Source organism: Homo sapiens, chromosome 1 (genome assembly GCF_000001405.40).
Source record: "Homo sapiens chromosome 1, GRCh38.p14 Primary Assembly".
NCBI lineage: Eukaryota > Metazoa > Chordata > Mammalia > Primates > Hominidae > Homo > Homo sapiens.
The window spans coordinates 121,591,802-121,732,669 of record NC_000001.11 but is presented as its reverse complement, the minus strand read 5'-3'; the positions used below and the strand labels follow the sequence as shown (position 1 = coordinate 121,732,669).

Sequence of the window (140,868 nt, the reverse complement as noted above, 5' to 3'; positions counted from 1 at the left end):
ACCTCTTTGAGGCCTGTCGCAGTAAAGGAAAGAACTTCATCTAAAAACAAGACAGAAGCATTCTCAGAAAATTCTTTGCGATGATTGAGTTTAACTCACAGAGCTCAGCAAATCTTTTGATGGCGCATTTTCAAAACACTCCTTTTGTAGAATATGCAAGTGGATATTGGGACTTCTCTGAGAATTTCGTTAGAAACGGGATAAACCTCACATAACTGAAGAGGAACATTCTCAGAACTTCTTTGTGATGTTGACATTCAACTGACAGAGGTGAACCTTCCCTTGTGAGTTCAGGTTGAAACGCTCTTTTCGTAGCATCTGCAAGTGGAGATTTGGAACGCTTTGACGCCTACGGTAGTAAAGGAAACAGCTTCATGTAAAAACTGGACAGAAGCATTCTCAGGAAATACTTTGGGATGATTGAGTTCAACTCACAGAGCTGAACATTCCTTTGGGTGGAGCAGTTTTGAAAAACACTTTTTGTAGACTCTGCCGGTGGATATTTGGAACTCTCTGAGGATTTCGTTGGAAACGGGATAACGTTGCCTAACTAAACAGAAGCTTTCGCAGAAACATCTTTCTGACGTTGGCATTCAAAGTCCAGAGTTGAGCCTTCCTTTGGTAGTTCACGTTTGAAACACTCTTTTTGGAGGACCTGCAAGTGGATATTGGAGCACTTTGTGGCCTTCGTTCAAAACGGCTATATCTTCACATAAAATCTAGACAGAAGCCTTCTCAGAAACTTCTCTGTGATGATTGCACGCAACTCACAGAGTTGAACATTCCTTTTGATAGAGCAGTTTTGAAACTCTCTTTTGCTAGCATCTGCAAATGGATAGGTGGAACTCTGTGAAGACTTCTTTGGAAACGGGAATATCCTCATGTGAAAAGTAAACAGAAGCATTCTCAGAAACTCCTTTGTGAGGCTTGTGTTCAACTCCCAGAGTACAACATTGCTTTTCATGGAGCAGTTTTGAAACATTCTTTTCGTAGAGCCTCCAAGTGGACATTTGGAGCGCTTTCAGGCCTGTGGTGGATAAGGAAATATCTTCACATAAAAACTAGAGAGAAGCATTGTCAGAAACTTCTTGGTGATGATTGCATTCAACTCACGGAGCTGAGGATTCCTTTTGATGCAGCAGTTTGGAAACACTCTTTCGTTGGAATCTGCAAGCGGATATGAGGACCTCTTTGAACATTCCGATGGAAAAGGGATAATCTTCCCGTAAAAGCTAAACGGAAGCATGCTCAGGAACTTCTTTGTGATGTTTGCATTCAACTCGCAGAGTTGTACTTTCCTTTTGATAGAGCAGCTTTGAAACCCTCTCTTTCTAGCATCTGCAAGGGGACATTTGGAGGGCTTCGAGGCCTGGGGTGGAAAAGGAAATATCTTCTCATCAAAGCTACATGGAAGCATTCTCAGAAGCTGCTTTGTGATGATTGCTTTCAAGTCACCGAGCTGAACATTCCCTTTGATGGAGCCGTTTGGAAACACACTTTTGGTAGAATCTGAAAGGGGAGATTTGGACCGCTTTGAGGCCTATGGCAGTAGAGGATATAACTGCACATAAAAACGAGACAGTAGCATTCCCAGGAAACGCTTTGTGACGATTGAGTTCAACTCACGGAGCTGAACATTCCTTTGGATGGAGCAGTTTCCAAACACACTTTGTGTAGAATCTGCAAGTGGAGATTCGGACCGCTCTGAGGATTTCGTTGGATACGGGAGAGAACTCACCTATGTAAACGGAAGCAATCTCAGAACTTTCTTCGCGATGCTTGCATTCAACTCACAGTGTTGAACCTTTCTCTGACAGTTCAGGTTTGAAACACTCCTTCTGCAGAATCTGCAAGTGGAGATTTGGACCTCTTTGAGGCCTGTCGTAGTAAAGGAAAGAACTTCATCTAAAAACAAGACAGAAGCATTCTCAGAAAATTCTTTGCGATGATTGAGTTTAACTCACAGAGCTGAGCAGGTCTTTTGATGGAGCATTTTCAAAACACACGTTTTGTAGAATATGCAAGTGGATATTGGGACTTCTCCGAGAATTTCGTTGGAAACGGGATAAACCTCACATTACTGAAGAGGAACATTCTCAGAACTTCTTTGTGATGTTGACATTCAACTGACAGAGGTGAACCTTCCCTTGTGAGTTCAGGTTGAAACGCTCTTTTCGTAGCATCTGCAAGTGGAGATTTGGAACGCTTTGAGGCCTACGGTAGTAAAGGAAACAGCTTCACGTAAAAACTGGACAGAAGCATTCTCAGGAAATACTTTGGGATGATTGAGTTCAACTCACAGAGCTGAACATTCCTTTGGGTGGAGCAGTTTTGAAACACACTTTTTGTAGACTCTGCTGGTGGATATTTGGACCTCTCTGAGGATTTCGTTGGAAACGGGATAACGTCGCCTAACTAAACAGAAGCTTTCGCGGAAACATCTTTCTGACGTTGGCATTCAAAGTCCACAGTTGAGCCTTCCTTTGGTAGTTCACGTTTGAAACACTCTTTTTGGAGGACCTGCAAGTGGATATTGGAGCACTTTGTGGCCTTCGTTCGAAACGGCTATATCTTCACATAAAATCTAGACAGAAGCCTTCTCAGAAACTTCTCTGTGATGATTGCATGCAACTCACAAAGTTGAACATTCCTTTTGATAGAGCAGTTTTGAAACTCTCTTTTTCTAGCATCTGCAAATGGATAGGTGGAACTCTGTGAAGACTTCTTTGGAAACGGGAATATCCTCACGTAAAAAGTAAACAGAAGCATTCTCAGAAACTCCTTTGTGAGGCTTGTGTTCAACTCCCAGAGTATAACATTGCTTTTCATGGAGCAGTTTTGAAACATTCTTTTCGTAGAGCCTCCAAGTGGACATTTGGAGCGCTTTCAGGCCTGTGGTGGATAAGGAAATATCTTCACATAAAAACTAGAGAGAAGCATTCTCAGAATCTTCTTGGTGATGATTGCATTCAACTCACGGAGCTGAGGATTCCTTTTGATGCAGCAGTATGGAAACACTCTTTCGGTGGAAGCTGCAAGCGGATATGTGGACCTCTTTGAACATTCCGATGGAAAAGGGATAATCTTCCCGTAAAAGCTAAACGGAAGCATGCTCAGGAACTTCTTTGTGATGTTTGCATTCAACTCGCAGTGTTGTACTTTCCTTTTGATAGAGCAGCTTTGAAACCCTCCCTTTCTAGCATCTGCAAGGGGACATTTGGAGGGCTTCGAGGCCTGGGGTGGAAAAGGAAATATCTTCTCATCAAAGATACATGGAAGCATTCTCAGAAACTGCTGTGTGATGATTGCTTTCAAGTCACCGAGTTGAACATTCCCTTTGATGGAGCCGTTTGGAAACACACTTTTGGTAGAATCTGAAAGGGGAGATTTGGACCGCTTTCAGGCCTATGGCAGTAGAGGATATAACTGCACATAAAAACGAGACAGTAGCATTCCCAGGAAACACTTTGTGACGATTGAGTTCAACTCACGGAGCTGAACATTCCTTTGGATGGAGCAGTTTCCAAACACACTTTGTGTAGTATCTGCAAGTGGAGATTCGGACCGCTCTGAGGATTTCGTTGGATACGGGAGAGAACTCACCTACGTAAACGGAAGCATTCTCAGAACCTTCTTCGTGATGCTTGCCTTCAAATCACAGTATTGAACCTTTCTCTGACAGTTCAGGTTTGAAACACTCCTTCTGCAGAATCTGCAAGTGGAGATTTGGACCTCTTTGAGGCCTGTCGTAGTAAAGGAAAGAACTTCATCTAAAAACAAGACAGAAGCATTCTCAGAAAATTCTTTGCGATGATTGAGTTTAACTCACAGAGCTGAGCAGGTCTTTTGATGGAGCATTTTCAAAACACACGTTTTGTAGTATATGCAAGTGGATATTGGGACTTCTCCGAGAATTTCGTTGGAAACGGGATAAACCTCACATAACTGAAGAGGAACATTCTCAGAACTTCTTTGTGATGTTGACATTCAACTGACAGAGTTGAACCTTCCCTTGTGAGTTCAGGTTGAAACGCTCTTTTCGTAGCATCTGCAAGTGGAGATTTGGAACGCTTTGAGGCCTACGGTAGTAAAGGAAACAGCTTCACGTAAAAACTGGACAGAAGCATTCTCAGTAAATACTTTGGGATGATTGAGTTCAACTCACAGAGCTGAACATTCCTTTGGGTGGAGCAGTTTTGAAACACACTTTTTGTAGACTCTGCTGGTGGATATTTGGACCTCTCTGAGGATTTCGTTGGAAACGGGATAACGTCACCTAACTAAACAGAAGCTTTCGCAGAAACATCTTTCTGACGTTGGCATTCAAAGTCCACAGTTGAGCCTTCCTTTGGTAGTTCACGTTTGAAACACTCTTTTTGGAGGACCTGCAAGTGGATATTGGAGCACATTGTGATCTTCGTTCGAAACGGGTATATCTTCACATAAAATCTAGACAGAAGCCTTCTCAGAAACTTCTCTGTGATGATTGCATGCAACTCACAGAGTTGAACATTCCTTTTGATAGAGCAGTTTTGAAACTCTCTTTTGCTAGCATCTGCAAATGGATAGGTGGAACTCTGTGAAGACTTCTTTGGAAACGGGAATATCCTCACGTAAAAAGTAAACAGAAGCATTCTCAGAAACTCCTTTGTGAGGCTTGTGTTCAACTCCCAGAGTATAACATTGCTTTTCATGGAGCAGTTTTGAAACATTCTTTTCATAGAGCCTCCATGTGGACATTTGGAGCCCTTTCAGGCCTGTGGTGGTTAAGGAAATATCTTCACATAAAAACTAGAGAGAAGCATTCTCAGAATCCTCTTGGTGATGATTGCATTCAACTCACGGAGCTGAGGATTCCTTTTGATGCAGCAGTTTGGAAACACTCTTTCGGTGGAATCTGCAAGCGGATATGTGGACCTCTTTGAACATTCTGATGGAAAAGGGATAATCTTCCCGTAAAAGCTAAACAGAAGCATGCTCAGGAACTTCTTTGTGATGTTTGCATTCAACTCGCAGAGTTGTACTTTCCTTTTGATAGAGCAGCTTTGAAACCCTCTCTTTCTAGCATCTGCAAGGGTACATTTGGAGGGCTTCGAGGCCTGGGGTGGAAAAGGAAATATCTTCTCATCAAAGCTACATGGAAGCATTCTCAGAAGCTGCTTTGTGATGATTGCTTTCAAGTCACCGAGCTGAACATTCCCTTTGATGGAGCCGTTGGGAAACACACTTTTGGTAGAATCTGAAAGGGGATATTTGGACAGCTTTGAGGCCTATGGCAGTAGAGGATATAACTGCACATAAAAACGAGACAGTAGCATTCCCAGGAAACACTTTGTGACGATTGAGTTCAACTCACGGAGCTGAACATTCCTTTGGATGGAGCAGTTTCCAAACACACTTTGTGTAGAATCTGCAAGTGGAGATTCGGACCGCTCTGAGGATTTCGTTGGATACGGGAGAGAACTCACCTACGTAAACGGAAGCATTCTCAGAACCTTCTTCGTGATGCTTGCATTCAACTCACAGTGTTGAACCTTTCTCTGACAGTTCAGGTTTGAAACACTCCTTCTGCAGAATCTGCAAGTGGAGATTTGGACGTCTTTGAGGCCTGTCGTAGTAAAGGAAAGAACTTCATCTAAAAACAAGACAGAAGCATTCTCAGAAAATTCTTTGCGATGATTGAGTTTAACTCACAGAGCTGAGCAGGTCTTTTGATGGAGCATTTTCAAAACACACGTTTTGTAGAATATGCAAGTGGATATTGGGACTTCTCTGAGAATTTCGTTGGAAACGGGATAAACCTCACATAACTGAAGAGGAACATTCTCAGAACTTCTTTGTGATGTTGACATTCAACTGACAGAGGTGAACCTTCCCTTGTGAGTTCAGGTTGAAACGCTCTTTTCGTAGCATCTGCAAGTGGAGATTTGGAACGCTTTGAGGCCTACGGTAGTAAAGGAAACAGCTTCATGTAAAAACTGGACAGAAGCATTCTCAGAAAATACTTTGGGATGATTGAGTTCAACTCACAGAGCTGAACATTCCTTTGGGTGGAGCAGTTTTGAAACACACTTTTTGTAGACTCGGCTGGTGGATATTTGGACCTCTCTGAGGATTTCGTTGGAAACGGGATAACGTCGCCTAAGTAAACAGAAGCTTTCGGAGAAACATCTTTCTGACGTTGGCATTCAAAGTCCACAGTTGAGCCTTCCTTTGGTAGTTCACGTTTGAAACACTCTTTTTGGAGGACCTGCAAGTGGATATTTGGAGCACTTTGTGGCCTTCGTTCGAAACGGGTATATCTTCACATAAAATCTAGACAGAAGCCTTCTCAGAAACTTCTCTGTGATGATTGCATGCAACTCACAGAGTTGAACATTCCTTTTGATAGAGCAGTTTTGAAACTCTCTTTTGCTAGCATCTGCAAATGGATAGGTGGAACTCTGTGAAGACTTCTTTGGAAACGGGAATATCCTCACGTAAAAAGTAAACAGAAGCATTCTCAGAAACTCCTTTGTGAGGCTTGTGTTCAACTCCCAGAGTATAACATTGCTTTTCATAGAGCAGTTTTGAAACATTCTTTTCGTAGAGCCTCCATGTGGACATTTGGAGCCCTTTCAGGCCTGTGGTGGATAAGGAAATATCTTCACATAAAAACTAGAGAGAAGCATTGTCAGAAACTTCTTGGTGATGATTGCATTCAACTCACGGAGCTGAGGATTCCTTTTGATGCAGCAGTTTGGAAACACTCTTTCGGTGGAATCTGCAAGCGGATATGTGGACCTCTTTGAACATTGCGATGGAAAAGGGATAATCTTCCCATAAAAGCTAAACTGAAGCATGCTCAGGAACTTCTTTGTGATGTTTGCATTCAACTCGCAGAGTTGTACTTTCCTTTTGATAGAGCAGCTTTGAAACCCTCTCTTTCTAGCATCTGCAAGGGGACATTTGGAGGGCTTCGAGGCCTGGGGTGGAAAAGGAAATATCTTCTCATCAAAGCTACATGGAAGCATTCTCAGAAGCTGCTTTGTGATGATTGCTTTCAAGTCACCGAGCTGAACATTCCCTTTGATGGAGCCGTTTGGAAACACACTTTCGGTAGAATCTGAAAGGGGAGATTTGGACCGCTTTGAGGCCTATGGCAGTAGAGGATATAACTGCACATAAAAACGAGACAGTAGCATTCCCAGGAAACACTTTGTGACGATAGAGTTCAACTCACGGAGCTGAACATTCCTTTGGATGGAGCAGTTTCCAAACACACTTTGTGTAGAATCTGCAAGTGGAGATTCGGACCGCACTGAGGATTTCGTTGGATACGGGAGAGAACTCACCTATGTAAACGGAAGCATTCTCAGAACCTTCTTCGTGATGCTTGCATTCAACTCACAGTGTTGAACCTTTCTCTGACAGTTCAGGTTTGAAACACTCCTTCTGCAGAATCTGCAAGTGGAGATTTGGACCTCTTTGAGGCCTGTCGTAGTAAAGGAAAGAACTTCATCTAAAAACAAGACAGAAGCATTCTCAGAAAATTCTTTGCGATGATTGAGTTTTACTCTCAGAGCTGAGCAGGTCTTTTGATGGAGCATTTTCAAAACACACGTTTTGTAGTATATGCAAGTGGATATTGGGACTTCTCCGAGAATTTCGTTGGAAACGGGATAAACCTCACATAACTGAAGAGGAACATTCTCAGAACTTCTTTGTGATGTTGACATTCAACTGACAGAGGTGAACCTTCCCTTGTGAGTTCAGGTTGAAACGCTCTTTTCGTAGCTTCTGCAAGTGGAGATTTGGAACGCTTTGAGGCCTACGGTAGTAAAGGAAACAGCTTCATGTAAAAACTGGACAGAAGCATTCTCAGAAACTACTTTGGGATGATTGAGTTCAACTCACAGAGCTGAACATTCCTTTGGGTGGAGCAGTTTTGAAACACACTTTTTGTAGACTCTGCAGGTGGATATTTGGACCTCTCTGAGGATTTCGTTGGAAACGGGATAACGTCGCCTAACTAAACAGAAGCTTTCGCAGAAACATCTTTCCGACGTTGGCATTCAAACTCCAGAGTTGAGCCTTCCTTTGGTAGTTCACGTTTGAAACACTCTTTTTGGAGGACCTGCAAGTGGATATTTGGAGCACTTTGTGGCCTTCGTTCGAAAAGGCTATATCTTCACATAAAATCTAGACAGAAGCCTTCTCAGAAACTTCTCTGTGATGATTGCATGCAACTCACAGAGTTGAACATTCCTTTTGATAGAGCAGTTTTGAAACTCTCTTTTGCTAGCATCTGCAAATGGATAGGTGGAACTCTGTGAAGACTTCTTTGGAAACGGGAATATCCTCACGTAAAAAGTAAACAGAAGAATTCTCAGAAACTCCTTTGTGAGGCTTGTGTTCAACTCCCAGAGTATAACATTGCTTTTCATGGAGCAGTTTTGAAACATTCTTTTCGTAGAGCCTCCAAGTGGACATTTGGAGCCCTTTCAGGCCTGTGGTGGATAAGGAAATATCTTCACATAAAAACTAGAGAGAAGCATTCTCAGAATCTTCTTGGTGATGATTGCATTCAACTCACGGAGCTGAGGATTCCTTTTGATGCAGCAGTATGGAAACACTCTTTCGGTGGAAGCTGCAAGCGGATATGTGGACCTCTTTGAACATTCCGATGGAAAAGGGATAATCTTCCCGCAAAAGCTAAACGGAAGCATGCTCAGGAACTTCTTTGTGATGTTTGCATTCAACTCGCAGTGTTGTACTTTCCTTTTGATAGAGCAGCTTTGAAACCCTCCCTTTCTAGCATCTGCAAGGGGACATTTGGAGGGCTTCGAGGCCTGGGGTGGAAAAGGAAATATCTTCTCATCAAAGATACATGGAAGCATTCTCAGAAACTGCTGTGTGATGATTGCTTTCAAGTCACCGAGTTGAACATTCCCTTTGATGGAGCCGTTTGGAAACACACTTTTGGTAGAATCTGAAAGGGGAGATTTGGACCGCTTTGAGGCCTATGGCAGTAGAGGATATAACTGCACATAAAAACGAGACAGTAGCATTCCCAGGAAACACTTTGTGACGATTGAGTTCAACTCACGGAGCTGAACATTCCTTTGGATGGAGCAGTTTCCAAACACACTTTGTGTAGTATCTGCAAGTGGAGATTCGGACCGCTCTGAGGATTTCGTTGGATACGGGAGAGAACTCACCTACGTAAACGGAAGCATTCTCAGAACCTTCTTCGTGATGCTTGCCTTCAAATCACAGTATTGAACCTTTCTCTGACAGTTCAGGTTTGAAACACTCCTTCTGCAGAATCTGCAAGTGGAGATTTGGACGTCTTTGAGGCCTGTCGTAGTAAAGGAAAGAACTTCATCTAAAAACAAGACAGAAGCATTCTCAGAAAATTCTTTGCGATGATTGAGTTTAACTCACAGAGCTGAGCAGGTCTTTTGATGGAGCATTTTCAAAACACACGTTTTGTAGTATATGCAAGTGGATATTGGGACTTCTCCGAGAATTTCGTTGGAAACGGGATAAACCTCACATAACTGAAGAGGAACATTCTCAGAACTTCTTTGTGATGTTGACATTCAACTGACAGTGGTGAACCTTCCCTTGTGAGTTCAGGTTGAAACGCTCTTTTCGTAGCATCTGCAAGTGGAGATTTGGAACGCTTTGAGGCCTACGGTAGTAAAGGAAACAGCTTCACGTAAAAACTGGACAGAAGCATTCTCAGTAAATACTTTGGGATGATTGAGTTCAACTCACAGAGCTGAACATTCCTTTGGGTGGAGCAGTTTTGAAACACACTTTTTGTAGACTCTGCTGGTGGATATTTGGACCTCTCTGAGGATTTCGTTGGAAACGGGATAACGTCACCTAACTAAACAGAAGCTTTCGCAGAAACATCTTTCTGACGTTGGCATTCAAAGTCCACAGTTGAGCCTTCCTTTGGTAGTTCACGTTTGAAACACTCTTTTTGGAGGACCTGCAAGTGGATATTGGAGCACATTGTGGTCTTCGTTCGAAACGGCTATATCTTCACATAAAATCTAGACAGAAGCCTTCTCAGAAACTTCTCTGTGATGATTGCATGCAACTCACAGAGTTGAACATTCCTTTTGATAGAGCAGTTTTGAAACTCTCTTTTGCTAGCATCTGCAAATGGATAGGTGGAACTCTGTGAAGACTTCTTTGGAAACGGGAATATCCTCACGTAAAAAGTAAACAGAAGCATTCTCAGAAACTCCTTTGTGAGGCTTGTGTTCAACTCCCAGAGTATAACATTGCTTTTCATGGAGCAGTTTTGAAACATTCTTTTCATAGAGCCTCCAAGTGGACATTTGGAGCCCTTTCAGGCCTGTGGTGGTTAAGGAAATATCTTCACATAAAAACTAGAGAGAAGCATTCTCAGAATCCTCTTGGTGATGATTGCATTCAACTCACGGAGCTGAGGATTCCTTTTGATGCAGCAGTTTGGAAACACTCTTTCGGTGGAATCTGCAAGCGGATATGTGGACCTCTTTGAACATTCTGATGGAAAAGGGATAATCTTCCCGTAAAAGCTAAACAGAAGCATGCTCAGGAACTTCTTTGTGATGTTTGCATTCAACTCGCAGAGTTGTACTTTCCTTTTGATAGAGCAGCTTTGAAACCCTCTCTTTCTAGCATCTGCAAGGGTACATTTGGAGGGCTTCGAGGCCTGGGGTGGAAAAGGAAATATCTTCTCATCAAAGCTACATGGAAGCATTCTCAGAAGCTGCTTTGTGATGATTGCTTTCAAGTCACCGAGCTGAACATTCCCTTTGATGGAGCCGTTGGGAAACACACTTTTGGTAGAATCTGAAAGGGGATATTTGGACAGCTTTGAGGCCTATGGCAGTAGAGGATATAACTGCACATAAAAACGAGACAGTAGCATTCCCAGGAAACACTTTGTGACGATTGAGTTCAACTCACGGAGCTGAACATTCCTTTGGATGGAGCAGTTTCCAAACACACTTTGTGTAGAATCTGCAAGTGGAGATTCGGACCGCTCTGAGGATTTCGTTGGATACGGGAGAGAACTCACCTACGTAAACGGAAGCATTCTCAGAACCTTCTTCGTGATGCTTGCATTCAACTCACAGTGTTGAACCTTTCTCTGACAGTTCAGGTTTGAAACACTCCTTCTGCAGAATCTGCAAGTGGAGATTTGGACGTCTTTGAGGCCTGTCGTAGTAAAGGAAAGAACTTCATCTAAAAACAAGACAGAAGCATTCTCAGAAAATTCTTTGCGATGATTGAGTTTAACTCACAGAGCTGAGCAGGTCTTTTGATGGAGCATTTTCAAAACACACGTTTTGTAGAATATGCAAGTGGATATTGGGACTTCTCTGAGAATTTCGTTGGAAACGGGATAAACCTCACATAACTGAAGAGGAACATTCTCAGAACTTCTTTGTGATGTTGACATTCAACTGACAGAGGTGAACCTTCCCTTGTGAGTTCAGGTTGAAATGCTCTTTTCGTAGCATCTGCAAGTGGAGATTTGGAACGCTTTGAGGCCTACGGTAGTAAAGGAAACAGCTTCATGTAAAAACTGGACAGAAGCATTCTCAGAAAATACTTTGGGATGATTGAGTTCAACTCACAGAGCTGAACATTCCTTTGGGTGGAGCAGTTTTGAGACACACTTTTTGTAGACTCGGCTGGTGGATATTTGGACCTCTCTGAGGATTTCGTTGGAAACGGGATAACGTCGCCTAAGTAAACAGAAGCTTTCGGAGAAACATCTTTCTGACGTTGGCATTCAAAGTCCACAGTTGAGCCTTCCTTTGGTAGTTCACGTTTGAAACACTCTTTTTGGAGGACCTGCAAGTGGATATTTGGAGCACTTTGTGGCCTTCGTTCGAAACGGGTATATCTTCACATAAAATCTAGACAGAAGCCTTCTCAGAAACTTCTCTGTGATGATTGCATGCAACTCACAGAGTTGAACATTCCTTTTGATAGAGCAGTTTTGAAACTCTCTTTTGCTAGCATCTGCAAATGGATAGGTGGAACTCTGTGAAGACTTCTTTGGAAACGGGAATATCCTCACGTAAAAAGTAAACAGAAGCATTCTCAGAAACTCCTTTGTGAGGCTTGTGTTCAACTCCCAGAGTATAACATTGCTTTTCATGGAGCAGTTTTGAAACATTCTTTTCGTAGAGCCTCCATGTGGACATTTGGAGCCCTTTCAGGCCTGTGGTGGATAAGGAAATATCTTCACATAAAAACTAGAGAGAAGCATTGTCAGAAACTTCTTGGTGATGATTGCATTCAACTCACGGAGCTGAGGATTCCTTTTGATGCAGCAGTTTGGAAACACACTTTCGGTGGAATCTGCAAGCGGATATGTGGACCTCTTTGAACATTGCGATGGAAAAGGGATAATCTTCCCATAAAAGCTAAACTGAAGCATGCTCAGGAACTTCTTTGTGATGTTTGCATTCAACTCGCAGAGTTGTACTTTCCTTTTGATAGAGCAGCTTTGAAACCCTCTCTTTCTAGCATCTGCAAGGGGACATTTGGAGGGCTTCGAGGCCTGGGGTGGAAAAGGAAATATCTTCTCATCAAAGCTACATGGAAGCATTCTCAGAAGCTGCTTTGTGATGATTGCTTTCAAGTCACCGAGCTGAACATTCCCTTTGATAGAGCCGTTGGGAAACACACTTTTGGTAGAATCTGAAAGGGGAGATTTGGACCGCCTTGAGGCCTATGGCAGTAGAGGATATAACTGCACATAAAAACGAGACAGTAGCATTCCCAGGAAACACTTTGTGACGATTGAGTTCACCTCACGGAGCTGAACATTCCTTTGGATGGAGCAGTTTCCAAACACACTTTGTGTAGAATCTGCAAGTGGAGATTCGGACCGCTCTGAGGATTTCATTGGATACGGGAGAGAACTCACCTACGTAAACGGAAGCATTCTCAGAACCTTCTTCGTGATGCTTGCATTCAACTCACAGTGTTGAACCTTTCTCTGACAGTTCAGGTTTGAAACACTCCTTCTGCAGAATCTGCAAGTGGAGATTTGGACCTCTTTGAAGCCTGTCGTAGTAAAGGAAAGAACTTCATCTAAAAACAAGACAGAAGCATTCTCAGAAAATTCTTTGCGATGATTGAGTTTAACTCACAGAGCTGAGCAGGTCTTTTGATGGAGCATTTTCAAAACACACGTTTTGTAGAATATGCAAGTGGATATTGGGACTTCTCTGAGAATTTCGTTGGAAACGGGATAAACCTCACATAACTGAAGAGGAACATTCTCAGAACTTCTTTGTGATGTTGACATTCAACTGACAGAGGTGAAACTTCCCTTGTGAGTTCAGGTTGAAACGCTCTTTTCGTAGCATCTGCAAGTGGAGATTTGGAACGCTTTGAGGCCTACGGTAGTAAAGGAAACAGCCTCATGTAAAAACTGGACAGAAGCATTCTCAGAAAATACTTTGGGATGATTGAGTTCAACTCACAGAGCTGAACATTCCTTTGGGTGGAGCAGTTTTGAAACACACTTTTTGTAGACTCTGCTGGTGGATATTTGGACCTCTCTGAGGATTTCGTTGGAAACGGGATAACGTCACCTAACTAAACAGAAGCTTTCGCAGAAACATCTTTCTGACGTTGGCATTCAAAGTCCACAGTTGAGCCTTCCTTTGGTAGTTCACGTTTGAAACACTCTTTTTGGAGGACCTGCAAGTGGATATTGGAGCACATTGTGGTCTTCGTTCGAAACGGCTATATCTTCACATAAAATCTAGACAGAAGCCTTCTCAGAAACTTCTCTGTGATGATTGCATGCAACTCACAGAGTTGAACATTCCTTTTGATAGAGCAGTTTTGAAACTCTCTTTTGCTAGCATCTGCAAATGGATAGGTGGAACTCTGTGAAGACTTCTTTGGAAACGGGAATATCCTCACGTAAAAAGTAAACAGAAGCATTCTCAGAAACTCCTTTGTGAGGCTTGTGTTCAACTCCCAGAGTATAACATTGCTTTTCATGGAGCAGTTTTGAAACATTCTTTTCATAGAGCCTCCAAGTGGACATTTGGAGCCCTTTCAGGCCTGTGGTGGTTAAGGAAATATCTTCACATAAAAACTAGAGAGAAGCATTCTCAGAATCCTCTTGGTGATGATTGCATTCAACTCACGGAGCTGAGGATTCCTTTTGATGCAGCAGTTTGGAAACACTCTTTCGGTGGAATCTGCAAGCGGATATGTGGACCTCTTTGAACATTCTGATGGAAAAGGGATAATCTTCCCGTAAAAGCTAAACAGAAGCATGCTCAGGAACTTCTTTGTGATGTTTGCATTCAACTCGCAGAGTTGTACTTTCCTTTTGATAGAGCAGCTTTGAAACCCTCTCTTTCTAGCATCTGCAAGGGTACATTTGGAGGGCTTCGAGGCCTGGGGTGGAAAAGGAAATATCTTCTCATCAAAGCTACATGGAAGCATTCTCAGAAGCTGCTTTGTGATGATTGCTTTCAAGTCACCGAGCTGAAGATTCCCTTTGATGGAGCCGTTGGGAAACACACTTTTGGTAGAATCTGAAAGGGGATATTTGGACAGCTTTGAGGCCTATGGCAGTAGAGGATATAACTGCACATAAAAACGAGACAGTAGCATTCCCAGGAAACACTTTGTGACGATTGAGTTCAACTCACGGAGCTGAACATTCCTTTGGATGGAGCAGTTTCCAAACACACTTTGTGTAGAATCTGCAAGTGGAGATTCGGACCGCTCTGAGGATTTCGTTGGATACGGGAGAGAACTCACCTACGTAAACGGAAGCATTCTCAGAACCTTCTTCGTGATGCTTGCATTCAACTCACAGTGTTGAACCTTTCTCTGACAGTTCAGGTTTGAAACACTCCTTCTGCAGAATCTGCAAGTGGAGATTTGGACGTCTTTGAGGCCTGTCGTAGTAAAGGAAAGAAATTCATCTAAAAACAAGACAGAAGCATTCTCAGAAAATTCTTTGCGATGATTGAGTTTAACTCACAGAGCTGAGCAGGTCTTTTGATGGAGCATTTTCAAAACACACGTTTTGTAGAATATGCAAGTGGATATTGGGACTTCTCTGAGAATTTCGTTGGAAACGGGATAAACCTCACATAACTGAAGAGGAACATTCTCAGAACTTCTTTGTGATGTTGACATTCAACTGACAGAGGTGAACCTTCCCTTGTGAGTTCAGGTTGAAACGCTCTTTTCGTAGCATCTGCAAGTGGAGATTTGGAACGCTTTGAGGCCTACGGTAGTAAAGGAAACAGCTTCATGTAAAAACTGGACAGAAGCATTCTCAGAAAATACTTTGGGATGATTGAGTTCAACTCACAGAGCTGAACATTCCTTTGGGTGGAGCAGTTTTGAGACACACTTTTTGTAGACTCGGCTGGTGGATATTTGGACCTCTCTGAGGATTTCGTTGGAAACGGGATAACGTCGCCTAAGTAAACAGAAGCTTTCGGAGAAACATCTTTCTGACGTTGGCATTCAAAGTCCACAGTTGAGCCTTCCTTTGGTAGTTCACGTTTGAAACACTCTTTTTGGAGGACCTGCAAGTGGATATTTGGAGCACTTTGTGGCCTTCGTTCGAAACGGGTATATCTTCACATAAAATCTAGACAGAAGCCTTCTCAGAAACTTCTCTGTGATGATTGCATGCAACTCACAGAGTTGAACATTCCTTTTGATAGAGCAGTTTTGAAACTCTCTTTTGCTAGCATCTGCAAATGGATAGGTGGAACTCTGTGAAGACTTCTTTGGAAACGGGAATATCCTCACGTAAAAAGTAAACAGAAGCATTCTCAGAAACTCCTTTGTGAGGCTTGTGTTCAACTCCCAGAGTATAACATTGCTTTTCATGGAGCAGTTTTGAAACATTCTTTTCGTAGAGCCTCCATGTGGACATTTGGAGCCCTTTCAGGCCTGTGGTGGATAAGGAAATATCTTCACATAAAAACTAGAGAGAAGCATTGTCAGAAACTTCTTGGTGATGATTGCATTCAACTCACGGAGCTGAGGATTCCTTTTGATGCGGCAGTTTGGAAACACTCTTTCGGTGGAATCTGCAAGCGGATACGTGGACCTCTTTGAACATTCCGATGGAAAAGGGATAATCTTCCCATAAAAGCTAAACGGAAGCATGCTCAGGAACTTCTTTGTGATGTTTGCATTCAACTCGCAGAGTTGTACTTTCCTTTTGATAGAGCAGCTTTGAAACACTCTCTTTCTAGCATCTGCAAGGGGACATTTGGAGGGCTTCGAGGCCTGGGGTGGAAAAGGAAATGTCTTCTCATCAAAGATACATGGAAGCATTCTCAGAAGCTGCTTTGTGATGATTGCTTTCAAGTCACCGAGCTGAACATTGCCTTTGATGGAGCCGTTTGGAAACATACTTTTGGTAGAATCTGAAAGGGGAGACTTGGACTGCTTTGAGGCCTATGGCAGTAGAGGATATAACTGCACATAAAAACGAGACAGTAGCATTCCCAGGAAACACTTTGTGACGATTGAGTTCAACTCACGGAGCTGAACATTCCTTTGGATGGAGCAGTTTCCAAACACACTTTGTGTAGAATCTGCAAGTGGAGATTCGGACCGCTCTGAGGATTTCGTTGGATACGGGAGAGAACTCACCTACGTAAACAGAAGCATTCTCAGAACCTTCTTCGTGATGCTTGCATTCAACTCACAGTGTTGAACCTTTCTCTGACAGTTCAGGTTTGAAACACTCCTTCTGCAGAATCTGCAAGTGGAGATTTGGACCTCTTTGAGGCCTGTCGTAGTAAAGGAAAGAACTTCATCTAAAAACAAGACAGAAGCATTCTCAGAAAATTCTTTGCGATGATTGAGTTTAACTCACAGAGCTGAGCAGGTCTTTTGATGGAGCATTTTCAAAACACACGTTTTGTAGAATATGCAAGTGGATATTGGGATTTCTCTGAGAATTTCGTTGGAAACGGGATAAACCTCACATAACTGAAGAGGAACATTCTCAGAACTTCTTTGTGATGTTGACATTCAACTGACAGAGGTGAACCTTCCCTTGTGAGTTCAGGTTGAAACGCTCCTTTCGTAGCATCTGCAAGTGGAGATTTGGAACGCTTTGAGGCCTACGTTAGTAAAGGAAACAGCTTCATGTAAAAACTGGACAGAAGCATTCTCAGAAAATACTTTGGGATGATTGAGTTCAACTCACAGAGCTGAACATTCCTTTGGGTGGAGCAGTTTTGAAACACACTTTTTGTAGACTCTGCAGGTGGATATTTGGACCTCTCTGAGGATTTCGTTGGAAACGGGATAACGTCGCCTAACTAAACAGAAGCTTTCGCAGAAACATCCTTCTGACGTTGGCATTCAAAGTCCAGAGTTGAGCCTTCCTTTGGTAGTTCACGTTTGAAACACTCTTTTTGGAGGACCTGCAAGTGGATATTTGGAGCACTTTGTGGCCTTCGTTCGAAACGGCTATATCTTCACATAAAATCTAGACAGAAGCCTTCTCAGAAACTTCTCTGTGATGATTGCATGCAACTCACAGAGTTGAACATTCCTTTTGATAGAGCAGTTTTGAAACTCTCTTTTGCTAGCATCTGCAAATGGATAGGTGGAACTCTGTGAAGACTTCTTTGGAAACGGGAATATCCTCACGTAAAAAGTAAACAGAAGCATTCTCAGAAACTCCTTTGTGAGGCTTGTGTTCAACTCCCAGAGTATAACATTGCTTTTCATGGAGCAGTTTTGAAACATTCTTTTCGTAGAGCCTCCAAGTGGACATTTGGAGCCCTTTCAGGCCTGTGGTGGATAAGGAAATATCTTCACATAACAACTAGAGAGAAGCATTGTCAGAAACTTCTTGGTGATGATTGCATTCAACTCACGGAGCTGAGGATTCCTTTTGATGCAGCAGTTTGGAAACACTCTTTCGGTGGAATCTGCAAGCGGATACGTGGACCTCTTTGAACATTCCGATGGAAAAGGGATAATCTTCCCATAAAAGCTAAACGGAAGCATGCTCAGGAACTTCTTTGTGACGTTTGCATTCAACTCGCAGAGTTGTACTTTCCTTTTGATAGAGCAGCTTTGAAACACTCTCTTTCTAGCATCTGCAAGGGGACATTTGGAGGGCTTCGAGGCCTGGGGTGGAAAAGGAAATGTCTTCTCATCAAAGATACATGGAAGCATTCTCAGAAGCTGCTTTGTGATGATTGCTTTCAAGTCACCGAGCTGAACATTGCCTTTGATGGAGCCGTTTGGAAACACACTTTTGGTAGAATCTGAAAGGGGAGATTTGGACCGCTTTGAGGCCTATGGCAGTAGAGGATATAACTGCACATAAAAACGAGACAGTAGCATTCCCAGGAAACACTTTGTGACGATTGAGTTCAACTCACGGAGCTGAACATTCCTTTGGATGGAGCAGTTTCCAAACACACTTTGTGTAGAATCTGCAAGTGGAGATTCGGACCGCTCTGAGGATTTCGTTGGATACGGGAGAGAACTCACCTACGTAAACAGAAGCATTCTCAGAACCTTCTTCGTGATGCTTGCATTCAACTCACAGTGTTGAACCTTTCTCTGACGGTTCAGGTTTGAAACACTCCTTCTGCAGAATCTGCAAGTGGAGATTTGGACCTCTTTGAGGCCTGTCGTAGTAAAGGAAAGAACTTCATCTAAAAACAAGACAGAAGCATTCTCAGAAAATTCTTTGCGATGATTGAGTTTAACTCACAGAGCTGAGCAGGTCTTTTGATGGAGCATTTTCAAAACACACGTTTTGTAGAATATGCAAGTGGATATTGGGACTTCTCTGAGAATTTCGTTGGAAACGGGATAAACCTCACATAACTGAAGAGGAACATTCTCAGAACTTCTTTGTGATGTTGACATTCAACTGACAGAGGTGAACCTTCCCTTGTGAGTTCAGGTTGAAACGCTCCTTTCGTAGCATCCGCAAGTGGAGATTTGGAACGCTTTGAGGCCTACGGTAGTAAAGGAAACAGCTTCATGTAAAAACTGGACAGGAGCATTCTCAGAAAATACTTTGGGATGATTGAGTTCAACTCACAGAGCTGAACATTCCTTTGGGTGGAGCAGTTTTGAAACACACTTTTTGTAGACTCTGCAGGTGGATATTTGGACCTCTCTGAGGATTTCGTTGGAAACGGGATAACGTCGCCTAACTAAACAGAAGCTTTCGCAGAAACATCCTTCTGACGTTGGCATTCAAAGTCCAGAGTTGAGCCTTCCTTTGGTAGTTCACGTTTGAAACACTCTTTTTGGAGGAGCTGCAAGTGGATATTTGGAGCACTTTGTGGCCTTCGTTCGAAACGGCTATATCTTCACATAAAATCTAGACAGAAGCCTTCTCAGAAACTTCTCTGTGATGATTGCATGCAACTCACAGAGTTGAACATTCCTTTTGATAGAGCAGTTTTGAAACTCTCTTTTGCTAGCATCTGCAAATGGATAGGTGGAACTCTGTGAAGACTTCTTTGGAAACGGGAATATCCTCACGTAAAAAGTAAACAGAAGCATTCTCAGAAACTCCTTTGTGAGGCTTGTGTTCAACTCCCAGAGTATAACATTGCTTTTCATGGAGCAGTTTTGAAACATTCTTTTCGTAGAGCCTCCAAGTGGACATTTGGAGCCCTTTCAGGCCTGTGGTGGATAAGGAAATATCTTCACATAAAAACTAGAGAGAAGCATTGTCAGAAACTTCTTGGTGATGATTGCATTCAACTCACGGAGCTGAGGATTCCTTTTGATGCAGCAGTTTGGAAACACTCTTTCGGTGGAATCTGCAAGCGGATATGTGGACCTCTTTGAACATTTCGATGGAAAAGGGATAATCTTCCCGTAAAAGCTAAACGGAAGCATGCTCAGGAACTTCCTTGTGATGTTTGCATTCAACTCGCAGAGTTGTACTTTCCTTTTGATAGAGCAGCTTTGAAACCCTCTCTTTCTAGCATCTGCAAGGGGACATTTGGAGGGCTTCGAGGCCTGGGGTGGAAAAGGAAATGTCTTCTCATCAAAGATACATGGAAGCATTCTCAGAAGCTGCTTTGTGATGATTGCTTTCAAGTCACCGAGCTGAACATTCCCTTTGATGGAGCCTTTTGGAAACACACTTTTGGTAGAATCTGAAAGGGGAGATTTGGACCGCTTTGAGGCCTGTGGCAGTAGAGGATAAAACTGCACATAAAAACGAGACAGTAGCATTCCCAGGAAACACTTTGTGACGATTGAGTTCAACTCAGGGAGCTGAACATTCCTTTGGATGGAGCAGTTTCCAAACACACTTTGTGTAGAATCTGCAAGTGGAGATTCGGACCGCTTTGAGGATTTCGTTGGATACGGGAGAGAACTCACCTACGTAAACAGAAGCATTCTCAGAACCTTCTTCGTGATGCTTGCATTCAACTCACAGTGTTGAACCTTCCTCTGACGGTTCAGGTTTGAAACACTCCTTCTGCAGAATCTGCAAGTGGAGATTTGGACCTCTTTGAGGCCTGTCGTAGTAAAGGAAAGAACTTCATCTAAAAACAAGACAGAAGCATTCTCAGAAAATTCTTTGCGATGATTGAGTTTAACTCACAGAGCTGAGCAGGTCTTTTGATGGAGCATTTTCAAAACACACGTTTTGTAGAATATGCAAGTGGATATTGGGACTTCTCTGAGAATTTCGTTGGAAACGGGATAAACCTCACATAACTGAAGAGGAACATTCTCAGAACTTCTTTGTGATGTTGACATTCAACTGACAGAGGTGAACCTTCCCTTGTGAGTTCAGGTTGAAACGCTCCTTTCGTAGCATCTGCAAGTGGAGATTTGGAACGCTTTGAGACCTACGGTAGTAAAGGAAACAGCTTCATGTAAAAACTGGACAGAAGCATTCTCAGAAAATACTTTGGGATGATTGAGTTCAACTCACAGAGCTGAACATTCCTTTGGGTGGAGCAGTTTTGAAACACACTTTTTGTAGACTCTGCAGGTGGATATTTGGACCTCTCTGAGGATTTCGTTGGAAACGGGATAACGTCGCCTAACTAAACAGAAGCTTTCGCAGAAACATCCTTCTGACGTTGGCATTCAAAGTCCAGAGTTGAGCCTTCCTTTGGTAGTTCACGTTTGAAACACTCTTTTTGGAGGACCTGCAAGTGGATATTTGGAGCACTTTGTGGCCTTCGTTCAAAACGGCTATATCTTCACATAAAATCTAGACAGAAGCCTTCTCAGAAACTTCTCTGTGATGATTGCATGCAACTCACAGAGTTGAACATTCCTTTTGATAGAGCAGTTTTGAAACTCTCTTTTGCTAGCATCTGCAAATGGATAGGTGGAACTCTGTGAAGACTTCTTTGGAAACGGGAATATCCTCACGTAAAAAGTAAACAGAAGCATTCTCAGAAACTCCTTTGTGAGGCTTGTGTTCAACTCCCAGAGTATAACATTGCTTTTCATGGAGCAGTTTTGAAACATTCTTTTCGTAGAGCTTCCAAGTGGACATTTGGAGCCCTTTCAGGCCTGTGGTGGATAAGGAAATATCTTCACATAAAAACTAGAGAGAAGCATTGTCAGAAACTTCTTGGTGATGATTGCATTCAACTCACGGAGCTGAGGATTCCTTTTGATGCAGCAGTTTGGAAACACTCTTTCGGTGGAATCTGCAAGCGGATACGTGGACCTCTTTGAACATTCCGATGGAAAAGGGATAATCTTCCCATAAAAGCTAAACGGAAGCATGCTCAGGAACTTCTTTGTGATGTTTGCATTCAACTCGCAGAGTTGTACTTTCCTTTTGAGAGAGCAGCTTTGAAACCCTCTCTTTCTAGCATCTGCAAGGGGACATTTGGAGGGCTTCGAGGCCTGGGGTGGAAAAGGAAATGTCTTCTCATCAAAGATACATGGAAGCATTCTCAGAAGCTGCTTTGTGATGATTGCTTTCAAGTCACCGAGCTGAACATTGCCTTTGATGGAGCCGTTTGGAAACACACTTTTGGTAGAATCTGAAAGGGGAGATTTGGACCGCTTTGAGGCCTATGGCAGTAGAGAATATGACTGCACATAAAAACGAGACAGTAGCATTCCCAGGAAACACTTTGTGACGATTGAGTTCAACTCACGGAGCTGAACATTCCTTTGGATGGAGCAGTTTCCAAACACACTTTGTGTAGAATCTGCAAGTGGAGATTCGGACCGCTCTGAGGATTTCGTTGGATACGGGAGAGAACTCACCTACGTAAACAGAAGCATTCTCAGAACCTTCTTCGTGATGCTTGCATTCAACTCACAGTGTTGAACCTTTCTCTGACGGTTCAGGTTTGAAACACTCCTTCTGCAGAATCTGCAAGTGGAGATTTGGACCTCTTTGAGGCCTGTCGTAGTAAAGGAAAGAACTTCATCTAAAAACAAGACAGAAGCATTCTCAGAAAATTCTTTGTGATGATTGAGTTTAACTCACAGAGCTGAGCAGGTCTTTTGATGGAGCATTTTCAAATCACACGTTTTGTAGAATATGCAAGTGGATATTGGGACTTCTCTGAGAATTTCGTTGGAAACGGGATAAACCTCACATAACTGAAGAGGAACATTCTCAGAACTTCTTTGTGATGTTGACATTCAACTGACAGAGGTGAACCTTCCCTTGTGAGTTCAGGTTGAAACGCTCCTTTCGTAGCATCTGCAAGTGGAGATTTGGAACGCTTTGAGGCCTACGGTAGTAAAGGAAACAGCTTCATGTAAAAACTGGACAGAAGCATTCTCAGAAAATACTTTGGGATGATTGAGTTCAACTCACAGAGCTGAACATTCCTTTGGGTGGAGCAGTTTTGAAACACACTTTTTGTAGACTCTGCAGGTGGATATTTGGACCTCTCTGAGGATTTCGTTGGAAACGGGATAACGTCGCCTAACTAAACAGAAGCTTTCGCAGAAACATCCTTCTGACGTTGGCATTCAAAGTCCAGAGTTGAGCCTTCCTTTGGTAGTTCACGTTTGAAACACTCTTTTTGGAGGACCTGCAAGTGGATATTTGGAGCACTTTGTGGCCTTCGTTCGAAACGGCTATATCTTCACATAAAATCTAGACAGAAGCCTTCTCAGAAACTTCTCTGTGATGATTGCATGCAACTCACAGAGTTGAACATTCCTTTTGATAGAGCAGTTTTGAAACTCTCTTTTGCTAGCATCTGCAAATGGATAGGTGGAACTCTGTGAAGACTTCTTTGGAAACGGGAATATCCTCACGTAAAAAGTAAACAGAAGCATTCTCAGAAACTCCTTTGTGAGGCTTGTGTTCAACTCCCAGAGTATAACATTGCTTTTCATGGAGCAGTTTTGAAACATTCTTTTCGTAGAGCCTCCAAGTGGACATTTGGAGCCCTTTCAGGCCTGTGGTGGATAAGGAAATATCTTCACATAAAAACTAGAGAGAAGCATTGTCAGAAACTTCTTGGTGATGATTGCATTCAACTCACGGAGCTGAGGATTCCTTTTGATGCAGCAGTTTGGAAACACTCTTTCGGTGGAATCTGCAAGCGGATACGTGGACCTCTTTGAACATTCCGATGGAAAAGGGATAATCTTCCCATAAAAGCTAAACGGAAGCATGCTCAGGAACTTCTTTGTGATGTTTGCATTCAACTCGCAGAGTTGTACTTTCCTTTTGATAGAGCAGCTTTGAAACCCTCTCTTTCTAGCATCTGCAAGGGGACATTTGGAGGGCTTCGAGGCCTGGGGTGGAAAAGGAAATGTCTTCTCATCAAAGATACATGGAAGCATTCTCAGAAGCTGCTTTGTGATGATTGCTTTCAAGTCACCGAGCTGAACATTCCCTTTGATGGTGCCTTTTGGAAACACACTTTTGGTAGAATCTGAAAGGGGAGATTTGGACCGCTTTGAGGCCTATGGCACTAGAGTTTATAACTGCACATAAAAACGAGACAGTAGCATTCCCAGGAAACACTTTGTGACGATTGAGTTCAACTCACGGAGCTGAACATTCCTTTGGATGGAGCAGTTTCCAAACACACTTTGTGTAGAATCTGCAAGTGGAGATTCGGACCGCTCTGATGATTTCGTTGGATACGGGAGAGAACTCACCTACGTAAACAGAAGCATTCTCAGAACCTTCTTCGTGATGCTTGCATTCAACTCACAGTGTTGAACCTTTCTCTGACAGTTCAGGTTTGAAACACTCCTTCTGCAGAATCTGCAAGTGGAGATTTGGACCTCTTTGAGGCCTGTCGTAGTAAAGGAAAGAACTTCATCTAAAAACAAGACAGAAGCATTCTCAGAAAATTCTTTGCGATGATTGAGTTTAACTCACAGAGCAGAGCAGTTCTTTTGATGGAGCATTTTCAAAACACACGTTTTGTAGGATATGCAAGTGGATATTGGGACTTCTCTGAGAATTTCGTTGGAAACGGGAAAAACCTCACGTAACTGAAGAGGAACATTCTCAGAACTTCTTTGTGATGTTGACATTCAACTGACAGAGGTGAACCTTCCCTTGTGAGTTCAGGTTGAAACGCTCCTTTCGTAGCATCTGCAAGTGGAGATTTGGAACGCTATGAGGCCTACGGTAGTAAAGGAAACAGCTTCATGTAAAAACTGGACAGAAGCATTCTCAGAAAATACTTTGGGATGATTGAGTTCAACTCACAGAGCTGAACATTCCTTTGGGTGGAGCAGTTTTGAAACACACTTTTTGTAGACTCTGCAGGTGGATATTTGGACCTCTCTGAGGATTTCGTTGGAAACGGGATAACGTCGCCTAACTAAACAGAAGCTTTCGCAGAAATATCCTTCTGAGGTTGGCATTCAAAGTCCAGAGCTAAGCCTTCCTTTGGTAGTTCACGTTTGAAACACTCTTTTTGGAGGACCTGCAAGTGGATATTTGGAGCACTTTGTGGCCTTCGTTCGAAACGGCTATATCTTCACATAAAATCTAGACAGAAGCCTTCTCAGAAACTTCTCTGTGATGATTGCATGCAACTCACAGAGTTGAACATTCCTTTTGATAGAGCAGTTTTGAAACTCTCTTTTGCTAGCATCTGCAAATGGATAGGTGGAACTCTGTGAGGACTTCTTTAGAAACGGGAATATCCTCACGTAAAAAGTAAACAGAAGCATTCTCAGAAACTCCTTTGTGAGGCTTGTGTTCAACTCCCAGAGTATAACATTGCTTTTCATGGAGCAGTTTTGAAACATTCTTTTCGTAGAGCCTCCAAGTGGACATTTGGAGCCCTTTCAGGCCTGTGGTGGATAAGGAAATATATTCAAATAAAAACTAGAGAGAAGCATTGTCAGAAACTTCTTGGTGAGGATTGCATTCAACTCACGGAGCTGAGGATTCCTTTTGATACATCAGTTTGGAAACACTCTTTCGGTGGAATCTGCAAGCGGATACGTGGACCTCTTTGAACATTCTGATGGAAAAAGGATAATCTTACCATAAAAGCTAAACGGAAGCATGCTCAGGAACTTCTTTGTGATGTTTGCATTCAACTCGCAGAGTTGTACTTTCCTTTTGATAGAGCAGCTTTGAAACCCTCTCTTTCTAGCATCTGCAAGGGGACATTTGGAGGGCTTCGAGGCCTGGGGTGGAAAAGGAAATGTCTTCTCATCAAAGCTACATGGAAGCATTCTCAGAAGCTGCTTTGTGATGATTGCTTTCAAGTCACCGAGCTGAACATTCCCTTTGATGGAGCCTTTTGGAAACACACTTTTGGTAGAATCTGAAAGGGGAGATTTGGACCGCTTTGAGGCCTATGGCACGAGAGTTTATAACTGCACATAAAAACGAGACAGTAGCATTCCCAGGAAACACTTTGTGACGATTGAGTTCAACTCACGGAGCTGAACATTCCTTTGGATGGAGCAGTTTCCAAACACACTTTGTGTAGAATCTGCAAGTGGAGATTCGGACCGCTCTGAGGATTTCGTTGGATACGGGAGAGAACTCACCTACGTAAACAGAAGCATTCTCAGAACCTTCTTCGTGATGCTTGCATTCAACTCACAGTGTTGAACCTTCCTCTGACGGTTCAGGTTTGAAACACTCCTTCTGCAGAATCTGCAAGTGGAGATTTGGACCTCTTTGAGGCCTGTCGTAGTAAAGGAAAGAACTTCATCTAAAAACAAGACAGAAGCATTCTCAGAAAATTCTTTGCGATGATTGAGTTTAACTCACAGAGCTGAGCAGGTCTTTTGATGGAGCATTTTCAAAACACACGTTTTGTAGAATATGCAAGTGGATATTGGGACTTCTCTGAGAATTTCGTTGGAAACGGGATAAACCTCACATAACTGAAGAGGAACATTCTCAGAACTTCTTTGTGATGTTGACATTCAACTGACAGAGGTGAACCTTCCCTTGTGAGTTCAGGTTGAAACGCTCCTTTCGTAGCATCTGCAAGTGGAGATTTGGAACGCTTTGAGGCCTACGGTAGTAAAGGAAACAGCTTCATGTAAAAACTGGACAGAAGCATTCTCAGAAAATACTTTGGGATGATTGAGTTCAACTCACAGAGCTGAACATTCCTTTGGGTGGAGCAGTTTTGAAACACACTTTTTGTAGACTCTGCAGGTGGATATTTGGACCTCTCTGAGTATTTCGTTGGAAACGGGATAACGTCGCCTAACTAAACAGAAGCTTTCGCAGAAACATCCTTCTGACGTTGGCATTCAAAGTCCAGAGTTGAGCCTTCCTTTGGTAGTTCACGTTTGAAACACTCTTTTTGGAGGACCTGCAAGTGGATATTTGGAGCACTTTGTGGCCTTCGTTCGAAACGGCTATATCTTCACATAAAATCTAGACAGAAGCCTTCTCAGAAACTTCTCTGTGATGATTGCATGCAACTCACAGAGTTGAACATTCCTTTTGATAGAGCAGTTTTGAAACTCTCTTTTGCTAGCATCTGCAAATGGATAGGTGGAACTCTGTGAAGACTTCTTTGGAAATGGGAATATCCTCACGTAAAAAGTAAACAGAAGCATTCTCAGAAACTCCTTTGTGAGGCTTGTGTTCAACTCCCAGAGTATAACATGGCTTTTCATGGAGCAGTTTTGAAACATTCTTTTCGTAGAGCCTCCAAGTGGACATTTGGAGCCCTTTCAGGCCTGTGGTGAATAAGGAAATATCTTCACATAAAAACTAGAGAGAAGCATTGTCAGAAACTTCTTGGTGATGATTGCATTCAACTCACGGAGCTGAGGATTCCTTTGGATGCAGCAGTTTGGAAACACTCTTTCGGTGGAATCTGCAAGCGGATACGTGGACCTCTTTGAACATTCCGATGGTAAAGGGATAATCTTCCCATAAAAGCTAAACGGAAGCATGCTCAGGAACTTCTTTGTGATGTTTGCATTCAACTCGCAGAGTTTTACTTTCCTTTTGAGAGAGCAGCTTTGAAACCCTCTCTTTCTAGCATCTGCAAGGGGACATTTGGAGGGCTTCGAGGCCTGGGGTGGAAAAGGAAATGTCTTCTCATCAAAGCTACATGGAAGCATTCTCAGAAGCTGCTTTGTGATGATTGCTTTCAAGTCACCGAGCTGAACATTCCCTTTGATGGAGCCTTTTGGAAACACACTTTTGGTAGAATCTGAAAGGGGAGATTTGGACCGCTTTGAGGCCTGTGGCAGTAGAGGATAAAACTGCACATAAAAACGAGACAGTAGCATTCCCAGGAAACACTTTGTGACGATTGAGTTCAACTCACGGAGCTGAACATTCCTTTGGATGGAGCAGTTTCCAAACACACTTTGTGTAGAATCTGCAAGTGGAGATTCGGACCGCTCTGAGGATTTCGTTGGATACGGGAGAGAACTCACCTACGTAAACAGAAGCATTCTCAGAACCTTCTTCGTGATGCTTGCATTCAACTCACAGTGTTGAACCTTCCTCTGACGGTTCAGGTTTGAAACACTCCTTCTGCAGAATCTGCAAGTGGAGATTTGGACCTCTTTGAGGCCTGTCGTAGTAAAGGAAAGAACTTCATCTAAAAACAAGACAGAAGCATTCTCAGAAAATTCTTTGCGATGATTGAGTTTAACTCACAGAGCTGAGCAGGTCTTTTGATGGAGCATTTTCAAAACACACGTTTTGTAGAATATGCAAGTGGATATTGGGACTTCTCTGAGAATTTCGTTGGAAACGGGATAAACCTCACATAACTGAAGAGGAACATTCTCAGAACTTCTTTGTGATGTTGACATTCAACTGACAGAGGTGAACCTTCCCTTGTGAGTTCAGGTTGAAACGCTCCTTTCGTAGCATCTGCAAGTGGAGATTTGGAACGCTTTGAGGCCTACGGTAGTAAAGGAAACAGCTTCATGTAAAAACTGGACAGAAGCATTCTCAGAAAATACTTTGGGATGATTGAGTTCAACTCACAGAGCTGAACATTCCTTTGGGTGGAGCAGTTTTGAAACACACTTTTTGTAGACTCTGCAGGTGGATATTTGGACCTCTCTGAGGATTTCGTTGGAAACGGGATAACGTCGCCTAACTAAACAGAAGCTTTCGCAGAAACATCCTTCTGACGTTGGCATTCAAAGTCCAGAGTTGAGCCTTCCTTTGGTAGTTCACGTTTGAAACACTCTTTTTGGAGGACCTGCAAGTGGATATTTGGAGCACTTTGTGGCCTTCGTTCGAAACGGCTATATCTTCACATAAAATCTAGACAGAAGCCTTCTCAGAAACTTCTCTGTGATGATTGCATGCAACTCACAGAGTTGAACATTCCTTTTGATAGAGCAGTTTTGAAACTCTCTTTTGCTAGCATCTGCAAATGGATAGGTGGAACTCTGTGAAGACTTCTTTGGAAACGGGAATATCCTCACGTAAAAAGTAAACAGAAGCATTCTCAGAAACTCCTTTGTGAGGCTTGTGTTCAACTCCCAGAGTATAACATTGCTTTTCATGGAGCAGTTTTGAAACATTCTTTTCGTAGAGCCTCCAAGTGGACATTTGGAGCCCTTTCAGGCCTGTGGTGGATAAGGAAATATCTTCACATAAAAACTAGAGAGAAGCATTGTCAGAAACTTCTTGGTGATGATTGCATTCAACTCACGGAGCTGAGGATTCCTTTTGATGCAGCAGTTTGGAAACACTCTTTCGGTGGAATCTGCAAGCAGATACGTGGACCTCTTTGAACATTCCGATGGAAAAGGGATAATCTTCCCATAAAAGCTAAACGGAAGCATGCTCAGGAACTTCTTTGTGATGTTTGCATTCAACTCGCAGAGTTGTACTTTCCTTTTGATAGAGCAGATTTGAAACCCTCTCTTTCTAGCATCTGCAAGGGGACATTTGGAGGGCTTCGAGGCCTGGGGTGGAAAAGGAAATGTCTTCTCATCAAAGATACATGGAAGCATTCTCAGAAGCTGCTTTGTGATGATTGCTTTCAAGTCACCGAGCTGAACATTGCCTTTGATGGAGCCGTTTGGAAACACACTTTTGGTAGAATCTGAAAGGGGAGATTTGGACCGCTTTGAGGCCTATGGCAGTAGAGGATATAACTGCACATAAAAATGAGACAGTAGCATTCCCAGGAAACACTTTGTGACGATTGAGTTCAACTCACGGAGCTGAACATTCCTTTGGATGGAGCAGTTTCCAAACACACTTTGTGTAGAATCTGCAAGTGGAGATTCGGACCGCTCTGAGGATTTCGTTGGATACGGGAGAGAACTCACCTACGTAAACAGAAGCATTCTCAGAACCTTCTTCGTGATGCTTGCATTCAACTCACAGTGTTGAACCTTCCTCTGACGGTTCAGGTTTGAAACACTCCTTCTGCAGAATCTGCAAGTGGAGATTTGGACCTCTTTGAGGCCTGTCGTAGTAAAGGAAAGAACTTCATCTAAAAACAAGACAGAAGCATTCTCAGAAAATTCTTTGCGATGATTGAGTTTAACTCACAGAGCTGAGCAGGTCTTTTGATGGAGCATTTTCAAAACACACGTTTTGTAGAATATGCAAGTGGATATTGGGACTTCTCTGAGAATTTCGTTGGAAACGGGATAAACCTCACATAACTGAAGAGGAACATTCTCAGAACTTCTTTGTGATGTTGACATTCAACTGACAGAGGTGAACCTTCCCTTGTGAGTTCAGGTTGAAACGCTCCTTTCGTAGCATCTGCAAGTGGAGATTTGGAACGCTTTGAGGCCTACGGTAGTAAAGGAAACAGCTTCATGTAAAAACTGGACAGAAGCATTCTCAGAAAATACTTTGGGATGATTGAGTTCAACTCACAGAGCTGAACATTCCTTTGGGTGGAGCAGTTTTGAAACACACTTTTTGTAGACTCTGCAGGTGGATATTTGGACCTCTCTGAGGATTTCGTTGGAAACGGGATAACGTCGCCTAACTAAACAGAAGCTTTCGCAGAAACATCCTTCTGACGTTGGCATTCAAAGTCCAGAGTTGAGCCTTCCTTTGGTAGTTCACGTTTGAAACACTCTTTTTGGAGGACCTGCAAGTGGATATTTGGAGCACTTTGTGGCCTTCGTTCGAAACGGCTATATCTTCACATAAAATCTAGACAGAAGCCTTCTCAGAAACTTCTCTGTGATGATTGCATGCAACTCACAGAGTTGAACATTCCTTTTGATAGAGCAGTTTTGAAACTCTCTTTTGCTAGCATCTGCAAATGGATAGGTGGAACTCTGTGAAGACTTCTTTGGAAATGGGAATATCCTCACGTAAAAAGTAAACAGAAGCATTCTCAGAAACTCCTTTGTGAGGCTTGTGTTCAACTCCCAGAGTATAACATTGCTTTTCATGGAGCAGTTTTGAAACATTCTTTTCGTAGAGCCTCCAAGTGGACATTTGGAGCCCTTTCAGGCCTGTGGTGGATAAGGAAATATCTTCACATAACAACTAGAGAGAAGCATTGTCAGAAACTTCTTGGTGATGATTGCATTCAACTCACGGAGCTGAGGATTCCTTTGGATGCAGCAGTTTGGAAACACTCTTTCGGTGGAATCTGCAAGCGGATACGTGGACCTCTTTGAACATTCCGATGGAAAAGGGATAATCTTCCCATAAAAGCTAAACGGAAGCATGCTCAGGAACTTCTTTGTGATGTTTGCATTCAACTCGCAGAGTTGTACTATCCTTTTGATAGAGCAGCTTTGAAACCCTCTCTTTCTAGCATCTGCAAGGGGACATTTGGAGGGCTTCGAGGCCTGGGGTGGAAAAGGAAATGTCTTCTCATCAAAGATACATGGAAGCATTCTCAGAAGCTGCTTTGTGATGATAGCTTTCAAGTCACCGAGCTGAACATTCCCTTTGATGGAGCCTTTTGGAAACACACTTTTGGTAGAATCTGAAAGGGGATATTTGGACCCCTTTGAGGCCTGTGGCAGTAGAGGATAAAACTGCACATAAAAACGAGACAGTAGCATTCCTAGGAAACACTTTGTGACGATTGAGTTCAACTCACGGAGCTGAACATTCCTTTGGATGGAGCAGTTTCCAAACACACTTTGTGTAGAATCTGCAAGTGGAGATTCGGACCGCTCTGAGGATTTCGTTGGATACGGGAGAGAACTCACCTACGTAAACAGAAGCATTCTCAGAACCTTCTTCGTGATGCTTGCATTCAACTCACAGTGTTGAACCTTCCTCTGACGGTTCAGGTTTGAAACACTCCTTCTGCAGAATCTGCAAGTGGAGATTTGGACCTCTTTGAGGCCTGTCGTAGTAAAGGAAAGAACTTCATCTAAAAACAAGACAGAAGCATTCTCAGAAAATTCTTTGCGATGATTGAGTTTAACTCACAGAGCTGAGCAGGTCTTTTGATGGAGCATTTTCAAAACACACGTTTTGTAGAATATGCAAGTGGATATTGGGACTTCTCTGAGAATTTCGTTGGAAACGGGATAAACCTCACATAACTGAAGAGGAACATTCTCAGAAATTCTTTGTGATGTTGACATTCAACTGACAGAGGTGAACCTTCCCTTGTGAGTTCAGGTTGAAACACTCCTTTCGTAGCGTATGCAAGTGGAGATTTGGAACGCTTTGAGGCCTACGGTAGTAAAGGAAACAGCTTCATGTAAAAACTGGACAGAAGCATTCTCAGAAAATACTTTGGGATGATTGAGTTCAACTCACAGAGCTGAACATTCCTTTGGGTGGAGCAGTTTTGAAACACACTTTTTGTAGACTCTGCAGGTGGATATTTGGACCTCTCTGAGGATTTCGTTGGAAACGGGATAACGTCGCCTAACTAAACAGAAGCTTTCGCAGAAACATCCTTCTGACGTTGGCATTCAAAGTCCAGAGTTGAGCCTTCCTTTGGTAGTTCACGTTTGAAACACTCTTTTTGGAGGACCTGCAAGTGGATATTTGGAGCACTTTGTGGCCTTCGTTCGAAACGGCTATATCTTCACATAAAATCTAGACAGAAGCCTTCTCAGAAACTTCTCTGTGATGATTGCATGCAACTCACAGAGTTGAACATTCCTTTTGATAGAGCAGTTTTGAAACTCTCTTTTGCTAGCATCTGCAAATGGATAGGTGGAACTCTGTGAAGACTTCTTTGGAAATGGGAATATCCTCACGTAAAAAGTAAACAGAAGCATTCTCAGAAACTCCTTTGTGAGGCTTGTGTTCAACTCCCAGAGTATAACATTGCTTTTCATGGAGCAGTTTTGAAACATTCTTTTCGTAGAGCCTCCAAGTGGACATTTGGAGCCCTTTCAGGCCTGTGGTGGATAAGGAAATATCTTCACATAACAACTAGAGAGAAGCATTGTCAGAAACTTCTTGGTGATGATTGCATTCAACTCACGGAGCTGAGGATTCCTTTTGATGCAGCAGTTTGGAAACACTCTTTCGGTGGAATCTGCAAGCGGATACGTGGACCTCTTTGAACATTCCGATGGAAAAGGGATAATCTTCCCATAAAAGCTAAACGGAAGCATGCTCAGGAACTTCTTTGTGATGTTTGCATTCAACTCGCAGAGTTGTACTTTCCTTTTGATAGAGCAGCTTTGAAACCCTCTCTTTCTAGCATCTGCAAGGGGACATTTGGAGGGCTTCGAGGCCTGGGGTGGAAAAGGAAATGTCTTCTCATCAAAGATACATGGAAGCATTCTCAGAAGCTGCTTTGTGATGATAGCTTTCAAGTCACCGAGCTGAACATTCCCTTTGATGGAGCCTTTTGGAAACACACTTTTGGTAGAATCTGAAAGGGGAGATTTGGACCGCTTTGAGGCCTGTGGCAGTAGAGGATAAAACTGCACATAAAAACGAGACAGTAGCATTCCCAGGAAACACTTTGTGACGATTGAGTTCAACTCACGGAGCTGAACATTCCTTTGGATGGAGCAGTTTCCAAACACACTTTGTGTAGAATCTGCAAGTGGAGATTCGGACCGCTCTGAGGATTTCGTTGGATACGGGAGAGAACTCACCTACGTAAACAGAAGCATTCTCAGAACCTTCTTCGTGATGCTTGCATTCAACTCACAGTGTTGAACCTTCCTCTGACGGTTCAGGTTTGAAACACTCCTTCTGCAGAATCTGCAAGTGGAGATTTGGACCTCTTTGAGGCCTGTCGTAGTAAAGGAAAGAACTTCATCTAAAAACAAGACAGAAGCATTCTCAGAAAATTCTTTGCGATGATTGAGTTTAACTCACAGAGCTGAGCAGGTCTTTTGATGGAGCATTTTCAAAACACACGTTTTGTAGAATATGCAAGTGGATATTGGGACTTCTCTGAGAATTTCGTTGGAAACGGGATAAACCTCACATAACTGAAGAGGAACATTCTCAGAAATTCTTTGTGATGTTGACATTCAACTGACAGAGGTGAACCTTCCCTTGTGAGTTCAGGTTGAAACGCTCCTTTCGTAGCATCTGCAAGTGGAGATTTGGAACGCTTTGAGGCCTACGGTAGTAAAGGAAACAGCTTCATGTAAAAACTGGACAGAAGCATTCTCAGAAAATACTTTGGGATGATTGAGTTCAACTCACAGAGCTGAACATTCCTTTGGGTGGAGCAGTTTTGAAACACACTTTTTGTAGACTCTGCAGGTGGATATTTGGACCTCTCTGAGGATTTCGTTGGAAACGGGATAACGTCGCCTAACTAAACAGAAGCTTTCGCAGAAACATCCTTCTGACGTTGGCCTTCAAAGTCCAGAGTTGAGCCTTCCTTTGGTAGTTCACGTTTGAAACACTCTTTTTGGAGGACCTGCAAGTGGATATTTGGAGCACTTTGTGGCCTTCGTTCGAAACGGCTATATCTTCACATAAAATCTAGACAGAAGCCTTCTCAGAAACTTCTCTGAGATGATTGCATGCAACTCACAGAGTTGAACATTCCTTTTGATAGAGCAGTTTTGAAACTCTCTTTTGCTAGCATCTGCAAATGGATAGGTGGAACTCTGTGAAGACTTCTTTGGAAATAGGAATATCCTCACGTAAAAAGTAAACAGAAGCATTCTCAGAAACTCCTTTGTGAGGCTTGTGTTCAACTCCCACAGTATAACATTGCTTTTCATGGAGCAGTTTTGAAACATTCTTTTCGTAGAGCCTCCAAGTGGACATTTGGAGCCCTTTCAGGCCTGTGGTGGATAAGGAAATATCTTCACATAAAAACTAGAGAGAAGCATTGTCAGAAACTTCTTGGTGATGATTGCATTCAACTCACGGAGCTGAGGATTCCTTTTGATGCAGCAGTTTGGAAACACTCTTTCGGTGGAATCTGCAAGCGGATACGTGGACCTCTTTGAACATTCCGATGGAAAAGGGATAATCTTCCCATAAAAGCTAAACGGAAGCATGCTCAGGAACTTCTTTGTGATGTTTGCATTCAACTCGCAGAGTTGTACTTTCCTTTTGATAGAGCAGCTTTGAAACCCTCTCTTTCTAGCATCTGCAAGGGGACATTTGGAGGGCTTCGAGGCCTGGGGTGGAAAAGGAAATATCTTCTCATCAAAGCTACATGGAAGCATTCTCAGAAGCTGCTTTGTGATGATTGCATTCAAGTCACCGAGTTGAACATTCCCTTTGATGGAGCCGTTTGGAAACACACTTTTGGTAGAATCTGAAAGGGGATATTTGGACCGCTTTGAGGCCTATGGCAGTAGAGGACATAACTGCACATAAAAACGAGACAGTGGCATTCCCAGGAAACACTTTGTGACGATGGAGATCAACTCACAGAGCTGAACATTCCTTTGGATGGAGCAGTTTCCAAACACACTTTGTGTAGAATCTGCAAGTGGAGATTCGGACCGCTCTGAGGATTTCGTTGGATACGGGAGAGAACTCACCTGCGTAAACAGAAGCATTCTCAGAACCTTCTTCGTGATGCTTGCATTCAACTCACAGTGTTGAACCTTCCTCTGACGGTTCAGGTTTGAAACACTCCTTCTGCAGAATCTGCAAGTGGAGATTTGGACCTCTTTGAGGCCTGTCGTAGTAAAGGAAAGAACTTCATCTAAAAACAAGACAGAAGCATTCTCAGAAAATTCTTTGCGATGATTGAGTTTAACTCACAGAGCTGAGCAGGTCTTTTGATGGAGCATTTTCAAAACACACGTTTTGTAGAATATGCAAGTGGATATTGGGACTTCTCTGAGAATTTCGTTGGAAACGGGATAAACCTCACATAACTGAAGAGGAACATTCTCAGAAATTCTTTGTGATGTTGACATTCAACTGACAGAGGTGAACCTTCCCTTGTGAGTTCAGGTTGAAACGCTCCTTTCGTAGCATCTGCAAGTGGAGATTTGGAACGCTTTGAGGCCTACGGTAGTAAAGGAAAGAGCTTCATGTAAAAACTGGACAGAAGCATTCTCAGAAAATACTTTGGGATGATTGAGTTCAACTCACAGAGCTGAACATTCCTTTGGGTGGAGCAGTTTTGAAACACACTTTTTGTAGACTCTGCAGGTGGATATTTGGACCTCTCTGAGGATTTCGTTGGAAACGGGATAACGTCGCCTAACTAAACAGAAGCTTTCGCAGAAACATCCTTCTGACGTTGGCATTCAAAGTCCAGAGTTGAGCCTTCCTTTGGTAGTTCACGTTTGAAACACTCTTTTTGGAGGACCTGCAAGTGGATATTTGGAGCACTTTGTGGCCTTCGTTCGAAACGGCTATATCTTCACATAAAATCTAGACAGAAGCCTTCTCAGAAACTTCTCTGAGATGATTGCATGCAACTCACAGAGTTGAACATTCCTTTTGATAGAGCAGTTTTGAAACTCTCTTTTGCTAGCATCTGCAAATGGATAGGTGGAACTCTGTGAAGACTTCTTTGGAAATAGGAATATCCTCACGTAAAAAGTAAACAGAAGCATTCTCAGAAACTCCTTTGTGAGGCTTGTGTTCAACTCCCACAGTATAACATTGCTTTTCATGGAGCAGTTTTGAAACATTCTTTTCGTAGAGCCTCCAAGTGGACATTTGGAGCCCTTTCAGGCCTGTGGTGGATAAGGAAATATCTTCACATAAAAACTAGAGAGAAGCATTGTCAGAAACTTCTTGGTGATGATTGCATTCAACTCACGGAGCTGAGGATTCCTTTTGATGCAGCAGTTTGGAAACACTCTTTCGGTGGAATCTGCAAGCGGATACGTGGACCTCTTTGAACATTCCGATGGAAAAGGGATAATCTTCCCATAAAAGCTAAACGGAAGCATGCTCAGGAACTTCTTTGTGATGTTTGCATTCAACTCGCAGAGTTGTACTTTCCTTTTGATAGAGCAGCTTTGAAACCCTCTCTTTCTAGCATCTGCAAGGGGACATTTGGAGGGCTTCGAGGCCTGGGGTGGAAAAGGAAATATCTTCTCATCAAAGCTACATGGAAGCATTCTCAGAAGCTGCTTTGTGATGATTGCATTCAAGTCACCGAGTTGAACATTCCCTTTGATGGAGCCGTTTGGAAACACACTTTTGGTAGAATCTGAAAGGGGAGATTTGGACCGCTTTGAGGCCTATGGCAGTAGAGGACATAACTGCACATAAAAACGAGACAGTGGCATTCCCAGGAAACACTTTGTGACGATGGAGATCAACTCACAGAGCTGAACATTCCTTTGGATGGAGCAGTTTGCAAACACACTTTGTGTAGAATCTGCAAGTGGAGATTCGGACCGCTCTGAGGATTTCGTTGGATACGGGAGAGAACTCACCTACGTAAACAGAAGCATTCTCAGAACCTTCTTCGTGATGCTTGCATTCAACTCACAGTGTTGAACCTTTCTCTGACAGTTCAGGTTTGAAACACTCCTTCTGCAGAATCTGCAAGTGGAGATTTGGACCTCTTTGAGGCCTGTCGTAGTAAAGGAAAGAACTTCATCTAAAAAGAAGACAGAAGCATTCTCAGAAAATTCTTTGCGATGATTGAGTTTAACTCACAGAGCTGAGCATATCTTTTGATGGCGCATTTTCAAAGCACACCTTTTGTAGAATAGGCAAGTGGATTTTGGGACTTCTCTGAGAATTTCGTTGGAAACGGGATAAACCTCACTTAACTGAAGAGGAACATTCTCAGAACTTCTTTGTGATGTTGGCATTCAACTGACAGAGTTGAACCTTCCCTTGTGAGTTCAGGTTGAAACGCTCTTTTCGTACTATCTTCAAGTGGAGATTTGGAATGCTTTGAGGCCTATGGTAGTAAACGAAACAGCTTCATGTAAAAACTGGACAGAAGCATTCTCAGAAAATACTTTGGGATGATTGAGTTCAACTCACAGAGCTGAACATTCCTTTGGGTGGAGCAGTTTTGAAACACACTTTTGGAGACTCTGCAGGTGGATATTTGGACCTCTCTGAGGATTTCGTTGGAAGCGGGATAACGTCACCTAACTAAACAGAAGCTTTCGCAGAAACATCTTTCTGACGTTGGCATTCAAAGTCCAGAGTTGAGCCTTCCTTTGGTAGTTCACGTTTGAAACACTCTTTTTGGAGGACCTGCAAGTGGATATTTGGAGCACTTTGTGGCCTTCGTTCGAAACGGCTATATCTTCACATAAAATCTAGACAGAAGCCTTCTCAGAAACTTCTCTGTGATGATTGCATGCAACTCACAGAGTTGAACATTCCTTTTGATAGAGCAGTTTTGAAACTCTCTTTTGCTAGCATCTGCAAATGGGTAGGTGGAACTCTGTGAAGACTTCTTTGGAAACGGGAATATCCTCACGTAAAAAGTAAACAGAAGCATTCTCAGAAACTCCTTTGTGAGGCTTGTGTTCAACTCGCAGAGTATAATATTGCTTTTCATAGAGCAGTTTTGAAACATTCTTTTCGTAGAGCCTCCAAGTGGACATTTGGAGTGCTTTCAGGCCTGTGGTGGAAAAGGAAATATCTTCACATAAAAACTAGAGAGAAGCATTGTCAGAAACTTCTTGGTGATGATTGCATTCAACTCACGGAGGTGAGGATTCCTTTTGATGCAGCAGTTTGGAACCACTCTTTCTGTGGAATCTGCAAGCGGATATGTGGACCTCTTTGAACATTTCGTTGGAAAAGGGATAATCTTCCCGTAATAGCTAAACGGCAGCATGCTCAGGAACTTTTTGTGATGTTTGCATTCAACTCACAGAGTTGTATTTTCCTTTTCATTGAGCAGCTTTGAAACCCTCTCTTTCTAGCATCTGCACGGGGACATTTGGAGGGCTTCGAGGCCTGGGGAGGAAAAGGAAATATCTTCTCATCAAAGCTACATGGAACATTCTCAGAAGCTGCTTTGTGATGATTGCATTCAAGTCACCGAGTTGAACATTCCCCTTGATGAAGCCGTTTGGAAACACACTTTTGTTAGAATCTGAAAGGGGAGATTTGGACCGCTCTGAGGCACATGACAGTAGAGGATATAACTGCACATAAAAACGAGACAGGAGCATTCCCAGGAAACACTTTGTGACTATTGAGTGCAACTCACAGAGCTGAACATTCCTTTGGATGGAGCAGTTTCCAAACACACTTTGTGTAGAATCTGCAAGAGGAGATTTGGACCCCTCTGAGGATTTCGTTGGATACGGGAGAGTACTCACCTACGTAAACAGAAGCATTCTCAGAACCTTCTTCGTGATGCTTGCATTCAACTCACAGTGTTGAACCTTTCTCTGACAGTTCAGGTTTGAAACACTCCTTCTGCAGAATCTGCAAGTAGAGATTTGGACCTCTTTGAGGCCTATCGTAGTAAAGGAAAGAACTTCATCTAAAAACAAGACAGAAGCATTCTCAGAAAATTCTTTGCGATGATTGAGTTTAACTCACAGAGCTGAGCCTATCTTTTGATGGCGCATTTTCAAAATACGCCTTTTGTAGAATATGCAAGTGGATTTTGGGACTTCTCTGAGAATTTCGTTGGAAACGGGATAAACCTCACATAACTGAAGAGGAACATTCTCAGAACTTCTTGGTGATGTTGGCATTCAACTGACAGAGTTGAACCTTCCCTTGTGAGTTCAGGTTGAAAGGCTTTTTTCGTACTATCTGCAAGTGGAGATTTGGAACGCTTTGAGGCCTACGGTAGTAAAGGAAACAGCTTCATGTAAAAACTGGACAGAAGCATTCTCAGAAACTACTTTGGGATGATTGAGTTCAACTCACAGAGCTGAACATTCCTTTGGGTGGAGCAGTTTTGAAACATACTTTTTGTAGACTCTGCAGGTGGATATTTGGAACTCTCTAAGGATTTCGTTGGAAACGGGATAACGTCACCTAACTAAACAGAAGCTTTCGCAGAAACATCCTTCTGACGTTGGCATTCAAAGTCCAGAGTTGAGCCTTCCTTTGGTAGTTCACGTTTGAAACACTCTTTTTGGAGGACCTGCAAGTGGATATTTGGAGCACTTTGTGGCCTTCGTTCGAAACGGCTATATCTTCACATAAAATCTAGACAGAAGCCTTCTCAGAAACTTCTCTGTGATGATTGCATGCAACTCACAGAGTTGAACGTTCCTTTTGATAGAGCAGTTTTGAAACTCTCTTTTGCTAGCATCTGCAAATGGATAGGTGGAACTCTGTGAAGACTTCTTTGGAAACGGGAATATCCTCACGTAAGAAGTAAACAGAAGCATTCTCAGAAACTCCTTTGTGAGGCTTGTGTTCAACTCCCAGAGTATAACATTGCTTTTCATAGAGCAGTTTTGAAACATTCTTTTCGTAGAGCCTCCAAGTGGACATTTGGAGTGCTTTCAGGCCTGTGGTGGAAAAGGAAATATCTTCACATAAAAACTAGAGAGAAGCATTGTCAGAAACTTCTTGGTGATGATTGCATTCAACTCACGGAGCTGAGGATTCCTTTTGATGCAGCAGTTTGGAAACACTCTTTCGGTGGAATCTGCAAGCGGATATGCGGACCTCTTTGAACATTTCGATGGAAATGGAATAATCTTCCCGTAAAAGCTAAACGGAACCATGCTCAGGAACTTCCTTGTGACGTTTGTATTCAACTCACAGAGCTGTACTTTCCTTTTGATAGAGCTACTTTGAAACCCCCTCTTTCTAGCATCTGCAAGGGGACATTTGGAGGGCTTCGAGGCCTGGGGAGGAAAAGGAAATATCTTCTCATCAAACCTACATGGAAGCATTCTCAGAAGCTGCTTTGTGATGATTGCATTCAAGTCACCGAGTTGAACATTCCCTTTGATGGAGCCGTTTGGAAACACACTTTTGGTAGAATCTGAAAGGGGAGATTTGTACCGTTTTGAAGCCTATGGCAGTAGAGGATATAACTGCACATAAAAACGAGACAGGAGCATTCCCAGGAAACACATTGTGATGCTTGAGTTCAACTCACAGAGCTGAACATTCCTTTGGATGGAGCAGTTTCCAAACACACTTTGTGTAGAATCTGCAAGTGGAGATTTGGACCGCTCTGAGGATTTCGTTGGATACGGGAGAGAAGTCACCTACACAAACAGAAGCATTCTCAGAACCTTCTTCGTGATGCTTGCATTCAACTCACAGTGTTGAACCTTTCTCTGACATTTCAGGTTTGAAACACTCCTCCTGCAGAATCTGCAAGTGGAGATTTGGAACTCTTTGAGGCCTATCGTAGTAAAGGAAAGACCTTCATCTAAAAACAAGACAGAAGCATTCTCAGAAAATTCTTTACGATGATTGAGTTTAACTCACAGAGCTGAGCATATCTTTTGATGGCGCATTTTCAAAACACACTTTTTGTAGAATATGCAAGTGGATTTTGGGACTTCTCAGAGAATTTCGTTGGAAACGCGATAAACCTCACATAACTGAAGAGGAACACTCTCAGAACTTCTTTGTGATGTTGGCATTCAACTGACAGAGTTGAAACTTCCCTTGTGAGTTCAGGTTGAAACCCTCTTTTCGTACTATCTTCAAATGGAGATTTGGAATGCTTTGAGGCCTATGGTAGTAAACGAAACAGCTTCATGTAAAAACTGGACAGAAGCATTCTCAGAAAATACTTTGGGATGATTGAGTTCAACTCACAGAGCTGAACATTCCTTTGGGTGGAGCAGTTTTGAAACACACTTTTGGAGACTCTGCAGGTGAATATTTGGACCTCTCTGAGGATTTCGTTGGAAGCGGGATAACGTCACCTAACTAAACAGAAGCTTTCGCAGAAACATCTTTCTGACGTTGGCATTCAAAGTCCAGAGTTGAGCCTTCCTTTGGTAGTTCACGTTTGAAACACTCTTTTTGGAGGACCTGCAAGTGGATATTTGGAGCACTTTGTGGCCTTCGTTCGAAACGGCTATATCTTCACATAAAATCTAGACAGAAGCCTTCTCAGAAACTTCTCTGTGATGATTGCATGCAACTCACAGAGTTGAACATTCCTTTTGATAGAGCAGTTTTGAAACTCTCTTTTGCTAGCATCTGCAAATGGGTAGGTGGAACTCTGTGAAGACTTCTTTGGAAACGGGAATATCCTCACGTAAAAAGTAAACAGAAGCATTCTCAGAAACTCCTTTGTGAGGCTTGTGTTCAACTCCCAGAGTATAACATTGCTTTTCAGAGAGCAGTTTTGAAACATTCTTTTCGTAGAGCCTCCAAGTGGACATTTGGAGCGCTTTCAGGCCTGTGGTGGAAAAGGAAATATCTTCACATAAAAACTAGAGAGAAGCATTGTCAGAAACTTCTTGGTGATGATTGCATTCAACTCACGGAGCTGAGGATTCCTTTTGATGCAGCAGTTTGGAAACACTCTTTCGGTGGAATCTGCAAGCGGATATGCGGACCTCTTTGAACATTTCGATGGAAATGGAATAATCTTCCCGTAAAAGCTAAACGGAACGATGCTCAGGAACTTCCTTGTGACGTTTGTATTCAACTCACAGAGCTGTACTTTCCTTTTGATAGAGCTACTTTGAAACCCCCTCTTTCTAGCATCTGCAAGGGGACATTTGGAGGGCTTCGAGGCCTGGGGAGGAAAAGGAAATATCTTCTCATCAAAGCTACATGGAAGCATTCTCAGAAGCTGCTTTGTGATGATTGCATTCAAGTCACCGAGTTGAACATTCCCTTTGATGGAGCCGTTTGGAAACACACTTTTGGTAGAATCTGAAAGGGGAGATTTGTACCGTTTTGAGGCCTATGGCAGTAGAGGATATAACTGCACATAAAAACGAGACAGGAGCATTCCCAGGAAACACATTGTGATGCTTGAGTTCAACTCACAGAGCTGAACATTCCTTTGGATGGAGCAGTTTCCAAACACACTTTGTGTAGAATCTGCAAGTGGAGATTTGGACCGCTCTGAGGATTTCGTTGGATACGGGAGAGAAGTCACCTACACAAACAGAAGCATTCTCAGAACCTTCTTCGTGATGCTTGCATTCAACTCACAGTGTTGAACCTTTCTCTGACATTTCAGGTTTGAAACACTCCTCCTGCAGAATCTGCAAGTGGAGATTTGGAACTCTTTGAGGCCTATCGTAGTAAAGGAAAGACCTTCATCTAAAAACAAGACAGAAGCATTCTCAGAAAATTCTTTACGATGATTGAGTTTAACTCACAGAGCTGAGCATATCTTTTGATGGCGCATTTTCAAAACACACTTTTTGTAGAATATGCAAGTGGATTTTGGGACTTCTCAGAGAATTTCGTTGGAAACGCGATAAACCTCACATAACTGAAGAGGAACACTCTCAGAACTTCTTTGTGATGTTGGCATTCAACTGACAGAGTTGAAACTTCCCTTGTGAGTTCAGGTTGAAACCCTCTTTTCGTACTATCTTCAAGTGGAGATTTGGAATGCTTTGAGGCCTATGGTAGTAAACGAAACAGCTTCATGTAAAAACTGGACAGAAGCATTCTCAGAAAATACTTTGGGATGATTGAGTTCAACTCACAGAGCTGAACATTCCTTTGGGTGGAGCAGTTTTGAAACACACTTTTGGAGACTCTGCAGGTGAATATTTGGACCTCTCTGAGGATTTCGTTGGAAGCGGGATAACGTCACCTAACTAAACAGAAGCTTTCGCAGAAACATCTTTCTGACGTTGGCATTCAAAGTCCAGAGTTGAGCCTTCCTTTGGTAGTTCACGTTTGAAACACTCTTTTTGGAGGACCTGCAAGTGGATATTTGGAGCACTTTGTGGCCTTCGTTCGAAACGGCTATATCTTCACATAAAATCTAGACAGAAGCCTTCTCAGAAACTTCTCTGTGATGATTGCATGCAACTCACAGAGTTGAACATTCCTTTTGATAGAGCAGTTTTGAAACTCTCTTTTGCTAGCATCTGCAAATGGGTAGGTGGAACTCTGTGAAGACTTCTTTGGAAACGGGAATATCCTCACGTAAAAAGTAAACAGAAGCATTCTCAGAAACTCCTTTGTGAGGCTTGTGTTCAACTCCCAGAGTATAACATTGCTTTTCATAGAGCAGTTTTGAAACATTCCTTTCGTAGAGCCTCCAAGTGGACATTTGGAGCGCTTTCAGGCCTGTGGTGGAAAAGGAAATATCTTCACATAAAAACTAGAGAGAAGCATTGTCAGAAACTTCTTGGTGATGATTGCATTCAACTCACGGAGCTGAGGATTCCTTTTGATGCAGCAGTTTGGAAACACTCTTTCGGTGGAATCTGCAAGCGGATATGTGGACCTCTTTGAACATTTCGATGGAAAAGGGATAATCTTCCCGTAAAAGCTAAACGGAAGCATGCTCAGGAACTTCTTTGTGATGTTTGCATTCAACTCGCAGAGTTGTACTTTCCTTTTGATAGAGCAGCTTTGAAACCCTCTCTTTCTAGCATCTGCAAGGGGACATTTGGAGGGCTTCGAGGCCCGGGGTGGAAAAGGAAATATCTTCTCATCAAAGCTACATGGAAGCATTCTCAGAAGCTGCTTTGTGATGATTGCATTCAAGTCACCGAGTTGAACTTTCCCTTTGATGGAGCCGTTTGGAAACACACTTTTGGTAGAATCTGAAAGGGGAGATTTGGACCGCTTTGAGGACTATGGCAGTAGAGGACATAACTGCACATAAAAACGAGACAGTGGCATTCCCAGGAAACACTTTGTGACGATGGAGATCAACTCACAGAGCTGAACATTCCTTTGGATGGAGCAGTTTCCAAACACACTTTTTGTAGAATCTGCAAGTGGAGATTCGGACCGCTCTGAGGATTTCGTTGGATACGGGAGAGAACTCACCTACGTAAACAGAAGCATTCTCAGAACCATCTTCGTGATGCTTGCATTCAACTCACAGTGTTGAACCTTTCTCTGATAGTTCAGGTTTGAAACACTCCTTCTGCAGAATCTGCAAGTGGAGATTTGGACCTCTTTGAGGCCTGTCGTAGTAAAGGAAAGAACTTCATCTAAAAAGAAGACAGAAGCATTCTCAGAAAATTCTTTGCGATGATTGAGTTTAACTCACAGAGCTGAGCATATCTTTTGATGGCTCATTTTCAAAGCACACCTTTTGTAGAATAGGCAAGTGGATTTTGGGACTTCTCTGAGAATTTCGTTGGAAACGGGATAAACCTCACTTAACTGAAGAGGAACATTCTCAGAACTTCTTGGTGATGTTGGCATTCAACTGACAGAGTTGAACCTTCCCTTGTGAGATCAGGTTGAAACTCTCTTTTCGTAGTATCTGCAAGTGGAGGTTTGGAACGCTTTGAGGCCTACGGTAGTAAAGGAAACAGCTTCATGTAAAAACTGGACAGAAGCATTCTCAGAAAATACTTTGGGATGATTGAGTTCAACTCACAGAGCTGAACATTCCTTTGGGTGGAGCAGTTCTGAAACACACTTTTTGTAGACTCTGCAGGTGGATATTTGGACCTCTCTGAGGATTTCGTTGGAAGCGGATAACGTCACCTAACTAAACAGAAGCTTTTGCAGAAAAATCTCTCTGACATTGGCATTCAAAGTCCAGAGTTGAACCTTCCTTTGGTTGTTCACGTTTGAAACACTCTTTTGGAGGACCTGCAAGTGGCTATTTGGAGCACTTTGTGGCCTTCGTTCGAAACGGCTATATCTTCACATAAAATCTAGACAGAAGCCTTCTCAGAAACTTCTCTGTGATGATTGCACGCAACTCACAGAGTTGGACATTCCTTTTGATAGAGCAGTTTTGAAACTCTCTTTTGATAGCATCTGCAAATGGATAGGTGGAACTCTGTGAAGACTTCTTTGGAAACGGGAATATTCTCACGTAGAAAGTAAACCGAAGCATTCTCAGAAACTCCTTTGTGAGGCTTGTCTTCAACTCCCAGAGTATAACATTGCTTTTCATAGAGCAGTTTTGAAACATTCTTTTCGTAGAGCCTCCAAGTGGACATTTGGAGCGCTTTCAGGCCTGTGGTGGAAAAGGAAATATCTTCACATAAAAACTAGAGAGAAGCATTGTCAGAAACTTCTTGGTGATGATTGCATTCAACTCACGGAGCTGAGGATTCCTTTTGATGCAGCAGTTTGGAAACACTCTTTCGGTGGAATCTGCAAGCGGATATGCGGACCTCTTTGAACATTTCGATGGAAATGGAATAATCTTCCCTTAAAAGCTAAACGGAACCATGCTCAGGAACTTCCTTGTGACGTTTGTATTCAACTCACAGAGATGTACTTTCCTTTGGATAGAGCTACTTTGAAACCCCCTCTTTCTAGCATCTGCAAGGGGACTTTTGGAGGGCTTCGAGGCCTGGGGAGGAAAAGGAAATATCTTCTCATCAAAGCTACATGGAAGCATTCTCAGAAGCTGCTTTGTGATGATTGTATTCAAGTCACCGAGTTGAACATTCCCTTTGATGGAGCCGTTTGGAAACACACTTTTGGTAGAATCTGAAAGGGGAGATTTGTACCGTTTTGAGGCCTATGGCAGTAGAGGATATAACTGCACATAAAAGCGAGAAAGGAGCATTCCCAGGAAACACTTTGTGACGATTGAGTTCAACTCACAGAGCTGAACATTCCTTTGGATGGAGCAGTTTCCAAACACACTTTGTGTAGAATCTGCAAGTGGAGATTTGGACCGCTCTGAGGATTTCGTTGGATACGGGAGAGAAGTCACCTACGTAAACAGAAGCATTCTCAGAACCTTCTTCGTGATGCTTGCATTCAACTCACAGTGTTGAACCTTTCTCTGACACTTCACGTTTGAAACACTCCTTCTGCAGAATCTGCAAGTGGAGATTTGGACCTCTTTGAGGACTATCGTAGTAAAGGAAAGAACTTCATCTAAAAACAAGACAGAAGCATTCTCAGAAAATTCTTTGCGATGATTGAGTTTAACTCACAGAGCTGAGCATATCTTTTGATGGCGCATTTTCCAAACACACCTTTTGTAGAATATGCAAGTGGATTTTGGGACTTCTCTGAGAATTTCGTTTGAAACGGGATAAACCTCACGTAACTGAAGAGGAACATTCTCAGAAATTCTTGGTGATGTTGGCATTCAACTGACAGAGTTGAACCTTCCCTTGTGAGTTCACGTTGAAACGCTCTTTTCGTAGTATCTGCAAGTGGAGGTTTGGTACGCTTTGAGGCCTACGGTAGTAAAGGAAACAGCTTCATGTAAAAACTGGGCAGAAGCATTCTCAGAAAATACTTCGGGACGATTGAGTTCAACTCACAGAGCTGAACATTCCTTTGGGTGGAGCAGTTTTGAAACACACTTTTTGTAGACTCTGCAGGTGGATATTTGGACCTCTCTGAGGATTTCGTTGGAAACGGGATAACGTCACCTAACTAAACAGAAGCTTTCGCAGAAACATCCTTCTGACGTTGGCATTCAAAGTCCAGAGTTGAGCCTTCCTTTGGTAGTTCACGTTTGAAACACTCTTTTTGGAGGACCTGCAAGTGGATATTTGGAGCACTTTGTGGCCTTCGTTCGAAACGGCTATATCTTCACCTAAAATCTAGACAGAAGCCTTCTCAGAAACTTCTCTGTGATGATTGCATGCAACTCACAGAGTTGAACATTCCTTTTGATGGAGCAGTTTTGAAACTCTCTTTTGCTAGCATCTGCAAATGGATAGGTGGAACTCTGTGAAGACTTCTTTGGAAACGGGAATATCCTCACGTAAAAAGTAAACAGAAGCATTCTCAGAAACTCCTTTGTGAGGCTTGTGTTCAACTCCCAGAGTATAACATTGCTTTTCATAGAGCAGTTTTGAAACATTCTTTTCGTAGAGCCTCCAAGTGGACATTTGGAGCGCTTTCAGGCCTGTGGTGGAAAAGGAAATATCTTCACATAAAAACTAGAGAGAAGCATTGTCAGAAACTTCTTGGTGATGATTGCATTCAACTCACGGAGCTGAGGATTCCTTTTGATGCAGCAGTTTGGAAACACTCTTTCGGTGGAATCTGCAAGCGGATATGTGGACCTCTTTGAACATTTCGATGGAAAAGGGATAATCTTCCCGTAAAAGCTAAACGGAAGCATGCTCAGGAACTTCCTTGTGATGTTTGCATTCAACTCACAGAGTTGTACTTTCCTTTTGATAGAGCAGCTTTGAAACCCCCTCTTTCTAGCATCTGCAAGGCGACATTTGGAGGGCTTCGAGGCCTGGGGTGGAAAAGGAAATATCTTCTCATCAAAGCTACATGGAAGCATTCTCAGAAGCTGCTTTGTGATGATTGCATTCAAGTCACCGGGTTGAACATCCCCTTTGATGGGGCCGTTTGGAAACACACTTCTGGTAGAATCTGAAAGGGGAGATTTGGACCGCTTTGAGGCCTATGGCAGTAGAGGATATAACTGCACATAAAAGCGAGACAGGAGCATTCCCAGGAAACGCTTTGTGACGATTGAGTTCAACTCACAGAGCTGAACATTCCTTTGGGTGGAGCAGTTTCCAAACACACTTTGTGTAGAATCTGCAAGTGGAGATTTGGACCGCTCTGAGGATTTCGCTGGATACGGCAGAAAAGTCACCTACGTAAACAGAAGCATTCTCAGAACCTTCTTCGTGATGCTTACATTCAACTCACAGTGTTGAACCTTTCTCTGACAGTTCAGGTTTGAAACACTCCTTCTACAGAATCTGCCAGTGGAGATTTAGACCTCTTTGAGGCCTATCCTAGTAAAGGAAAGAACTTCATCTAAAAACAAGACGGAAGCATTCTCAGAAAATTCTTTGCGATGATTGAGTTTAACTCACAGAGCTGAGCATATCTTTTGATGGCGCATTTTCCAAACACACCTTTTGTGGAATATGCAAGTGGATTTTGGGACTTCTCTGAGAATTTCGTGGGAAACGGGATAAACCTCACATAACTGAAGAGGAACATCCTGAGAAGTTCTTGGTGATGTTGGCATTCAACTGACAGAGTTGAACCTTCCCTTGTGAGTTCAGGTTGAAACGCTCTTTTCGTAGTATCTGCAAGTGGAGGTTTGGAACGCTTTGAGGCCTACGGTAGTAAAGGAAAGAGCTTCACGTAAAAACTGGGCAGAAGCATTCTCAGAAAATACTTCGGGACGATTGAGTTCAACTCATAGAGCTGAACATTCCTTTGGGTGGAGCAGTTTTGAAACACACTTTTTGTAGACTCTGCAGGTGGATATTTGGACCTCTCTGAGGATTTCGTTGGAAACGGGATAACGTCACCTAACTAAACAGAAGCTTTCGCAGAAACATCCTTCTGACGTTGGCCTTCAAAGTCTAGAGTTGAGCCTTCCTTTGGTAGTTCACGTTTGAAACACTCTTTTTGGAGGACCTGCAAGTGGATATTTGGAGCACTTTGTGGCCTTCGTTCGAAACGGCTATATCTTCACGTAAAATCTAGACAGAAGCCTTCTCAGAAACTTCTCTGTGATGATTGCATGCAACTCACAGAGTTGAACATTCCTTTTGATGGAGCAGTTTTGAAACTCTCTTTTGCTAGCATCTGCAAATGGATAGGTGGAACTCTGTGAAGACTTCTTTGGAAACGGGAATATCCTCACGTAAAAAGTAAACAGAAGCATTCTCAGAAACTCCTTTGTGAGGCTTGTGTTCAACCCCCAGAGTATAACATTGCTTTTCATAGAGCAGTTTTGAAACATTCTTTTCGTAGAGCCTCCAAGTGGACATTTGGAGCGCTTTCAGGCCTGCGGTGGAAAAGGAAATATCTTCACATAAAAACTAGAGAGAAGCATTGTCAGAAACTTCTTGGTGATGATTGCATTCAACTCACGGAGCTGAGGATTCCTTTGGATGCAGCAGTTTGGAAACACTCTTTCGGTGGAATCTGCAAGCGGATATGTGGACCTCTTTGAACATTTCGATGGAAAAGGGATAATCTTCCCGTAAAAGCTAAACGGAAGCATGCTCAGGAACTTCCTTGTGATGTTTGCATTCAACTCACAGAGTTGTACTTTCCTTTTGATAGAGCAGCTTTGAAACCCCCTCTTTCTAGCATCTGCAAGGGGACATTTGGAGGGCTTCGAGGCCTGGGGTGGAAAAGGAAATATCTTCTCATCAAAGCTACATGGAAGCATTCTCAGAAGCTGCTTTGTGATGATTGCATTCAAGTCACCGAGTTGAACATCCCCTTTGATGGGGCCGTTTGGAAACACACTTCTGGTAGAATCTGAAAGGGGAGATTTGGACCGCTTTGAGGCCTATGGCAGTAGAGGATATAACTGCACATAAAAGCGAGACAGGAGCATTCCCAGGAAACGCTTTGTGACGATTGAGTTCAACTCACAGAGCTGAACATTCCTTTGGGTGGAGCAGTTTCCAAACACACTTTGTGTAGAATCTGCAAGTGGAGATTTGGACCGCTCTGAGGATTTCGCTGGATACGGCAGAAAAGTCACCTACGTAAACAGAAGCATTCTCAGAACCTTCTTCATGATGCTTACATTCAACTCACAGTGTTGAACCTTTCTCTGACAGTTCAGGTTTGAAACACTCCTTCTGCAGAATCTGCCAGTGGAGATTTGGACCTCTTTGAGGCCTATCGTAGTAAAGGAAAGAACTTCATCTAAAAACAAGACGGAAGCATTCTCAGAAAATTCTTTGCGATGATTGAGTTTAACTCACAGAGCTGAGCATATCTTTTGATGGCGCATTTTACAAACACACCTTTTGTGGAATATGCAAGTGGATTTTGGGACTTCTCTGAGAATTTCGTGGGAAACGGGATAAACCTCACATAACTGAAGAGGAACATTCTCAGATCTTCTTGGTGATGTTGGCATTCAACTGACAGAGTTGAACCTTCCCTTGTGAGTTCAGGTTGAAACGCTCTTTTCGTAGTATCTGCAAGTGGAGGTTTGGAACGCTTTCAGGCCTACGGTAGTAAAGGAAACAGCTTCACGTAAAAACTGGGCAGAAGCATTCTCAGAAAATACTTCGGGACGATTGAGTACAACTCACAGAGCTGAACATTCCTTTGGGTGGAGCAGTTTGGAAACACACTTTTTGTAGACTCCGCAGGTGGATATTTGGACCTCTCTGAGTATTTCGTTGGAAACGGGATAACGTCACCTAACTAAACAGAAGCTTTCGCAGAAACATCCTTCTGACGTTGGCCTTCAAAGTCTAGAGTTGAGCCTTCCTTTGGTAGTTCACGTTTGAAACACTCTTTTTGGAGGACCTGCAAGTGGATATTTGGAGCACTTTGTGGCCTTCGTTCGAAACGGCTATATCTTCACATACAATCTAGACAGAAGCCTTCTCAGAAACTTCTCTGTGATGATTGCATGCAAGTCACAGAGTTGAACATTCCTTTTGATGGAGCAGTTTTGAAACTCTCTTTTGCTAGCATCTGCAAATGGATAGGTGGAACTCTGTGAAGACTTCTTTGGAAACGGGAATATCCTCACGTAAAAAGTAAACACAAGCATTCTCAGAAACTCCTTTGTGAGTCTTGTGTTCAACTCCCAGAGTATAACATTGCTTTTCATAGAGCAGTTTTGAAACATTCTTTTCGTAGAGCCTCCAAGTGGACATTTGGAGCGCTTTCAGGCCTGCGGTGGAAAAGGAAATATCTTCACATAAAAACTAGAGAGAAGCATTGTCAGAAACTTCTTGGTGATGATTGCATTCAACTCACGGAGCTGAGGATTCCTTTGGATGCAGCAGTTTGGAAACACTCTTTGTGTGGAATCTGCAAGCGGATATGTGGACCTCTTTGAACATTTCGATGGAAAAGGGATAATCTTCCCGTAAAAGCTAAACGGAAGCATGCTCAGGAACTTCCTTGTGATGTTTGCATTCAACTCACAGAGTTGTACTTTCCTTTTGATAGAGCAGCTTTGAAACCCCCTCTTTCTAGCATCTGCAAGGGGACATTTGGAGGGCTTCGAGGCCTGGGGTGGAAAAGGAAATATCTTCTCATCAAAGCTACATGGAAGCATTCTCAGAAGCTGCTTTGTGATGATTGCATTCAAGTCACCGAGTTGAACATCCCCTTTGATGGGGCCGTTTGGAAACACATTTCTGGTAGAATCTGAAAGGGGAGATTTGGACCGCTTTGAGGCCTATGGCAGTAGAGGATATAACTGTACATAAAAGCGAGACAGGAGCATTCCCAGGAAACGCTTTCTGACCATTGAGTTCAACTCACAGAGCCGAACATTCCTTTGGGTGGAGCAGTTTCCAAACACACTTTGTGTAGAATCTGCAAGTGGAGATATGGACCGCTCTGAGGATTTCGCTGGATATGGGAGAAAAGTCACCTACGTAAACAGAAGCATTCTCAGAACCTTCTTCGTGATGCTTGCATTCAACTCACAGTGTTGAACCTTTCTCTGACAGTTCAGGTTTGAAACACTCCTTCTGCAGAATCTGCCAGTGGAGATTTGGACCTCTTTGAGGCCTATCGTAGTAAAGGAAAGAACTTCATCTAAAAACAAGACGGAAGCATTCTCAGAAAATTCTTTGCGATGATTGAGTTTAACTCACAGAGCTGAGCATATCTTTTGATGGCGCATTTTACAAACACACCTTTTGTAGAATATGCAAGTGGATTTTGGGACTTCTCTGAGAATTTCGTGGGAAACGGGATAAACCTCACATAACTGAAGAGGAACATTCTCAGATCTTCTTGGTGATGTTGGCATTCAACTGACAGAGTTGAGCCTTCCCTTGTGAGTTCAGGTTGAAACGCTCTTTTCGTAGTATCTGCAAGTGGAGGTTTGGAACGCTTTCAGGCCTACGGTAGTAAAGGAAACAGCTTCACGTAAAAACTGGGCAGAAGCATTCTCAGAAAATACTTCGGGACGATTGAGTACAACTCACAGAGCTGAACATTCCTTTGGGTGGAGCAGTTTGGAAACACACTTTTTGTAGACTCCGCAGATGGATATTTGGACCTCTCTGAGTATTTCGTTGGAAACGGGATAACGTCACCTAACTAAACAGAAGCTTTCGCAGAAACATCCTTCTGACGTTGGCCTTCAAAGTCTAGAGTTGAGCCTTCCTTTGGTAGTTCACGTTTGAAACACTCTTTTTGGAGGACCTGCAAGTGGATATTTGGAGCACTTTGTGGCCTTCGTTCGAAACGGCTATATCTTCACATACAATCTAGACAGAAGCCTTCTCAGAAACTTCTCTGTGATGATTGCATGCAAGTCACAGAGTTGAACATTCCTTTTGATGGAGCAGTTTTGAAACTCTCTTTTGCTAGCATCTGCAAATGGATAGGTGGAACTCTGTGAAGACTTCTTTGGAAACGGGAATATCCTCACGTAAAAAGTAAACACAAGCATTCTCAGAAACACCTTTGTGAGTCTTGTGTTCAACTCCCAGAGTATAACATTGCTTTTCATAGAGCAGTTTTGAAACATTCTTTTCGTAGAGCCTCCAAGTGGACATTTGGAGCGCTTTCAGGCCTGCGGTGGAAAAGGAAATATCTTCACATAAAAACTAGAGAGAAGCATTGTCAGAAACTTCTTGGTGATGATTGCATTCAACTCACGGAGCTGAGGATTCCTTTGGATGCAGCAGTTTGGAAACACTCTTTGTGTGGAATCTGCAAGCGGATATGTGGACCTCTTTGAACATTTCGATGGAAAAGGGATAATCTTCCCGTAAAAGCTAAACGGAAGCATGCTCAGGAACTTCCTTGTGATGTTTGCATTCAACTCACAGAGTTGTACTTTCCTTTTGATAGAGCAGCTTTGAAACCCCCTCTTTCTAGCATCTGCAAGGGGACATTTGGAGGGCTTCGAGGCCTGGGGTGGAAAAGGAAATATCTTCTCATCAAAGCTACATGGAAGCATTCTCAGAAGCTGCTTTGTGATGATTGCATTCAAGTCACCGAGTTGAACATCCCCTTTGATGGGGCCGTTTGGAAACACATTTCTGGTAGAATCTGAAAGGGGAGATTTGGACCGCTTTGAGGCCTATGGCAGTAGAGGATATAACTGTACATAAAAGCGAGACAGGAGCATTCCCAGGAAACGCTTTCTGACCATTGAGTTCAACTCACAGAGCCGAACATTCCTTTGGGTGGAGCAGTTTCCAAACACACTTTGTGTAGAATCTGCAAGTGGAGATATGGACCGCTCTGAGGATTTCGCTGGATATGGGAGAAAAGTCACCTACGTAAACAGAAGCATTCTCAGAACCTTCTTCGTGATGCTTGCATTCAACTCACAGTGTTGAACCTTTCTCTGACAGTTCAGGTTTGAAACACTCCTTCTGCAGAATCTGCCAGTGGAGATTTGGACCTCTTTGAGGCCTATCGTAGTAAAGGAAAGAACTTCATCTAAAAACAAGACGGAAGCATTCTCAGAAAATTCTTTGCGATGATTGAGTTTAACTCACAGAGCTGAGCATATCTTTTGATGGCGCATTTTACAAACACACCTTTTGTGGAATATGCAAGTGGATTTTGGGACTTCTCTGAGAATTTCGTGGGAAACGGGATAAACCTCACATAACTGAAGAGGAACATTCTCAGAACTTCTTGGTGATGTTGGCATTCAACTGACAGAGTTGAACCTTCCCTTGTGAGTTCAGGTTGAAACGCTCTTTTCGTAGGATCTGCAAGTGGAGGTTTGGAACGCTTTGAGGCCTACGGTAGTAAAGGAAACAGCTTCATGTAAAAACTGGGCAGAAGCATTCTCAGAAAATACTTCGGGACGATTGAGTACAACTCACAGAGCTGAACATTCCTTTGGGTGGAGCAGTTTGGAAACACACTTTTTGTAGACTCCGCAGGTGGATATTTGGACCTCTCTGAGGATTTCGTTGGAAACGGGATAACGTCACCTAACTAAACAGAAGCTTTCGCAGAAACATCCTTCTGACGTTGGCCTTCAAAGTCCAGAGTTGAGCCTTCCTTTGGTAGTTCACGTTTGAAACACTCTTTTTGGAGGACCTGCAAGTGGATATTTGGAGCACTTTGTGGCCTTCGTTCGAAACGGCTATATCTTCATGTAAAATCTAGACAGAAGCCTTCTCAGAAACTTCTCTGTGATGATTGCATGCAACTCACAGAGTTGAACATTCCTTTTGATGGAGCAGTTTTGAAACTCTCTTTTGCTAACATCTGCAAATGTATAGGTGGAACTCTGTGAAGACTTCTTTGGAAACGGGAATATCCTCACGTAAAAAGTAAACAGAAGCATTCTCAGAAACTCCTTTGTGAGGCTTGTGTTCAACTCCCAGAGTATAACATTGCGTTTCATAGAGCAGTTTTGAAACATTCTTTTCGTAGAGCCTCCAAGTGGACATTTGGAGCGCTTTCAGGCCTGCGGTGGAAAAGGAAATATCTTCACATAAAAACTAGAGAGAAGCATTGTCAGAAACTTCTTGGTGATGATTGCATTCAACTCACGGAGCTGAGGATTCCTTTGGATGCAGCAGTTTGGAAACACTCTTTCGGTGGAATCTGCAAAAGGATATGTGGACCTCTTTGAACATTTCGATGGAAAAGGGATAATCTTCCCGTAAAAGCTAAACGGAAGCATGCTCAGGAACTTCCTTGTGATGTTTGCATTCAACTCACAGAGTTGTACTTTCCTTTTGATAGAGCAGCTTTGAAACCCCCTCTTTCTAGCATCGGCAAGGGGACATTTGGAGGGCTTCGAGGCCTGGGGTGGAAAAGGAAATATCTTCTCATCAAAGCTACATGGAAGCATTCTCAGAAGCTGCTTTGTGATGATTGCATTCAACTCACCGAGTTGAACATCCCCTTTGATGGGGCCGTTTGGAAACACACTTCTGGTAGAATCTGAAAGGGGAGATTTGGACCGCTTTGAGGCCTATGGCAGTAGAGGATATAACTGCACATAAAAGCGAGACAGGAGCATTCCCAGGAAACGCTTTGTGACCATTGAGTTCAACTCACAGAGCTGAACATTCCTTTGGGTGGAGCAGTTTCCAAACACACTTTGTGTAGAATCTGCAAGTGGAGATTTGGACCGCTCTGAGGATTTCGCTGGATACGGGAGAAAAGTCACCTATGTAAACAGAAGCATTGTCAGAACCTTCTTCGTGATGCTTGCATTCAACTCACAGTGTTGAACCTTTCTCTGACAGTTCAGGTTTGAAACACTCCTTCTGCAGAATCTGCAAGTGGAGATTTGTACCTCTTTGAGGCCTATCGTAGTAAAGGAAAGAACTTCATCTAAAAACAAGACGGAAGCATTCTCAGAAAATTCTTTGCGATGCTTGAGTTTAACTCACAGAGCTGAGCATATCTTTTGATGGCGCATTTTCCAAACACACCTTTTGTGGAATATGCAAGAGGATTTTGGGACTTCTCTGAGAATTTCGTTGGAAACGGGATAAACCTCACATAACTGAAGAGGAACATTCTCAGAACTTCTTGGTGATGTTGGCATTCAACTGACAGAGTTGAACCTTCCCTTGTGAGTTCAGGTTGAAACGCTCTTTTCGTAGGATCTGCAAGTGGAGGTTTGGAACGCTTTGAGGCCTACGGTAGTAAAGGAAACAGCTTCATGTAAAAACTGGACAGAAGCATTCTCAGAAAATGCTTTCGGACGATTGAGTTCAACTCACAGAGCTGAACATTCCTTTGGGTGGAGCAGTTTGGAAACACACTTTCTGTAGACTCCCCAGGTGGATATTTGGACCTCTCTGAGGATTTCGTTGGAAACGGGATAACGTCACCTAACTAAACAGAAGCTTTCGCAGAAACATCCTTCTGACGTTGGCCTTCAAAGTCCAGAGTTGAGCCTTCCTTTGGTAGTTCACGTTTGAAACACTCTTTTTGGAGGACCTGCAAGTGGATATTTGGAGCACTTTGTGGCCTTCGTTCGAAACGGCTATATCTTCACGTAAAATCTAGACAGAAGCCTTCTCAGAAACTTCTCTGTGATGATTGCATGCAACTCACAGAGTTGAACGTTCCTTTTGATGGAGCAGTTTTGAAACTTTCTTTTGCTAGCATCTGCAAATGGATAGGTGGAACTCTGTGAAGACTTCTTCGGAAACGGGAATATCCTCACGTAAAAAGTAAACAGAAGCATTCTCAGAAACTCCTTTGTGAGGCTTGTGTTCAACTCCCAGAGTATAACATTGCTTTTCATAGAGCAGTTTTGAAACATTCTTTTCGTAGAGCCTCCAAGTGGACATTTGGAGCGCTTTCAGGCCTGCGGTGGAAAAGGAAATATCTTCACATAAAAACTAGAGAGAAGCATTGTCAGAAACTTCTTGGTGATGATTGCATTCAACTCACGGAGCTGAGGATTCCTTTGGATGCAGCAGTTTGGAAACACTCTTTGGGTGGAATCTGCAAGCAGATATGTGGACCTCTTTGAACATTTCGATGGAAAAGGGATAATCTTCCCGTAAAAGCTAAACGGAAGCATGCTCAGGAACTTCCTTGTGATGTTTGCATTCAACTCACAGAGTTGTACTTTCCTTCTGATAGAGCAGCTTTGAAACCCCCTCTTTCTAGCATCTGCAAGGGGACATTTGGAGGGCTTCGAGGCCTGGGGTGGAAAAGGAAATATCTTCTCATCAAAGCTACATGGAAGCATTCTCAGAAGCTGCTTTGTGATGATTGCATTCAAGTCACTGAGTTGAACATTCCCTTTGATGGGGCCGTTTGGAAACACATTTCTGGTAGAATCTGAAAGGGGAGATTTGGACCGCTTTGTGGCCTATGTCAGTAGAGGATATAACTGTACATAAAAGCGAGAAAGGAGCATTCCCAGGAAACGCTTTGTGACCATTGAGTTCAACTCACAGAGCCGAACATTCCTTTGGGTGGAGCAGTTTCCAAACACACTTTGTGTAGAATCTGCAAGTGGAGATTTGGACCGCTCTGAGGATTTCGCTGGATACGGGAGAAAAGTCACCTACGTAAACAGAAGCATTCTCAGAACCTTCTTCGTGATGCTTGCATTCAACTCACAGTGTTGAACCTTTCTCTGACAGTTCAGATTTGAAACACTCCTTCTGCAGAATCTGCCAGTGGAGATTTGGACCTCTTTGAGGCCTATCGTAGTAAAGGAAAGAACTTCATCTAAAAACAAGACGGAAGCATTCTCAGAAAATTCTTTGCAATGATTGAGTTTAACTCACAGAGCTGAGCATATCTTTTGATGGCGCATTTTACAAACACACCTTTTGTGGAATATGCAAGTGGATTTTGGGACTTCTCTGAGAATTTCGTGGGAAACGGGATAAACCTCACATAACTGAAGAGGAACATTCTCAGAACTTCTTGGTGATGTTGGCATTCAACTGACAGAGTTGAACCTTCCCTTGTGAGTTCAGGTTGAAACGCTCTTTTCGTAGTATCTGCAAGTGGAGGTTTGGAACGCTTTCAGGCCTACGGTAGTAAAGGAAACAGCTTCACGTAAAAACTGGGCAGAAGCATTCTCAGAAAATACTTCGGGACGATTGAGTACAACTCACAGAGCTGAACATTCCTTTGGGTGGAGCAGTTTGGAAACACACTTTTTGTAGACTCCGCAGGTGGATATTTGGACCTCTCTGAGTATTTCGTTGGAAACGGGATAACGTCACCTAACTAAACAGAAGCTTTCGCAGAAACATCCTTCTGACGTTGGCCTTCAAAGTCCAGATTTGGCCTTCCTTTGGTAGTTCACGTTTGAAACACTCTTTTTGGAGGACCTGCAAGTGGATATTTGGAGCACTTTGTGGCCTTCGTTCGAAACGGCTATATCTTCACGTAAAATCTAGACAGAAGCCTTCTCAGAAACTTCTCTGTGATGATTGCATGCAACTCACAGAGTTGAACATTCCTTTTGATGGAGCAGTTTTGAAACTCTCTTTTGCTAGCATCTGCAAATGGATAGGTGGAACTCTGTGAAGACTTCTTTGGAAACGGGAATATCCTCACGTAAAAAGTAAACAGAAGCATTCTCAGAAACTCCTTTGTGAGGCTTGTGTTCAACTCCCAGAGTATAACATTGCTTTTCATAGAGCAGTTTTGAAACATTCTTTTCGTAGAGCCTCCAAGTGGACATTTGGAACGCTTTCAGGCCTGCGGTGGAAAAGGAAATATCTTCACATAAAAGCTAGAGGGAAGCATTGTCAGAAACTTCTTGGTGATGATTGCCTTCAACTCACGGAGCTGAGGATTCCTTTGGATGCAGCAGTTTGGAAACACTCTTTCGGTGGAATCTGCAAGCGGATATGTGGACCTCTTTGAACATTTCGATGGAAAAGGGATAATCTTCCCGTAAAAGCTAAACGGAAGCATGCTCAGGAACTTCCTTGTGATGTTTGCATTCAACTCACAGAGTTGTACTTTCCTTTTGATAGAGCAGCTTTGAAACCCCCTCTTTCTAGCATCTGCAAGGGGACATTTGGAGGGCTTCGAGGCCTGGGGTGGAAAAGGAAATATCTTCTCATCAAAGCTACATGGAAGCATTCTCAGAAGCTGCTTTGTGATGATTGCATTCAAGTCACCGAGTTGAACATCCCCTTTGATGGGGCCGTTTGGAAACACACTTCTGGTAGAATCTGAAAGGGGAGATTTGGACCGCTTTGAGGCCTATGGCAGTAGAGGATATAACTGCACATAAAAGCGAGACAGGAGCATTCCCAGGAAACGCTTTGTGACGATTGAGTTCAACTCACAGAGCTGAACATTCCTTTGGGTGGAGCAGTTTCCAAACACACTTTGTGTAGAATCTGCAAGTGGAGATTTGGACCGCTCTGAGGATTTCGCTGGATACGGCAGAAAAGTCACCTACGTAAACAGAAGCATTCTCAGAACCTTCTTCATGATGCTTACATTCAACTCACAGTGTTGAACCTTTCTCTGACAGTTCAGGTTTGAAACACTCCTTCTGCAGAATCTGCCAGTGGAGATTTGGACCTCTTTGAGGCCTATCGTAGTAAAGGAAAGAACTTCATCTAAAAACAAGACGGAAGCATTCTCAGAAAATTCTTTGCGATGATTGAGTTTAACTCACAGAGCTGAGCATATCTTTTGATGGCGCATTTTACAAACACACCTTTTGTGGAATATGCAAGTGGATTTTGGGACTTCTCTGAGAATTTCGTGGGAAACGGGATAAACCTCACATAACTGAAGAGGAACATTCTCAGATCTTCTTGGTGATGTTGGCATTCAACTGACAGAGTTGAACCTTCCCTTGTGAGTTCAGGTTGAAACGCTCTTTTCGTAGTATCTGCAAGTGGAGGTTTGGAACGCTTTCAGGCCTACGGTAGTAAAGGAAACAGCTTCACGTAAAAACTGGGCAGAAGCATTCTCAGAAAATACTTCGGGACGATTGAGTACAACTCACAGAGCTGAACATTCCTTTGGGTGGAGCAGTTTGGAAACACACTTTTTGTAGACTCCGCAGGTGGATATTTGGACCTCTCTGAGTATTTCGTTGGAAACGGGATAACGTCACCTAACTAAACAGAAGCTTTCGCAGAAACATCCTTCTGACGTTGGCCTTCAAAGTCTAGAGTTGAGCCTTCCTTTGGTAGTTCACGTTTGAAACACTCTTTTTGGAGGACCTGCAAGTGGATATTTGGAGCACTTTGTGGCCTTCGTTCGAAACGGCTATATCTTCACATACAATCTAGACAGAAGCCTTCTCAGAAACTTCTCTGTGATGATTGCATGCAAGTCACAGAGTTGAACATTCCTTTTGATGGAGCAGTTTTGAAACTCTCTTTTGCTAGCATCTGCAAATGGATAGGTGGAACTCTGTGAAGACTTCTTTGGAAACGGGAATATCCTCACGTAAAAAGTAAACACAAGCATTCTCAGAAACTCCTTTGTGAGTCTTGTGTTCAACTCCCAGAGTATAACATTGCTTTTCATAGAGCAGTTTTGAAACATTCTTTTCGTAGAGCCTCCAAGTGGACATTTGGAGCGCTTTCAGGCCTGCGGTGGAAAAGGAAATATCTTCACATAAAAACTAGAGAGAAGCATTGTCAGAAACTTCTTGGTGATGATTGCATTCAACTCACGGAGCTGAGGATTCCTTTGGATGCAGCAGTTTGGAAACACTCTTTGTGTGGAATCTGCAAGCGGATATGTGGACCTCTTTGAACATTTCGATGGAAAAGGGATAATCTTCCCGTAAAAGCTAAACGGAAGCATGCTCAGGAACTTCCTTGTGATGTTTGCATTCAACTCACAGAGTTGTACTTTCCTTTTGATAGAGCAGCTTTGAAACCCCCTCTTTCTAGCATCTGCAAGGGGACATTTGGAGGGCTTCGAGGCCTGGGGTGGAAAAGGAAATATCTTCTCATCAAAGCTACATGGAAGCATTCTCAGAAGCTGCTTTGTGATGATTGCATTCAAGTCACCGAGTTGAACATCCCCTTTGATGGGGCCGTTTGGAAACACATTTCTGGTAGAATCTGAAAGGGGAGATTTGGACCGCTTTGAGGCCTATGGCAGTAGAGGATATAACTGTACATAAAAGCGAGACAGGAGCATTCCCAGGAAACGCTTTGTGACCATTGAGTTCAACTCACAGAGCCGAACATTCCTTTGGGTGGAGCAGTTTCCAAACACACTTTGTGTAGAATCTGCAAGTGGAGATATGGACCGCTCTGAGGATTTCGCTGGATATGGGAGAAAAGTCACCTACGTAAACAGAAGCATTCTCAGAACCTTCTTCGTGATGCTTGCATTCAACTCACAGTGTTGAACCTTTCTCTGACAGTTCAGGTTTGAAACACTCCTTCTGCAGAATCTGCCAGTGGAGATTTGGACCTCTTTGAGGCCTATCGTAGTAAAGGAAAGAACTTCATCTAAAAACAAGACGGAAGCATTCTCAGAAAATTCTTTGCGATGATTGAGTTTAACTCACAGAGCTGAGCATATCTTTTGATGGCGCATTTTACAAACACACCTTTTGTAGAATATGCAAGTGGATTTTGGGACTTCTCTGAGAATTTCGTGGGAAACGGGATAAACCTCACATAACTGAAGAGGAACATTCTCAGATCTTCTTGGTGATGTTGGCATTCAACTGACAGAGTTGAGCCTTCCCTTGTGAGTTCAGGTTGAAACGCTCTTTTCGTAGTATCTGCAAGTGGAGGTTTGGAACGCTTTCAGGCCTACGGTAGTAAAGGAAACAGCTTCACGTAAAAACTGGGCAGAAGCATTCTCAGAAAATACTTCGGGACGATTGAGTACAACTCACAGAGCTGAACATTCCTTTGGGTGGAGCAGTTTGGAAACACACTTTTTGTAGACTCCGCAGATGGATATTTGGACCTCTCTGAGTATTTCGTTGGAAACGGGATAACGTCACCTAACTAAACAGAAGCTTTCGCAGAAACATCCTTCTGACGTTGGCCTTCAAAGTCCAGAGTTGAGCCTTCCTTTGGTAGTTCACGTTTGAAACACTCTTTTTGGAGGACCTGCAAGTGGATATTTGGAGCACTTTGTGGCCTTCGTTCGAAACGGCTATATCTTCACATACAATCTAGACAGAAGCCTTCTCAGAAACTTCTCTGTGATGATTGCATGCAAGTCACAGAGTTGAACATTCCTTTTGATGGAGCAGTTTTGAAACTCTCTTTTGCTAGCATCTGCAAATGGATAGGTGGAACTCTGTGAAGACTTCTTTGGAAACGGGAATATCCTCACGTAAAAAGTAAACACAAGCATTCTCAGAAACACCTTTGTGAGTCTTGTGTTCAACTCCCAGAGTATAACATTGCTTTTCATAGAGCAGTTTTGAAACATTCTTTTCGTAGAGCCTCCAAGTGGACATTTGGAGCGCTTTCAGGCCTGCGGTGGAAAAGGAAATATCTTCACATAAAAACTAGAGAGAAGCATTGTCAGAAACTTCTTGGTGATGATTGCATTCAACTCACGGAGCTGAGGATTCCTTTGGATGCAGCAGTTTGGAAACACTCTTTGTGTGGAATCTGCAAGCGGATATGTGGACCTCTTTGAACATTTCGATGGAAAAGGGATAATCTTCCCGTAAAAGCTAAACGGAAGCATGCTCAGGAACTTCCTTGTGATGTTTGCATTCAACTCACAGAGTTGTACTTTCCTTTTGATAGAGCAGCTTTGAAACCCCCTCTTTCTAGCATCTGCAAGGGGACATTTGGAGGGCTTCGAGGCCTGGGGTGGAAAAGGAAATATCTTCTCATCAAAGCTACATGGAAGCATTCTCAGAAGCTGCTTTGTGATGATTGCATTCAAGTCACCGAGTTGAACATCCCCTTTGATGGGGCCGTTTGGAAACACATTTCTGGTAGAATCTGAAAGGGGAGATTTGGACCGCTTTGAGGCCTATGGCAGTAGAGGATATAACTGTACATAAAAGCGAGACAGGAGCATTCCCAGGAAACGCTTTCTGACCATTGAGTTCAACTCACAGAGCCGAACATTCCTTTGGGTGGAGCAGTTTCCAAACACACTTTGTGTAGAATCTGCAAGTGGAGATATGGACCGCTCTGAGGATTTCGCTGGATATGGGAGAAAAGTCACCTACGTAAACAGAAGCATTCTCAGAACCTTCTTCGTGATGCTTGCATTCAACTCACAGTGTTGAACCTTTCTCTGACAGTTCAGGTTTGAAACACTCCTTCTGCAGAATCTGCCAGTGGAGATTTGGACCTCTTTGAGGCCTATCGTAGTAAAGGAAAGAACTTCATCTAAAAACAAGACGGAAGCATTCTCAGAAAATTCTTTGCGATGATTGAGTTTAACTCACAGAGCTGAGCATATCTTTTGATGGCGCATTTTACAAACACACCTTTTGTGGAATATGCAAGTGGATTTTGGGACTTCTCTGAGAATTTCGTGGGAAACGGGATAAACCTCACATAACTGAAGAGGAACATTCTCAGAACTTCTTGGTGATGTTGGCATTCAACTGACAGAGTTGAACCTTCCCTTGTGAGTTCAGGTTGAAACGCTCTTTTCGTAGGATCTGCAAGTGGAGGTTTGGAACGCTTTGAGGCCTACGGTAGTAAAGGAAACAGCTTCATGTAAAAACTGGGCAGAAGCATTCTCAGAAAATACTTCGGGACGATTGAGTACAACTCACAGAGCTGAACATTCCTTTGGGTGGAGCAGTTTGGAAACACACTTTTTGTAGACTCCGCAGGTGGATATTTGGACCTCTCTGAGGATTTCGTTGGAAACGGGATAACGTCACCTAACTAAACAGAAGCTTTCGCAGAAACATCCTTCTGACGTTGGCCTTCAAAGTCCAGAGTTGAGCCTTCCTTTGGTAGTTCACGTTTGAAACACTCTTTTTGGAGGACCTGCAAGTGGATATTTGGAGCACTTTGTGGCCTTCGTTCGAAACGGCTATATCTTCATGTAAAATCTAGACAGAAGCCTTCTCAGAAACTTCTCTGTGATGATTGCATGCAACTCACAGAGTTGAACATTCCTTTTGATGGAGCAGTTTTGAAACTCTCTTTTGCTAACATCTGCAAATGTATAGGTGGAACTCTGTGAAGACTTCTTTGGAAACGGGAATATCCTCACGTAAAAAGTAAACAGAAGCATTCTCAGAAACTCCTTTGTGAGGCTTGTGTTCAACTCCCAGAGTATAACATTGCGTTTCATAGAGCAGTTTTGAAACATTCTTTTCGTAGAGCCTCCAAGTGGACATTTGGAGCGCTTTCAGGCCTGCGGTGGAAAAGGAAATATCTTCACATAAAAACTAGAGAGAAGCATTGTCAGAAACTTCTTGGTGATGATTGCATTCAACTCACGGAGCTGAGGATTCCTTTGGATGCAGCAGTTTGGAAACACTCTTTCGGTGGAATCTGCAAAAGGATATGTGGACCTCTTTGAACATTTCGATGGAAAAGGGATAATCTTCCCGTAAAAGCTAAACGGAAGCATGCTCAGGAACTTCCTTGTGATGTTTGCATTCAACTCACAGAGTTGTACTTTCCTTTTGATAGAGCAGCTTTGAAACCCCCTCTTTCTAGCATCGGCAAGGGGACATTTGGAGGGCTTCGAGGCCTGGGGTGGAAAAGGAAATATCTTCTCATCAAAGCTACATGGAAGCATTCTCAGAAGCTGCTTTGTGATGATTGCATTCAACTCACCGAGTTGAACATCCCCTTTGATGGGGCCGTTTGGAAACACACTTCTGGTAGAATCTGAAAGGGGAGATTTGGACCGCTTTGAGGCCTATGGCAGTAGAGGATATAACTGCACATAAAAGCGAGACAGGAGCATTCCCAGGAAACGCTTTGTGACCATTGAGTTCAACTCACAGAGCTGAACATTCCTTTGGGTGGAGCAGTTTCCAAACACACTTTGTGTAGAATCTGCAAGTGGAGATTTGGACCGCTCTGAGGATTTCGCTGGATACGGGAGAAAAGTCACCTATGTAAACAGAAGCATTGTCAGAACCTTCTTCGTGATGCTTGCATTCAACTCACAGTGTTGAACCTTTCTCTGACAGTTCAGGTTTGAAACACTCCTTCTGCAGAATCTGCAAGTGGAGATTTGTACCTCTTTGAGGCCTATCGTAGTAAAGGAAAGAACTTCATCTAAAAACAAGACGGAAGCATTCTCAGAAAATTCTTTGCGATGCTTGAGTTTAACTCACAGAGCTGAGCATATCTTTTGATGGCGCATTTTCCAAACACACCTTTTGTGGAATATGCAAGAGGATTTTGGGACTTCTCTGAGAATTTCGTTGGAAACGGGATAAACCTCACATAACTGAAGAGGAACATTCTCAGAACTTCTTGGTGATGTTGGCATTCAACTGACAGAGTTGAACCTTCCCTTGTGAGTTCAGGTTGAAACGCTCTTTTCGTAGGATCTGCAAGTGGAGGTTTGGAACGCTTTGAGGCCTACGGTAGTAAAGGAAACAGCTTCATGTAAAAACTGGACAGAAGCATTCTCAGAAAATGCTTTCGGACGATTGAGTTCAACTCACAGAGCTGAACATTCCTTTGGGTGGAGCAGTTTGGAAACACACTTTCTGTAGACTCACCAGGTGGATATTTGGACCTCTCTGAGGATTTCGTTGGAAACGGGATAACGTCACCTAACTAAACAGAAGCTTTCGCAGAAACATCCTTCTGACGTTGGCCTTCAAAGTCCAGAGTTGAGCCTTCCTTTGGTAGTTCACGTTTGAAACACTCTTTTTGGAGGACCTGCAAGTGGATATTTGGAGCACTTTGTGGCCTTCGTTCGAAACGGCTATATCTTCACGTAAAATCTAGACAGAAGCCTTCTCAGAAACTTCTCTGTGATGATTGCATGCAACTCACAGAGTTGAACGTTCCTTTTGATGGAGCAGTTTTGAAACTTTCTTTTGCTAGCATCTGCAAATGGATAGGTGGAACTCTGTGAAGACTTCTTCGGAAACGGGAATATCCTCACGTAAAAAGTAAACAGAAGCATTCTCAGAAACTCCTTTGTGAGGCTTGTGTTCAACTCCCAGAGTATAACATTGCTTTTCATAGAGCAGTTTTGAAACATTCTTTTCGTAGAGCCTCCAAGTGGACATTTGGAGCGCTTTCAGGCCTGCGGTGGAAAAGGAAATATCTTCACATAAAAACTAGAGAGAAGCATTGTCAGAAACTTCTTGGTGATGATTGCATTCAACTCACGGAGCTGAGGATTCCTTTGGATGCAGCAGTTTGGAAACACTCTTTGGGTGGAATCTGCAAGCAGATATGTGGACCTCTTTGAACATTTCGATGGAAAAGGGATAATCTTCCCGTAAAAGCTAAACGGAAGCATGCTCAGGAACTTCCTTGTGATGTTTGCATTCAACTCACAGAGTTGTACTTTCCTTCTGATAGAGCAGCTTTGAAACCCCCTCTTTCTAGCATCTGCAAGGGGACATTTGGAGGGCTTCGAGGCCTGGGGTGGAAAAGGAAATATCTTCTCATCAAAGCTACATGGAAGCATTCTCAGAAGCTGCTTTGTGATGATTGCATTCAAGTCACTGAGTTGAACATTCCCTTTGATGGGGCCGTTTGGAAACACATTTCTGGTAGAATCTGAAAGGGGAGATTTGGACCGCTTTGTGGCCTATGTCAGTAGAGGATATAACTGTACATAAAAGCGAGAAAGGAGCATTCCCAGGAAACGCTTTGTGACCATTGAGTTCAACTCACAGAGCCGAACATTCCTTTGGGTGGAGCAGTTTCCAAACACACTTTGTGTAGAATCTGCAAGTGGAGATTTGGACCGCTCTGAGGATTTCGCTGGATACGGGAGAAAAGTCACCTACGTAAACAGAAGCATTCTCAGAACCTTCTTCGTGATGCTTGCATTCAACTCACAGTGTTGAACCTTTCTCTGACAGTTCAGATTTGAAACACTCCTTCTGCAGAATCTGCCAGTGGAGATTTGGACCTCTTTGAGGCCTATCGTAGTAAAGGAAAGAACTTCATCTAAAAACAAGACGGAAGCATTCTCAGAAAATTCTTTGCAATGATTGAGTTTAACTCACAGAGCTGAGCATATCTTTTGATGGCGCATTTTACAAACACACCTTTTGTGGAATATGCAAGTGGATTTTGGGACTTCTCTGAGAATTTCGTGGGAAACGGGATAAACCTCACATAACTGAAGAGGAACATTCTCAGAACTTCTTGGTGATGTTGGCATTCAACTGACAGAGTTGAACCTTCCCTTGTGAGTTCAGGTTGAAACGCTCTTTTCGTAGTATCTGCAAGTGGAGGTTTGGAACGCTTTCAGGCCTACGGTAGTAAAGGAAACAGCTTCACGTAAAAACTGGGCAGAAGCATTCTCAGAAAATACTTCGGGACGATTGAGTACAACTCACAGAGCTGAACATTCCTTTGGGTGGAGCAGTTTGGAAACACACTTTTTGTAGACTCCGCAGGTGGATATTTGGACCTCTCTGAGTATTTCGTTGGAAACGGGATAACGTCACCTAACTAAACAGAAGCTTTCGCAGAAACATCCTTCTGACGTTGGCCTTCAAAGTCCAGATTTGGCCTTCCTTTGGTAGTTCACGTTTGAAACACTCTTTTTGGAGGACCTGCAAGTGAATATTGGGAGCACTTTGTGGCCTTCATTCGAAACGGCCATATCTTCACATAAAATCTAGACAGAAGCATTCTCAGAAACTTCTCTGTGATGATTGCATGCAACTCACAGAGTTAAACATTCCTTTTGATGAAGCAGTTTTGAAACTCTCTTTTGCTAGCATCTGCAAATGGATAGGTGGAACTCTGTGAAGACTTCTTTGGAAACGGGAATATCCTCACGTAAAAAGTAAACAGAAGCATTCTCAGAAACTCCTTTGTGAGGCTTGTGTTCAACTCCCAGAGTATAACATTGCTTTTCATAGAGCAGTTTTGAAACATTCTTTTCGTAGAGCCTCCAAGTGGACATTTGGAGCGCTTTCAGGCCTGCGGTGGAAAAGGAAATATCTTCACATAAAAACTAGAGAGAAGCATTGTCAGAAACTTCTTGGTGATGATTGCATTCAACTCACGGAGCTGAGGATTCCTTTGGATGCAGCAGTTTGGAAACACTCTTTCGGTGGAATCTGCAAGCGGATATGTGGACCTGTTTGAACATTTCGATGGAAAAGGGATAATCTTCCCATAAAAGCTAAACGGAAGCATGCTCAGGAACTTCCTTGTGATGTTTGCATTCAACACACAGAGTTGTACTTTCCTTTTGATAGAGCAGCTTTGAAACCCCCTCTTTCTAGCATCTGCAAGGGGACATTTGGAGGGCTTCGAGGCCTGGGGTGGAAAAGGAAATATCTTCTCATCAAAGCTACATGGAAGCATTCCCAGAAGCTGCTTTGTGATGATTGCATTCAAGTCACCGAATTGAACATCCCCCTTGATGGGTCCGTTTGGAAACACACTTTTGGTAGAATCTGAAAGGGGAGATTTGGACCGCTTTGAGGCCTATGGCAGTAGAGGATATAACTGCACATAAAAGCGAGACAGGAGCATTCCCAGGAAACGCTTTGTGACCATTGAGTTCAACTCACAGAGCTGAACATTCCTGTGGGTGGAGCAATTTCCAAACACACTTTGTGTAGAATCTGCAAGTGGAGATTTGGACCGCTCTGAGGATTTCGTTGGATAGGGAGAAAAGTCACCTACGTAAACAGAAGCATTCTCAGAACCTTCTTCGTGATGCTTGCATTCAACTCACAGTGTTGAACTTTTCTCTGACAGTTCAGGTTTGAAACACTCCTTCTGCAGAATCTGCAAGTGGAGATTTGGACCTCTTTGAGGCCTATCGTAGTAAAGGAAAGAACTTCATCTAAAAACAAGACGGAAGCATTCTCAGAAAATTCTTTGCGATGATTGAGTTTAACTCACAGAGCTGAGCATATCTTTTGATGGCGCATTTTCCAAACACACCTTTTGTGGAATATGCAAGTGGATTTTGGGACTTCTCTGAGAATTTCGTTGGAAACGGGATAAACCTCACGTAACTGAAGAGGAACATTCTCAGAAGTTCTTGGTGATGTTGGCATTCAACTGACAGAGTTGAACCTTCCCTTGTGAGTTCAGGTTGAAACGCTCTTTTCGTAGTATCTGCAAGTGGAGGTTTGGAACGCTTTGAGGCCTACAGTAGTAAAGGAAACAGCTTCATGTAAAAACTGGACAGAAGCATTCTCAGAAAATACTTTGGGATGATTGAGTTCAACTCACAGAGCTGAACATTCCTTTGGGTGGAGCAGTTTTGAAACACACTTTTTGTAGACTCTGCAGGTGGATATTTGGACCTCTCTGAGGATTTCGTTGCAGACGGGATAACGTCACCTAACTAAACAGAAGCTTTCGCAGAAACATCCTTCTGACGTTGGCCTTCAAAGTCCAGAGTTGAGCCTTCCTTTGGTAGTTCACGTTTGAAACACTCTTTTTGGAGGACCTGCAAGTGGATATTGGGAGCACTTTGTGGCCTTCGTTCGAAACGGCCATATCTTCACATAAAATCTAGACAGAAGCATTCTCAGAAACTTCTCTGTGATGATTGCATGCAACTCACAGAGTTAAACATTCCTTTTGATGGAGCAGTTTTGAAACTCTCTTTTGCTAGCATCTGCAAATGGATAGGTGGAACTCTGTGAAGACTTCTTTGGAAACGGGAATATCCTCACGTAAAAAGTAAACAGAAGCATTCTCAGAAACTCCTTTGTGAGGCTTGTGTTCAACTCCCAGAGTATAACATTGCTTTTCATAGAGCAGTTTTGAAACATTCTTTTCGTAGAGCCTCCAAGTGGACATTTGGAGCGCTTTCAGGCCTGCGGTGGAAAAGGAAATATCTTCACATAAAAACTAGAGAGAAGCATTGTCAGAAACTTCTTGGTGATGATTGCATTCAACTCACGGAGCTGAGGATTCCTTTGGATGCAGCAGTTTGGAAACACTCTTTCGGTGGAATCTGCAAGCGGATATGTGGACCTCTTTGAACATTTCGATGGAAAAGGGATAATCTTCCCGTAAAAGCTAAACGGAAGCATGCTCAGGAACTTCCTTGTGATGTTTGCATTCAACTCACAGAGTTGTACTTTCCTTTTGATAGAGCAGCTTTGAAACCCCCTCTTTCTAGCATCTGCAAGGGGACATTTGGAGGGCTTCGAGGCCTGGGGTGGAAAAGGAAATATCTTCTCATCAAAGCTACATGGAAGCATTCTCAGAAGCTGCTTTGTGATGATTGCATTCAAGTCACCGAGTTGAACATCCCCTTTGATGGGGCCGTTTGGAAACACACTTTTGGTAGAATCTGAAAGGGGAGATTTGGACCGCTTTGAGGCCTATGGCAGTAGAGGATATAACTGCACAGAAAAGCGAGACAGGAGCATTCCCAGGAAACGCTTTGTGACCATTGAGTTCAACTCACAGAGCTGAACATTCCTTTGGGTGGAGCAGTTTCCAAACACACTTTGTGTAGAATCTGCAAGTGGAGATTTGCACCGCTCTGAGGATTTCGTTGGAGAGGGAGAAAAGTCACCTACGTAAACAGAAGCATTCTCAGAACCTTCTTCGTGATGCTTGCATTCAACTCACAGTGTTGAACTTTTCTCTGACAGTTCAGGTTTGAAACACTCCTTCTGCAGAATCTGCAAGTGGAGATTTGGACCTCCTTGAGGCCTATCATAGTAAAGGAAAGAACTTCATCTAAAAACAAGACGGAAGCATTCTCAGAAAATTCTTTGCGATGATTGAGTTTAACTCACAGAGCTGAGCATATCTTTTGATGGCGCATTTTCAAAACACACCTTTTTTGGAATATGCAAGTGGATTTTGGGACTTCTCTGAGAATTTCGTTGGAAATGGGATAAACCTCACGTAACTGAAGAGGAACATTCTCAGAACTTCTTGGTGATGTTGGCATTCAACTGACAGAGTTGAACCTTCCCTTGTGAGTTCAGGTTGAAACGCTCTTTTCGTAGTATCTGCAAGTGGAGGTTTGGAACCCTTTGAGGCCTACGGTAGTAAAGGAAACAGCTTCATGTAAAAACTGGACAGAAGCATTCTCAGAAAATACTTTGGGATGATTGAGTTCAACTCACAGAGCTGAACATTCCTTTGGGTGGAGCAGTTTTGAAACACACTTTTTGTAGACTCTGCAGGTGGATATTTGGACCTCTCTGAGGATTTCGTTGGAGACGGGATAACGTCACCTAACTAAACAGAAGCTTTCGCAGAAACATCCTTCTGACGTTGGCATTCAAAGTCCAGAGTTGAGCCTTCCTTTGGTAGTTCACGTTTGAAACACTCTTTTTGGAGGACCTGCAAGTGAATATTGGGAGCACTTTGTGGCCTTCATTCGAAACGGCCATATCTTCACATAAAATCTAGACAGAAGCATTCTCAGAAACTTCTCTGTGATGATTGCATGCAACTCACAGAGTTAAACATTCCTTTTGATGAAGCAGTTTTGAAACTCTCTTTTGCTAGCATCTGCAAATGGATAGGTGGAACTCTGTGAAGACTTCTTAGGAAACGGGAATATCCTCACGTAAAAAGTAAACAGAAGCATTCTCAGAAACTCCTTTGTGAGGCTTGTGTTCAACTCCCAGAGTATAACATTGCTTTTCATAGAGCAGTTTTGAAACATTCTTTTCGTAGAGCCTCCAAGTGGACATTTGGAGCGCTTTCAGGCCTGCGGTGGAAAAGGAAATATCTTCACATAAAAACTAGAGAGAAGCATTGTCAGAAACTTCTTGGTGATGATTGCATTCAACTCACGGAGCTGAGGATTCCTTTGGATGCAGCAGTTTGGAAACACTCTTTCGGTGGAATCTGCAAGCGGATATGTGGACCTCTTTGAACATTTCGATGGAAAAGGGATAATCTTCCCGTAAAAGCTAAACGGAAGCATGCTCAGGAACTTCCTTGTGATGTTTGCATTCAACTCACAGAGTTGTACTTTCCTTTTGATAGAGCAGCTTTGAAACCCCCTCTTTCTAGCATCTGCAAGGGGACATTTGGGGGGCTTCGAGGCCTGGGGTGGAAAAGGAAATATCTTCTCATCAGAGCTACATGGAAGCATTCTCAGAAGCTGCTTTGTGATGATTGCATTCAAGTCACCGAGTTGAACATCCCCTTTGATGGGGCCGTTTGGAAACACACTTTTGGTAGAATCTGAAAGGGGAGATTTGGAACGCTTTGAGGCCTATGGCAGTAGAGGATATAACTGCACATAAAAGCGAGACAGGAGCATTCCCAGGAAACGCTTTGTGACCATTGAGTTCAACTCACAGAGCTGAACATTCCTTTGGGTGGAGCAGTTTCCAAACACACTTTGTGTAGAATCTGCAAGTGGAGATTTGGACCGCTCTGAGGATTTCGTTGGATACGGGAGAAAAGTCACCTACGTAAACAGAAGCATTCTCAGAACCTTCTTCGTGATGCTTGCATTCAACTCACAGTGTTGAACTTTTCTCTGACAGTTCAGGTTTGAAACACTCCTTCTGCAGAATCTGCAAGTGGAGATTTGGACCTCTTTGAGGCCTATCGTAGTAAAGGAAAGAGCTTCATCTAAAAACAAGACGGAAGCATTCTCAGAAAATTCTTTGCGATGATTGAGTTTAACTCACAGAGCTGAGCATATCTTTTGATGGCGCATTTTCCAAACACACCTTTTGTGGAATATGCAAGTGGATTTTTGGACTTCTCTGAGAATTTCGTTGGAAACGGGATAAACCTCACATAACTGAAGAGGAACATTCTCAGAAGTTCTTGGTGATGTTGGCATTCAACTGACAGAGTTGAACCTTCCCTTGTGAGTTCAGGTTGAAACGCTCTTTTCGTAGTATCTGCAAGTGGAGGTTTGGAACGCTTTGAGGCCTACAGTAGTAAAGGAAACAGCTTCATGTAAAAACTGGACAGAAGCATTCTCAGAAAATACTTTGGGATGATTGAGTTCAACTCACAGAGCTGAACATTCCTTTGGGTGGAGCAGTTTTGAAACACACTTTTTGTAGACTCTGCAGGTGGATATTTGGACCTCTCTGAGGATTTCGTTGGAAACGGGATAACGTCACCTAACTAAACAGAAGCTTTCGCAGAAACATCCTTCTGACGTTGGCCTTCAAAGTCCAGAGTTGAGCCTTCCTTTGGTAGTTCACGTTTGAAACACTCTTTTTGGAGGACCTGCAAGTGGATATTGGGAGCACTTTGTGGCCTTCGTTCGAAACGGCCATATCTTCACATAAAATCTAGACAGAAGCATTCTCAGAAACTTCTCTGTGATGATTGCATGCAACTCACAGAGTTGAACATTCCTTTTGATGGAGCAGTTTTGAAACTCTCTTTTGCTAGCATCTGCAAATGGATAGGTGGAACTCTGTGAAGACTGCTTTGAAAACGGGAATATCCTCACGTAAAAAGTAAACAGAAGCATTCTCAGAAACTCCTTTGTGAGGCTTGTGTTCAACTCCCAGAGTATAACATTGCTTTTCATAGAGCAGTTTTGAAACATTCTTTTCGTAGAGCCTCCAAGTGGACATTTGGAGCGCTTTCAGGCCTGCGGTGGAAAAGGAAATATCTTCACATAAAAACTAGAGAGAAGCATTGTCAGAAACTTCTTGGTGATGATTGCATTCAACTCACGGAGCTGAGGATTCCTTTGGATGCAGCAGTTTGGAAACACTCTTTCGGTGGAATCTGCAAGCGGATATGTGGACCTCTTTGAACATTTCGATGGAAAAGGGATAATCTTCCCGTAAAAGCTAAACGGAAGCATGCTCAGGAACTTCCTTGTGATGTTTGCATTCAACTCACAGAGTTGTACTTTCCTTTTGATAGAGCAGCTTTGAAACCCCCTCTTTCTAGCATCTGCAAGGGGACATTTGGAGGGCTTCGAGGCCTGGGGTGGAAAAGGAAATATCTTCTCATCAAACCTACATGGAAGCATTCTCAGAAGCTGCTTTGTGATGATTGCATTCAAGTCACCGAGTTGAACATCCCCTTTGATGGGGCCGTTTGGAAACACACTTTTGGTAGAATCTGAAAGGGGAGATTTGGACCGCTTTGAGGCCTATGGCAGTAGAGGATATAACTGCACATAAAATCGAGACAGGAGCATTCCCAGGAAACGCTTTGTGACGATTGAGTTCAACTCACAGAGCTGAACATTCCTTTGGGTGAAGCAGTTTCCAAACACACTTTGTGTAGAATCTGCAAGTGGAGATTTGGACCGCTCTGAGGATTTCGTTGGATACGGGAGAAAAGTCACCTACGTAAACAGAAGCATTCTCAGAACCTTCTTCGTGATGCTTGCATTCAACTCACAGTGTTGAACCTTTCTCTGACAGTTCAGGTTTGAAACACTCCTTCTGCAGAATCTGCAAGTGGACATTTGGACCTCCTTGAGGCCTATCGTAGTAAAGGAAAGAACTTCATCTAAAAACAAGACGGAAGCATTCTCAGAAAATACTTTGCGATGATTGAGTTTAACTCACAGAGCTGAGCATATCTTTTGATGGCGCATTTTCAAAACACACCTTTTGTGGAATATGCAAGTGGATTTTGGGACTTCTCTGAGAATTTCGTTGGAAAGGGGATAAACCTCACGTAACTGAAGAGGAACATTCTCAGAAGTTCTTGGTGATGTTGGCATTCAACTGGCAGAGTTGAACCTTCCCTTGTGAGTTCAGGTTGAAACGCTCTTTTCGTAGTATCTGCAAGTGGAGGTTTGGAACGCTTTGAGGCCTACGGTAGTAAAGGAAACAGCTTCATGTAAAAACTGGACAGAAGCATTCTCAGAAAATACTTTGGGATGATTGAGTTCAACTCACAGAGCTGAACATTCCTTTGGGTGGAGCAGTTTTGAAACACACTTTTTGTAGACTCTGCAGGTGGATATTTGGACCTCTCTGAGGATTTCGTTGGAAACGGGATAACGTCACCTAACTAAACAGAAGCTTTCGCAGAAACATCCTTCTGACGTTGGCATTCAAAGTCCAGAGTTGAGCCTTCCTTTGGTAGTTCACGTTTGAAACACTCTTTTTGGAGGACCTGCAAGTGGATATTGGGAGCGCTTTGTGGCCTTCGTTCGAAACGGCCATATCTTCACATAAAATCTAGACAGAAGCCTTCTCAGAAACTTCTCTGTGATGATTGCATGCAACTCACAGAGTTGAACATTCCTTTTGATGGAGCAGTTTTGAAACTCTCTTTTGCTAGCATCTGCAAATGGATAGGTGGAACTCTGTGAAGACTTCTTTGGAAACGGGAATATCCTCACGTAAAAAGTAAACAGAAGCATTCTCAGAAACTCCTTTGTGAGGCTTGTGTTCAACTCCCAGAGTATAACATTGCTTTTCATAGAGCAGTTTTGAAACATTCTTTTCGTAGAGCCTCCAAGTGGACATTTGGAGCGCTTTCAGGCCTGCGGTGGAAAAGGAAATATCTTCACATAAAAACTAGAGAGAAGCATTGTCAGAAACTTCTTGGTGATGATTGCATTCAACTCACGGAGCTGAGGATTCCTTTTGATGCAGCAGTTTGGAAACACTCTTTCGGTGGAATCTGCAAGCGGATATGTGGACCTCTTTGAACATTTCGATGGAAAAGGGATAATCTTCCCGTAAAAGCTAAACGGAAGCATGCTCAGGAACTTCCTTGTGATGTTTGCATTCAACGCACAGAGTTGTACTTTCCTTTTGATAGAGCAGCTTTGAAACCCCCTCTTTCTAGCATCTGCAAGGGGACATTTGGAGGGCTTCGAGGCCTGGGGTGGAAAAGGAAATATCTTCTCATCAAAGCTACATGGAAGCATTCTCAGAAGCTGCTTTGTGATGATTGCATTCAAGTCACCGAGTTGAACATCCCCTTTGATGGGGCCGTTTGGAAACACACTTTTGGTAGAATCTGGAAGGGGAGATTTGGACCGCTTTGAGGCCTATGGCAGTAGAGGATATAACTGCACATAAAAGCGAGACAGGAGCATTCCCAGGAAACGCTTTGTGACGATTGAGTTCAACTCACAGAGCTGAACATTCCTTTGGGTGGAGCAGTTTCCAAACACACTTTGTGTAGAATCTGCAAGTGGAGATTTGGACCGCTCTGAGGATTTCGTTGGATACGGGAGAAAAGTCACCTACGTAAACAGAAGCATTCTCAGAACCTTCTTCGTGATGCTTGCATTCAACTCACAGTGTTGAACCTTTCTCTGACAGTTCAGGTTTGAAACACTCCTTCTGCAGAATCTGCAAGTGGAGATTTGGACCTCCTTGAGGCCTATCATAGTAAAGGAAAGAACTTCATCTAAAAACAAGACGGAAGCATTCTCAGAAAATACTTTGCGATGATTGAGTTTAACTCACAGAGCTGAGCATATCTTTTGATGGCGCATTTTCAAAACACACCTTTTGTGGAATATGCAAGTGGATTTTGGGACTTCTCTGAGAATTTCGTTGGAAACGGGATAAACCTCACGTAACTGAAGAGGAACATTCTCAGAAGTTCTTGGTGATGTTGGCATTCAACTGGCAGAGTTGAACCTTCCCTTGTGAGTTCAGGTTGAAACGCTCTTTTCGTAGTATCTGCAAGTGGAGGTTTGGAACGCTTTGAGGCCTACGGTAGTAAAGGAAACAGCTTCATGTAAAAACTGGACAGAAGCATTCTCAGAAAATACTTTGGGATGATTGAGTTCAACTCACAGAGCTGAACATTCCTTTGGGTGGAGCAGTTTTGAAACACACTTTTTGTAGACTCTGCAGGTGGATATTTGGACCTCTCTGAGGATTTCGTTGGAAACGGGATAACGTCACCTAACTAAACACAAGCTTTCGCAGAAACATCCTTCTGACGTTGGCATTCAAAGTCCAGAGTTGAGCCTTCCTTTGGTAGTTCACGTTTGAAACACTCTTTTTGGAGGACCTGCAAGTGGATATTGGGAGCACTTTGTGGCCTTCGTTCGAAACGGTCATATCTTCACATAAAATCTAGACAGAAGCCTTCTCAGAAACTTCTCTGTGATGATTGCATGCAACTCACAGAGTTGAACATTCCTTTTGATGGAGCAGTTTTGAAACTCTCTTTTGCTAGCATCTGCAAATGGGTAGGTGGAACTCTTTGAAGACTTCTTTGGAAACGGGAATATCCTCACGTAAAAAGTAAACAGAAGCATTCTCAGAAACTCCTTTGTGAGGCTTGTGTTCAACTCCCAGAGTATAACATTGCTTTTCATAGAGCAGTTTTGAAACATTCTTTTCGTAGAGCCTCCAAGTGGACATTTGGAGCGCTTTCAGGCCTGCGGTGGAAAAGGAAATATCTTCACATAAAAACTAGAGAGAAGCATTGTCAGAAACTTCTTGGTGATGATTGCATTCAACTCACGGAGCTGAGGATTCCTTTGGATGCAGCAGTTTGGAAACACTCTTTCGGTGGAATCTGCAAGCGGATATGTGGACCTGTTTGAACATTTCGATGGAAAAGGGATAATCTTCCCATAAAAGCTAAACGGAAGCATGCTCAGGAACTTCCTTGTGATGTTTGCATTCAACACACAGAGTTGTACTTTCCTTTTGATAGAGCAGCTTTGAAACCCCCTCTTTCTAGCATCTGCAAGGGGACATTTGGAGGGCTTCGAGGCCTGGGGTGGAAAAGGAAATATCTTCTCATCAAAGCTACATGGAAGCATTCCCAGAAGCTGCTTTGTGATGATTGCATTCAAGTCACCGAGTTGAACATCCCCCTTGATGGGTCCGTTTGGAAACACACTTTTGGTAGAATCTGAAAGGGGAGATTTGGACCGCTTTGAGGCCTATGGCAGTAGAGGATATAACTGCACATAAAAGCGAGACAGGAGCATTCCCAGGAAACGCTTTGTGACCATTGAGTTCAACTCACAGAGCTGAACATTCCTGTGGGTGGAGCAGTTTCCAAACACACTTTGTGTAGAATCTGCAAGTGGAGATTTGGACCGCTCTGAGGATTTCGTTGGATAGGGAGAAAAGTCACCTACGTAAACAGAAGCATTCTCAGAACCTTCTTCGTGATGCTTGCATTCAACTCACAGTGTTGAACTTTTCTCTGACAGTTCAGGTTTGAAACACTCCTTCTGCAGAATCTGCAAGTGGAGATTTGGACCTCTTTGAGGCCTATCGTAGTAAAGAAAGAACTTCATCTAAAAACAAGACGGAAGCATTCTCAGAAAATTCTTTGCGATGATTGAGTTTAACTCACAGAGCTGAGCATATCTTTTGATGGCGCATTTTCCAAACACACCTTTTGTGGAATATGCAAGTGGATTTTTGGACTTCTCTGAGAATTTCGTTGGAAACGGGATAAACCTCACATAACTGAAGAGGAACATTCTCAGAAGTTCTTGGTGATGTTGGCATTCAACTGACAGAGTTGAACCTTCCCTTGTGAGTTCAGGTTGAAACGCTCTTTTCGTAGTATCTGCAAGTGGAGGTTTGGAACGCTTTGAGGCCTACAGTAGTAAAGGAAACAGCTTCATGTAAAAACTGGACAGAAGCATTCTCAGAAAATACTTTGGGATGATTGAGTTCAACTCACAGAGCTGAACATTCCTTTGGGTGGAGCAGTTTTGAAACACACTTTTTGTAGACTCTGCAGGTGGATATTTGGACCTCTCTGAGGATTTCGTTGGAAACGGGATAACGTCACCTAACTAAACAGAAGCTTTCGCAGAAACATCCTTCTGACGTTGGCATTCAAAGTCCAGAGTTGAGCCTTCCTTTGGTAGTTCACGTTTGAAACACTCTTTTTGGAGGACCTGCAAGTGGATATTGGGAGCACTTTGTGGCCTTCGTTCGAAACGGCCATATCTTCACATAAAATCTAGACAGAAGCATTCTCAGAAACTTCTCTGTGATGATTGCATGCAACTCACAGAGTTGAACATTCCTTTTGATGGAGCAGTTTTGAAACTCTCTTTTGCTAGCATCTGCAAATGGATAGGTGGAACTCTGTGAAGACTGCTTTGAAAACGGGAATATCCTCACGTAAAAAGTAAACAGAAGCATTCTCAGAAACTCCTTTGTGAGGCTTGTGTTCAACTCCCAGAGTATAACATTGCTTTTCATAGAGCAGTTTTGAAACATTCTTTTCGTAGAGCCTCCAAGTGGACATTTGGAGCGCTTTCAGGCCTGCGGTGGAAAAGGAAATATCTTCACATAAAAACTAGAGAGAAGCATTGTCAGAAACTTCTTGGTGATGATTGCATTCAACTCACGGAGCTGAGGATTCCTTTGGATGCAGCAGTTTGGAAACACTCTTTCGGTGGAATCTGCAAGCGGATATGTGGACCTCTTTGAACATTTCGATGGAAAAGGGATAATCTTCCCGTAAAAGCTAAACGGAAGCATGCTCAGGAACTTCCTTGTGATGTTTGCATTCAACTCACAGAGTTGTACTTTCCTTTTGATAGAGCAGCTTTGAAACCCCCTCTTTCTAGCATCTGCAAGGGGACATTTGGAGGGCTTCGAGGCCTGGGGTGGAAAAGGAAATATCTTCTCATCAAACCTACATGGAAGCATTCTCAGAAGCTGCTTTGTGATGATTGCATTCAAGTCACCGAGTTGAACATCCCCTTTGATGGGGCCGTTTGGAAACACACTTTTGGTAGAATCTGAAAGGGGAGATTTGGACCGCTTTGAGGCCTATGGCAGTAGAGGATATAACTGCACATAAAATCGAGACAGGAGCATTCCCAGGAAACGCTTTGTGACGATTGAGTTCAACTCACAGAGCTGAACATTCCTTTGGGTGAAGCAGTTTCCAAACACACTTTGTGTAGAATCTGCAAGTGGAGATTTGGACCGCTCTGAGGATTTCGTTGGATACGGGAGAAAAGTCACCTACGTAAACAGAAGCATTCTCAGAACCTTCTTCGTGATGCTTGCATTCAACTCACAGTGTTGAACCTTTCTCTGACAGTTCAGGTTTGAAACACTCCTTCTGCAGAATCTGCAAGTGGACATTTGGACCTCCTTGAGGCCTATCGTAGTAAAGGAAAGAACTTCATCTAAAAACAAGACGGAAGCATTCTCAGAAAATACTTTGCGATGATTGAGTTTAACTCACAGAGCTGAGCATATCTTTTGATGGCGCATTTTCAAAACACACCTTTTGTGGAATATGCAAGTGGATTTTGGGACTTCTCTGAGAATTTCGTTGGAAAGGGGATAAACCTCACGTAACTGAAGAGGAACATTCTCAGAAGTTCTTGGTGATGTTGGCATTCAACTGGCAGAGTTGAACCTTCCCTTGTGAGTTCAGGTTGAAACGCTCTTTTCGTAGTATCTGCAAGTGGAGGTTTGGAACGCTTTGAGGCCTACGGTAGTAAAGGAAACAGCTTCATGTAAAAACTGGACAGAAGCATTCTCAGAAAATACTTTGGGATGATTGAGTTCAACTCACAGAGCTGAACATTCCTTTGGGTGGAGCAGTTTTGAAACACACTTTTTGTAGACTCTGCAGGTGGATATTTGGACCTCTCTGAGGATTTCGTTGGAAACGGGATAACGTCACCTAACTAAACACAAGCTTTCGCAGAAACATCCTTCTGACGTTGGCATTCAAAGTCCAGAGTTGAGCCTTCCTTTGGTAGTTCACGTTTGAAACACTCTTTTTGGAGGACCTGCAAGTGGATATTGGGAGCGCTTTGTGGCCTTCGTTCGAAACGGCCATATCTTCACATAAAATCTAGACAGAAGCCTTCTCAGAAACTTCTCTGTGATGATTGCATGCAACTCACAGAGTTGAACATTCCTTTTGATGGAGCAGTTTTGAAACTCTCTTTTGCTAGCATCTGCAAATGGATAGGTGGAACTCTGTGAAGACTTCTTTGGAAACGGGAATATCCTCACGTAAAAAGTAAACAGAAGCATTCTCAGAAACTCCTTTGTGAGGCTTGTGTTCAACTCCCAGAGTATAACATTGCTTTTCATAGAGCAGTTTTGAAACATTCTTTTCGTAGAGCCTCCAAGTGGACATTTGGAGCGCTTTCAGGCCTGCGGTGGAAAAGGAAATATCTTCACATAAAAACTAGAGAGAAGCATTGTCAGAAACTTCTTGGTGATGATTGCATTCAACTCACGGAGCTGAGGATTCCTTTTGATGCAGCAGTTTGGAAACACTCTTTCGGTGGAATCTGCAAGCGGATATGTGGACCTCTTTGAACATTTCGATGGAAAAGGGATAATCTTCCCGTAAAAGCTAAACGGAAGCATGCTCAGGAACTTCCTTGTGATGTTTGCATTCAACTCACAGAGTTTTACTTTCCTTTTGATAGAGCAGCTTTGAAACCCCCTCTTTCTAGCATCTGCAAGGGGACATTTGGAGGGCTTCGAGGCCTGGGGTGGAAAAGGAAATATCTTCTCATCAAAGCTACATGGAAGCATTCTCAGAAGCTGCTTTGTGATCATTGCATTCAAGTCACCGGGTTGAACATCCCCTTTGATGGGGCCGTTTGGAAACACACTTTTGGTAGAATCTGGAAGGGGAGATTTGGACCGCTTTGAGGCCTATGGCAGTAGAGGATATAACTGCACATAAAAGCGAGACAGGAGCATTCCCAGGAAACGCTTTGTGACGATTGAGTTCAACTCACAGAGCTGAACATTCCTTTGGGTGAAGCAGTTTCCAAACACACTTTGTGTAGAATCTGCAAGTGGAGATTTGGACCGCTCTGAGGATTTCGTTGGATACGGGAGAAAAGTCACCTACGTAAACAGAAGCATTCTCAGAACCTTCTTCGTGATGCTTGCATTCAACTCACAGTGTTGAACCTTTCTCTGACAGTTCAGGTTTGAAACACTCCTTCTGCAGAATCTGCAAGTGGACATTTGGACCTCCTTGAGGCCTATCGTAGTAAAGGAAAGAACTTCATCTAAAAACAAGACGGAAGCATTCTCAGAAAATACTTTGCGATGATTGAGTTTAACTCACAGAGCTGAGCATATCTTTTGATGGCGCATTTTCAAAACACACCTTTTGTGGAATATGCAAGTGGATTTTGGGACTTCTCTGAGAATTTCGTTGGAAAGGGGATAAACCTCACGTAACTGAAGAGGAACATTCTCAGAAGTTCTTGGTGATGTTGGCATTCAACTGGCAGAGTTGAACCTTCCCTTGTGAGTTCAGGTTGAAACGCTCTTTTCGTAGTATCTGCAAGTGGAGGTTTGGAACGCTTTGAGGCCTACGGTAGTAAAGGAAACAGCTTCATGTAAAAACTGGACAGAAGCATTCTCAGAAAATACTTTGGGATGATTGAGTTCAACTCACAGAGCTGAACATTCCTTTGGGTGGAGCAGTTTTGAAACACACTTTTTGTAGACTCTGCAGGTGGATATTTGGACCTCTCTGAGGATTTCGTTGGAAACGGGATAACGTCACCTAACTAAACACAAGCTTTCGCAGAAACATCCTTCTGACGTTGGCATTCAAAGTCCAGAGTTGAGCCTTCCTTTGGTAGTTCACGTTTGAAACACTCTTTTTGGAGGACCTGCAAGTGGATATTGGGAGCACTTTGTGGCCTTCGTTCGAAACGGTCATATCTTCACATAAAATCTAGACAGAAGCCTTCTCAGAAACTTCTCTGTGATGATTGCATGCAACTCACAGAGTTGAACATTCCTTTTGATGGAGCAGTTTTGAAACTCTCTTTTGCTAGCATCTGCAAATGGGTAGGTGGAACTCTTTGAAGACTTCTTTGGAAACGGGAATATCCTCACGTAAAAAGTAAACAGAAGCATTCTCAGAAACTCCTTTGTGAGGCTTGTGTTCAACTCCCAGAGTATAACATTGCTTTTCATAGAGCAGTTTTGAAACATTCTTTTCGTAGAGCCTCCAAGTGGACATTTGGAGCGCTTTCAGGCCTGCGGTGGAAAAGGAAATATCTTCACATAAAAACTAGAGAGAAGCATTGTCAGAAACTTCTTGGTGATGATTGCATTCAACTCACGGAGCTGAGGATTCCTTTGGATGCAGCAGTTTGGAAACACTCTTTCGGTGGAATCTGCAAGCGGATATGTGGACCTGTTTGAACATTTCGATGGAAAAGGGATAATCTTCCCATAAAAGCTAAACGGAAGCATGCTCAGGAACTTCCTTTTGATGTTTGCATTCAACACACAGAGTTGTACTTTCCTTTTGATAGAGCAGCTTTGAAACCCCCTCTTTCTAGCATCTGCAAGGGGACATTTGGAGGGCTTCGAGGCCTGGGGTGGAAAAGGAAATATCTTCTCATCAAAGCTACATGGAAGCATTCCCAGAAGCTGCTTTGTGATTATTGCATTCAAGTCACCGAGTTGAACATCCCCCTTGATGGGTCCGTTTGGAAACACACTTTTGGTAGAATCTGAAAGGGGAGATTTGGACCGCTTTGAGGCCTATGGCAGTAGAGGATATAACTGCACATAAAAGCGAGACAGGAGCATTCCCAGGAAACGCTTTGTGACCATTGAGTTCAACTCACAGAGCTGAACATTCCTGTGGGTGGAGCAGTTTCCAAACACACTTTGTGTAGAATCTGCAAGTGGAGATTTGGACCGCTCTGAGGATTTCGTTGGATAGGGAGAAAAGTCACCTACGTAAACAGAAGCATTCTCAGAACCTTCTTCGTGATGCTTGCATTCAACTCACAGTGTTGAACTTTTCTCTGACAGTTCAGGTTTGAAACACTCCTTCTGCAGAATCTGCAAGTGGAGATTTGGACCTCTTTGAGGCCTATCGTAGTAAAGGAAAGAACTTCATCTAAAAACAAGACGGAAGCATTCTCAGAAAATTCTTTGCGATGATTGAGTTTAACTCACAGAGCTGAGCATATCTTTTGATGGCGCATTTTCCAAACACACCTTTTGTGGCATATGCAAGTGGATTTTTGGACTTCTCTGAGAATTTCGTTGGAAACGGGATAAACCTCACATAACTGAAGAGGAACATTCTCAGAAGTTCTTGGTGATGTTGGCATTCAACTGACAGAGTTGAACCTTCCCTTGTGAGTTCAGGTTGAAACGCTCTTTTCGTAGTATCTGCAAGTGGAGGTTTGGAACGCTTTGAGGCCTACAGTAGTAAAGGAAACAGCTTCATGTAAAAACTGGACAGAAGCATTCTCAGAAAATACTTTGGGATGATTGAGTTCAACTCACAGAGCTGAACATTCCTTTGGGTGGAGCAGTTTTGAAACACACTTTTTGTAGACTCTGCAGGTGGATATTTGGACCTCTCTGAGGATTTCGTTGGAAACGGGATAACGTCACCTAACTAAACAGAAGCTTTCGCAGAAACATCCTTCTGACGTTGGCATTCAAAGTCCAGAGTTGAGCCTTCCTTTGGTAGTTCACGTTTGAAACACTCTTTTTGGAGGACCTGCAAGTGGATATTGGGAGCACTTTGTGGCCTTCGTTCGAAACGGCCATATCTTCACATAAAATCTAGACAGAAGCATTCTCAGAAACTTCTCTGTGATGATTGCATGCAACTCACAGAGTTGAACATTCCTTTTGATGGAGCAGTTTTGAAACTCTCTTTTGCTAGCATCTGCAAATGGATAGGTGGAACTCTGTGAAGACTGCTTTGAAAACGGGAATATCCTCACGTAAAAAGTAAACAGAAGCATTCTCAGAAACTCCTTTGTGAGGCTTGTGTTCAACTCCCAGAGTATAACATTGCTTTTCATAGAGCAGTTTTGAAACATTCTTTTCGTAGAGCCTCCAAGTGGACATTTGGAGCGCTTTCAGGCCTGCGGTGGAAAAGGAAATATCTTCACATAAAAACTAGAGAGAAGCATTGTCAGAAACTTCTTGGTGATGATTGCATTCAACTCACGGAGCTGAGGATTCCTTTGGATGCAGCAGTTTGGAAACACTCTTTCGGTGGAATCTGCAAGCGGATATGTGGACCTCTTTGAACATTTCGATGGAAAAGGGATAATCTTCCCGTAAAAGCTAAACGGAAGCATGCTCAGGAACTTCCTTGTGATGTTTGCATTCAACTCACAGAGTTGTACTTTCCTTTTGATAGAGCAGCTTTGAAACCCCCTCTTTCTAGCATCTGCAAGGGGACATTTGGAGGGCTTCGAGGCCTGGGGTGGAAAAGGAAATATCTTCTCATCAAACCTACATGGAAGCATTCTCAGAAGCTGCTTTGTGATGATTGCATTCAAGTCACCGAGTTGAACATCCCCTTTGATGGGGCCGTTTGGAAACACACTTTTGGTAGAATCTGAAAGGGGAGATTTGGACCGCTTTGAGGCCTATGGCAGTAGAGGATATAACTGCACATAAAATCGAGACAGGAGCATTCCCAGGAAACGCTTTGTGACGATTGAGTTCAACTCACAGAGCTGAACATTCCTTTGGGTGAAGCAGTTTCCAAACACACTTTGTGTAGAATCTGCAAGTGGAGATTTGGACCGCTCTGAGGATTTCGTTGGATACGGGAGAAAAGTCACCTACGTAAACAGAAGCATTCTCAGAACCTTCTTCGTGATGCTTGCATTCAACTCACAGTGTTGAACCTTTCTCTGACAGTTCAGGTTTGAAACACTCCTTCTGCAGAATCTGCAAGTGGACATTTGGACCTCCTTGAGGCCTATCGTAGTAAAGGAAAGAACTTCATCTAAAAACAAGACGGAAGCATTCTCAGAAAATACTTTGCGATGATTGAGTTTAACTCACAGAGCTGAGCATATCTTTTGATGGCGCATTTTCAAAACACACCTTTTGTGGAATATGCAAGTGGATTTTGGGACTTCTCTGAGAATTTCGTTGGAAAGGGGATAAACCTCACGTAACTGAAGAGGAACATTCTCAGAAGTTCTTGGTGATGTTGGCATTCAACTGGCAGAGTTGAACCTTCCCTTGTGAGTTCAGGTTGAAACGCTCTTTTCGTAGTATCTGCAAGTGGAGGTTTGGAACGCTTTGAGGCCTACGGTAGTAAAGGAAACAGCTTCATGTAAAAACTGGACAGAAGCATTCTCAGAAAATACTTTGGGATGATTGAGTTCAACTCACAGAGCTGAACATTCCTTTGGGTGGAGCAGTTTTGAAACACACTTTTTGTAGACTCTGCAGGTGGATATTTGGACCTCTCTGAGGATTTCGTTGGAAACGGGATAACGTCACCTAACTAAACACAAGCTTTCGCAGAAACATCCTTCTGACGTTGGCATTCAAAGTCCAGAGTTGAGCCTTCCTTTGGTAGTTCACGTTTGAAACACTCTTTTTGGAGGACCTGCAAGTGGATATTGGGAGCGCTTTGTGGCCTTCGTTCGAAACGGCCATATCTTCACATAAAATCTAGACAGAAGCCTTCTCAGAAACTTCTCTGTGATGATTGCATGCAACTCACAGAGTTGAACATTCCTTTTGATGGAGCAGTTTTGAAACTGTCTTTTGCTAGCATCTGCAAATGGATAGGTGGAACTCTGTGAAGACTTCTTTGGAAACGGGAATATCCTCACGTAAAAAGTAAACAGAAGCATTCTCAGAAACTCCTTTGTGAGGCTTGTGTTCAACTCCCAGAGTATAACATTGCTTTTCATAGAGCAGTTTTGAAACATTCTTTTCGTAGAGCCTCCAAGTGGACATTTGGAGCGCTTTCAGGCCTGCGGTGGAAAAGGAAATATCTTCACATAAAAACTAGAGAGAAGCATTGTCAGAAACTTCTTGGTGATGATTGCATTCAACTCACGGAGCTGAGGATTCCTTTTGATGCAGCAGTTTGGAAACACTCTTTCGGTGGAATCTGCAAGCGGATATGTGGACCTCTTTGAACATTTCGATGGAAAAGGGATAATCTTCCCATAAAAGCTAAACGGAAGCATGCTCAGGAACTTCCTTGTGATGTTTGCATTCAACTCACAGAGTTGTACTTTCCTTTTGATAGAGCAGCTTTGAAACCCCCTCTTTCTAGCATCTGCAAGGGGACATTTGGAGGGCTTCGAGGCCTGGGTTGGAAAAGGAAATATCTTCTCATCAAAGCTACATGGAAGCATTCTCAGAAGCTGCTTTGTGATGATTGCATTCAAGTCACCGAGTTGAACATCCCCTTTGATGGGGCCGTTTTGAAACACACTTTTGGTAGAAACTGAAAGGGGAGATTTGGACCGCTTTGAGGCCTATGGCAGTAGATGATATAACTGCACATGAAAGCGAGACAGGAGCATTCCCAGGAAACGCTTTGTGACGATTCAGTTCAACTCACAGAGCTGAACATTCCTTTGGGTGGAGCAGTTTCCAAACTCACTTTGTGTAGAATCTGCAAGTGGAGATTTGGACTGCTCTGAGGATTTCGTTGGATACGGGAGAAAAGTCACCTACGTAAACAGAAGCATTCTCAGAACCTTCTTCGTGATGCTTGCATTCAACTCACAGTGTTGAAACTTTCTCTGACAGTTCAGGTTTGAAACACTCCTTCTGCAGAATCTGCAAGTGGAGATTTGGACCTCCTTGAGGCCTATCGTAGTAAAGGAAAGAACTTCATCTAAAAACAAGACGGAAGCATTCTCAGAAAATTCTTTGCGACGATTGAGTTTAACTCACAGAGCTGAGCATATCTTTTGAAGGCGCATTTTCAAAACACACCTTTGTGGAATATGCAAGTGGATTTTGGGACTTCTCTGAGAATTTCGTTGGAAACGGGATAAACCTCACATAACTGAAGAGGAACATTCTCAGAACTTCTTGGTGATGTTGGCATTCAACTGACAGAGTTGAACCTTCCCTTGTGAGTTCAGGTTGAAACGCTCTTTTCGTAGTATCTGCAAGTGGAGGTTTGGAACGCTTTGAGGCCTACGGTAGTAAAGGAAACAGCTTCATGTAAAAACTGGACAGAAGCATTCTCAGAAAATACTTTGTGTTGATTGAGTTTAACTCACAGAGCTGAACATTCCTTTGGGTGGAGCAGTTTGGAAACACACTTTTTGGAGAATCTGCAGGTGGATATTTGGACCTCTCTGAGGATTTCGTTGGAAACAGGATAACGTCACCTAACTAAACAATAGCTTCCGCATAAACATCCTTCTGACGTTGGCCTTCAAAGTCCCGAGTTGAGCCTTCCTTTGGTAGTTCACGTTTGAAACACTCTTTTTGGAGGACCTGCAAGTGGATATTTGGAGCACTTTGTGGCCTTCGTTCGAAACGGCTATATCTTCACATAAAATCTAGACAGAAGCCTTCTCAGAAACTTCTCTGTGATGATTGCATGCAACTCACAGAGTTGAACATTCCTTTTGATAGAGCAGTTTTGAAACTCTCTAGTTTTGCTGGCATCTGCAAATGGATAGGTGGAACTCTGTGAAGACTTCTTTGGAAACGGGAATATCCTCACGTAAAAAGTAAACAGAAGCATTCTCAGAAACTCCTTTGTGAGGCTTGTGTTCAACTCCCAGAGTATAACATTGCTTTTCATAGAGCAGTTTTGAAACATTCTTTTCGTAGAGCCTCCAAGTGGACATTTGGGGCGCTTTCAGGCCTGCGGTGGAAAAGGAAATATCTTCACATAAAAACTAGAGAGAAGCATTGTCAGAAACTTCTTGGTGATGATTGCATTCAACTCACGGAGCTGAGGATTCCTTTGGATGCAGCAGTTTGGAAACACTCTTTCGGTGGAATCTGCAAGCGGATATGTGGACCTCTTTGAACATTTCGATGGAAAAGGGATAATCTTCCCGTAAAAGCTAAACGGAAGCATGCTCAGGAACTTCCTTGTGATGTTTGCATTCAACTCACAGAGTTGTACTTTCCTTTTGATAGAGCAGCTTTGAAACCCCCTCTTTCTAGCATCTGCAAGGGGACATTTGGAGGGCTTCGAGGCCTGGCGTGGAAAAGGAAATATCTTCTCATCAAAGCTACATGGAAGCATTCTCAGAAGCTGCTTTGTGATGATTGCATTCAAGTCACCGAGTTGAATATCCCCTTTGATGGGGCCGTTTGGAAACACACCTTTGGTAGAATCTGAAAGGGGAGATTTCGACCGCTTTGAGGCCTATGGCAGTAGAGGATATAACTGCACATAAAAGCGAGACAGGAGCATTCCCAGGAAACGCTTTGTGACGATTGAGTTCAACTCACAGAGCTGAACATTCCTTTGGGTGGAGCAGTTTCCAAACACACTTTGTGTAGAATCTGCAAGTGGAGATTTGGACCGCTCTGAGGATTTCGTTGGATACGGGAGAAAACTCACCTACGTAAACAGAAGCATTCTCAGAACCTTCTTCGTGATGCTTGCATTCAACTCACAGTGTTGAACCTTTCTCTGACAGTTCAGGTTTGAAACACTCCTTCTGCAGAATCTGCAAGTGGAGATTTGGACCTCTTTGAGGCCTATCGTAGTAAAGGAAAGAACTTCATCTAAAAACAAGACAGAAGCATTCTCAGAAAATTCTTTGCGATGATTGAGTTTAACTCACAGAGCTGAGCATATCTTTTGATGGCGCATTTTCAAGACACACCTTTTGTAGAATATGCAAGTGGATTTTGGGACTTCTCTGAGAATTTCGTTGGAAACGGGATAAACCTCACATAACTGAAGAGGAACATTCTCAGAAGTTCTTGGTGACGTTGGCATTCAACTGACAGAGTTGAACCTTCCCTTGTGAGTTCAGGTTGAAACGCTCTTTTCGTAGTATCTGCAAGTGGAGGTTTGGAACGCTTTGAGGCCTACGGTAGTAAAGGAAACAGCTTCATGTAAAAACTGGACAGAAGCCTTCTCAGAAAATACTTTGGGATGATTGAGTTCAACTCACAGAGCTGAACCTTCCTTTGGGTGGAGCAGTTTTGAAACACACTTTTTGTAGACTCTGCAGGTGGATATTTGGACCTCTCTGAGGATTTCGTTGGAAACGGGATAACGTCACCTAACTAAACAGAAGCTTCCGCAGAAACATCCTTCTGACGTTGGCCTTCAAAGTCCCGAGTTGAGCCTTCCTTTGGTAGTTCACGTTTGAAACACTCTTTTTGGAGGACCTGCAAGTGGATATTTGGAGCACTTTGTGGCCTTCATTCGAAACGGCTATATCTTCACATAAAATCTAGACAGAAGCCTTCTCAGAAACTTCTCTGTGATGATTGCACGCAACTCACAGAGGTGAACATTCCTTTTGATAGAGCTGTTTTGAAACTCTCTAGTTTTGCTGGCATCTGCAAATGGATAGGTGGAACTCTGTGAAGACTTCTTTGGAAACGGGAATATCCTCACGTAAAAAGTAAACAGAAGCATTCTCAGAAACTCCTTTGTGAGGCTTGTGTTCAACTCCCAGAGTATAACTTGGCTCTTCATACAGCAGTTTTGAAACATTCTTTTCGTAGAGCCTCCAAGTGGACATTTGGAGCGCTTTCAGGCCTGCGGTGGAAAAGCAAATATCTTCACATAAAAACTAGAGAGAAGCATTGTCAGAAACTTCTTGGTGATGATTGCATTCAACTCACGGAGCTGAGGATTCCTTTTGATGCAGCAGTTTGGAAACACTCTTTCGGTGGAATCTGCAAGCGGATATGTGGACCTCTTTGAACATTTCGATGGAAAAGGGATAATCTTCCCGTAAAAGCTAAACGGAAGCATGCTCAGGAACTTCCTTGTGATGTTTGCATTCAACTCACAGAGTTGTACTTTCCTTCTGATAGAGCAGCTTTGAAACCCCCTCTTTCTAGCATCTGCAAGGGGACATTTGGAGGGCTTCGAGGCCTGGGGTGGAAAAGGAAATATCTTCTCATCAAAGCTACATGGAAGCATTCTCAGAAGCTGCTTTGTGATGATTGCTTTCAAGTCACCGAGTTGAACATTCCCTTTGATGGAGCCGTTTGGAAACACACTTCTGGTAGAATCTGAAAGGGGATATTTGGACCGCTTTGAGGCCTATGGCAGCAGAGGATATAACTGCACATAAAAGCGAAACAGGAGCATTCCCAGGAAACACTTTGTGACGATTGAGTTCAACTCACAGAGCTGAATATTCCTTTGGTTGGAGCAGTTTCCAAACACACTTTGTGTAGAATCTGCAAGTGGAGATTTGGACCGCTCTGAGGATTTCGCTGGATACGGGAGAAAACTCACCTACGTAAACAGAGGCATTCTCAGAACCTTCTTCGTGATGCTTGAATTCAATTCACAGTGTTGAACCTTTCTCTGACAGTTCAGGTTTGAAACACTCCTTCTGCAGAATCTGCAAGTGGAGATTTGGACCTCTTTGAGGCCTATCGTAGTAAAGGAAAGAACTTCATCTGAAAACAAGACAGAAGCATTCTCAGAAAATTCTTTGCGATGATTGAGTTTAACTCACAGAGCTGAGCATATCTTTTGATGGCGCATTTTCAAGACAAACCTTTTGTAGAATATGCAAGTGGATTTTGGGACTTCTCTGAGAATTTCGTTGGAAACGGGATAAACCTCACATAACTGAAGAGGAACATTCTCAGAAGTTCTTGGTGACGTTGGCATTCAACTGACAGAGTTGAACCTTCCCTTGTGAGTTCAGGTAGAAACGCTCTTTTCGTAGTATCTGCAAGTGGAGGTTTGGAACGCTTTGAGGCCTACGGTAGTAAAGGAAACAGCTTCATGTAAAAACTGGACAGAAGCCTTCTCAGAAAATACTTTGGGATGATTGAGTTCAACTCACAGAGCTGAACCTTCCTTTGGGTGGAGCAGTTTTGAAACACACTTTTTGTAGACTCTGCAGGTGGATATTTGGACCTCTCTGAGGATTTCGTTGAAAACGGGATAACGTCACCTAACTAAACAGAAGCTTCCGCAGAAACATCCTTCTGACGTTGGCCTTCAAAGTCCCGAGTTGAGCCTTCCTTTGGTAGTTCACGTTTGAAACACTCTTTTTGGAGGACCTGCAAGTGGATATTTGGAGCACTTTGTGGCCTTCGTTCGAAACGGCTATATCTTCACATAAAATCTAGACAGAAGACTTCTCAGAAACTTCTCTGTGATGATTGCACGCAACTCACAGAGTTGAACATTCCTTTTGATAGAGCAGTTTTGAAACTCTCTACTTTTGCTGGCATCTGCAAATGGATAGGTGGAACTCTGTGAAAACTTCTTTGGAAACGGGAATATCCTCACGTAAAAAGTAAACAGAAGCATTCTCAGAAACTCCTTTGTGAGGCTTGTGTTCAACTCCCAGAGTATAACATTGCTTCTCATAGAGCAGTTTTGAAACATTCTTTTCGGAGTGCCTCCAAGTGGACATTTGGGTCACTTTCAGGCCTGCGTTGGAAAAGGAAATATCTTCACATAAAAACTAGAGAGAAGCATTGTCAGAAACTTCTTGGTGATGATTGCATTCAACTCACGGAGCTGAGGATTCCTTTGGATGCAGCAGTTTGGAAACACTCTTTCGGTGGAATCTGCAAGCGGATATGTGGACCTCTTTGACCATTTCGATGGAAAAGGGATAATCTTCCCGTAAAAGCTAAACGGAAGCATGCTCAGGAACTTCCTTGTGATGTTTGCATTCAACTCACAGAGTTGTACTTTCCTTTTGATAGAGCAGCTTTGAAACCCCCTCTTTCTAGCATCTGCAAGGGGACATTTGGAGGGCTTCGAGGCCTGGGGTGGAAAAGGAAATATCTTCTCATCAAAGCTACATGGAAGCATTCTCAGAAGCTGCTTTGTGATGATTGCTTTCAAGTCACCGAGTTGAACATCTCCTTTGATGGGGCCGTTAGGAAACACACTTTTGGTAGAATCTGAAAGGGGAGATTTCGACCGCTTTGAGGCCTATGGCAGTAGAGGATATAACTGCACATAAAAGCGAGACAGGAGCATTCCCAGGAAACGCTTTGTGACGATTGAGTTCAACTCACAGAACTGAACATTCCTTTGGGTGGAGCAGTTTCCAAACACACTTTGCGTAGAATCTGCAAGTGGAGATTTGGACCGCTCTGAGGATTTCGCTGGATACGGGAGAAAAGTCTCCTACGTAAACAGAAGCATTCTCAGAACCTTCTTCGTGATGCTTGCATTCAACTCACAGTGTTGAACCTTTCTCTGACAGTTCAGGTTTGAAACACTCCTTCTGCAGAATCTGCCAGTGGAGATTTGGACCTCTTTGAGGCCTGTCGTAGTAAAGGAAAGAACTTCATCTAAAAACAAGACGGAAGCATTCTCAGAAAATTCTTTGCGATGATTGAGTTTAACTCACAGAGCTGAGCATATCTTTTGATGGCGCATTTTACAAACACACCTTTTGTGGAATATGCAAGTGGATTTAGGGACTTCTCTGAGAATTTCGTGGGAAACGGGATAAACCTCACATAACTGAAGAGGAACATTCTCAGAAGTTCTTGGTAACGTTGGCATTCAACTGACAGAGTTGAACCTTCCCTTGTGAGTTCAGGTTGAAACGCTCTTTTCGTAGTATCTGCAAGTGGAGGTTTGGAACGCTTTGAGGCCTACGGTAGTAAAGGAAACAGCTTCATGTAAAAACTGGACAGAAGCCTTCTCAGAAAATACTTTGGGATGATTGAGTTCAACTCACAGATCTGAACCTTCCTTTGGGTGGAGCAGTTTTGAAACACACTTTTTGTAGACTCTGCAGGTGGATATTTGGACCTCTCTGAGGATTTCGTTGGAAACGGGATAACGTCACCTAACTAAACAGAAGCTTCCGCAGAAACATCCTTCTGACGTTGGCCTTCAAAGTCCCGAGTTGAGCCTTCCTTTGGTAGTTCACGTTTGAAACACTCTTTTTGGAGGACCTGCAAGTGGATATTTGGAGCACTTTGTGGCCTTCGTTCGAAACGGCTATATCTTCACATAAAATCTAGACAGAAGCCTTCTCAGAAACTTCTCTGTGATGATTGCATGCAACTCACAGAGTTGAACATTCCTTTTGATAGAGCAGTTTTGAAACTCTCTAGTTTTGCTGGCATCTGCAAATGGATAGGTGGAACTCTGTGAAGACTTCTTTGGAAACGGGAATATCCCCACGTAAAAAGTAAACAGAAGCATTCTCAGAAACTCCTTTGTGAGGCTTGTGTTCAACTCCCAGAGTATAACATTGCTCTTCATAGAGCAGTTTTGAAACATTCTTTTCGTAGAGCCTCCAAGTGGACATTTGGAGCGCTTTCAGGCCTGCGGTGGAAAAGGAAATATCTTCACATAAAAACTAGAGAGAAGCATTGTCAGAAACTTCTTGGTGATGATTGCATTCAACTCACGGAGCTGAGGATTCCTTTTGATGCAGCAGTTTGGAAACACTCTTTCGGTGGAATCTGCAAGCGTATATGTGGACCTCTTTGACCATTTCGATGGAAAAGGGATAATCTTCCCCTAAAAGCTAAACGGAAGCATGCTCAGGAACTTCCTTGTGATGTTTGCATTCAACTCACAGAGTTGTACTTTCCTTCTGATAGAGCAGCTTTGAAACCCCCTCTTTCTAGCATCTGCAAGGGGACATTTGGAGGGCTTCGAGGCCTGGGGTGGAAAAGGAAATATCTTCTCATCAAAGCTACATGGAAGCATTCTCAGAAGCTGCTTTGTGATGATTGCTTTCAAGTCACCGAGTTGAACATTCCCTTTGATGGAGCCGTTTGGAAACACACTTCTGGTAGAATCTGAAAGGGGATATTTGGACCGCTTTGAGGCCTATGGCAGCAGAGGATATAACTGCACATAAAAGCGAAACAGGAGCATTCCCAGGAAACACTTTGTGACGATTGAGTTCAACTCACAGAGCTGAACATTCCTTTGGTTGGAGCAGTTTCCAAACACACTTTGTGTAGAATCTGCAAGTGGAGATTTGGACCGCTCTGAGGATTTCCCTGGATACGGGAGAAAACTCACGTACGTAAACAGAGGCATTCTCAGAACCTTCTTCGTGATGCTTGCATTCAATTCACAGTGTTGAACCTTTCTCTGACAGTTCAGGTTTGAAACACTCCTTCTGCAGAATCTGCAAGTGGAGATTTGGACCTCTTTGAGGCCTATCGTAGTAAAGGAAAGAACTTCATCTGAAAACAAGACAGAAGCATTCTCAGACAATTCTTTGCGATGATTGAGTTTAACTCACAGAGCTGAGCATATCTTTTGATGGCGCATTTTCAAGACACACCTTTTGTAGAATATGCAAGTGGATTTTGGGACTTCTCTGAGAATTTCGTTGGAAACGGGATAAACCTCACATAACTGAAGAGGAACATTCTCAGAACTTCTTTGTGATGTTGGCATTCAACTGACAGAGTTGAACCTTCCCTTGTGAGTTCAGGTTGAAACGCTCTTTTCGTAGTATCTGCAAGTGGAGGTTTGGAACGCTTTGAGGCCTACGGTAGTAAAGGAAACAGCTTCATGTAAAAACTGGACAGAAGCCTTCTCAGAAAATACTTTGGGATGATTGAGTTCAACTCACAGAGCTGAACCTTCCTTTGGGTGGAGCAGTTTTGAAACACACTTTTTGTAGACTCTGCAGGTGGATATTTGGACCTCTCTGAGGATTTCGTTGGAAACGGGATAACGTCACCTAACTAAACAGAAGCTTCCGCAGAAACATCCTTCTGACGTTGGCCTTCAAAGTCCCGAGTTGAGCCTTCCTTTGGTAGTTCACGTTTGAAACACTCTTTTTGGAGGACCTGCAAGTGGATATTTGGAGCACTTTGTGGCCTTCGTTCGAAACGGCTATATCTTCACATAAAATGTAGACAGAAGCATTCTCAGAAACTTCTCTGTGATGATTGCATGCATCTCACAGAGTTGAACATTCCTTTTGATAGAGCAGTTTTGAAACTCTCTAGTTTTGCTGGCATCTGCAAATGGATAGGTGGAACTCTGTGAAAACTTCTTTGGAAACGGGAATATCCTCACGTAAAAAGTAAACAGAAGCATTCTCAGAAACTCCTTTGTGAGGCTTGTGTTCAACTCCCAGAGTATAACATTGCTTTTCATAGAGCAGTTTTAAAACGTTCTTTTCGTAGAGCCTCCAAGTGGACATTTGGGGCGCTTTCAGGCCTGCGGTGGAAAAGGAAATATCTTCACATAAAAACTAGTGAGAAGCATTGTCAGAAACTTCTTGGTGATGATTGCATTCAACTCACGGAGCTGAGGATTCCTTTTGATGCAGCAGTTTGGAAACACTCTTTCGGTGGAATCTGCAAGCGGATATGTGGACCTCTTTGAACATTTCGATGGAAAAGGGATAATCTTCCCGTAAAAGCTAAACGGAAGCATGCTCAGGAACTTCCTTGTGATGTTTGCATTCAACTCGCAGAGTTGTACTTTCCTTTTGATAGAGCAGCTTTGAAACCCCCTCTTTCTAGCATCTGCAAGGGGACATTTGGAGGGCTTCGAGGCCTGGGGTGGAAAAGGAAATATCTTCTCATCAAAGCTACATGGAAGCATTCTCAGAAGCTGCTTTGTGATGATTGCATTCAAGTCACCGAGTTGAACATCCCCTTTGATGGGGCCGTTTGGAAACACACTTTTGGTAGAATCTGAAAGGGGAGATATCGACCGCTTTGAGGCCTATGGCAGTAGAGGATATAACTGCACATAAAAGCGAGACAGGAGCATTCCCAGGAAACGCTTTGTGACGATTGAGTTCAACTCACAGAGCTGAACATTCCTTTGGGTGGAGCAGTTTCCAAACACACTTTGTGTAGAATCTGCAAGTGGAGATTTGGACCGCTCTGAGGATTTCGCTGGATACGGGAGAAAAGTCACCTACGTAAACAGAAGCATTCTCAGAACCTTCTTCGTGATGCTTGCATTCAACTCACAGTGTTGAACCTTTCTCTGACAGTTCAGGTTTGAAACACTCCTTCTGCAGAATCTGCCAGTGGAGATTTGGACCTCTTTGAGGCCTGTCGTAGTAAAGGAAAGAACTTCCTCTAAAAACAAGACGGAAGCATTCTCAGAAAATTCTTTGCGATGATTGAGTTTAACTCACAGAGCTGAGCATATCTTTTGATGGCGCATTTTCCAAACACACCTTTTGTGGAATATGCAAGTGGATTTAGGGACTTCTCTGAGAATTTCGTGGGAAACGGGATAAACCTCACATAACTGAAGAGGAACATTCTCAGAACTTCTTGGTGATGTTGGCATTCAACTGACAGAGTTGAACCTTCCCTTGTGAGTTCAGGTTGAAACGCTCTTTTCGTAGTATCTGCAAGTGGAGGTTTGGAACGCTTTGAGGCCTACGGTAGTAAAGGAAACAGCTTCATGTAAAAACTGGACAGAAGCATTCTCAGAAAATACTTTGGGATGATTGAGTTCAACTCACAGAGCTGAACATTCCTTTGGGTGGAGCAGTTTTGAAACACACTTTTTGTAGACTCTGCAGGTGGATATTTGGACCTCTCTGAGGATTTCGTTGCAGAAGGGATAACGTCACCTAACTAAACAGAAGCTTCCGCAGAAACATCCTTCTGACGTTGGCCTTCAAAGTCCCGAGTTGAGCCTTCCTTTGGTAGTTCACGTTTGAAACACTCTTTTTGGAGGACCTGCAAGTGGATATTTGGAGCACATTGTGGCCTTCGTTCGAAACGGCTATATCTTCACATAAAATCTAGACAGAAGCCTTCTCAGAAACTTCTCTGTGACGATTGCACGCAACTCACAGAGTTGAACATTCCTTTTGATAGAGCAGTTTTGAAACTCTCTAGTTTTCCTGGCATCTGCAAATGGATAGGTGGAAATCTGTGAAGACTTCTTTGGAAACGGGAATATCCTCACGTAAAAAGTAAACAGAAGCATTCTCAGAAACTCCTTTGTGAGGCTTGTGTTCAACTCCCAGAGTATAACATTGCTTTTCATAGAGCAGTTTTGAAACATTCTTTTAGTAGAGCCTCCAAGTGGACATTTGGAGCGCTTTCAGGCCTGCGGTGGAAAAGGAAATATCTTCACATAAAAGCTAGAGAGAAGCATTGTCAGAAACTTCTTGGTGATGATTGCATTCAACTCACGGAGCTGAGGATTCCTTTTGATGCAGCAGTTTGGAAACACTCTTTCGGTGGAATCTGCAAGCGTATATGTGGACCTCTTTGACCATTTCGATGGAAAAGGGATAATCTTCCCGTAAAAGCTAAACGGAAGCATGCTCAGGAACTTCCTTGTGATGTTTGCATTCAACTCACAGAGTTGTACTTTCCTTCTGATAGAGCAGCTTTGAAACCCCCTCTTTCTAGCATCTGCAAGGGGACATTTGGAGGGCTTCGAGGCCTGGGGTGGAAAAGGAAATATCTTCTCATCAAAGCTACATGGAAGCATTCTCAGAAGCTGCTTCGGGATGATTGCATTCAAGTCACCGAGTTGAACATCCTCTTTGATGGGGCCGTTTGGAAACACACTTTTGGTAGAATCTGAAAGGGGAGATTTGGACCGCTTTGAGGCCTATGGCAGTAGAGGATATTACTGCACATAAAAGCGAGACAGGAGCATTCCCAGGAAACACTTTGTGACGATTGAGTTCAACTCACAGAGCTGAACATTCCTTTGGATGGAGCAGTTTCCAAACACACTTTGTGTAGAATCTGCAAGTGGAGATTTGGACCGCTCTGAGGATTTCGTTGGATACGGGAGAAAACTCACCTACGTAAACAGAAGCATTCTCAGAACCTTCTTCGTGATGCTTGCATTCAACTCACAGTGTTGAACCTTTCTCTGACAGTTCAGGTTTGAAACACTCCTTCTGCAGAATCTGCAAGTGGAGATTTGGACCTCTTTGAGGCCTATCGTAGTAAAGGAAAGAACTTCATCTAAAAACAAGACAGAAGCATTCTCAGAAAATACTTTGCGATGATTGAGTTTAACTCACAGAGCTGAGCATATCTTTTGATGGCGCATTTTCAAGACAAACCTTTTGTAGAATATGCAAGTGGATTTTGGGACTTCTCTGAGAATTTCGTTGGAAACGGGATAAACCTCACATAACTGAAGAGGAACATTCTCAGAACTTCTTGGTGACGTTGGCATTCAACTGACAGAGTTGAACCTTCCCTTGTGAGTTCAGGTTGAAACGCTCTTTTCGTAGTATCTGCAAGTGGAGGTTTGGAACGCTTTGAGGCCTACGGTAGTAAAGGAAACAGCTTCATGTAAAAACTGGACAGAAGCCTTCTCAGAAAATACTTTGGGATGATTGAGTTCAACTCACAGAGCTGAACCTTCCTTTGGGTGGAGCAGTTTTGAAACACACTTTTTGTAGACTCTGCAGGTGGATATTTGGACCTCTCTGAGGATTTCGTTGGAAACGGGATAACGTCACCTAACTAAACAGAAGCTTCCGCAGAAACATCCTTCTGACGTTGGCCTTCAAAGTCCCGAGTTGAGCCTTCCTTTGGTAGTTCACGTTTGAAACACTCTTTTTGGAGGACCTGCAAGTGGATATTTGGAGCACTTTGGGGCCTTCGTTCGAAATGGCTATATCTTCACATAAAATCTAGACAGAAGCCTTCTCAGAAACTTCTCTGTGATGATTGCATGCAACTCACAGAGTTGAACATTCCTTTTGATGGAGCAGTTTTGAAACTCTCTTTTGCTAGCATCTGCAAATGGATAGGTGGAACTCTGTGAAGACTTCTTTGGAAACGGGAATATCCTCACGTAAAAAGTAAACACAAGCATTCTCAGAAACTCCTTTGTGAGGCTTGTGTTCAACTCCCAGAGTATAACATTGCTCCTCATAGAGCAGTTTTGAAACATTCTTTTCGTAGAGCCTCCAAGTGGACATTTGGAGCGCTTTCAGGCCTGCGGTGGAAAAGGAAATATCTTCACATAAAAACTAGAGAGAAGCATTGTCAGAAACTTCTTGGTGATGATTGCATTCAACTCACGGAGCTGAGGATTCCCTTTAATGCAGCAGTTTGCAAACACTCTTTCGGTGGAATCTGCAAGCGGATATGTGGACCTCTTTGACCATTTCGATGGAAAAGGGATAATCTTCCCGTAAAAGCTAAACGGAAGCATGCTCAGGAACTTCCTTGTGATGTTTGCATTCAACTCACAGAGTTGTACTTTCCTTCTGATAGAGCAGCTTTGAAACCCCCTCTTTCTAGCATCTGCAAGGGGACATTTGGAGGGCTTCGAGGCCTGGGGTGGAAAAGGAAATATCTTCTCATCAAAGCTACATGGAAGCATTCTCAGAAGCTGCTTTGTGATGATTGCATTCAAGTCACAGAGTTGAACATTCCTTTTGATGGAGCCGTTTGGAAACACACTTCTGGTAGAATCTGAAAGGGGAGATTTGGACCGCTTTGGGGCCTATGGCAGTAGAGGATATAACTGCACATAAAAGCGAAACAGGAGCATTCCCAGGAAACACTTTGTGACGATTGAGTTCAACTCACAGAGCTGAACATTCCTTTGGATGGAGCAGTTTCCAAACACACTTTTTGTAGAATCTGCAAGTGGAGATTTGGACCGCTCTGAGGATTTCGTTGGATACGGGAGAAAACTCACCTACATAAACAGAAGCATTCTCAGAACCTTCTTCGTGATGCTTGCATTCAACTCACAGTGTTGAACCTTTCTCTGACAGTTCAGGTTTGAAACACTCCTTCTGCAGAATCTGCAAGTGGAGATTTAGACCTCTTTGAGGCCTATCGTAGTAAAGGAAAGAACTTCATCTAAAAACAAGACAGAAGCATTCTCAGAAAATTCTTTGCGATGATTGAGTTTAACTCACAGAGCGGAGCATATATTTTGATGGCGCATTTTCAAGACACACCTTTTGTAGAATATGCAAGTGGATTTTGGGACTTCTCTGAGAATTTCGTTGGAAACGGGATAAACCTCACATAACTGAAGAGGAACATTCTCAGAAGTTCTTGGTGACGTTGGCATTCAACTGACAGAGTTGAACCTTCCCTTCTGAGTTCAGGTTGAAACGCTCTTTTCGTAGTATCTGCAAGTGGAGGTTTGCAACGCTTTGAGGCCTACGGTAGTAAAGGAAACAGCTTCATGTAAAAACTGGACAGAAGCCTTCTCAGAAAATACTTTGGGATGATTGAGTTCAACTCACAGAGCTGAACCTTCCTTTGGGTGGAGCAGTTTTGAAACACACTTTTTGTAGACTCTGCAAGTGGATATTTGGACCTCTCTGAGGATTTCGTTGGAAACGGGATAACGTCACCTAACTAAACAGAAGCTTCCGCAGAAACATCCTTCTGACGTTGGCCTTCAAAGTCCCGAGTTGAGCCTTCCTTTGGTAGTTCACGTTTGAAACACTCTTTTTGGAGGACCTGCAAGTGGATATTTGGAGCACTTTGTGGCCTTCGTTCGAAACGGCTATATCTTCACATAAAATCTAGACAGAAGCCTTCTCAGAAACTTCTCTGTGATGATTGCACGCAACTCACAGAGTTGAACATTCCTTTTGATAGAGCAGTTTTGAAACTCTCTAGTTTTGCTGGCATCTGCAAATGGATAGGTGGAACTCTGTGAAGACTTCTTTGGAGACGGGAATATCCTCACGTAAAAAGTAAACAGAAGCATTCTCAGAAACTCCTTTGTGAGACTTGTGTTCAACTCCCAGAGTATAACATTGCTCTTCATAGAGCAGTTTTGAAACATTCTTTTCGTAGAGCCTCCAAGTGGACATTTGGAGCGCTTTCAGGCCTTCGGTGGAAAAGGAAATATCTTCACATAAAAACTAGAGAGAAGCATTGTCAGAAACTTCTTGGTGATGATTGCATTCAACTCACGGAGCTGAGGATTCCTTTTGATGCAGCACTTTGGAAACACTCTTTCGGTGGAATCTGCAAGCGGATATGTGGACCTCTTTGAACATTTCTATGGAAAAGGGATAATCTTCCCGTAAAAGCTAAACGGAAGCATGCTCAGGAACTTCCTTGTGATGTTTGCATTCAACTCACAGCGTTGTACTTTCCTTTTGATAGAGCAGCTTTGAAACCCCCTCTTTCTAGCATCTGCAAGGGGACATTTGGAGGGCTTCGAGGCCTGGGGTGGAAAAGGAAATATCTTCTCATCAAAGCTACATGGAAGCATTCTCAGAAGCTGCTTTGGGATGATTGCATTCAAGTCACCGAGTTGAACATTCCCTTTGATGGAGCCGTTTGGAAACACACTTTTGGTAGGATCTGAAAGGGGAGATTTGGACCGCTTTGAGGCCTATGGCAGTAGAGGATATAACTGCACATAAAAGCGACACAGGAGCATTCCCAGGAAACACTTTGTGACGCTTGAGTTCAACTCACAGAGCTGAACATTCCTTTGGATGGAGCAGTTTCCAAACACACTTTGTGTAGAATCTGCAAGTGGAGATTTGGACCGCTCTGAGGATTTCGTTGGATACGGCAGAAAACTCAAGTACGTAAACAGAAGCATTCTCAGAACCTTCTTCGTGATGCTTGCATTCAACTCACAGTGTTGAACCTTTCTCTGACAGTTCAGGTTTGAAACACTCCTTCTGCAGAATCTGCAAGTGGAGATTTGGACCTCTTTGAGGCCTATCGTAGTAAAGGAAAGAACTTCATCTAAAAACAAGACAGAAGCATTCTCAGAAAATTCTTTGCGATGATTGAGTTTAACTCACAGAGCTGAGCATATCTTTTGATGGCGCATTTTCAAGACACACCTTTTTTAGAATATGCAAGTGGATTTTGGGACTTCTCTGAGAATTTCGTTGGAATCGGGATAAACCTCACATAACTGAAGAGGAACATTCTCAGAACTTCTTGGTGACGTTGGCATTCAACTGACAGAGTTGAACCTTCCCTTGTGAGTTCAGGTTGAAACGCTCTTTTCGTAGTATCTGCAAGTGGAGGTTTGGAACGCTTTGACGCCTACGGTAGTAAAGGAAACAGCTTCATGTAAAAACTGGACAGAAGCATTCTCAGAAAGTACTTTGGGATGATTGACTTCAACTCACAGAGCTGAACATTCCTTTGGATAGAGCAGTTTCCAAACACACTTTGTGTAGAATCTGCAAGTGGAGATTTGGACCGCTCTGAGGATTTCGTTGGATACGGGAGAAAACTCACCTACGTAAACAGAAGCATTCTCAGAACCTTCTTCGTGATGCTTGCATTCAACTCACAGTGTTGAATCTTTCTCTGACAGTTCTGGTTTGAAACACTCCTTCTGCAGAATCTGCAAGTGGAGATTTGGACCTCTTTGTTGCCTATCGTAGTAAAGGAAAGAACTTCATCTAAAAACAAGACAGAAGCATTCTCAGAAAATTATTTGTGATGATTGAGTTTAACACACAGACCTGAGCATATCTTTTGATGGCGCATTTTCCAAACACACCTTTTGTAGAATATGCAAGTGGATTTTGGGACTTCTCTGAGAATTTCGTTGGAATCGGGATAAACCTCCCATAACTGAAGAGGAACATTCTCAGAACTTCTTGGTGACGTTGGCATTCAACTGACAGAGTTGAACCTTCCCTTGTGAGTTCAGGTTGAAACGCTCTTTTCGTAGTATCTGCAAGTGGAGGTTTGGAACGCTTTGAGGCCTACGGTAGTAAAGGAAACAGCTTCATGTAAAAACTGGACAGAAGCCTTCTCAGAAAATACTTTGGGATGATTGAGTTCAACTCACAGAGCTGAACATTCCTTTGGGTGGAGCAGTTTTGAAACACACTTTTTGTAGACTCTGCAGGTGGATATTTGGACCTCTCTGAGGATTTCGTTGGAAACGGTATAACGTCACATAACTAAACAGAAGCTTTCGCAGAAACATCCTTCTGAAGTTGGCTTTCAAAGTCCCGAGTTGAGCCTTCCTTTGGTAGTTCACGTTTGAAACACTCTTTTTGGAGGACCTGCAAGTGGATATTTGGAGCACTTTGTGGCCTTCGTTCGAAACGACTATATCTTCACATAAAATCTAGACAGAAGCCTTCTCAGAAACTCCTCTGTGATGATTGCACGCAACTCACAGAGTTGAACATTCCTTTTGATAGAGCAGTTTTGAAACTCTCTAGTTTTGCTGGCATCTGCAAATGGATAGGTGGAACTCTGTGAAGATTTCTTTGGAAACGGGAATATCCTCACGTAAAAAGTAAACAGAAGCATTCTCAGAAACTCCTTTGTGAGGCTTGTGTTCAACTCCCAGAGTATAACATTTCTTTTCATAGAGCAGTTTTGAAACTTTCTTTTCGTAGAGCCTCCAAGTGGACATTTGGAGCGCTTTCAGGCCTGTGTTGGAAAAGAAAATATCTTCACATAAAAACTAGAGAGAAGCATGGTCAGAAACCTCTTGGTGATGATTGCATTCAACTCACGGAGCTGAGGATTCCTTTTGATGCAGCAGTTTGGAAACACTCTTTCGGTGGAATCTGCAAGCGGATATGTGGACCTCTTTGAACATTTCGATGGAAAAGGGATAATCTTCCCATAAAAGCTAAACGGAAGCATGCTCAGGAACTTCCTTGTGATGTTTGCATTCAACTCACAGAGTTGTACTTTCCTTTTGATAGAGCAGCTTTGAAACCCTCTCTTTCTAGCATCTGCAAGGGGACATTTGGAGGGCTTTGAGGCCTGGGGTGGAAAAGGAAATATCTTGTCATCAAAGCTACATGGAAGCATTCTCAGAAGCTGCTTTGTGATGATTGCATTCAAGTCACCGAGTTGAACATTCCCTTTGATGGAGCCGTTTGGAAACATACTTTTGGTAGGATCTGAAAGGGGAGATTTGGACCGCATTGAGGCCTATGGCAGTAGAGGATATAACTGCACATAAAAACGGGACAGGAGCATTCCCAGGAAACACTTTGTGACGATTGAGTACAACTCACAGAGCTGAACATTCCTTTGGATGGAGCAGTTTCCAAACACACTTTGTGTAGAATCTGCAAGTGGAGATTTGGACCGCTCTGAGGATTTCGTTGGATTTGGGAGAAAAGTCACCTACGTAAACAGAAGCATTCTCAGAACCTTCTTCGTGAAGCTTGCATTCAACTCACAGTGTTGAACCTTTCTCTGACAGTTCAGGTTTGAAACACTCCTGCAGAATCTGCAAGTGGAGATTTGGACCTCTTTGAGGCCTATCGTAGTAAAGGAAAGAACTTCATCTAAAAACAAGACAGAAGCATTCTCAGAAAATTCTTTGCGATGATTGAGTTTAACTCACAGAGCTGAGCATATCTTTTGATGGCGCATTTTCAAAACACACCTTTTGTAGAATATGCAAGTGGATTTTGGGACTTCTCTGAGAATTTCGTTGGAAACGGGATAAACCTCACATAACTGAAGAGGAACATTCTCAGAACTTCTTTGTGATGTTGGCATTCAACTGACAAAGTTGAACCTTCCCTTGTGAGTTCAGGTTGAAACGCTCTTTTCGTACTATCTGCAAGTGGAGATTTGGAACGCTTTGAGGCCTACGGTAGTAAAGGAAACAGCTTCATGTAAAAACTGGACAGAAGCATTCTCAGAAAATACTTTGGGATGATTGAGTTCAACTCACAGAGCTGAACATTCCTTTGGGTGGAGCAGTTTTGAAACACACTTTTTGTAGACTCTGCAGGTGGATATTTGGACCTCTCTGAGGATTTCGTTGGAAACGGGATAACGTCACCTAACTAAACAGAAGCTTTCGCAAAAACATCTTTCTGACGTTGGCATTCAAAGTCCAGAGTTGAGCCTTCCTTTGGTAGTTCACGTTTGAAACACTCTTTTTGGAGGACCTGCAAGTGGATATTTGGAGCACTTTGTGGCCTTCGTTCGAAACGGCTATATCTTCACATAAAATCTAGACAGAAGCCTTCTCAGAAACTTCTCTGTGATGATTGCATGCAACTCACAGAGTTGAACATTCCTTTTGATAGAGCAGTTTTGAAACTGTCTTTTGCTAGCATCTGCAAATGGATAGGTGGAACTCTGTGAAGACTTCTTTGGAAACGGGAATATCCTCACGTAAAAAGTAAACAGAAGCATTCTCAGAAACTCCTTTGTGAGGCTTGTGTTCAACTCCCAGAGTATAACATTGCTTTTCATAGAGCAGTTTTGAAACATTCTTTTCGTAGAGCGTCCAGGTGGACATTTGGAACGCTTTCAGGCCTGTGTTGGAAAAGGAAATATCTTCACATAAAAACTAGAGAGAAGCATTGTCAGAAACCTCTTGGTGATGATTGCATTCAACTCACGGAGCTGAGGATTCCTTTTGATGCAGCAGTTTGGAAACACTCTTTCGGTGGAATCTGCAAGCGGATATGTGGACCTCTTTGAACATTTTGATGGAAAAGGGATAATCTTCCCGTAAAAGCTAAACGGAAGCATGCTCAGGAACTTCCTTGTGATGTTTGCATTCAACTCACAGAGTTGTACTTTCCTTTTGATAGAGCAGCTTTGAAACCCTCTCTTTCTAGCATCTGCAAGGGGACATTTGGAGGGCTTCGAGGCCTGGGGTGGAAAAGGAAATATCTTCTCATCAAAGCTACATGGAAGCATTCTCAGAAGCTGCTTTGTGATGATTGCATTCAAGTCACCGAGGTCAACATTCCCTTTGATGGAGCCGTTTGGAAACACACTTTTGGTAGAAACTGAAAGGGGAGATTTGGACCGTTTTGGGGCCTATTGCAGTAGAGGATATAACTGCACATAAAAACGAGACAGGAGCATTCCCAGGAAACACTTTGTGACGATTGAGTTCAATTCACAGAGCTGAACATTCCTTTGGATGGAGCAGTTTCCAAACACACTTTGTGTAGAATCTGCAAGTGGAGATTTGGACCGCTCTGAGGATTTCGTTGGATACGGGAGAAAACTCACCTATGTAAACAGAAGCATTCTCAGAACCTTCTTCGTGATGCTTGCATTCAACTCACAGTGTTGAACCTTTCTCTGATAGTTCAGGTTTGAAACACTCCTTCTGCAGAATCTGCAAGTGGAGATTTGGACCTCTTTGAGGCCTATCGTAGTAAAGGAAAGAACTTCATCTAAAAACAAGACAGAAGCATTCTCAGAAAATTCTTTGTGATGATTGAGTTTAACTCACAGAGCTGAGCATATCTTTTGATGGATACGGGAGAAAACTCACCTGTATAAACAGAAGCATTCTCAGAACCTTCTTCGTGATGCTTGCATTCAACTCACAGTGTTCAAACTTTCTCTGATAGTTCAGGTTTTAAACACTCCTTCTGCAGAATCTGCAAGTGGAGATTTGGACCTCTTTGAGGCCTATCGTAGTAAAGGATGTAACCTCATCTAAAAACAAAACAGAAGCATTCTCAGAGAATTCTTTGTGACGATTGAGTTTAACATACAGAGCTGAGCATATCTTTTGATGGAGCATTTTCAAAACACACTTTTTGTAGAATATCCAAGTGGATATTTGGACATCTCTGAGAATTTCGTGGGAAACGGGATAAACCTCACATAACTGAAGAGAAACATTCTCAGAACTTCTTTGTGATGTTGGCATTCAACTGACAGAGTTGAACCTTCCCTTGTGAGTTCAGGTTGAATCGCTCTTTTCGTAGTATCTGCAAGTGGAGATTTGGAACGCTTTGAGGCCTACGGTAGTAAAGGAAACAGCTTCATGTAAAAACTGGACAGAAGCATTCTCAGAAAATACTTTGGGATGATTGAGTTTAACTCACAGAGCTGAACATTCCTTTGGGTGGAGCAGTTTTGAAACACACTTTTTGTAGACTCTGCAGGTGGATATTTGGACCTCTCTGAGGATTTCGTTGGAAACGGGATAACGTCACCTAACTAAACACAAGCTTTCGCAGAAACATCCTTCTGACGTTGGCATTCAAAGTCCAGAGTTGAGCCTTCCTTTGGTAGTTCACGTTTGAAACACTCTTTTTGGAGGACCTGCAAGTGGATATTGGGAGCGCTTTGTGGCCTTCGTTCGAAACGGCCATATCTTCACATAAAATCTAGACAGAAGCCTTCTCAGAAACTTCTCTGTGATGATTGCATGCAACTCACAGAGTTGAACATTCCTTTTGATGGAGCAGTTTTGAAACTGTCTTTTGCTAGCATCTGCAAATGGATAGGTGGAACTCTGTGAAGACTTCTTTGGAAACGGGAATATCCTCACGTAAAAAGTAAACAGAAGCATTCTCAGAAACTCCTTTGTGAGGCTTGTGTTCAACTCCCAGAGTATAACATTGCTTTTCATAGAGCAGTTTTGAAACATTCTTTTCGTAGAGCCTCCAAGTGGACATTTGGAGCGCTTTCAGGCCTGCGGTGGAAAAGGAAATATCTTCACATAAAAACTAGAGAGAAGCATTGTCAGAAACTTCTTGGTGATGATTGCATTCAACTCACGGAGCTGAGGATTCCTTTTGATGCAGCAGTTTGGAAACACTCTTTCGGTGGAATCTGCAAGCGGATATGTGGACCTCTTTGAACATTTCGATGGAAAAGGGATAATCTTCCCATAAAAGCTAAACGGAAGCATGCTCAGGAACTTGTTTGTGATGTTTGCATTCAACTCACAGAGTTGTACTTTCCTTTTGATAGAGCAGCTTTGAAACCCTCTCTTTCTAGCATCTGCAAGGGGACATTTGGAGGGCTTCGAGGCCTGGGGTGGAAAAGGAAATGTCTTCTCATCAAAGCTACATGGAAGCATTCTCAGAAACTGGTTTGTGATGATTGCATTCAAGTCACCGAGTTGAACATTCCCTTTGATGGTTCCGTTTGGAAACACACTTTTGGTAGAATCTTAAAGGGGAGATTTGAACCGCTTTGAGGCCTATGGCAGTAGAGGATATAACTGCACATAAAAACGAGACAGGAGCATTCCCAGGAAACACTTTGTGACGATTGAGTTCAATTCACAGAGCTGAACATTCCTTTGGATGGAGCAGTTTCAAAACACACTTTTTGTAGAATCTGCAAGTGGAGATTTGGACCGCTCTGAGGATTTCATTGGATACGGGAGAAAACTCACCTATGTAAACAGAAGCATTCTCAGAACCTTCTTCGTGATGCTTGCATTCAACTCACAGTGTTCAAACTTTCTCTGATAGTTCAGGTTTTAAACACTCCTTCTGCAGAATCTGCAAGTGGAGATTTGGACCTCTTTGAGGCCTATCGTAGTAAAGGATATAACCTCATCTAAAAACAAGACAGAAGCATTCTCAGAAAATACTTTGTGATGATTGAGTTTAACACACAGAGCTGAGCATATCTTTTGATGGAGCATTTTGAAAACACACCTTTTGTAGAATATGCAAGTGGATTTTGGGACTTCTCTGAGAATTTCGTTGGAAACGGGATAAACCTCACATAACTGAAGAGGAACATTCTCAGAAGTTCTTGGTGACGTTGGCATTCAACTGACAGAGTTGAACCTTCCCTTGTGAGTTCAGGTTGAAACGCTCTTTCCGTACTATCTGCAAGTGGAGGTTTGGAACGCTTTGAAGCCTACGGTAGTAAAGGAAACAGCTTCATGTAAAAACTGGACAGAAGCCTTCTCAGAAAATACTTTGGGATGATTGAGTTCAACTCACAGAGCTGAACCTTCCTTTGGGTTGAGCAGTTTTGAAACACACTTTTTGTAGACTCTGCAGGTGGATATTTGGACCTCTCTGAGGATTTCGTTGGAAACGGGATAACGTCACCTAACTAAACAGAAGCTTCCGCAGAAACATCCTTCTGACGTTGGTCTTCAAAGTCCCGAGTTGAGCCTTCCTTTGGTAGTTCACGTTTGAAACACTCTTTTTGGAGGACCTGCAAGTGGATATTTGGAGCACTTTGTGGCCTTCGTTCGAAACGGCTATATCTTCACATAAAATCTAGACAGAAGCCTTCTCAGAAACTTCTCTGTGATGATTGCACGCAACTCACAGAGTTGAACATTCCTTTTGATAGAGCAGTTTTGAAACTCTCTAGTTTTGCTGGCATCTGCAAATGGATAGGTGTAACTCTGTGAAGACTTCTTTGGAGACGGGAATATCCTCACGTAAAAAGTAAACAGAAGCATTCTCAGAAACTCCTTTGTGAGGCTTGTGTTCAACTCCCAGAGTATAACATTGCTTTTCATAGAGCAGTTTTGAAACATTCTTTTCGTAGAGCCTCCAAGTGGACATTTGGAGCGCTTTCAGGCCTGTGGTGGAAAAGGAAATATCTTCACATAAAAACTAGAGAGAAGCATTGTCAGAAACTTCTTGGTGATGATTGCATTCAACTCACGGAGCTGAGGATTCCTTTTGATGCAGCAGTTTGGAAACACTCTTTCGGTGGAATCTGCAAGCGGATATGTGGACCTCTTTGAACATTTCGATGGAAAAGGGATAATCTTCCCGTAAAAGCTAAACGGAAGCATGCTCAGGAACTTCCTTGTGATGTTTGCATTCAACTCACAGCGTTGTACTTTCCTTTTGATAGAGCAGCTTTGAAACACCCTCTTTCTAGCATCTGCAAGGGGACATTTGGAGGGCTTCGAGGCCTGGGGTGGAAAAGGAAATATCTTCTCATCAAAGCTACATGGAAGCATTCTCAGAAGCTGCTTTGGGATGATTGCATTCAAGTCACCGAGTTGAACATTCCCTTTGATGGAGCCGTTTGGAAACACACTTTTGGTAGAATCTGAAAGGGGAGATTTGGACCGCTTTGAGGCCTATGGCAGTAGAGGATATAACTGCACATAAAAAGGAGACAGGAGCATTCCCAGGAAACACTTTGTGACGATTGAGTTCAATTCACAGAGCTGAACATTCCTTTGGATGGAGCAGTTTCAAAACACACTTTTTGTAGAATCTGCAAGTGGAGATTTGGACCGCTCTGAGGATTTCATTGGATACGGGAGAAAACTCACCTATGTAAACAGAAGCATTCTCAGAACCTTCTTCGTGATGCTTGCATTCAACTCACAGTGTTGAACCTTTCTCTGATAGTTCAGGTTTGAAACACTCCTTCTGCAGAATCTGCAAGTGGAGATTTGGACCTCTTTGAGGCCTATCGTAGTAAAGGAAAGAACTTCATCTAAAAACAAGACAGAAGCATTCTCAGAAAATTCTTTGTGATGATTGAGTTTAACTCACAGAGCTGAGCATATCTTTTGATGGATACGGGAGAAAACTCACCTATATAAACAGAAGCATTCTCAGAACCTTCTTCGTGATGCTTGCTTTCAACTCACAGTGTTCAACCTTTCTCTGATAGTTCAGGTTTTAAACACTCCTTCTGCAGAATCTGCAAGTGGAGATTTGAACCTCTTTGAGGCCTATCGTAGTAAAGGATGTAACCTCATCTAAAAACAAGACAGAAGCATTCTCAGAAAATTCTTTGTGATGATTGAGTTTAACAAACAGAGCTGAGCATATCTTTTGATGGAGCATTTTCAAAACACACTTTTTGTAGAATCTCCAAGTGGATATTTGGACTTCTCTGAGAATTTCGTTGGAAACGGGATAAACCTCACATAACTGAAGAGAAACATTCTCAGAATTCTTTGTGATGTTGGCATTCAACTGACAGAGTTGAACCTTCCCTTGTGAGTTCAGGTTGAATCGCTCTTTTCGTAGTATCTGCAAGTGGAGATTTGGAACGCTTTGAGGCCTACGGTAGTAAAGGAAACAGCTTCATGTAAAAACTGGACAGAAGCATTCTCAGAAAATACTTTGGGATGATTGAGTTTAACTCACAGAGCTGAACATTCCTTTGGGTGGAGCAGTTTTGAAACACACTTTTTGTAGACTCTGCAGGTGGATATTTGGACCTCTCTGAGGATTTCGTTGGAAACGGGATAACGTCACCTAACTAAACAGAAGCTTTCGCAGAAAAATCTTTCTGACGTTTGCATTCAAAGTCCAGAGTTGAGCCTTCCTTTGGTAGTTCACGTTTGAAACACTCTTTTTGGAGGACATGCAAGTGGATATTTGGAGCACTTTGTGGCCTTCGTTCGAAACGGCTATATCTTCACATAAAATCTAGACAGAAGCCTTCTCAGAAACTTCTCTGTGATGATTGCATGCAACTCACAGAGTTGAACATTCCTTTTGATAGAGCAATTTTGAAACTCTCTTTTGCTAGCATCTGCAAATGGATAGGTGGAACTCTGTGAAGACTTCTTTGGAAACGGGAATATCCTCACGTAAAAAGTAAACAGAAGCATTCTCAGAAACTCCTTTGTGGGGCTTGTGTTCAACTCCCAGAGTATAACATTGCTTTTCATAGAGCAGTTTTGAAACATTCTTTTCGTAGAGCATCCAGGTGGACATTTGGAACGCTTTCAGGCCTGTGTTGGAAAAGGAAATATCTTCACATAAAAACTAGAGAGAAGCATTGTCAGAAACCTCTTGGTGATGATTGCATTCAACTCACGGAGCTGAGGATTCCTTTTGATGCAGCTGTTTGGAAACACTCTTTCGGTGGAATCTGCAAGCGGATATGTGGACCTCTTTGAACATTTCGATGGAAAAGGGATAATCTTCCCGTAAAAGCTAAACGGAAGCATGCTCAGGAACTTCTTTGTGAAGTTTGCATTCAACTCACAGAGTTGTACTTTCCTTTTGATAGAGCAGCTTTGAAACCCTCTCTTTCTAGCATCTGCAAGGGGACATTTGGAGGGCTTCGAGGCCTGGGGTGGAAAAGGAAATATCTTCTCATAAAAGCTACATGGAAGCATTCTCAGAAACTGGTTTGTGATGATTGCATTCAAGTCACCGAGTTGAACATTCCCTTTGATGGAGCCGTTTGGAAACACACTTTTGGTAGAATCTGAAAGGGGAGATTTGGACCGCTTTGAGGCCTATGGCAGTAGAGGATATAACTGCACATAAAAAGGAGACAGGAGCATTCCCAGGAAACACTTTGTGACGATTGAGTTCAATTCACAGAGCTGAACATTCCTTTGGATGGAGCAGTTTCAAAACACACTTTTTGTAGAATCTGCAAGTGGAGATTTGGACCGCTCTGAGGATTTCATTGGATACGGGAGAAAACTCACCTATGTAAACAGAAGCATTCTCAGAACCTTCTTCGTGATGCTTGCATTCAACTCACAGTGTTGAACCTTTCTCTGATAGTTCAGGTTTGAAACACTCCTTCTGCAGAATCTGCAAGTGGAGATTTGGACCTCTTTGAGGCCTATCGTAGTAAAGGAAAGAACTTCATCTAAAAACAAGACAGAAGTATTCTCAGAAAATTCTTTGTGATGATTGAGTTTAACTCACAGAGCTGAGCATATCTTTTGATGGATACGGGAGAAAACTCACGTATGTAAACAGAAGCATTCTCAGAACCTTCTTCCTGATGCTTGCATTCAACTCACAGTGTTGAAGCTTTCTCTGATAGTTCAGGTTTTAAACACTCCTTCTGCAGAATCTGCAAGTCGAGATTTGGACCTCTTTGAGGCCTATCGTAGTAAATGAAAGAACTTCATCTAAAAACAAGACAGAAGCATTCTCAGAAAATTCTTTCTGATGATTGGGTTTAACTCACAGAGCTGAGCATATCTTTTGATGGATACGGGAGAAAACACACCTATGTAAACAGAAGCATTCTCAGAACCTTCTTCGTGATGCTTGCATTCAACTCACAGTGTTGAACCTTTCTCTGATAGTTCAGGTTTTAAACACTCCTTCGGCAGAATCTGCAAGTGGAGATTTGGACCTCTTTGAGGCCTATCGTAGTAAAGGAAAGAACTTCATCTAAAAACAAGACAGAAGCATTCTGAGAAAATTCTTTGTGATGATTGAGTTTAACTCACACAGCTGAGCATATCTTTTGATGGATACGGGAGAAAACTCACCTATATAAACAGAAGCATTCTCAGAACCTTCTTCGTGATGCTTGCATTCAACTCACAGTGTTCAACCTTTCTCTGATAGTTCAGGTTTTAAACACTCCTTCTGCAGAATCTGCAAGTGGAGATTTGGACCTCTTTGAGGCCTATCGTAGTAAAGGAAAGAACTTCATCTAAAAACAAGACAGAAGCATTCTCAGAAAATTCTTTGTGATGATTGAGTTTAACACACAGAGCTCAGCATATCTTTTGATGGAGCATTTTCAAAACACACTTTTTGTAGAATATCCAAGTGGATATTTGGACTTCTCTGAGAATTTCGTTGGAAACGGGATAAACCTCACATAGCTGAGGAGAAACATTCTCAGAACTTCTTTGTAATGTTGGCATTCAAATGACAGAGTTGAACCTTCCCTTGTGAGTTCAGGCTGAATCGCTCTTTTCGTAGTATCTGCAAGTGGAGATTTGGAACGCTTTGAGGCCTACGGTAGTAAAGGAAACAGCTTCATGTAAAAACTGGACAGAAGCATTCTCAGAAAATACTTTGTGATGATTGAGTTTAACTCACAGAGCTGAACATTCCTTTGGGTGGAGCAGTTTTGAAACACACTTTTTGTAGACTCTGCAGGTGGGTATTTGGACCTCTCTGAGGATTTCGTTGGAAACGGGATAACGTCACCTAACTAAACAGAAGCTTTCGCAGAAACATCTTTCTGACGTTTGCATTGAAAGTCCAGAGTTGAACCTTCCTTTGATAGTTCACGTTTGAAACACTCTTTTTGGAGGACCTGCAAGTGGACATTTGGAGCACTTTGTGGCCTTCGTTCGAAACAGGTATATCTTCACATAAAATCTAGACAGAAGCCTTCTCAGAAACTTCTCTGTGATGATTGCATTCAACTCACAGATTTGAACATTTCTTTTGACAGAGCAGTTTTGAAACTCTCTTTTTCTAGCATCTGCAAATGGATACGTGGAACTCTGTGAAGATTTCTTTGGAAACGGGAATATCCTCACGTAAAATGTAAACAGAAGCCTTCTCGGAAACTACTTTGGGAGGCTTGTGTTCAACTCCCAGAGTATAACATTGCTTTTCATAGAGCAGTTTTGAAACATTCTTTTCGTAGATTCTCCAAGTGGACATTTGGAGCGCTTTCAGGCCTGTGGTGGAAAAGGAAATATCTTCACATAAAAACTAGAGAGAAGCATTGTCAGAAACTTCTTTGTGATGATTGCATGGAACTCACGGAGTTGAGGATTCCTTTTGATACAGCAGTTTGGAAACACACTTTCGGTGGAATCTGCAAGCGGATATGCGGACCTCTTTGAACATTTCGATGGAAAAGGGATAATCTTTCCATAAAAGCTAAACGGAAGCATGCTCAGGAACTTCTTTTTGATGTTTGCATTCAACTCACAGAGTTGTACTTTCCTTTTGATAGAGCAGCTTTGAAACCCTCTCTTTCTGGCATCTGCAAGGGGACATTTGGAGGGCTTCGAGGCCTGGGGTGGAAAAGGAAATATCTTCTCATAAAAGCTACATGGAAGCATTCTCAGAAACTGCTTTGTGATGATTGCATTCAAGTCACAGAGTTGAACATTCCCTTTGATAGAGCCATTTGGAAACACACTTTTGGTAGAATCTGAAAGGGGAGATTTGGACCGCTGTGAGGCCTATGGCAGTAGAGGATATAACTGCACATAAAAACTAGACAGTAGCATTCCCAGGAAACACTTTTTGACGATTGAGATCAACTCACAGAGCTGAACATTCCTTTGGATGGAGCAGTTTCAAAACACACTTTTTGTAGAATCTGCAAGTGGATATTTGGACCTCTCTGAGGATTTCATTGGATAAGGTAGAAAACTCACCTATCTAAACAGAAGCATTCTCAGAACCTCCTTCGTGATGCTTGCATTCAACTCACAGTGTTGAACCTTTCTCTCATAGTTCAGGTTTGAAACACTCCTTCTGCAGAATCTGCAAGTGGAGATTTGGACCACTTTGAGGCCTATCGTAGTAAAGGAGAGAACTTCATCTAAAAACTAGACAGAAGCATTCTCAGAAAATTCTTTGTGATGATTGAGTTTAACTCACAGAGCTGAGCATATCTTTTGATGGAGCATTTTCAAAACACACTTTTTGTAGATTATGCAAGTGGATATTTGGACATCTCTGAGAATTTCGTTGGAAACGGTATAAACCTCACATAACTGAAGAGAAGCATTCTGAGAACTTCTTTGTGATGTTGGTATTCAACTGACAGAGTTGAACCTTCCCTTGTGAGTTCAGGTTGAATCGCTCTTTTCGTAGTATCTGCAAGTGGAGATTTGGAATGCTTTGAGGATTACGGTAGTAAAGGAAACAGCTTCATGTAAAAACTGGACAGAAGCATTCTCAGAAAATACTTTGGGATGATTGAGTTTAACTCACAGAGCTGAGCATTCCTTTGGGTGGAGCAGTTTTGAAACACACTTTTTGTAGACTCTGCAGGTGGATATTTGGACCTCTCTGAGGATTTCTTTGGAAACGGGATAACGTCACCTAACTAAACAGAAGCTTTCGCAGAAACATCTTTCTGACGTTTGCATTCAAAGTCCAGAGTTGAACCTTCCTTTGATAGTTCACGTTTGAAACACTCTTGTTGGAGGACCTGCAAGTGGATATTTGGAGCACTTTGTGGTCTTCGTTCGAAACGGGTATATCTTCACATAAAATCTAGACAGAAGCCTTCTCAGAAACTTCTCTGTGATGATTGCATTCAACTCACAGAGTTGAACAGTCCTTTTGATAGAGCAGTTTTGAAACTCTCTTTTTCTAGCATCTGCAAATGGATAGGTGGAACTCTGTGAAGACTTCTTTGCAAACGGGAATATCTTCACGTAAAAAGTAAACAGAAGCATTTTCAGAAACTCCTTTGTGAGGCTTGTGTTCAACTCCCAGAGTAGAACATTGCTTTTCATAGAGCAGTTTTGAAACATTCCTTTCGTAGGGTCTGCAAGTGGACATTTTGAGCGCTTTCAGGCCTGCGGTGGAAAAGGAAATATCTTCACATAAAAACTAGAGAGAAGCATTGTCAGAAACTTCTTTGTGATGATTGCATTCACCTCACTGAGTTGAACATTCGTTTTGATACAGCAGTTTGGAATCACTCTTTCGGTGGAATCTGCAAGCTGATATTTGGACCTCTTTGAAGATTTCGATGGAAAAGGGATAATCTTCCCATAAAAGCTAAACGGAAACATTCTCAGAAACTTCTTTGTGATGTTTGCATTCAACTCACAGAGTTGTACTTTCCTTTAGATAGAGCCGCTTTGAAACCCTCTCTTTCTAGAACCTGCAAGTGGACATTTGGAGGGCTTCGCGGCCTGTGGTGGAAAAGGAAATATCTTCCCATAAAAGCTAGATGGAAGCATTCTCAGAAACTACATTGTGATGATTGCATTCACGTCACAGAGTTGAACACTCCGTTTGATAGAGCCGTTTGGAAACACACTTTTGGTAGAATCTGCAAGGGGAGATTTGGACCGTTTGAGGCGTACGGCCATAGAGGAAATAACTACATATAAAAACTAGACAGTAGCATTCCCAGGAAACACTTTGTGACGATTGAGTTCAACTCACAGAGCTGAACATTCCTTTGGATGGAGCAGTTTTGAAACACACTTTTTGTAGAATCTGCAAATGGATATTTGGACCTCTCTGAGGATTTCGTTGGAAACGGGATAACGTCCCCTAACTAAACAGAAGGTTTCGCAGAAACTACTTTGTGATGTTTGCATTCAAAGCCCAGAGTTGAACCTTCCTTTGATAGTTCACGTTTGAAACACTCTTTTTGCAGGATCTGCAAGTGGATATTTGGAGCCCTTTGTGGCCTTCATTCGAAACGGTTATATCTTCACATAAAATCTAGACAGAAGCCTTCTCAGAAACTTCTCTGTGATGATTGCATGCAACTCACAGTGTTGAACATTCCTTTTGATAGAACAGTTTTGAAACTCTCTTTGTGTAGAATCTGCAAGTGGATATGTGGACCTCTGTGAAGATTTCCTTGGAAACAAGAATATCTTCACATAAAAAGTAAACAGAAGCATTCTCAGAAACTTCTTTGTGAGGCTTGTGTTCAACTCCCAGAGTTTAACATTGCTCTTCATAGAGCAGTTTTGAAACATTCTTTTTGTAATGTCTGCAAGTGGACATTTAGAGCGCTTTCAGGCCTGTTGTGGCAAAGGAAATATCTTCACATAAAAACTAGAGAGAAGCATTGTCAGAAACTTCTTTGTGATGATTGCATTCAACTCACGGAGTTGAAGATTCCTTTTGATACAGCAGTTTGGAAACACTCTTTCGGTGGAATCTGCAGGCGGATATTTGGACCTCTTTGAAGATTTCGATGGAAAAGGGATAATCTTCCGAAAAGCTAAACGAAAGCATTCTCAGAAACTTCTTTGTGATGTTTGCATTCAACTCACAGAGTTGTACTTTCCTTTTGATAGAGCAGCTTTGAAACCCTCTCTTTCTAGAATCTGCAAGTGGACATTTGGAGGGCTTCGAGGCATGTGGTCGAAAAGGAAATATCTTTTCATAAAAGCTACATGGAAGAATTCTCAGAACCTACTTTGTGATGATTGCATTCAAGTCACAGAGTTGAACATTCCGTTTGATAGAGCCGTTTGCAAACACACTTTTGGTAGAATCTGAAAGGGGAGATTGGGACCGCTTTCTGGCCTACGGCAGCAGAGGAAATAACTACATATAAAAACAAGACAGTAGCATTCTCAGGAAACACTTTGTGACCATTAAGTTCAACTCACCTTGCTGAACATTCCTTTGGATGGAGCAGTTTCGAAACACACTTTTTGTAGAATCTGCAAGTGGATATTTGGACCTCTCTGAGGATTTCGTTGGAAACGGGATAAACCTCTCTTATCTAAACAGAAGCATTCTCAGAACCTTTTTCCTGATGTTTGCATTCAACTCACAGTGTTGAACATTGCTCTGATAGTTCAGGTTTGAAACACACTTTCTGTAGAATCTGCAAGTGGAGATTTGGACCTCTTTGAGGCCTATCGTAGTAAGGGAAATAACTTCATCGTAAAACAAGACAGAAGCATTCTCAGAAACTTCTTTGTGATGTTGTCATTCAACTCACAGGTTTGAACCTTCTCTTGTGAGTTCAGGTTGAAACTCTCTTTTTGTAGAATCTGCAAGTGGAGATTTGGACCACTTGGAGTCCTACGGTAGTAAAGGAAATAGCTTCATCTAAAAACTGGACAGAAGCATTCTTAGAAAATTCTTTCTGATGATTGAATTTAACTCACAGAGCACAACATGCCTTTGGATGGAGCAGTTTTGAAACACACTTTTTGTAGAATCTGCAAGTGGATATTTGGACCTCTCTGAGGATTTCGTTGGAAACGGGATAACGTCACCTAACTAAACAGAAGCTTTCGCAGAAACTTCTTTGTGATGTTTGCATTCAAAGCCCAGAGTTGAACCTTCCTTTGATAGTTCACTTTTGAAACACTCTTTTTGAAGGATCTGCAAGTGGATATTTGGAGCACTTTGTGGCCTTCGTTCGAAACGGGTATATCTTCACATAAAATCTAGACAGAAGCCTTCTCAGAAACTTCTCTGTGATGATTGCATGCAACTCACAGAGTTGAACATTCCTTTTGATAGAGCAGTTTTGAAACTCTCTTTTTGTAGAATCCGCAAGTGGATATGTGGACCTCTGTGAAGATTTCTTTGGAAACGGGAATATCTTCACATAAAAAGTAAACCGAAGCATTCTCAGAAACTTCTTTGTGAGGCTTGTGTTCAACTCCCAGAGTTTAACATTGCTTTTCAGAGAGCAGTTTTGAAACATTCCTTTCGTAGAGTCTGCAAGTGGACATTTGGAGCGCTTTCAGGCCTGATATCTTCACATAAAATCTAGAGAGAAGCATTGTCAGAAACTTCTTTGGATTGATTGCATTCAACTCACGGAGCTGAAGATTCCTTTTGATACAGCAGTTTGGAATCACTCTTTCGGTGGAATCTGCAAGTGGATATTTGGACCTCTTTGAAGATTTCGATGGAAAAAGGATAATCTTCCCATAAAAGCTAAACGGAAGCATTCTCAGAAACTTCTTTGTGATGTTTGCATTCAACTCACAGAGTTGTACTTTCCTTTTCATAGAGCAGCTATGAAACCCTCTCTTTCTAGAATCTGTAAGTGGACATTTGGAGGGCTTCGAAGCCTGTGGTGGAAAAGGAAATATCTTCTCATAAAAGCTAGATGGAAGCATTCTCAGAAACTACTTTGTGATGATTGCATTCAAGTCACAGAGTTTAACATTCCCTTTGATAGAGCCGTTTGGAAACACACTTTTGGTAGAATCTGCAAGGGGAGATTTGGACCGCTTTGAGGCCTATGGCAGTAGAGGATATAACTGCACATATGAAAACTAGACAGTAGCATTCTCAGGAAACAATTTGTGACGATTGAGTTCAACTCACAGAGGTGAACATTCCTTTGGATGGAGCAGTTTTGAAACACAGTTTTTGTAGAATCTGCAAGTGGATATTTGGACCTCTCTGAGGATATCGTTGGAAACGGGATAAACCTCACCTATCTAAACAGAAGCATTCTCAGAACCTTCTTCGTGATGTTTGCATTCAACTCACAGTGTTGATCCTTTCTCTGATAATTCAGGTTTGAAACACTCTTTCTGTAGAATCTGCAAGTGGAGATTTGGACCTCTTTGAGGCCTATCGTGGTAAAGGAAATAACTTCATCTAAAAACAAGACAGAAGCATTCTCAGAAAATTCTTTGTGATGTTGGCATTCCACTCACAGGGTTGAACCTTCCTTTCTGAGTTCTGGTTGAAACACTCTTTTTGTAGAATCTGCAAGTGGAGATTTGGACTGCTTGGAGGCCTACGGTAGTAAAGGAAATAGCTTCATGTAAAAACTGGACAGAAGCATTCTCAGAAAATACTTTGTGATGATTGAATTTAACTCACAGATCTGAACGTGCCTTTGGATGGAGCAGTTTTGAAACACACTTTTTGTAGAATCTGCAAGTGGATATTTGGACCTCTCTGAGGATTTTGTTGGAAACGGGATAACATCATCTAACTAAACAGAAGCTTTCCCAGAAACTTCTTTGTAATGTTTGCATTCAAAGCCCAGAGTTGAACCTTCCTTTGTTAGTTCACGTTTGTAACACTCTTTTTGTAGGATCTGCATGTGGATATTTGGAGCACTTTGTGGCCTTCATTCGAAACGGGTATATCTTCACGTAAAATCTAGACGGAAGCCTTCTCAGAAACTGCTTTGTGATGATTGCATTCAACTCGCAGAGTTGAACATTCCTTTTGATACAGCAGTTTTGAAACTCTCTTTTTGTAGAATCTGCAAGTGGATATGTGGACCTCTGTGAAGATTTCTTTGGAAACGGGAATATCTTCACATAAAAAATAAACAGAAGCATTCTCAGAAACTTCTTTGTGAGGCTTGTGGTCAACTCCCAGAGTTTAACATTGCTTTTCATAGAGCAGTTTTGAAGCATTCTTTTCGTAGAGTCTGCAAGTGGACATTTACAGCGCTTTCAGGCCTGTGGTGGAAAAGGAAATATCTTCACATAAAAACTAGGGAGAAGCATTGTCAGAAACTTCTTTGTGATGATTGCATTGAACTCACGGAGTTGAAGATTCCTTTTGATACAGCAGTTTGGAATCACTCTTTCGGTGGAATCTGCAAGCGGATATTTGGACCTCTTTGAAGATTTCGATGGAAAAGGGATAATCTTCCCATAAAAGCTACACTGAAGTATTCTCAGAAACTTCTTTGTGGTGTTTGCATTCAACTCACAGAGTTGTACTTTCTTTTTGATAGAGCAGCCTTGAAACCCTCTCTTTCTAGAATCTGCAAATGGACATTTGGAGGGCTTCGAGGCCTGTGGTGGGAAAGGAAATATCTTCTCATAAAAGCTAGATGGAAGCATTCTCAGAAACTACTTTTTTGATGATTGCATTCAAGTCACAGAGTTGAACATTCCCTTTGATAGAGCCGTTTGGAAACACACTTTTGGTAGAATCTGAAAGGGGAGATTTGGACCGCTTTCAGGCCTACGGCAGCAGAGCAAATAACTACATATAAAAACAAGACAGTAGCATTCTCAGGAAACAATTTGTGACGATTGAGTTCAACTCACAGAGCTGAACATTCCTTTGGATGGAGCAGTTTCAAAACACACTTTTTGTAGAATCTGCAAGTGGATATTTGGACCTCTCTGAGGATTTCGTTGGAAACGGGAGAAACCTCACCTATCTAAACAGAAGCATTCTCAGAACCTTCTTCGTGATGTTTGCATTCAACTCACAGTGTTGAACCTTCCTCTGATAGTTCAGGTTTGAAACACTCTTTCTGTAGAATCTGCAAGTGGAGATTTGGACCTCTTTGAGGCCTATCGTAGTAAAGGAAATATCTTCATCTAAAAAGAAGACAGATGCATTCTCAGAAAATTCTTTGTGATGATTGAGTTTAACTCACAGAGCTGAGCATTCCTTTTGATGGAGCAGTTTCGAAACACACTTTTTTTAGAATATGCAAGTGGATATTTGGACTTCTCTGAGGATTTCATTGGAAACGGGATAAACCTCACTTAACTAAACAGAAGCATTCTCAGAAACTTCTTTGTGATGTTGGCATTCAACTCACAGATTTGAACCTTCCTTTGTGAGTTGAGGTTGAGACACTCTTTTTGTAGAATCTGCAAGTGGAGATTTGGACCGCTTTGGGGCCTACGGTAGTAAAGGAAATAGCTTCCTGTAAAAACTGGACAGAAGCATTCTCAGAAAATACTTTGTGACGATTGAGTTTAACTCATAGAGCTGAACATTCCTTTGCATGGAGCAGTTTTGAAACACACTTTTTGTAGAATCTGCAAGTGGATATTTCGACCTCTCTGAGGATTTCGTTGGAAATGGGATAACGTCACCTAACTAAACAGAAGCATTGGCAGAAACTTCTTTGGGATGTTTGCATTTTATGTTTGTTGAAATAGAGAGTTGATGACTGGAGCTCATTCAGGCATTTCAGTTCCTGAGGCGGAAGTCCTAGTCTGAGTATGATTGAACAGAAAGAGAGAGGAGCTTTGGTCCCTGATAATTTTATGAATTTCAACAGGATGCCTTTATCTTGATGTCTTTATATGAAAGCGAATCAATCTGTATCTTTCCTGGAAAGAGACAGAGAGAGACGGAGAGGGAGAGAGGGAGAGAGAGAGAAAGAGGGAGGGACCGAGAATATACATATATATGTTCTAGTGCTTCTGCTTACATTCCATTGAATGGACTTCTGCTTACACTTCTGATTACATTCCATTAAATAGAATTTAATCTTGTGGCTAACTCTAGCTCTGAGATAAATAAGAAAATGTAGTTTTTATTCTAATTATTTGTGAATACATCAGGGGTGCAATTTCCCAAAAAGAATAATTACTATGCTTTGGAGGAATATGAGTAGACTCCAACATAAGAAGCCATTGGGTGGTGTTGAGCACAGGCATGACACAAACTGATTTAGATCATGAAAGGATCCCTTGGACTGCTGCGTGACGAATGGAGGAGTCTAGAGTTGAAGCAGGTAGACCAGCTAGAAGTCTATGATAGCAATCTAAATTCTATGAAGGTCATCTTAGTAGTGGTTTAATAGACATGTAATTAGAAGATATTTGTTATAATGTTTACTTTGGAACTGGCCAAATATCAGTTACTGACCCTAGTTCCTGAAGTTTTTATTGCCTTGATTATTCACTTAATATTTACTTCAAAAAACAGTCAATAAAAAATGTAGAAATATTTTTCTGTACCCGTACTCTAATGAGATACTCATAGAAAGATAGAAGATTCATTCACTTCCATATATGTGTGTGTGTGCACACGCATGTGTGCGTTGGTATACATATATATTTCATTGATGCCTAATTCTAACTTTTCACAAAATTGAGAGGGAAATTTAAAATCTTCATGGCTTGTATGTTCCTACATGACTCAGCCCTTGGCTTTCTCTGTTATTTCCTAACCTTCATCCTCATTCATTCTAGTACAGCTATGCCAAACTTCTTGCTGCTCCTTAGAGCACACCACACCATAAGGTTGTCCTTTCTGCCCTTCAGACTGTAATGCTATTTCCCCAGATACTCACATAACTTTAGTCTGATCTCTGCTTGGATCTTTTCCAGAAATGCCTTCAAGTCATCAGATATTAAATAAAAGCACAAGTTAGTCTTTCTTTGCCTGTTACTTCTTTTGTGGTACTTATTAATCTCAGCTAATATATTATATATTTTATTTTTTACTTTATCTGTCTTCTCTGTTAGAAGGTAAGTTCCATGAGGGTAGGCACTTCAATTTGTTTACCATGCTATCTCTTAGACCAATAAGTGTTCCAGGTACAGGTGTCCAATATATATTTATTGGCTGTATAAATGCATCAATAATTGATTATACATTAACTTACCCACAAAATGTTCTTATACTATTCTTAGAATATCATAAATTATATATTCTATGTACTATACCCAGGACATCCAGGATACAGTTAGGCTGGTAAACTGATAAGACACTGATCGTCATTTGGATGGTCAGTTTGTTAAAGGACCCCTGAAGAATCTTCAGAGTGTTACTTGGTGAATTCTTATGTTGTTCTGTGAGTTTTACATACAGAAAACAGGAAGAATTTTGCTGATATTAGACCTTAAGTTCAGTTTTTTTAATGGGAAAAGAGTAGAAAATAAATTCAGTGACTGTTACACCACAACCTGACCTGGACAATTTTTGACTCAACATGATACTATCTAACATTATATAATTCAAAATTCTGGAAATATACTGATTTCACACTACTGTGGGATTGTTTGGATACAAGTGTGTTATGGATGGGAGTAGAACTTTCCTTCATGAATATTCCCACAGTCAATTATACTGGACAAATTGTCAATCCTGGGGAAGAAAATTCCTCAAGAGCCTCAAGAGGCGCACCACAGCTGAGAAGTGTGAACATCTTTCATTTTCTCTAAATGTTTTGGACATTTGGCCTAGATTCAGTGAGACACAGGTAGTTCTCACATTGGTGGAGGCAACCTGGGTGTAAACAGGAAGAAGTAGGGCTGATAAAAACTCTGCGGTAAAGGGCTGCAACTGTGTAATAATTGTGAATTATTTTCTATGCTGTATTTTCTTCTAGTGTGGTCAAGCCTTTGGTAAAATCTTCATAAATGTTCTCTATGTCATGAAGAAGTAAGGAAAAGGGACTATTCTACATATTAGGGTAAAGCAGTCAGAGAGAAAGTAGAGTCCCTTTCCAAAAATTCAGAGAGCTGGTCTCTTGGTATGGATGTGCCCAAAATAGTGGTAATTAACCCAGGTGACATAGCTGAGACAACAGTACCATATAATAATAACAAAATTGGAGGGGCAAATCAGAAGGACCTGACACAAGAGCCAGAACTATGAAAAAAATTTAGAAATTGTTACGCTTGAGAATTTGATAAAGTGTTCATTTCTGCACTAAAGCGTGTAGGAACTCATTCCATTTTAAAGAAGGCTACCTAAGTAAGATCTCCTTTATATATTCTTTTCTATTTATATACCAGAGATCATTCATTTCAAAAAAAAATAGCATTTTTCACATTATACTGAAAATTGTTGCTTTTAACCCAAGACTAGCCAGTACATTCTTTAAAGACAGGAACTGCCTCATTTATCCATGTATTCCCAGTAACCAGCACATTGCTAAGCAAAGGGAGCCCTCCATAAATATTTGTGGAAGGCAGAAACAAATCTTTTAAATAGCATTTACCATCATTCCCATGATTTGAATGAAATAACATATACAAAATATGTGTCTTAATAATGTTAATTGAATCTTAAGTTGTGTCAAGGGCCTTGTACAAACAAAAACTGAAAACAATAAAGTCAGCAAGGAATATTTTAGAATACCTTTATTGCAAAAACACTTGTGCATTGTTATAGAATAAGAGGTTAAATGACATGAAAATAAAGCTCTACATCATTAAAATTCAATAATTTTCTTCTTCACATTTTTACAATTCCTACCCTGTCTTTCAAAATTACAAAACAAGAATTTGGAGTAGAGAAAAGCCTGTGGAAGAAACATGAGAATAAAAAGGTATTTTTCTCTCAATCCAACTATGACCTAATTCTAAGAAAACACACTAGCTCTAAATTATGTTCTCTCTAAATACTTAACTTCCTTCCTCAAGTGTAAGTTCTTGGTTTTTTTTTTTTTTTTTTTGAGACAGAGTCTCTCTCTGCCTCCTGGGCTCAAGCGATTCTCCTGGCTCAGCCTCCCAAGTAGCTGGGACTACAGGCACATGCTACCGTGCCCAGCTGATTTTTGTATTATTAGTAGAGACAGGGTTTCACTATGTTGCCTAGGTTGGTCTTGAACTCCTGACCTCAGGTGATCCACCCACCTCGGCCTCCCAAAATGCTGGGATTAAAAGCGTGAGCCACCACACCAGGCCAGTTCTTGGTATTTCTAAGGCTAAAGCAAATGAACATGGTGGCTGATGCCCGATCCCTCACTAGATACTGGTTAGCAACAGTTCTGGCATATATAACATACCAAATGCAACCACATTCTATTGTGTGTAGTGTAAAAGGAAAATTGGTAAAAAAAACATCTAAGTTCTTATTTATGATCTTAGCAGTTCAAAGGTTATGAAAGGAAAACATTTTGCCACAGTTCTCAGGAATTTGCAAAAATTCAATCATGTCATAGTTCATTCGTTTGGCATCCTTCTTTCTTAAGTCCGCCAAATGCAAGGACATTCAGCTCCTGTATTCTTTTAACGGCAGTCATTTGGACTGAGAAGCTTCCAGCTTAAGCTCAATCTTATGGATACTGATTGCTTTTCTGAAACATTCCATTATATTAATTGAAGCCCATTTACTCTGTGTGCACAGGGATACACAGACATAAACATTTAGCACTTTGGCAAATTGATATGATTAAAACAGAAAAGTAAGAATGACAGATTAATTTCATATGTTTTAGAGTGAGATTAATAGCCAAAAATGAAATAATGCCTGTTCCCGTTATATAAGGGAACATCATTGTTTCTTTCTACAACCGATTTGAATGAACAAGTTTTGGGATCTGAGCTCAAATTGTACTTCACCAGGAATTATTAAGCTCAGAATAACAGAAAATAGTAAGGCACTACTTAATAACTGTAAGAACAGAAATTGATGTTTCATTGCTGAGGTTTAATTTTCTTAACTGTGGTTTCCTCTGTATAAGTAGATTTACAGTTTCTATCACCTCCGTGTGCTTTCATAACATTAAAAAATAAACTTTGAAAGAGTGATGCCCACAAAATGGAAGAATAGGAAGTCCCAGCATTTAGTTCCCCCAGAGAAACAGCAAACAATAATATATACATGAAAATACCATTATGAGAAGTCTACAATGTAGGTAAAGAGGTGCAGCACAACACATGAGCACAAAACCAAGAACAGCCACACTGAAATGGATATGAGTAATTTCACTTTATCCACATCAGCCTTTCCCTGAAACTGGCACAGCTCAGCACAGAGAGAGATTGCCTGGCCCGTGACTTCTACAAAGGGAGTAAAGAGAGGGTGAACCATAAGCCTAGCTTCCCAGCTTTTCAATATGCTCCACAAGAGGCTAGTTTCTGTGTTACCACAAACAAAGTGCTGAAGGAAGCAGCATAGCTCAGATTACTGGGATAGCTTGGAACAAAGACAAAGGGGCGGGCACCCCCCCTACAGGTAGCACAGAGCTGCAAGATTGGAAACAGTACAGAACTGAGACTTCTCCCTCAGGAAAGAAGATGAGTGGAATGTGACTCCAATGTCCCTGGCCTTTCAGCACACTTCTCAAGGAGTCAGTGCCTGTCTTGCCTTACACGGAGCACTAAAGGAACTGACACAGTCTAACACCAGCAGGAGCAAGAAACCATGAGTTTTAAAAACAAAAAGACTAGATACCCGGGCAACTAGGAACACAGGCCTGGAATCCCTAGCCAGGCTGATCAGGAAATTTTTTTCTGTCAAAGCCACTTTATGGAGAATTGCTAGAAGAGTTAGTTGTTTCTTCAAATCTCCAGACATCAATACAAAGCTACAAAAAATAGGAAAAGATCAGGAAAGCATGATACAATCAAATAAAGAAAACAAATCTCTAGTAATGGATCCTAAAGAAAGGGAGATATAAAAACTATTTGACAAAGAATTCAAGATAGTCATCTTCAAGAGGCTCAGGAGTTGCAAGAGAACACAGACAATTAAACAAATTCTGAAAAATGTTGCGTAAGTAAACTAAGAATGTAAACAAATAGAAATTTTTTTTTAAAGAACCAAACAAAAATTCTGGAACTGAAGAATATAACTGAACTAAGATATTCAATGTAAGTGTTCAGGAGCATATTTAATCAAGCAGAAGAAAGAATTAGTGAACTCGGAGGGGTGGGGCCAAGATGGCTGAATAGGAACAGCTCCAGTCTACAGCTCCCAGCATGAACAATGCAGAAGACGGGTTATTTCTGCATTTCCAACTGAGGTACTGGGTTCATCTCACTGGGGAGTGTCAGAAAGTGGGCAGAGGACAGAGGGAGCAGTGCACCAAGACCAAGAGTGAGCCAAAGCAGGGCAAGACATCGACACACCTGGGAAGTGCAAGGGGTCAGGGAATTCCCTTTCCTAGACAAAGGGATGACAGACGGCAACTGGAAAATCGGGTCACTCCCACCCTAATACTGCACTTTTCCAGTGGTCTTAGCAAACGGCACACCAGGAAATTATATCCCGCACATGGCTCAGAGGGTCCTATGCCCACGGAGCTTCACTCCTTACTAGCACAGCAGCCTGAGATCAAACTGCAAGGTGGCAGTGAGGCTGGGGAAGGGGCGCCCGCCATTGCCAAGGCTTGAGTAGGTAAACAAAGCGGCCAGCAGCTCAACCTGGGTGGAGCCCACAGCAGCTCAAGGAGGCCTGCCTGCCTCTGTAGACTTCACCTCTCGGGGCAGGGCATAGCCAAACAAAAAGCAGCAGAATCCTCTACAGACTTAAATGTCCCTGTCTGACAGCTTTGAAGACAGTAGTGGTTCTCCGAGCATGCAGCTGGAGATCTGAGAACAGACAGACTGCCTCCTCAAGTGGGTCCCTGACCCCCAAGTAGCCTAACTGGGAGGCACCCCCCAGTAGGGGCAGACTGACACCTCACATGGCCGGGTACTCCTCTGAGACAAAACTTCCAGAGGAACAATCAGGCAGCAACATTTGCTGTTCACCAATATCTGCTGTTCTGCAGCCTCCGCTGCTGATACCCAGGCAAATGGGGTCTGGAGTGGACCTCCAGAAAACTCCAACAGACCTGCAGCTGAGGGTCCTGACTGTTAGAGGAAAACTAACAAACAGAAAGGACGTCCACACCAAAACCCCATCGGTACGTCAACATCATCAAAGACCAAAGGTAGATAAAACCACAAAGATGGGGGAGAAACAGATCAGAAAAACTGGAAACTCTAATAATTGGAGTGCCTCTCCTCCTCCAAAGGAATGAAGCTCCTCACTAGCAATGAAACAAAGCTGGACAGAGAATGACTTTGATGAGTTGAGAGAAGGTTTCAGACAATCAAACTACCCCAAGCTAAAGGAGGAAGTTTGAACCCATGACAAAGAACTTAAAAAGCTTGAAAAAAAAATTAGATGAATGCCTAACTAGAAGTCCTTAAAGGACCTGATGGAGCTGAAAACAAAGGCACGAGAACTATGTGATGAATGCACAAGCCTCAGTAGCCCATTCGATCAACTGGAAGAAAGGGTATCAGTGATGGAAAACCAAATGAATGAAATAAAGTGAGAAGAGAAGTTTAGAGAAAAAAGAATAAAAAGAAACAAACAAAGCCTCCAAGAAATATGGGACTATGTGAAAACACCAAATCTACATCTGATTGGTGTACCTGAAAGTGACAGGGAGAATGGAACCAACTTGGAAAACACTCTGCAGGTTATTATCCAGGAGAACTTCCCCAATCTAGCAAGGCAGGCCAACATTCAAATTCAGGAAATACAGAGAATGCCACAAAGATACTCCTCGAGAAGAGCAACTCCAAGACACATAATTGTCAGATTCACCAAAGTTGAAATGAAGGAAAAAATGTTAAGGGAAGCCAGAGAGAAAGCTCTGGTTACCCACAAAGGGAAGCCCATCAGACTAACATCTGATCTCTCAGCAGAAACTCTACAAGCCAGAAGAGAGTGGGGGCCAATATTCAACATTCTTAAAGAAAAGAATTTTCAACCCAGAATTTCATATCCAGCCAAACTAACTTCATAAGTGAAGGAGAAATAAAATCCTTTACAGACAAGCAAATGCTGAGAGATTTTGTCACCAACAGGCCTGCCCTACAAGAGCTCCTGAGGGAAGCACTAAACTTGGAAAAGAACAACTGGGACCAGCCACTGCAAAAACATGCCAAATCATAAAGACCATCGAGGCTAGGAAGAAACAGCATCAACTAACGAGCAAAATAACCAGCTAACATCATAATGACAGGATCAAATTCACACATAACAATATTAACCTTCGATGTAAATGGGCTAAATGCTCCAATTAAAAGACACAGAATGGCAAATTCGATAAAGAGTCAAGACCCATCAGTGTGCTGTATTCAGGAAACACATCTCATCTGCAGAGACACACATAGGCTCAAAATAAAGGGATGGAGGAAGATCTACCAAGGAAATGGAAAACAAAAAGAAGCAGGGGTTGCAAACCTAGTCTGTGATAAAAAAAAGACTTTAAACCAGCAAAGATCAAAAGAGACAAAGCAGGCCATTACAGAATGGTAAAGGGATCAATTCAACAAGAAGAGCTAACTATCCTAAATATATATGCACCCAATACAGGAGCAGCCAGATTCATAAAGCAAGTCCTTAGAGACCTAGAAAGAGACTTAGGCTCCCACACAATAATAATGGGAGACTTTAACACCCCACTGTCAACATTAGACAGATCAATGAGACAGAAAGTTAACAAGGATATCCAAGAATTGAACTCACCTCTGCACCAAGCCAACCTAATAGACATCTACAGAACTCTCCACCCCAAATCAACAGAATATACATTCCTTTCAGTACCACACCACACTTATTCCAAAATTGACCACATAGTTGGAAGTAAAGGACTCCTCAACAAATGTAAAAGAACAGAAATTATACCAAACTGTCTCCCAGACCACAGTGTAATTAAACTAAAACTCAGGATTAAGAAACTCACTCAAAACCACTCAACTACATGGAAACTGAACAACCTGCTCCTGAATGATTACTGGGTACATAATGAAATGAAGGCAGAAATAAAGATGTTCTTTGAAACCAATGAGAACAAATACACAACATACAAGAATCTCTGGGACACATTCAAAGCAGTGTGTAGAGGGAAATTTATAACACTACATGCCCACAAGAGAAAGCAGCAAAATCTAAAACTGACACCCTAACATCACAATTAAAAGAACTAGAAAAGCAAGAGCAAACACATTCAAAAGCTAGCAGAAGGCAAGAAATAACTAAGATCAGAGCAGAACTGAGGGAGAGACAAAAAACCCTTCAAAAAATCAATGAATCCAGGAGGTGGTTTTTTGAAAAGATCAACAAAATTGATAGACCACTAGCAAGACTAATAAAGAAGAAAAAAGAGATGAATCAAAGAGAAGCAATAAAAAATGGTAAAGGGGATATCACCACTGATCCCACAGAAATACAAACTACCATCAGAGAATACTATAAACACCTCTATGTAAATAAACTAGAAAACGTAGAAGAAATGGATAAATTCCTTGACACATATACCCTCCCAAGACTAAACCAGGAAGAAGTTGAATCTCTGAATAGACCAATAACAGGCTCTGCAATTGAAGCAATATTTAATGGCTTACCAACCAAAAAAAGTCCAGGACAAGACGGATTCACAGCTGAATTCTACCAGAGCTACAAGGAGGAGCTGGTACCATTCCTTCTGAAACTATTCCAATCAATAGAAAAAGAGGGAATCCTCCCTAACTGATTTCATGAGGCCAGCATCATCCTGATACCAAAGCCTGGCAGAGGCACAACAAAAAAAGAGAATTTTAGACCAATACCCTGATGAACATCAATGCAAAAATCCTCAATAAAACACTGGCAAACTGAATCTGGCAGCACATCAAAAAGCTTATCCACCATGATCAAGTGGGCTTCATCCCTGGGATGCAAGGCTGGTTCAACATATGAAAATCAATAAACATAATCCAGCATATAAACAGAACCAATGACAAAAACCGTATGATTATCTGAATAGATGCAGAAAAGGCCTTTGACAAAATTCAACAACTCTTCATGCTAAAAACTCTCAATAAATTAGGTATTGATGGGACGTATTTCAAAATAATAAGAGCTATCTATGACAAACCCACAGCCAATATCATACTAAATGGGCAAACACTGGAAGCATTCCCTTTGAAAACTGGCACAAGACAGGGATGCCCTCTGTCACCACTCCTATTCAACATAGTGTTGGAAGTTCTGGCCGGGGAAATCAGGCAGGAGAAGGAAATAAAGGGTATTCAATTAGGAAAAGAGGAAGTCAAATTGTCCCTGTTTGCAGATGAAATGATTGTATATTTAGAAAACCCCATCGTCTCAGCCCAACATCTCCTTAAGCTGATAAGCAACTTCAGCAAAGTCTCAGGATACAAAATCAAGGTACAAAAATCACAAGCATTCTTATACACCAATAACAGACAAACAGAGAGCCAAATCATGAGTAAACTCCCATTCACAATTGCTTCAAAGAGAATAAAATACATAGGAATCCAACTTACAAGGGACATGAAGGACCTCTTGAAGGAGAACTACAAACCACTGCTCAAGGAAATAAAAGAGGATACAAACAAATGGAAGAAAATTCCATGCTCATGGGTAGGAAGAATCAATATCGTGAAAATGGCCATACTGCCCAAGGTAATTTATAGATTCAATGCCATCCCCATCAAGTTACCAATGACTTTCTTTACAGAATTGGAAAAAACTACTTTAAAGTTCATATGGAACCAAAAAAGAGTCCGCATTGCCAAGTCAATCCTAAGTCAAAAGAACAAAGCTGGATGCATCACCCTACCTGACTTCAAACTATACTACAAGGCTGCAGTAACCAAAACAGCATGGTACTGGTACCAAAACAGAGATATAGACCAATGGAACAGAACAGAGCCCTCAGAAATAATGCCGCATATCTACAACCATCTGATCTTTGACAAACCTGAGAAAAACAAGAAATGGGGAAAGGATTCCCTATTTAGTAAATGGTGCTGGGAAAACTGGCTAGCCATATGTAGAAAGCTGAAACTGGATCCCTTCCTTATGCCTTATACAAAACTTAATTCAAGATGGATTAAAGACTTAGATGTTAGACCTAAAACCATAAAAACCCTAGAAGAATACCTAGGCAATACCATTCAGGAGATAGGCATGGCAAGGAATTCATGTCTAAAACACCAAAAGCAATGGCCACAAAAGCCAAAATTGACAAATGGGATCTAATTAAACTAAAGAGCTTCTGCACAGCAAAAGAAACTATCATCAGAGTGAACAGGCAACCCACAGAATGGGAGAAAATGTTTGCAATCTACTCATCTGACAAAGGGCTAATATCCAGAATCTAAAAAGAACTCAAACAAATTTACAAGAAAAAAACAAAAAAATCCCATCAAAAAGTGGGTGGAGGATATGAACAGAGACTTCTTGAAAGAAGACATTTATGCAGCCAAAAGACACATGAAAAAATGCTCATCATCACTGGCCATCAGAGAAATGCAAATCAAAACCACAATGAGATACCATCTCACACCAGTTAGAATGGCAATCATTAAAAAGTCAGGAAACAACAGGTGCTGGAGAGGATGTGGAGAAATAGGAACATTTTACACTGTTGGTGGGACTGCAAACTAGTTCAACCATTGTGGCAGTCAGTGTGGCGATTCCTCAGGGATCTAGAACTAGAAATACCATTTGACCTGGCAATCTCATTACCAGGTATGTACCCAAAAGGTTATAAATCATGCTGCTATAAAGACACATGCACACGTATGTTTATTGTGGCACTATTCACAATAGCAAAGACTTGGAACCAAGCCAAATGTCCAACAATGATAGACTGGATTAAGAATATGTGGCACATATACACCATGGATACTACGCAGCAATAAAAAATGATGAGTTCATGTCTTTGTAGGGACGTGGATGAAGCTGGAAACCGTCATTCTCAGCAAACTATCACAAGGACAGAAAACCAAACATCACTTGTTCTCATTCATAGGTGGGAATTCAACAATGAGAACAGATGGAAAAAGGAAGGGGAACATCACACAGTGGGGCCTGTTGTGGGTTGGTGGGAGGGTGGAGGGATAGCATTAGGAGATATACCTATTGTTAAATGACAAGTTAATGGGTACAGCACACCAACATGGCACATGTATACATATGTAACTAACATGTACATTGTGCATATGTAACCTAAAAGTATAATAAAAAAATGGAAAAATATTTTCATTTAAATGATAATAAGAAAACATAATGTATTAAAATTTATAGGATTCCACTAAAACATTCCTTAGAGGGAAATTTATGACATTAAATGAATATGTGTTCTTGATGAGTATTGATGCAAAAATCCTCCACAAAATGTTGGTGAACCAAATCCAGCAGCACATAATAAAGCTGATACACCACAACCAACTCAGCTTTATCCCTAGGATGCAAGGTTGGTTCAACATACCCAAATCAATAAATGTGATTCATCACATAGAGATAACTAAAGACAGAAACCACATTTTAATCCCAATAGATGCAGAAAAGGCTTTCAATAAAATTCAATACTTCTTCAAAAAAAAAAAAAAAAGAAAGGAAAGAATTAGTGAACTCAAAGATAAGAAAACAACAGACTTGAACAATGCTACAGGCCAAATTTACCTCACAGATGTGTAACAAACATTCCTCTCACTGGTAGCAGAATATGCATTCTTCTCAAGTAAACAGGGAATATTCTACAGGATATGTCACAAAACAAGTTTTAACAAATTTAAGAAGGTTGAAATTAAACCAAGTATCTTTTCTAAGCACCATGAAATTAAACTACATACTATAAACGGTAATAAAATAAATGGGACACACACAAAAAATGAAGTTATCCAGTGCTCTTGAGTTGGAAGAATTAATAGTGTTAACTTGTCCGTACTACCCAAAGTGTTCAACAGATTCAATGCAATCCCCATCAAAATTCCAGCTGAATTAATTATATTTCTTTACTGAAGTTAAAACAGAAATATAGATCAATGGAACAGAATAGACAGCCCAGAAATAAAATCATGCATATACAACCAACCAATCTTCAAAAAGTGTGCCAAGAATACACAATGGGGTAAAAAATGTCTCTTCCACAAATAGTGTTAGGAAAACCAGATACTCACATGCAGAAGAATAAATTGGACTCTCCTCTCACACCATATATAAAAATCACCTCAAAATAAAGACTTAAATGTAAGACCCCAGACTGTAAAACTCTTAGTACACATAGGGGGAAAGCTTCTGGATGTCGGTCTTGACAATGATTTCTTGTATATGACAAAAGCCCAGGCAATAACAACAAAAATGAACAAGTGAAACTCCTTTAGACTAAATAGCTTCTGTATAGCAAAAGAACCAATCAACAGAGTGAAAAGGCAGCCTATAGAATGGGTTAAAATATTTGCAAACCACATATCCAATAATGGGTTAATCTCCAAATATATAAGGAACTTCTACAACTCATTATCAAAAAATAATTTTTAATGGGCAAAGGATTTGAATAGACATTTCTCCAAAGATGACATACAAATGGCCAAAAAATATATAAAAAAGCATTCAAACTGGGCTCAGTGGCTCACACCTATAATCCAACACTTTGGAAAGCTGAGGTGAGAGGATCACTTGAGCCCACGAGTTCGAGACCAGTCTGGGCAACATAGTGAGACCCTATCTCCACAAAACACTTAAAAATTAGCCAAGCATGGTGGTACATGCCTGTAGTCCCAGTTACCCAGGAGGCTGAGGCAGAAGGATCACTCGAGTCCAGGAGATTGAGGCTGCAGCAAGCTGTGTTTGCACCACTATACTCCAGCTGGGTGGCACAGTGAGACCCTGTCTCAAAAAAAAAAAAAAAATTCAACATCACTAGTCATCAGAGAAATGTCAATCACCTCACACCTTTAGGATGACTCTTAAAAAACAAGTGCTGTTGAGGATATGGAAAAGTTTGAACTCTTATACACTGTTGATGGGAATAGTTGATGCAGCCACTATGGAAAGCAATATGGAGGTTCCTCACAAAAGTAAAAATAGAACAACTATATGATCCAGCAATCCCACTTCTGGGTATATATCCAATAGAATTAAAATCAGGAACTCAAAAGAATTTCTGCATTCTTATGTTCACTGCAGCATTATTAGCAACACCCAAGATTTCAAAACAATCTAAATGTCCCTCAATAGATGAATGGATAAAGAAAATGTGATATATACATACAATGAAATATTACTTAGCTCTTAAAAAAATTCTACCATATGTAAGAACATGGATAAACCTGAAGGATATTGTGCTAAGTGAGTTAGCCAGAACAAATGCTGTATGATGCCACTTATCTGAGCTATCTAACGTTAAGTCAATCTCATAGAAAGTAAAATGGTGGTCGCTAGGAGCTGGGGGAAGGGTAAATGGGAGGTTGTTGACCAAAGGTCATAAAGTTTTACTTATGTAAGACAAATAAGGTGAGACTCTGTCTCTACAAAATATTGTAAAAATTAGCCACATGTGGTGGCATGCACCTGTGGTCGAAACTACTCAGGAGACTGAAGTGGGAGGATTGCTTGAGCCCTGGAGATTGAGCCTGCAGTGAGTTGTGTTCACTCCACTGCACTCCAGCCTGGGCAACAGAGCAAGACCCTGTCTCAAAAAAAAAAAAAAAAAAAAAAGAGAGAGAGAGATCTGGTGTAAAACATTGTGCCTATACATTTGTTAAGAAGGTAAATCTCAAGTTCAGTGTTTCTGCCACAATAAAAAAAATAACTAAAAATTAAAAACAAACTTTGGTTTCTCTTTAGATAAACATACTTACGTTTACGTTTTAAATTACCATGTTTTATATTTAGGCTAAAGGTTTTTGTTTGCCCCAATACAAGAGACTTCAGAACATAAAGCATAATTAGAGTATCATTTGATAATTGTTTTCAGAATCTCAAAAGTTTTAGAAGCATAACATTTTTTCACTGCACAGAATTTTAATGCTTTCAGCACTACATGCCTCAGCAAAGCACACAGGCTGGCTCATGGTACTATCAGACAGGTGTCTGTCTCACTCATAAACATGTGCTGCTGAATGTTATCTCTAGCCACAAACTGTCTCCTGCCACTGCAAATCATTGTGAACCTTGATTAAACACTCTTATCTCCTGCACCACATTTTAGCTACTATAATGGATCCAGAACACCTATTCACAGAAAGAAATATATGAGTAAATGTAGTTATTATAGGGAGGTGACATGAATATGAATATTTACTCTGGTGTTTTGTGTGTACAGATATTTTTTAGTAAGTGTGAAAGGTTTTGATTCATACTTGAAAATGTACTTATTTCCAAAATAAAATAACCTTTTTTTCCCACTATAAAGCGGCTATTGTAACTATGGCTAGATACAATGAGAGATTTAATATATATAATTTCTTTCTCTTATGTAGCTACAGTAACACAAAACAAAGATTCTTCTCAAATGATCTTTATCAAGTTTATACATAAATATTGTCAATCATTCAATGATGAAAGGACATTTTAAATCCTGTATTGTCATTTAAATAGAAATAAGAAAGACTTTTCTCTTTTTTTCTTGCAAGGACTATCTGGTAAGACATCTGAGCACATGGGCTTGTAACAGACTCTGTACTTTGCTTTTATGCCAATAGTTTGAGCTGATAGTTTAGGTTGATTTTCTACCTAAACCAATAATAAAAAAGTAAAAAACGTCCATATTCTTTTCTAATACTAATCATTTAATGCTTAGACTAATGAATTGATTCAAACATTTTAAAATATTTTGTTTTGAGAAAATTACAGATTCATAGAAAGTTGCAAAGATATTACAGAGAGGTCTCATTTTCACCTAATTCAGTTTCTCCCCATGCTTATATCTTAAGTAATTATAGTACAATATCAAAAGAAGGAAATTGACATTGGTTATAATGTATATGTATTAGTTCTATGTCTTTTATCACATTTGCAGATTCACACAACCACCAAGATACAGAACTAACCCATTCCCACAAAGATCTCCCTATTATAACCTCTTTATAGTCACATCTACTCCCACTTCCCTGCCCCCCCCCTCAGCATTCCTAACCCATGGTAACCACTAATTTGTTTTCCATCTCAGTAATTTTGTCCTTTCAAGGACATCCCATCAATGGACTCAGATCTTTTGACATGGGCTTTTTTTTCACTTAGCATAACGTCCTTGAAATCCATCCAAATTGTTGCATGTATCAACAATTCATTCCTCTTTATTACGGAGCAATATTCCACGATATGGATGTACCACAGTTTGTTTAAATATACTCCTACTTTAAGATATTTTGTTTACTTATAGCTTTAAGCTTTTGTAACTAATGCCGTTATGAACAATCATGTACAATTCTTTGTGTGGACCTAAGTTTTCATTCCTCTGAGATAAATGCCCAGGAATGAGATTTATTGGCCATATATGTTTATCCCTTTAAGAAACTGCTGCGGCTGGGCGCAGTGGCTTAAGCCTGTAATCTCAGCACTTTGGGAGGGTGAGGCGGGTGGATCACCTGAGAGCAGGAGTTCGAGACCAGCCTGGCCAACATGGTGAACTCCATCTCCACTAAAAATACAAAAATTAGTCGGGCCTGGTGGCAGGTGCCTGTAATCCCCGCTACTAGGGAGGCCGAGGTAGCAGAATCACTTGAACCAGGGAGGCAGAGGTTGCAATGAGCCGAGATCGCACCACTACACTTCAGCCTGGGTGAAAAAGCAAGACTCTGCCTCAAAAATAAATTAAGCAGGGAGGCAGAGGTTGCCATGAGCCGAGATCGCACCACTACACTTCAGCCTGGGTGAAAAAGCAAGACTCTGCCTCAAAAATAAATTAAGCAGGGAGGCAGAGGTTGCCATGAGCCGAGATCGCACCACTGCACTTCAGCCTGGGTGAAAAAGCAAGACTCTGCCTCAAAAATAAACTAAGAAAAAAAAAAGAAAAAGAAACTGCTGCACTGCTTTTCAGAGTGTCTGTGCATTTCCTCAATGTATGGGAGAGATAATTCCTGTGTATACTTACCAACATTTGATATTGTCAGTAGTTTTAAGCTATTCTCATATGTATGTAGTGATACTGATTGTGGTCTTCATTTGCTGTTTTTAATCGCTAGTGATGAACATCTTTGCATGTGCTTATTTGCCATCTATATATCCTCTTTGGCCTGTTCATGTCTCTTGCTCATTTTCTAGCTAGAATTTTTGTTTTGTTGTTATTGTTGAGTTTTGAGAGTTCTTTAAATATTCTAAATGAATCATCTATAAGATATACGGTTCCCAAATATTTTCTCCCAGTGTGTAGATTGTCTTTTCATCCTCTTAACAAGGTCCTTCAGAGTAAAAGTTTTAAATTTTGATGAAGTGTAATTTACCAATTTTATTTTTATGGCTTTTTTTGATGTCAAGCACTCTTTATCAAGCCCTAGATCTTAAAGATTGCATTTTTCTTCTGAAAGATTTATAGGATTTTTTATCCTACCACTTTTTAAATTATAATTTTAAAAACCATAAAACTTGCCATGGTTAAGATGAACTATTTTTAAGTGTACTGTTTAGTAATGTTAAGTATATTTGCATTGTTGTGAAACAGATCTCCAGAACATTTTCTTGCAGAACTTAAACTCTATACCCATTAACCAATTACTCTTCTTCCCTCCCCCATCCCCTAGTAACCATTATTCTACTTTATATTTCTATAAATTTGATGACTTTAGATACCTCATATAAGTGGAACCATACAGATTTTTTTGTGACTGGCTTATTTCACCAAGCATAGTGTCCTTCAGGTTCATCCATGTTGTAGCATGTGACAGGATTCCCTCCACTTTAAAGACTGAATAATGTTCCATTGTATGAATATACCACATTTTGCTTATCCACTCATCTGTCAATGACATTTGGACATTTGCATTGCTTCCACCTCTTGGCTTTGTGAGAAGTGCTTCTATAAACATGGGTGGAACAGGTTTACAGTTTGCTTTATCATTAAATCTATAATCCAGTTTGAGATGATTTTTGGCTAATGTGTGAGATTTAAGGTGAGGGTCATCTTTCTGGATATACAATTTTTCCAGCAACATTTGTTGAAAAGACTCTTTGGCAATACTTGCGTGGAACTATTTCTGGTTTCTTTTTCTATTTCATTGATCTGTTTTTCTATCCTTCAGCTAGTATCACACAGTCTTGATTAAGGTAGTTACATAATAACTCTTAAAATAAGATGAAGTGATTTCTCCAACTTCATTTCTATTTTTCAAAAATTGTTTCAGCTCTTCTATTTCCTTTTCCTTTCCTAATAAATTTTAAAATAACTTTAGTTTTGTCTTTAAAAATTCTTGCTAAGATTTTTATAATAAGTGTATAAAGTATGTGTATTACCTTGGGGAGAAATGACATTTTTACTCTGTTGAGTGTTCCAATCCATGAACACTGGATGTCTATTTATTTAAACCTTCTTTCTTTCATCACTGTTTTGTAGTTTACATCATAGTAGTCCTGTATATATTTTGTTAGATTTCTACCTAAGTACTTCAGTTTTTTAAAAAGATTATACATACTATTGTATTCTTAATTTTAGT

General features: G+C 42.0%; 25 annotated features.

The window, feature by feature from the left end:
- Positions 25,258-25,759: an enhancer, noted in NCBI's record as "NANOG hESC enhancer chr1:121448709-121449210 (GRCh37/hg19 assembly coordinates)". NCBI's record gives its function as "activates a minimal SCP1, AML or CMV promoter by ChIP-STARR-seq in primed H9 embryonic stem cells {active_cell/tissue: H9 hESC(primed)}" and the evidence as "EXISTENCE:reporter gene assay evidence [ECO:0000049][PMID:30033119]".
- Positions 51,274-51,873: an enhancer, noted in NCBI's record as "OCT4-NANOG hESC enhancer chr1:121422595-121423194 (GRCh37/hg19 assembly coordinates)". NCBI's record gives its function as "activates a minimal SCP1, AML or CMV promoter by ChIP-STARR-seq in primed H9 embryonic stem cells {active_cell/tissue: H9 hESC(primed)}" and the evidence as "EXISTENCE:reporter gene assay evidence [ECO:0000049][PMID:30033119]".
- Positions 64,386-65,357: an enhancer, noted in NCBI's record as "OCT4-NANOG hESC enhancer chr1:121409111-121410082 (GRCh37/hg19 assembly coordinates)". NCBI's record gives its function as "activates a minimal SCP1, AML or CMV promoter by ChIP-STARR-seq in primed H9 embryonic stem cells {active_cell/tissue: H9 hESC(primed)}" and the evidence as "EXISTENCE:reporter gene assay evidence [ECO:0000049][PMID:30033119]".
- Positions 65,398-65,966: an enhancer, noted in NCBI's record as "OCT4-NANOG hESC enhancer chr1:121408502-121409070 (GRCh37/hg19 assembly coordinates)". NCBI's record gives its function as "activates a minimal SCP1, AML or CMV promoter by ChIP-STARR-seq in primed H9 embryonic stem cells {active_cell/tissue: H9 hESC(primed)}" and the evidence as "EXISTENCE:reporter gene assay evidence [ECO:0000049][PMID:30033119]".
- Positions 65,967-66,536: an enhancer, noted in NCBI's record as "OCT4-NANOG hESC enhancer chr1:121407932-121408501 (GRCh37/hg19 assembly coordinates)". NCBI's record gives its function as "activates a minimal SCP1, AML or CMV promoter by ChIP-STARR-seq in primed H9 embryonic stem cells {active_cell/tissue: H9 hESC(primed)}" and the evidence as "EXISTENCE:reporter gene assay evidence [ECO:0000049][PMID:30033119]".
- Positions 72,370-73,157: an enhancer, noted in NCBI's record as "OCT4-NANOG-H3K27ac hESC enhancer chr1:121401311-121402098 (GRCh37/hg19 assembly coordinates)". NCBI's record gives its function as "activates a minimal SCP1, AML or CMV promoter by ChIP-STARR-seq in primed H9 embryonic stem cells {active_cell/tissue: H9 hESC(primed)}" and the evidence as "EXISTENCE:reporter gene assay evidence [ECO:0000049][PMID:30033119]".
- Positions 74,775-75,352: an enhancer, noted in NCBI's record as "OCT4-NANOG hESC enhancer chr1:121399116-121399693 (GRCh37/hg19 assembly coordinates)". NCBI's record gives its function as "activates a minimal SCP1, AML or CMV promoter by ChIP-STARR-seq in primed H9 embryonic stem cells {active_cell/tissue: H9 hESC(primed)}" and the evidence as "EXISTENCE:reporter gene assay evidence [ECO:0000049][PMID:30033119]".
- Positions 75,353-75,931: an enhancer, noted in NCBI's record as "OCT4-NANOG-H3K27ac hESC enhancer chr1:121398537-121399115 (GRCh37/hg19 assembly coordinates)". NCBI's record gives its function as "activates a minimal SCP1, AML or CMV promoter by ChIP-STARR-seq in primed H9 embryonic stem cells {active_cell/tissue: H9 hESC(primed)}" and the evidence as "EXISTENCE:reporter gene assay evidence [ECO:0000049][PMID:30033119]".
- Positions 88,962-89,609: an enhancer, noted in NCBI's record as "OCT4-NANOG hESC enhancer chr1:121384859-121385506 (GRCh37/hg19 assembly coordinates)". NCBI's record gives its function as "activates a minimal SCP1, AML or CMV promoter by ChIP-STARR-seq in primed H9 embryonic stem cells {active_cell/tissue: H9 hESC(primed)}" and the evidence as "EXISTENCE:reporter gene assay evidence [ECO:0000049][PMID:30033119]".
- Positions 92,165-92,922: an enhancer, noted in NCBI's record as "OCT4-NANOG hESC enhancer chr1:121381546-121382303 (GRCh37/hg19 assembly coordinates)". NCBI's record gives its function as "activates a minimal SCP1, AML or CMV promoter by ChIP-STARR-seq in primed H9 embryonic stem cells {active_cell/tissue: H9 hESC(primed)}" and the evidence as "EXISTENCE:reporter gene assay evidence [ECO:0000049][PMID:30033119]".
- Positions 94,587-95,282: an enhancer, noted in NCBI's record as "OCT4-NANOG-H3K4me1 hESC enhancer chr1:121379186-121379881 (GRCh37/hg19 assembly coordinates)". NCBI's record gives its function as "activates a minimal SCP1, AML or CMV promoter by ChIP-STARR-seq in naive H9 embryonic stem cells {active_cell/tissue: H9 hESC(naive)}" and the evidence as "EXISTENCE:reporter gene assay evidence [ECO:0000049][PMID:30033119]".
- Positions 114,314-114,879: an enhancer, noted in NCBI's record as "OCT4-NANOG-H3K27ac hESC enhancer chr1:121359589-121360154 (GRCh37/hg19 assembly coordinates)". NCBI's record gives its function as "activates a minimal SCP1, AML or CMV promoter by ChIP-STARR-seq in naive H9 embryonic stem cells {active_cell/tissue: H9 hESC(naive)}" and the evidence as "EXISTENCE:reporter gene assay evidence [ECO:0000049][PMID:30033119]".
- Positions 114,880-115,445: an enhancer, noted in NCBI's record as "OCT4-NANOG-H3K27ac-H3K4me1 hESC enhancer chr1:121359023-121359588 (GRCh37/hg19 assembly coordinates)". NCBI's record gives its function as "activates a minimal SCP1, AML or CMV promoter by ChIP-STARR-seq in naive H9 embryonic stem cells {active_cell/tissue: H9 hESC(naive)}" and the evidence as "EXISTENCE:reporter gene assay evidence [ECO:0000049][PMID:30033119]".
- Positions 115,446-116,013: an enhancer, noted in NCBI's record as "OCT4-NANOG-H3K27ac-H3K4me1 hESC enhancer chr1:121358455-121359022 (GRCh37/hg19 assembly coordinates)". NCBI's record gives its function as "activates a minimal SCP1, AML or CMV promoter by ChIP-STARR-seq in naive and primed H9 embryonic stem cells {active_cell/tissue: H9 hESC(naive and primed)}" and the evidence as "EXISTENCE:reporter gene assay evidence [ECO:0000049][PMID:30033119]".
- Positions 116,014-116,579: an enhancer, noted in NCBI's record as "OCT4-NANOG-H3K27ac-H3K4me1 hESC enhancer chr1:121357889-121358454 (GRCh37/hg19 assembly coordinates)". NCBI's record gives its function as "activates a minimal SCP1, AML or CMV promoter by ChIP-STARR-seq in naive and primed H9 embryonic stem cells {active_cell/tissue: H9 hESC(naive and primed)}" and the evidence as "EXISTENCE:reporter gene assay evidence [ECO:0000049][PMID:30033119]".
- Positions 116,580-117,147: an enhancer, noted in NCBI's record as "OCT4-NANOG-H3K27ac-H3K4me1 hESC enhancer chr1:121357321-121357888 (GRCh37/hg19 assembly coordinates)". NCBI's record gives its function as "activates a minimal SCP1, AML or CMV promoter by ChIP-STARR-seq in naive and primed H9 embryonic stem cells {active_cell/tissue: H9 hESC(naive and primed)}" and the evidence as "EXISTENCE:reporter gene assay evidence [ECO:0000049][PMID:30033119]".
- Positions 117,148-117,713: an enhancer, noted in NCBI's record as "OCT4-NANOG-H3K27ac-H3K4me1 hESC enhancer chr1:121356755-121357320 (GRCh37/hg19 assembly coordinates)". NCBI's record gives its function as "activates a minimal SCP1, AML or CMV promoter by ChIP-STARR-seq in naive and primed H9 embryonic stem cells {active_cell/tissue: H9 hESC(naive and primed)}" and the evidence as "EXISTENCE:reporter gene assay evidence [ECO:0000049][PMID:30033119]".
- Positions 117,714-118,281: an enhancer, noted in NCBI's record as "OCT4-NANOG-H3K27ac-H3K4me1 hESC enhancer chr1:121356187-121356754 (GRCh37/hg19 assembly coordinates)". NCBI's record gives its function as "activates a minimal SCP1, AML or CMV promoter by ChIP-STARR-seq in primed H9 embryonic stem cells {active_cell/tissue: H9 hESC(primed)}" and the evidence as "EXISTENCE:reporter gene assay evidence [ECO:0000049][PMID:30033119]".
- Positions 118,282-118,847: an enhancer, noted in NCBI's record as "OCT4-NANOG-H3K27ac-H3K4me1 hESC enhancer chr1:121355621-121356186 (GRCh37/hg19 assembly coordinates)". NCBI's record gives its function as "activates a minimal SCP1, AML or CMV promoter by ChIP-STARR-seq in naive and primed H9 embryonic stem cells {active_cell/tissue: H9 hESC(naive and primed)}" and the evidence as "EXISTENCE:reporter gene assay evidence [ECO:0000049][PMID:30033119]".
- Positions 118,848-119,414: an enhancer, noted in NCBI's record as "OCT4-NANOG-H3K27ac-H3K4me1 hESC enhancer chr1:121355054-121355620 (GRCh37/hg19 assembly coordinates)". NCBI's record gives its function as "activates a minimal SCP1, AML or CMV promoter by ChIP-STARR-seq in naive and primed H9 embryonic stem cells {active_cell/tissue: H9 hESC(naive and primed)}" and the evidence as "EXISTENCE:reporter gene assay evidence [ECO:0000049][PMID:30033119]".
- Positions 119,415-119,981: an enhancer, noted in NCBI's record as "OCT4-NANOG-H3K27ac-H3K4me1 hESC enhancer chr1:121354487-121355053 (GRCh37/hg19 assembly coordinates)". NCBI's record gives its function as "activates a minimal SCP1, AML or CMV promoter by ChIP-STARR-seq in naive and primed H9 embryonic stem cells {active_cell/tissue: H9 hESC(naive and primed)}" and the evidence as "EXISTENCE:reporter gene assay evidence [ECO:0000049][PMID:30033119]".
- Positions 119,982-120,548: an enhancer, noted in NCBI's record as "OCT4-NANOG-H3K27ac-H3K4me1 hESC enhancer chr1:121353920-121354486 (GRCh37/hg19 assembly coordinates)". NCBI's record gives its function as "activates a minimal SCP1, AML or CMV promoter by ChIP-STARR-seq in naive and primed H9 embryonic stem cells {active_cell/tissue: H9 hESC(naive and primed)}" and the evidence as "EXISTENCE:reporter gene assay evidence [ECO:0000049][PMID:30033119]".
- Positions 121,115-121,681: an enhancer, noted in NCBI's record as "OCT4-NANOG-H3K27ac-H3K4me1 hESC enhancer chr1:121352787-121353353 (GRCh37/hg19 assembly coordinates)". NCBI's record gives its function as "activates a minimal SCP1, AML or CMV promoter by ChIP-STARR-seq in primed H9 embryonic stem cells {active_cell/tissue: H9 hESC(primed)}" and the evidence as "EXISTENCE:reporter gene assay evidence [ECO:0000049][PMID:30033119]".
- Positions 121,682-122,248: an enhancer, noted in NCBI's record as "OCT4-NANOG-H3K27ac-H3K4me1 hESC enhancer chr1:121352220-121352786 (GRCh37/hg19 assembly coordinates)". NCBI's record gives its function as "activates a minimal SCP1, AML or CMV promoter by ChIP-STARR-seq in naive and primed H9 embryonic stem cells {active_cell/tissue: H9 hESC(naive and primed)}" and the evidence as "EXISTENCE:reporter gene assay evidence [ECO:0000049][PMID:30033119]".
- Positions 122,249-122,816: an enhancer, noted in NCBI's record as "OCT4-NANOG-H3K27ac-H3K4me1 hESC enhancer chr1:121351652-121352219 (GRCh37/hg19 assembly coordinates)". NCBI's record gives its function as "activates a minimal SCP1, AML or CMV promoter by ChIP-STARR-seq in naive and primed H9 embryonic stem cells {active_cell/tissue: H9 hESC(naive and primed)}" and the evidence as "EXISTENCE:reporter gene assay evidence [ECO:0000049][PMID:30033119]".